The sequence below is a fragment of the Rhinoderma darwinii genome, chromosome 3 (assembly GCF_050947455.1).
Source record: "Rhinoderma darwinii isolate aRhiDar2 chromosome 3, aRhiDar2.hap1, whole genome shotgun sequence".
NCBI classification, from domain to species: domain Eukaryota; kingdom Metazoa; phylum Chordata; class Amphibia; order Anura; family Rhinodermatidae; genus Rhinoderma; species Rhinoderma darwinii.
The window spans coordinates 46,031,417-46,175,595 of NC_134689.1; the positions used below are offsets into that span (position 1 = coordinate 46,031,417).

General features: G+C 42.5%; 1 protein-coding gene across 1 annotated transcript; it reads left to right on the forward strand.

Moving 5' to 3' along the window:
• Positions 1 to 17,367: 17,367 nt before the first annotated feature.
• HSPA9 (heat shock protein family A (Hsp70) member 9) lies at positions 17,368 to 87,541 on the forward strand. The gene is made up of 17 exons (XM_075856328.1): positions 17,368 to 17,562; positions 19,535 to 19,593; positions 50,174 to 50,261; positions 53,807 to 53,988; positions 55,965 to 56,089; positions 60,511 to 60,584; positions 62,151 to 62,257; positions 62,483 to 62,645; positions 63,401 to 63,493; positions 65,245 to 65,454; positions 65,568 to 65,795; positions 66,463 to 66,567; positions 66,709 to 66,826; positions 68,045 to 68,139; positions 72,948 to 73,040; positions 73,145 to 73,285; positions 87,070 to 87,541. The coding sequence occupies exons 1-17, from the start codon at positions 17,497 to 17,499 to the stop codon at positions 87,136 to 87,138; spliced, it is 2,016 nt and encodes a 671-aa protein (XP_075712443.1). The 5' UTR covers positions 17,368 to 17,496; the 3' UTR covers positions 87,139 to 87,541.
• The last annotated feature ends 56,638 nt before the right edge of the window (positions 87,542 to 144,179 follow it).

The following is a 144,179-nucleotide window of genomic DNA, read 5'->3' on the forward strand; positions in this document are numbered from 1 at the left end:
TTTAGAGGGACTGTTGTATTTCCTGTTTATGTTACAAATGTTAGTAGTTAAAGTTGCAGTAGTAGAGTAGGGACTCGCAAGAGAATGAGGACCCTTGACGCGGGTTGCGAGCTAATGTATTTCTGTTTGTTTTTTTTAAATTCTTTATTAATTAAAAAAAAAAATAAATGCGATTATTTGCATTTGGCAGAAATGCAAACCAATACCTCATTAAGTTTTGCAATAATAATAAAGACAAACACATAATTAACTATAAACTTATTTTATTTCTTGCATAAAATAGTGTCAACAAACATAACCAAAACTATGTTATATAACTAAATTATAAATTGTAAAAGGATTGCGAAGGTGCAGGTTCATGATGTGGTCGTGGAACTGCCTCCCCCTGCTGCATGTGCCCATACTGTTGTTGAGAAGGTCCTGGCATGCCATAAACTGAACGATCGTCACTGAATAGCGGCATTGAGTCTACATATGACGGCTGCTGGATGCCTTGCGCGGTTGCTGCAGGTGCTGGAGGGACAGAGTGGAAGGTGCTTGCATCACACCCCCGTCTATGAAACTCGATAGCCTGATGCATTGCACGTGGGTCAGGATGTGTCGCAAATATTTCCACGACTTCCATTAGTGCTGTTTGGCACCTTATCTGTCTGGAAATTGGCACTCTTTTAAGAATATTAGAGAGAGCGCGACAGAAGGTGCCCTCTTCAGTTTCAGTAGCTCTTTTCTCCAAGTGTTCTAATACACGCAAGTCGACTTCCTGCCTTGGCTCTGTACGTGTTGGACCTTTGGCAGAACGTCGACGTTTACCTCTGGGTATAATTTCTTCGTCCGCGGCACAGACTGTATTATCCACTGTTGTTGGTTCCGCTGTCACAGGAGTGGAAGTGGACCTAGCAGTCCCCAAAGCTACGTCAGGCTCTTCAATTTGAGTCTCATCAGAGTCTTCTTCTTCCTCCAGATTATCCTTGGTTCTGTTTGAAAATGAAAACATAATGTTAGGGAATTTTTGGAGTAATTTAACGTCATGTCTACAGCTGGGCAAATACACTATGTATGCATCACTACATGCAGAGCCCTAACTAGGAAAGACAGGGCCGCATAGCAAACTTTTGACTGGGGCCATCCCTCCACTGGGTGTCACCCCCCCCCTTGTAGATAGTGCCTTTTTTGCTGCCCCCCCACCCCTGTAGATAACGCCATACAGCCCCACACTGTACACTGTATGGCATTATCTACCGGGGGACTATATGGCGTTATCTATAGGGGGACTGTACGGCGTTATCTAGTGAGGGGGCTGTATGCCGCTAACGCCATACAGGCCCCCCTCCCCACCCCCCGGACAAATGCCACCTATAGTGTGTCCTACAAATACATGTGTTATCGCTGGCAGCGATAGGGTGAAGGGGGGACTGTAAGTCCCCTTAAGTTCTGCCGTCTGCACAGCTCCAAAAAATTGAAAGGAGCGCTGGTTATGTATGCGCACAAGCACGACTTTGGCTCCATTCATTTTTACGGAGCTGGCGAAAGTACGAGGTTTGGGATGGAGAAGTTCAGGGTACTTTCTGTCCCCCGTTCTCCCTGTCAATGCCAGCGATCACACATGTATCCCCTATCCAGTGGATAGGGGATACATGTCTGTTGTTTAATGTCAGAGCGGGGAGATACCTCCCTGCTCAGCCGTAGTGTTCAGTTGCGTCCCGCTGTAGCCGTCATAGCGGCTGCTAGCGGAGCCTCCGGACATGGTGGAGTCCCCTCATGCCGCGGTCCCCGTAGCAGTCGCTACGGCTGCTACAGCGGTACTTACACAACTGCCTACATGGGCAGACTACAATGATCAAAGTATATAAGCAATACTTACGGGCCAACCTGCATTACATCCAGAAGAAACGAAAGTTGTTTGGTGTACATGTATGGCTTTTTTTTCAGACGTCCGTCTCCGCTCTTCCCCTTGTCATTCATCTCACGCTTTAATTGGTCTCGGCACGTGTTCCAGCGTGTTTTCACGTTTTCGACTATGATATAAAATAAACCAATCACAGATCAACATTTTAGAAGAGTACATTACTAGATATTAGGAAATGTTGTTTATTATATGAAAATGATGCTGCAAATTTTTGTTGTTTACGCAACAAATCTGCACCTACATTTGCATATTTGACAGGTAATTCCGACGTTGCAGAAACTGCAGCGGACTTGCCACGTTTTCCATGTGCCCACACGACAGCGTCCGTAACGGCTGAAATGACGTTGCTGTTTTCAGGAGAAAACATCACCCGTAATTTCAGCCGTAAAGGCATGTGCTGGCGCTTTAACGCCGCGTCCATTACGGACGTAATTGATTTTCATAGGAGCCCATGAATAACGGCTCCAATTACGGCACAAGAAGTGACAGGTCACTTCTTTGACGCGGGCGTCTATTGACGCGTAAATATACACGCCGCTTGAACACACAAACGTCAGCCCATTGCTTTCACTGGGCAGATGTTTGTCAACGCTATTGCGGCGTATTTAGCGGGCGTAATAGAGGTCAAACACCCCCGAATTACGTCCGTAATTAGTGTGTGGGAACATACCCTCATAGTGACATGTCACGTTTTGATCGGTGCTGTTCAGAGCCATGAGACCCCCACAATCCCACGTGCACTTCTGCAGCTTCATTTCAGCGATTGGTGGGTGTTTCAGTGATCCAACCGCCACCAATCAAAACGTCAGGCATGTCATTATGACATGACAGGAGTACTCAGAAACCGCATCAACGTGTGAAACTTACCCATGCGCTTCTTTTGCACTTTAGTTGCCTTCTCCCACTCGGTAAGATGCACCTCACTGCAGACCTCCTGCCAGGCAAGATCTTTCAGATTCCTGTCTGCATATTCTTCCACCCGCTTATCCCACAGACAGGGCTTGTGCTGGACCAGGATGATTAGTTTCTCGACGTTTATAATTGAAGCCATGCTGCTCTCTGCTGCTCTCATGCACTGTCTCCAGACTTCACGACGACAGAAGTCATTCCCGGTCGTCGCCTAGCAACACTTCCGCAAATCCGCAAACTGCGGATGACACACGGCGGTGTATCCGCAATTTCCACGGGCCCATTGACTTCTATTGGCATGTCCGCAGCGCATTTGCGGCCCGTAATAAGACATGTCCGGAGTTTCTGCGGCACGGATGTGCGGACATGCGGAGAGCCGTGAAAACACGGATAGTGGGTATGGCCACATAGAAATGAATGGGTCCGCAATTAACCCGTGGATTTGCGGTGGAATTGCGGACGCAAAAACACGGTCGTGTACATGAGGCCTAAATGTTTATTCTGCCTCTAATCAGTAGTGTAGTCACTGTATAACATGCAGAAGGGTGATATAATTTTTTTTTGTGAAACAGCATCTCACAGCATATCCTTACCATTGTTCGGGCCATGCTGGGAGCTGTAGTTTTAAGCCGTACAAACCTATACCGCAGGGGTTGCACTAAATTGAGCTGTATTTGTTCTGGTGTTGTATATATGTACTGCTAAGATACTAAGAAGACCCTAGTAGCTGGCAGGTAATGATTTAATCGAAAAGCTAATGTGCCAGAGGCACAATGAAACCCAATTTCCCAACTACTAACTGTTAATAAAATGTAACTTTTAATGGTATGCTAATAAAATGTCCAAGGAAAGACAGCAACAGGCACAATGAGTTAAAATATAGCTAAAATAGACCAGCACATGCTCTGTGTAAACTCTGCCAAACTGTGGCAGGATAGAGTATGAGTATGATAGATGGAGAGATGTGAATGCGTGCGTCAGCAGCTGCAGACTGCTGAACGTACGCTAGTATCACAGCGGATAGTAGTACAAGGCTAGTACGATATAGCGATTCAAATTGTATTAGACCCCCGACATGTTTCGCTGTACACACAGCGTCCTCAGGGGATCACAATGGGGATAGTGAGCGCGCGTTCTACTTCCTCTTCATTTAATTCCTCTTCCTCAGTTTGGCAGTTTACACAGAGCATGTGCTGGTCAATTTGAGCTATATTTTAACTCATTGTGTCTGTTGCTGTCTATCCTTGGACATTTTATTAGCATACCATTAAAAGTTAAATTTTATTAACACTTAGTTAGTAGTTGGGAAACTGGGTTTCATTGTGCCTCTGGCACATTAGCTTTTCGTATATATGTACTGAGCTTGGTTCTGGGGCTGTATATATGTACTGATCTTGGTTCTGATGCTGTATTTAAGTACTGAGCTTTGTTCTGGTGCTGTATATATGTCTGAGCTTTGTTCTGGTGCTGTACATATGAATGAGCTTGGTTCTGGTGTTGTATATATGTACTGAGCTTGTTTCTGGGGTTGTATATATGTACTGAGCTTGGTTCTGAAGCTGTATTTATGTACTGAGCTTTGTTCTGGGGATGTATATATGTGCTGAGCTTGGTTCTGTATTTATGTACTGAGTGTCACGGGGGGTTCGTGGACCCACTGGGCCGTACCGCCTTGGCGGTATGGCAGCTGGCCAACAGGACGCAGGTCAGAGTCTATAGTTCGTATAGGGTACCTGTGGCAGCTCGGACAGTAGCAAGGCAGGCTAGGCAGGAACTTGGCAGCTGGTGGACGTCAGGTGTGGAGAAGCAGGTCAGGCGTAGAATACAGCACAGCACGGCTACAGCAAGCACGGCACTAGATCAGGATACAGGAACAGGACACACTGGGAGCAGGAAACACTAGGGGGCCATTTGCAAGACAGACTAGGAATACAACAACAAAGCTCAGGCATAGAACTAGGGGGCTGGATGCCTCTTATAGTCCAGAGTACTCACGGGTCAAAGTTCAGGAACGGAGTCTGGTGCGCGCGCTGCCCCTACGGGATCCGGCATTGGTGAGTAGACGCGAGCGCTGGCTTCTCCTGAGGAGGCTGGGGCCAGAACTTGCCGACTCGTGGCTGCGGCTGTCAGGGGAAGAACGGAGCTGACAGCCCGCAGCCACGGACATGACAGTATCCCCCCTCTTACACCCCCTCTTCTTGGGACCAGAGCAAGAGAGAAACTCTTTCAGAAGAGCAGGAGCATTGAGGTTCTCCTCTGGCTCCCAAGACCTCTCTTCAGGACCAAATCCCTTCCAATCCACTAAATAAAAGGTCTTTCCTCTCACTCTTTTGGTGTCCAGGACCTCTTGAACCTCAAAGGTGTCTGAAGGGCCGCTGGCGACAACCACAGGGCTAGGAGTCTTGGTGTAGCGGTTCAGGACCACTAGCTTCAGGAGGGATACATGGAAGGAGTTGGGGATCTTGAGGGTAGGAGGCAGCCGAAGCTTATAGGCGACAGTGTTGATTTGTTGTAGGATCTCGAATGGTCCGTGGAACCTGGGAGCGAACTTGCATGACGGTACTCTTAGTCGAATGTTCCTGGAGGACAGCCAGACCTTTTTGCCAGGAAGAAACTGAGGTGGTTCTCTTCTTCTTGTGTCTGCCCTCCGTTTCATACGGTCAACTGCCAGCAGGATGGAGGATTGAGTCTGCTGGCAAATTTGTAGAAAGTCCCTAAAGGCCGCGTCAGCAGCTGGTACCTTGGATGAATCAGGAACCGGGAGAGGTATTCGTGGGTGTTGGCCAAGGACTATGAAGAACGGAGTGTTCCTTGTGGACTCGCTGGTATGATTGTTGTAGGAGAATTCAGCCCACGGAAGCAACTGTACCCTGTCATCATGTTGCCTAGAGACGAAGTGACGCAGGTAGTTCTCCAAGATTTGATTGATCCTCTCGACCTGTCCATTGGACTGAGGATGGTAGGCCGAGGAAAAGTCCAACTTCACACCTAGAAGTTCGCAGAGGGCTCTCCAGAACCCCTAGGTGAACTGAACCCCCCGATCAGACACAAGCCGTGCAGGCGGAAGATGTGTTGGATAAACAGTTTGGCCAGTTGAGGAGCAGACGGAAGACCAGTCAGAGGAACGAAGTTGGCCATTTTTGAAAATCGATCCACCACCATCCAGACAGTGCTGCATTCGGCAGAGAGAGGCAGGTCCGTAATAAAGTCCATAGCTATATGCTGCCAGGGAGCATCGGGCACAGGCAATGGCTGGAGCAGACCAGCGGGTCTGGAGTGAGCGACCTTGTTAGCTGCACACACAGAGCAGGAGGAAACATAACATCTTCGAGCAGTGTGGGCCACCAGAATTGAAGGGCAATCAAATCTTGGGTCTTACGGATCCCCGCGTGACCTGCCACTCTAGAGGCGTGTCCCCAGCGGAGGACTCTCCTTCGGTCAGCCATGCGCACAAAAGTTCTCCCTGGAGGGATGTCCCCAACTTGCAGTGGATTGACTGAAACAATACAGGACGGGTCGATAATGTTCTGGGGCATCTCCATAGTGTCTTCCGTCTCAAAAGACCTGGACAAGGCATCGGCCCTCACATTCTTGTCAGCTAGGCGATAATGGAGCTCAAACTGGAACCTGGCAATTGAACAGTGACCACCTATCCTGAAGAGGATTCAGTCGTTGGGCTGTCTGGAGGTAGGTGAGGTTCTTGTGGTCCGTAAAAATCAGGATGGGGTGATGTCTCCACTCCTCCAGGGCCAATTTGATGGCCAGTAACTCCCGATCCCCAATCGAGTAGTTGCGTTCTGCGGAAGAGAAGAGCTTAGAGAAATATCCACATACCCTAGACTTGCCATTGGAACCTCCCTGGAACAGGAGTGCACCAGCACCGACAGAGGACGCGTCCACCTCCAACGAGAACTGTAGGGAAACGTCTGGATGATGGAGGATAGAGGCTGACGTAAAGGCACTCTTCAGGCTATTGAATGCGGACTCTGCCTCAGGAGTCCACACCTTGGCGTTCATGCCCTTCTTGGTGAGGTTAGAGATAGGAGATGTTAGTGAAGAGAAGTTTGGGATGAACTGTCTGTAAAAATTGGCGAATCCCAGAAAGCGCTTTATGGCCCTCAAGCCTTGAGGACGTGGCCATTCCAGGACGGACTTTACCTTTTCAGGATCCATCTTGTGACCTCTATTCGAAATGATGTAGCCCAGGAAGGGTAGAGCATTTCTCTCAAATACGCACTTCTCCAATTTGGCATACAGATGATTCTCCGTTAACCGTAGCAAGACTTGACGGACATGTTTCTGATGAGTTATAGGATCTGGAGAAAAAATTAAGATGTCATCAAGATAGACTACTACACAAACATAGACGAGGTCACGGAAAATGTCATTCACAAACTCCTGGAAGACCGCGGGAGCATTACACAGGCTGAAGGGCATTACTAGATATTCATAGTGTCCGTCCCGGGTGTTAAATGCCGTCTTCCATTCGTCACCCTGGCGAATCCGGATTAGGTTGTAAGCCCCCCGCAGGTCTAACTTGGAAAAGATCTTGGCACCACGTATACGGTCAAATAATTCTGAGATCAATGGCAATGGATACTTATTTTTCACCGTGATCTGGTTGAGACCCCGGTAGTCAATACAGGGACAAAGAGAACCATCCTTCTTTTTGACGAAGAAGAACCCGGCTCCTGCCGGGGAGGAAGACTTGCGTATGAAGCCCCGCTCCAAGTTCTCTCTAACATAGGCGGACATAGACAGAGTCTCTGGCAGAGAGAGGGGATATACCCTGCCACGGGGAAGGGAAGCACCAGGAACCAGCTCGATAGGACAGTCATACGCCCGATGTGGGGGCAGTGTCTCCGCCTCTTTCTTGCTGAAGACGTCCGCAAATGAAGCAAAATGACTCGGCAATCCTGACAGTGACTGAGGCAGAGGAGACTGAGCCAAACTAATCTGTCCCAGGCAACGATTGTGACACTCGGGGCCGGGCCCCACTGGAGAACCTCTCTAGAGTTCCAGTCCAGGACTGGGGCATGCAATCGGAGCCAAGGAAGGCCCAGCAACACAGGATCAACGGCTCTGGGTAGGAAATAGAACGACAGCAGTTCGGAGTGGAGAGCCCCTACTTGGACCTCAGTGGTTTGGTCACAGCAATAACTGGGTCTGGCAGGGGTAGACCATCTACTGAAGCAATTGTCATCGGGCTCTCCATAGGGGTGGTAGGCAACTGAAGAAGGTCCACCAGGTCTCTACGGATGAAATTAGCAGCGGATCCCAAGTCCAGATACGCAGAGACCTGATGCATTCTCTCGCCAGACACTATGGTCGCTGGTATGGACAATTTGGACGAAAGTCCTTTTTTACCCAGGGTTGACACTCCTAGCAACCCTAGGCTTTGGGGCTTTTGGGGGCACAGGCGCACAATATGGCCACCGAGGCCGTAATAAAGACAAAGTCTCGAAGTGCGTCAGCGTTGTCTCTCCTGGGTGGATAGCTTACCCCGGTCCATTATCAGACTCCTTAGGAGGATCGACATCTGAGGACAGCAGGGGTTGCTGCAAAGTAGGTACCAGACTAGCAGGGTCTCCCTCCCGATGAACCTCTTGGAGGCGTTTTCGAATCCGCATATCAATCTGGGCGGATAGAAGGGTGAGGTCATCCAGGGTAGATGGCAGGTCTCGAGCGGCAAGTTCGTCCTTACTCTTAGGAGACAGTCCATTCCAGAATGCAGCCACCAGAGCCTCATTGTTCTACAACAGTTCTCCCGCCAGGGTGCAGAAGTGAATGGCGTACTCACTCACGGAGGAGTCTCCTTGGCGTAGTTTAATCAAGGCAGCCGCTGCAGATGAGACCCGTCCAGGCTCCTCAAACACCATTCGAAAAGTCCGGAGAAAGGCTTGGAAGTGACAGGTCTCAGGTCCTTGTCTCTCCCAGATAGGGTTCGCCTATGCAAGAGCCTTGCCAGTAAGAAGAGAGATGATGAAAGCGACCCTTGCACCGTCAGATGAAAATGTCCTAGAACACAGGCTGAAATGGATCTGGCGCTGGTTCAAAAATCCACGACAGGTACCTGCGTCTCCATCATAGCGGTCCGGAAGTAGCAAAGAAAAACGCAGGTCGACACTGCCAGGTGTAGTCTGAGGATCAACACTGCCAGGAGGTATAGTAGGAGGAACGGCAGCTCTTGCTTCCTGCTGACGAACGAGAGTGTTCAAAGCTTGGAGGAGTTGGTCCTGTCGAGACTGGAGATCCAGCAAATACGCCCGCATCTCCTGTGACGTCGTCATGGTCTTGGATCGACCAACGAGGTCCATGGCCTGCGCTTACTGTCACAGGGGGTTCGTGGACCCACTGGGCCGTACCGCCTTGGCGGTATGGCAGCTGGCCAACAGGACGCAGGTCAGAGTCTATAGTTCGTATAGGGTACCTGTGGCAGATCGGACAGTAGAAAGCCGGGCTAGGCAGGAACTTGGCAGCAGGTGGACGTCAGGTGTGGAGAAGCAGGTCAGGCGTAGAATACAGCACAGCACGCCTACATCAAGCAGCTCTAGATCAGGATACAGGAACAGGAAACACTGGGAGCAGGAAACACTAGGGAGCCATTTGCAAGACAGACTAGGAATACAACAACAAAGCTCAGGCATAGAACTAGGGGGCTGGACCCCTCTTAGAGTCCAGAGTACTCACAGGTGAAAGTTCAGGAACGAGGTCCGGTGCGCACGATGCCCCTTTAAGAGTGGGCGCGAGCGTGCACGCGCACCATACGGGATCCGGCATTGGTGAGTAGACGCGAGCGCTGGCTTCTCCTGAGGAGGCTGGGGCCAGCGCTTGCCGACTCGTGGCTGCGGCTGTCAGGGGAAGAACGGAGCTGACAGCCCGCAGCCACAGACATGACACGTATCTTGGTTCTGGTACTATACTGTACTGAGTTTGGTTCTGGTGCATTATATATGTACATAGCTTGGTTATGGTACTATATTTAAGTACGGAGCTTGGTTCTGGTACTGTATATATGTACCGAGGTGTATTTGTGCTGGTACTGTATTTATGTATTGTTCCTGGTTCTGTATTTATATACTGAGCTTAGGGCTGGGCGATCTTGCTTAAAAAAATCTCGATTTTGTTATTACTTTTAAATAAACGAAAAAAAAAAATACAGAGATAATTTAATTAATTATTTTCTTTATACAAATAACTTTTTAACATATATTACTATAAGAATTGTGTTTTTTATCAGAAATACAATTGGGAAAAAGTGTATATGTAATTGAGTATAACCTCTGTTAAACTGTGCCACAGTGCCCACATATAAAGTGATACAGTGCCCACATATAAAGTACCCAAGTGCCAACTGTCGATAGTGCCACAGTGCCTATATAAAATGCCAGTGCCCACTGTAGCTAGTGCCACAGTGCCCACCTATAAAGTGCCAGTGCCCACTGTAGATAGTGCCACAGTGCTCATATATAAACTGCCAGTGCCCACTGTGGTGCCAGTGCCCATATAAAGTGCCACAGTGCCCGTGTACATAGTGCGACACCCCCCATATAGTTCCACCCCGTAGATAGCGCCACTGTGGTTCCCTCTATGAGCGGAATCCCCAGCCAGAGCGTTGCTGACGCTCTGGTAGGGGAATTCGCTCCAGGAGTGCCCCTGACTTCTCTGTCCATATAAGGACAGTGACGTCTAGGTCTTTCCAAAGACAGGAGTCCCCGGCCACAGATCTCTCGATTGAAGGACCCCAGTGCTGTCTGACCATATTTCAGTACACAGGCTAATGTACTGGCATATAGATATATGCCAGTACATTAAAGTTTAAAAATAAAAACGTAAAAATAAAGTAATGTTAAATAAAAAAAAAACACACACAATAAAAATTCAAATAAGTCTCGATGCATAAAATATACACATATTTGGTATCGTCGCGACCATAATAACACATTTATAGCGGCATTCATGTTTACGCTGTTATGACTGAGGAACATGATGGGGTTAATTACTATTAATGTGAGGCACGTGGAGGTTCAAAATTCATACCTCTTGCCTCACATTAATAAGTGAAAGAAAGCAGTATTTTATTGTAGATAACACCACCCCCACACTGTAGAAAGCACCCCCCCGTAAATGACCCCCCCCCCTGTAGATAGCACCCCCTGTAGCTCCCTGTAGGAGCGGAATCCCTCTGGCCGGGGATATCACTCCTAGAGGGAGCCCCTGATGTCTCTGTTCATATATGAACAGTAATGCCTGGGGCTTCTCCAGTAGCGGAATCCCCTGGCTAGATCGTCGGCCGGGGATTCCGCTCTGGCAGTGGATCCCAGAGGTAGCCACTGACGTCACTGTCCATATATTGACAGTAACGCCAGGGGCTTCTCCAGTAGCGGGATCCCCTGGCCGGAGCTACAGCGGTGCTATCTGGTGAGGGAGTGCCATCTACTGGGTGCCGCTATCTACAGGGGGGGTCAGAGGGAGACAGGAGTCCCCGTGAAGAGATCTCGCGATGCTCTGGCCAGAGACTCCACAGTTGAAAGCCGGACATCACTGTCTATATATGGATAGTAATGTCAAGGGCTTCCCCGGGCTCAGCGCTCAAAGTAGTGCTGTGTGCAGGGAATCCTCGGCCAGGATCAGTTTTTACCGACCGTTACAAGGATTGATTCATAAAAAACGGCCGGTAAAAACTGATCAATTGACTTCTATGGGAGCCGTCAAAATGGGCAAAAATAGGACATGTCCTATTTTTTCGACGGCCAGTTTTCACGGGCCATTAAAAAAACGGCCGTGTGAATACACCCATAGAACTCTATTGTTCTGAAAACGGCCGTGTGACGGCCGTTACGAATACGTGCGTCGCACAGCCGTTTTTCACTGTAGTGTGAATGTAGCCTTACAACAACGGTGATCAGTTCTCGGAAGAAACTTTTTATTAAATTTTCAAACATAGAAGAATTAGGGATACAAAAGAAAGAATTGGGGATAAGGGTACAAAATATTCCTCATGTCAGATCACACAAAGTATTGTTACAGCAGTATAGTGCAGTCATTTAAATATAACCATGTCGTGTGAATACAATAAAATCACATTGGACATTGAGAGATAAATATGAACACACACCTATAGGCAGACATTCACATGACCTGTAGCTACACTAACGCTAGGTAATATTAGCCCATTCTTAGGTGACACCGTCTGATCTCTTCATCTGGGTTACTGCTCATTGCATCATTTTCTCTTTTTACATTCCTTTGATTATCTAACCCTTTTACGGTATTTTTGGTGGGGGCCTGAGCACTGGGACAATCACTAATCTCCGGGAAGTGATCCGCCTGTGATTCCATGGAACGGAAATGAAGATCATCTTAGGGCACATTTACAAGAGTCCCTTTTGTCCCAAATCTTGTAATAGTGGCAAAACCACAATAAAAAAAAAGAACTCATGTAAATACACCCATAAGGCTCTACAGCTATATATGTTCGTGTCAGTAGAACTGTAGGGGGTCTGGGTCTAGCGGCTTTATTAGGCTATGTACACACTCGCAATGGAGGCTTCACTCCCGATTCCATCAAATCAATAGACAGCTCGGCACAGCTCGAAAGACACCATTATAAGGGTCCTCTTACAAGGGCCGTGTAAAAGAGCACCGATCAACGAGACAGCTTGTTGATTGACGCTCGTTTGCTCCCTTCACAAGGAACTATGTATGGGGACGAGCGCTCGTTACTCCGATTGCTCATCCCATACATTTCTTTGATGTCGGCAAACAGGGAGTTGTGCTGCCAACGATAATATTTTGTGCTGCATAAACGATACAATCAGCCGACGTACGAGTGTTTTCTCGCTCATCGGCTAATCGTTGCCTTGTTTACACAGGGCAATTATCGGAAACTTTGCCCGTGTAAATGGGCCTCAAATCAATGGTATCCCTCGAATTAGTTTTTTTTTTTAGAAACCACGACGCAAGTGTGAACAGCCCTTTTAGGGTATGTGCACACACACTAATTACGTCCGTAATTGACGGACGTATTTCGGCCGCAAGTCCCGGACCGAACACAGTGCAGGGAGCCGGGCTCCTAGCATCATAGTTATGTACGATGTAGGAATACAACAACAAAGCTCAGGCATAGAACTAGGGGGCTGGACCCCTCTTAGAGTCCAGAGTACTCACAGGTGAAAGTTCAGGAACGAGGTCCGGTGCGCACGATGCCCCTTTAAGAGTGGGCGCGAGCGTGCACGCGCACCATACGGGATCCGGCATTGGTGAGTAGACGCGAGCGCTGGCTTCTCCTGAGGAGGCTGGGGCCAGCGCTTGCCGACTCGTGGCTGCGGCTGTCAGGGGAAGAACGGAGCTGACAGCCCGCAGCCACAGACATGACACGTATCTTGGTTCTGGTACTATACTGTACTGAGTTTGGTTCTGGTGCATTATATATGTACATAGCTTGGTTATGGTACTATATTTAAGTACGGAGCTTGGTTCTGGTACTGTATATATGTACCGAGGTGTATTTGTGCTGGTACTGTATTTATGTATTGTTCCTGGTTCTGTATTTATATACTGAGCTTAGGGCTGGGCGATCTTGCTTAAAAAAATCTCGATTTTGTTATTACTTTTAAATAAACGAAAAAAAAAAATACAGAGATAATTTAATTAATTATTTTCTTTATACAAATAACTTTTTAACATATATTACTATAAGAATTGTGTTTTTTATCAGAAATACAATTGGGAAAAAGTGTATATGTAATTGAGTATAACCTCTGTTAAACTGTGCCACAGTGCCCACATATAAAGTGATACAGTGCCCACATATAAAGTACCCAAGTGCCAACTGTCGATAGTGCCACAGTGCCTATATAAAATGCCAGTGCCCACTGTAGCTAGTGCCACAGTGCCCACCTATAAAGTGCCAGTGCCCACTGTAGATAGTGCCACAGTGCTCATATATAAACTGCCAGTGCCCACTGTGGTGCCAGTGCCCATATAAAGTGCCACAGTGCCCGTGTACATAGTGCGACACCCCCCATATAGTTCCACCCCGTAGATAGCGCCACTGTGGTTCCCTCTATGAGCGGAATCCCCAGCCAGAGCGTTGCTGACGCTCTGGTAGGGGAATTCGCTCCAGGAGTGCCCCTGACTTCTCTGTCCATATAAGGACAGTGACGTCTAGGTCTTTCCAAAGACAGGAGTCCCCGGCCACAGATCTCTCGATTGAAGGACCCCAGTGCTGTCTGACCATATTTCAGTACACAGGCTAATGTACTGGCATATAGATATATGCCAGTACATTAAAGTTTAAAAATAAAAACGTAAAAATAAAGTAATGTTAAATAAAAAAAAAACACACACAATAAAAATTCAAATAAGTCTCGATGCATAAAATATACACATATTTGGTATCGTCGCGACCATAATAACACATTTATAGCGGCATTCATGTTTACGCTGTTATGACTGAGGAACATGATGGGGTTAATTACTATTAATGTGAGGCACGTGGAGGTTCAAAATTCATACCTCTTGCCTCACATTAATAAGTGAAAGAAAGCAGTATTTTATTGTAGATAACACCACCCCCACACTGTAGAAAGCACCCCCCCGTAAATGACCCCCCCCCCTGTAGATAGCACCCCCTGTAGCTCCCTGTAGGAGCGGAATCCCTCTGGCCGGGGATATCACTCCTAGAGGGAGCCCCTGATGTCTCTGTTCATATATGAACAGTAATGCCTGGGGCTTCTCCAGTAGCGGAATCCCCTGGCTAGATCGTCGGCCGGGGATTCCGCTCTGGCAGTGGATCCCAGAGGTAGCCACTGACGTCACTGTCCATATATTGACAGTAACGCCAGGGGCTTCTCCAGTAGCGGGATCCCCTGGCCGGAGCTACAGCGGTGCTATCTGGTGAGGGAGTGCCATCTACTGGGTGCCGCTATCTACAGGGGGGGTCAGAGGGAGACAGGAGTCCCCGTGAAGAGATCTCGCGATGCTCTGGCCAGAGACTCCACAGTTGAAAGCCGGACATCACTGTCTATATATGGATAGTAATGTCAAGGGCTTCCCCGGGCTCAGCGCTCAAAGTAGTGCTGTGTGCAGGGAATCCTCGGCCAGGATCAGTTTTTACCGACCGTTACAAGGATTGATTCATAAAAAACGGCCGGTAAAAACTGATCAATTGACTTCTATGGGAGCCGTCAAAATGGGCAAAAATAGGACATGTCCTATTTTTTCGACGGCCAGTTTTCACGGGCCATTAAAAAAACGGCCGTGTGAATACACCCATAGAACTCTATTGTTCTGAAAACGGCCGTGTGACGGCCGTTACGAATACGTGCGTCGCACAGCCGTTTTTCACTGTAGTGTGAATGTAGCCTTACAACAACGGTGATCAGTTCTCGGAAGAAACTTTTTATTAAATTTTCAAACATAGAAGAATTAGGGATACAAAAGAAAGAATTGGGGATAAGGGTACAAAATATTCCTCATGTCAGATCACACAAAGTATTGTTACAGCAGTATAGTGCAGTCATTTAAATATAACCATGTCGTGTGAATACAATAAAATCACATTGGACATTGAGAGATAAATATGAACACACACCTATAGGCAGACATTCACATGACCTGTAGCTACACTAACGCTAGGTAATATTAGCCCATTCTTAGGTGACACCGTCTGATCTCTTCATCTGGGTTACTGCTCATTGCATCATTTTCTCTTTTTACATTCCTTTGATTATCTAACCCTTTTACGGTATTTTTGGTGGGGGCCTGAGCACTGGGACAATCACTAATCTCCGGGAAGTGATCCGCCTGTGATTCCATGGAACGGAAATGAAGATCATCTTAGGGCACATTTACAAGAGTCCCTTTTGTCCCAAATCTTGTAATAGTGGCAAAACCACAATAAAAAAAAAGAACTCATGTAAATACACCCATAAGGCTCTACAGCTATATATGTTCGTGTCAGTAGAACTGTAGGGGGTCTGGGTCTAGCGGCTTTATTAGGCTATGTACACACTCGCAATGGAGGCTTCACTCCCGATTCCATCAAATCAATAGACAGCTCGGCACAGCTCGAAAGACACCATTATAAGGGTCCTCTTACAAGGGCCGTGTAAAAGAGCACCGATCAACGAGACAGCTTGTTGATTGACGCTCGTTTGCTCCCTTCACAAGGAACTATGTATGGGGACGAGCGCTCGTTACTCCGATTGCTCATCCCATACATTTCTTTGATGTCGGCAAACAGGGAGTTGTGCTGCCAACGATAATATTTTGTGCTGCATAAACGATACAATCAGCCGACGTACGAGTGTTTTCTCGCTCATCGGCTAATCGTTGCCTTGTTTACACAGGGCAATTATCGGAAACTTTGCCCGTGTAAATGGGCCTCAAATCAATGGTATCCCTCGAATTAGTTTTTTTTTTTAGAAACCACGACGCAAGTGTGAACAGCCCTTTTAGGGTATGTGCACACACACTAATTACGTCCGTAATTGACGGACGTATTTCGGCCGCAAGTCCCGGACCGAACACAGTGCAGGGAGCCGGGCTCCTAGCATCATAGTTATGTACGATGCTAGGAGTCCCTGCCTCTCTGCAGGACAACTGTCCCGTGCTGAAAACATGATTACAGTACGGGACAGTTGTCCTGCAGCAAGGCAGGGACTCCTAGCGTCGTACATAAGTATGATGCTAGGAGCCCGGCTCCTTGCACTGTGTTCGGTCCGGGACTTGCGGCCGAAATACGTCCGTCAATTACGGACGTAATTAGTGTGTGTGCACATACCCTTACACAGGGCAATTATCGTGCAAACAATTGTTCACAGTACGCTCGTTCCCGATAATTACCCTGTGTAAACAAGGCAACGATTAGCAGATGAGCGAGAAAACTCTCCATCATCTGCTGATCGTCTCGTTTTAAAAAAAGTTAAATATTATCATTGTCGGCAGCACATCTCCCAGTAAACAGGGAGACGTGCTGCCGACAAGATAGAAATGTATGCGGATGAGCGATCAGAGCAACAAGTGCTCATCCCCATACTAGCTCCTTGTGACAGCAACAAACGAGCGCCATCAACGAGTTGTCTCGTTGATCGGAACTCATTTACATTTTACAATATGGTAGTTATATTCATGGGCAGCGTGGATATAAGTGTATAATACAATAACGTAATCTTATTAATCGGCACTCCGTCTATCAGCAGATCTACCGCACGGACACACACATATCGCCGCCTATCAGTCCCCGGCATCACCTCCGCACCACGCACGGAGAAAACCTTTCACTTCCTGTCCCCGATGACCTTGGCAGCACGAACCTATTCAGGACCCAGTCTAGGCGTCCACAGTAATGCCTGTTAACACATTGCCCCTTCAGCTCGCACGAGCCCTCGCTCTTAGGCTCATACAGGCTACAAGCGTGCTCTCACTAACGCAGAACTATCACTGTCTTCCCGGTAATCTCATTACATGCCATGTAATCCGTGATATAGGCGCTTCGCGGACAGGCGCCTGCTGACCTGCATAAGGCGGAGCCGGAAGTACGGCCCCCTGTCACCGTGAACTTTGAGGTCACTCCCACGTGGTTCGGATACTTCTAGAAGTGCGCACGGTGACTTGCGTCTGTCTGTTTCTGCGCTGTCCCAGTGTCGCCGCGTCTATCACTCGTCTACCACATCATGCTGAGCGCAAGTAGAACCGTCAGCCGCCTGCTGTCCTGCGTGCCGCGGAGCGAAGCCCGCAAGGTACGTGCTCTGTTATATCATCATTTCTGCAGTGTGTGTAACTGAGGTCGGAGCGTTATTCATGTCACGTGAATGTCTGCTAGAACTGACTGATATTCATAGCAGAGTCGCCATACCAGCGCTCCTTATGTAAGGAACCCCTACTGTAATGTAATGGACCGGTCTCCGCTCCACACTGCAAGGTTACAGAAAACGTCATAGAATTGCACCATCCTGAAGTAAGGGGGGTGGGGAAATATCACTGCATTCTATGAGATTTTATTAATGATTTTCTTGAGCTCTCTGTGGCCGGAACTTGTTTCTGATTGATATATAATGAACATTTGACAGTAGTCAGTCTTTCACAGTGGGACATTAAACACCCCCCACCCCAAATCGCACATTCTAAACAAGTCCAATGTGAACAAGTTGTATAAATATACATGTAGAATTGTCATCGTGTATATTCAGTGTCTACTAGGAATAAAAGCAGTTTTTTTATTTTTTTTATTCTACACATAGCCAAGATATATGTCCCCTGATAATTGACAGTGTGATTTATTTTATCTATACATAAGACATTTTATGGAAATAGAAATGCCGGTAGAGGAGGGTGAATGTTTTGCGTGTAGCCGCTCTTAGATAAAGAACCTAATCTTCTACGTCTTCTAGTATTTTCCAGTAATTGTCCATTAGGCTGAATGTCTGTCTTGCATGCTGTGGGGGCAGCCATTTTGTTGGCTGATCTTGTCACATTCCTCTGTTATATGATGCAGTGATGTCACTGGACAGGATCTGATTGGCTGTTTCTTGGCTCATCCCACAAAATGGCCTCCTCTTCTGTGTGGATGAGGCAGAAAAAATGAAAGTACAGACACTACACGTGTGGTTTACTGGAGCTTCGTTTCTGGATGGGCCCGTTTGACGCTTTTCTCTAACTTTGCGCCACCTCTTGGCTTAATCTAGCCCAGTATTTTGAGGCAAAATTGCGGCGCACATCATTTAAAGGGATTTTCCAGCCAGTAAAAATGTATGGACTATCCTCCAGGATAGGCTGTCAATATCTGATGGATCGGGGTCTGACTTTCGTAACCCCTGCCGATCAGCTGTTTTTAAAGGGCCACAGCGCTTCTACGAGTGCCCCTTCAAAACAGCGGATTGGTGGGGTTCCGGGAGTGTGAGCACAGCCCATCAGATATTGACGGCCTATCCTGTAGGATAGGCCATACATTTTTACTGGCTGGAAAACCCCTTTAATAAATTTGGTGCATTTTAGGACTATATTGCTACACCCGCTTCCTTTTTTAAAAAGAGTTTAAAATTTGTAGCAAATCTGTCTTGGGGGCATGTACGCCAGATGTTTGCTGCAATTTGCTCCCTAATTCTAGAGTGTTTTCCATAGTAAATATGCCTTCTTTTTTTTTTTCTTTCATTACCGTGAACTTTTCTCGTCATTCGTGTTTCTCGTCCGCTTACTGGTTTGACTTTTTATTTTATTTTTTTTTCCCCTCCTCACCAATTTTCTGAGAGAAATGGACAGCACATGGATTTTGTCGGTTATTTTCATGCAATCATTGACTTCAGTGGTGCAGTGAATTTATCGCAGCAAACTTGCTCCGTGACAAAAACTAAAAACTGATGTGTAAATAACCCCGATAAATTGCAAGGGCCAGTGTGTTGGCAGTTGTTAAAACGAACAACACACGGACGAGAAACGTGCCCGTGTGAATAGGCTCTAATGTGTGCAAGGACCCGCTGACACTGAACCAGTCAGTCCCGCGGACCTGACTGATTCAGGTCTTAGCGAAGGTTACAGCTGCTCTGTATAGAAAAATACAAAGCAGCTGTATCTAAAGTAAAAATGGTGTACATAGCTTTTAAAGTGTCTTGTCCTAAAGGATATGTCGTCAATATACATTACCCTAGCAACATTGTTCAAGTACACTGTGGCTTATGCTAAATAAACTAGTAACCATATCATCTTTTTCCTTAGGGCTGTGTTAATGGCCTCAGTGAAGAGTTGCTTAGAGCAGCATCTAAGAGGAGCTATGCGTAAGTGTTTGATCACATGTATTTTATTATTCTTTTTCGTCGCTTTGTCTGCATGCTGCTTCCACAGGAACGTTATCCAATTTTGAGAATCTTTTTCCATAGGCCTTTTCCCCGTAATGTGATTCGGTAGGGGACACTGCCAGCTTACGATTTATTACCCCTGCAGTAACCAGTATAACATTGATGCCAGGTTTGTCAATATCGGTAGCAAACCAATGGGGCATATTGCAACGGGTTGTTTAACATGGACAAAGACATTAGAACATGCAACATTTTCTGTTAGAGTAAAGCTGGTGTCCTCACCCTCTTTAGAAGAGGGTGAATACAGTTAACTCCTTCCCGCACCTTGGCATAAATGCATTTCCAAGTGAGCAGGAACTACACGCACCTGGGCGTGCAGTTGTGTCCGTGCTTTAACAGTTAACAGCGGCGCTACATGGCAGCAGCGGTTAACTGTGCAGGGTGTCTGCCCTGCTCTCTGTATTGCCGATCAGCGGCCCATCGCCACTGATTTTGGCAGTTACCCCCTTAGATGAGGTAGTTGATTGCGATTGCCGCATTTAAGAGGTTTTGAGCAGATCGGCAGCCCCCACATGCATTTGTGGGGGCTGGCGATCCTTGTCACGGCAACCGGAGACTAGGCAATGGCCTCCGGGCTGCCATGTACGGAAGCCTATGAGGACCAGCCGGATGCTTGTCCTCTTAGGCTTGTCCTCTTAGGCTTCCTCTCAGAATGAGGCCTTATTCAGACAAACTGGAAATACGTCCGTGCCATGCGCGTGATTTTCGCGCGCTTCGCACGGACCTATATTGGTCTATGGGGCAGTGCAGACATGAGCGTGAGTACGCTGAAAAAAAGTCTCTGAAGACTGACCAATCACAGCCGTCTGTGACGTCTGCAGGAGAAAGCTCCTGTCACTTTCTCTGATCTCCTCATTTCTGTGAGATCCGTGAGGCGGTGTAAAAAAAACAAACACTATTTTTATTAACCCCTTCCCGAAAATGGGCGTATAGTAACGCCCTGAGGATGAAGCGGGCACAGGAGCTGTGCTCGCTCCATCTTCATCAGGTGTCGGCTGTAATATACAGCCGACGTCTCACTGCAACTACAGCGATCACTGTCCTCTCCGATCGCTGTAGTTTAACCCCTTAAATGCCGCTGTCAATAGTGACAGCGGCATTTAAGTGATTGATACAGAGGGAGGGGGCTCCCTCTGCACCCCATTGCCCCCCCCCCCGCGCGAAAAATCGCGGGGTTCTGATGGTTGCGGGAGCCTAAGGCAGGACGTAATTGGCTCAACTGTCAGTTGTAAAGTGACAGTTGCAATACACTGCACTACACAAGTACATACAGAAGTAGTGCAGTGTATTGTACAGGGGATCAGAAGATCAGATCTTCCAGTCCCCTAGTATGTGTAAAATAAAAAGTGAAAAAAAGTTTTAGATAAATAAGTAAATAAAAGTTTTATGTAATAAAAACAATAATCGTCTTGTTTCCCAGATCGAGCCCTTTATAAATAGAAAAAAAAGACAAAAACTAGACATAATAGGTATCGCTGCATTCGTATTGGCCTGACCTAAAAAAATATCATATTATTTATCCCGCACGGTGAACACCGTAAAAAAAATACCATAAAAAAACAATGGCAGAATTTCCTTTTTTGGTCACGTTGTTTCCAAAAAATGGAATAAAAAGTCGCGCGTAGCCAAACATGGTACCAATAAAAACTACAGTGTGTCACGCAAAAAACAAGCCCTCACAAAGCTCCGTCGATAAAAAAGTTATGGCTCTCTGGATATGGTGACACTAAAACATTTTTATTTAGAAAAAAGGGTTTTTATTGTGTAAAAGTAGTAAAACATATAAAAACGATACGATTATGGCAATACCAAATTTATATCAAACCGCAGAATAAAGTAAACATGTTGTTTATGCTGCACAGAGAACGCCGGTAAAAAAATAGTGAAAGAATTTCTGGTATTTGGTCTCCTCACCTCAGGAAAAAATGGAACAAAAACGGATCAAATTATCGCATGTACCCCAAAATGATACTAATAAAAACGACAGCTCGTCCCATGAAAATCAAGCGCTCACACAGCTCATCAACGGAAATATAAAAAGTTCTGACTCTTGGAACGCAATAATGCAAAACGACGGCCCAGACTAATTTTATGTGTGCAGCAGTTCTTCACCTAAAACCCCACTTCATCATTTGCAGCCCCCACTGGTAGACCCTGTAAATGCAGCGGAAACGATGACATTTTGGGGTCTGTGCTACATATGGGGCTAGTGAAGAAGTCAAAGATTAGGCAATACTGGAGTGCGGATGTTTTGTACAACACCACAGACACCCTTTAGAAGTGCGACTCCTGCACCCAATAATCCGGCCTGTGCATGAAGGATTGGTTCAAAGCGTACGTCACTATCCAGGGATAATTAATTTTATTATTCATTCTCCCCATTATTACATCATCCTATTATGACCTGTTGCACTCCGCCCAGCTTACATATACCCTGATGTACTCCTCCCAGCTTACATATACCCTGATGTACTCCTCCCAGCTTACATATACCCTGATGTACTCCGCCCAGCTTACATATACCCTGATGTACTCCGCCCAGCTTACATATACCCTGATGTACTCTGCACAGTTTACATATACCCTGATGTACTCTGCACAGTTTACATATACCCTGATGTACTCCGCCCAGCTTACATATACCCTGATGTACTCCGCCCAGCTTACATATACCCTGATGTACTCCGCCCAGCTTACATATACCCTGATGTACTCTGCCCAGCTTACATATACCCTGATGTACTCTGCACAGTTTACATATACCCTGATGTACTCCGCCCAGCTTACATATACCCTGATGTACTCCGCCCAGCTTACATATACCCTGATGTACTCCGCACAGTTTACATATACCCTGATACACTCCGCACAGCTTACATATGCCCTGATGTACTCCGCACAGTTTACATATACCCTGATGCACTCCGCCCAGCTTACATATGCCCTGATGTACTCCGCCCAGCTTACATATGCCCTGATGTACTCCGCCCAGCTTACATATGCCCTGATGTACTCCGCCCAGCTTACATATGCCCTGATGTACTCCGCCCAGCTTACATATGCCCTGATGTACTCCGCCCAGCTTACATATGCCCTGATGTACTCCGCCCAGCTTACATATGCCCTGATGTACTCCGCCCAGCTTACATATGCCCCCACATTATAAACTGAAACACCAGTAAAACACTAAACAAAACTACTACCAAGCAAAATCTGCGCTCCAAAAGCCAAATGGCGCTCCTTCTGGGCCTGGCAGTGTGCCCAAACAGCAGTTTATGACCACATATGGGGTATTACTGTACTCTGGAGAACCGCTTAACAATTTATGGGGCGTATGTCTCCCGTGGTACAAGCTGGGCCCAACGCATTGGGCACTGAAATAGCATATATGTGGAAAATGGCAATTTTAAATCTGCAACATCCACTGTGCACTAATTTCTACAAAACCTTTGGGGTTAAAATGCTCACTACACTTGTAGATGAATTCCTTGAGGGGTGTAGTTTCCTAAATGGGGTCACTTCTCGGGAGTTTTCACTGTACTGGTACCTCAGCGCAATGCAACATGGCGTCAAAAACAAATTTTGTAAAATCTCCACTCCAAAAACGAAATTGCACTTTTTCCATTTAGACCCTTGCCGTATGTCCAAATAGCAGTTTACCACCACATATGGGGTATTTCCGTAATCGGGAGAAATTGTGTAACACACTTTGGGGTGTCTTTTCTCCTGTATTCCTTGTGGAAATGAGAAATTCTGAGCTAAATCTACAGGCCTTTGGAAAAAAAAAGTTTTTCATTTTCACAGACCAATTCTAATAAAATCTATAAAACACCTGAGGGCTCAAAATGCTCACTACACCTCTAATTTAATTCTTTCAGGGGTATAGTCTCCAAATTGGGATCACATCTGGGGAATTTCTACTATACTGGTACTTCAGGGGCTCTGCAAATGCGACATGGCCCCCAGAAACCAATTCAGCAAAATCTGAGCTGCAAAATCCAAATGGTGCTCCGTCCCTTCTGAGCCCTGCCATGGGTCCAAACAGCAGTTTATTACCACATATGGGGTATTACCGTAATCAGGAGAAATTGCTTTACAAATGTTGAGGTGCTTTTTCTCCTTTATTCCTTATAAAAATTAGAATATTCTGTGTTTTTTCCAAAAAAAAAGTCTCTTTTCATCTTCACAGACTAATTCCAATAAATTCAGCAAAAAACCTGTGGGGTCAAAATGCTAACTATACCACTAGAAAAATTCATTGAGGGGTATAGTTTCCAAAATGGGGTCACTTTTGGGGGGATTCCACTGTTTAGGTCCCTCCAGGGCGTTGCAAACGTGACACGGCACTGAAAACCATTCCAGTAAAATCAGAGCTCCAAAATCCAAATGGGGTCCTTCCCTTCTGAGCCCTGCCGTGGGTCCAAACAGCAGTTTATTACCACATATGGGGTATTTCTGTAATCGCGAGAAATTGCTTTACAAATGTTGGGGTGCTTTCTCTCCTTTATTTCTTGCAAAAATTAGAAATTTTTACGTTTTTCCAGAAAAAAAGTAGATTTTCATTTTCAGATTAACTCCAGAAAATATAGCAAAATACCTGTGGGGTCAAAATGCTAACTATACCCCTAGATAAATTCCCTGAGGGGTGTAGTTTAAAAAATGGGGGTCACTTTTGGGGGTTTCCACTGTTTTGGCACCACAAGACCTCTTCAAACCTGACATAGTGCCTAAAATATATTCTGAAAAAAGGAGGCCCCAAAATCCAAGAGGTGCTCCTTTGCTTCTGAGGCCTGTGTTTCAGTCCATTAGCGCACTAGGGACACATCTGGGATATTTCTAAAAACGGCAGAATCTGGGCAATAAATATTGAGTTGCGTTTCTCACGTAAAACCTTCTGTGGTACAGAAAAAATGTATTACATATGAACTTTGTGAAAAAAAAAAAATTAAATTTGAAAATTTCAGCTCTACATTCCTTCAATTCCTGTAAAACGCCTGAAGGGTTGAAATGCTTTCTGAATGCTGTTTTGGATACTTTGAGGGGTGCAATTTTCAAAATGGGGTGTTTTATGGGGGTTTCTAATATATAGGCCCCTCAAAACCACTTCAGAACTGAACTCATCCCTGAAAAAATAGCTTTTTGAAATTTTCTTAAAAATATGAGAAATTGCTGCTAAAGTTCTAAGCCTTGTAACGGTCCTAGAAAAATAAAAGGATGTTCAAAAAACAATGCAAACATAAAGTAGACATATGGGAAATGTTAATTAGTAACTCTTTTGTGTGGTATTACTATCTGTTTAACAAGCAGATACATTTAAAATTGGAAAAATCATAATTTCTTTTCTCTAAATGTTGGTGTTTTTCACAAATAAGCAATTAATTTATCGACCAAATTTTTTCACTAACCTAAAGTACAATATGTCACGAGAAAACAATCTCAGAATCAATTGGATAGGTAAAAGCATTCCAGAGTTATTACCACATAAAGTGATACATGTCAGATTTGAAAAAATGGGTCTGGTCCTCAAGGCCAAAATGAGCTTGGTACTCAAGGGGTTAATGCCCAAGTGGGCGTATTTTCACTTTAGACCAAGTGGGCGTTGTACAGGGGAGTGTATGACGCTGACCAATCAGCGTGCTGCACTCCTCTCCATTCATTTACTCAGCGCATAGGGATCCAGTTAGATCCTTATGTGCTGTCTTAAACTTACACATTAACAATACTGAAGTGTTTAGTCAGTGAATAGACATTCCACGGGATGTCTATTCTCAATCTCTGCACTTCGTTACTGTTTCTATTGTAGTTACAGCCGAAGAAGCGTGATCTCGTTGTAACCTGTCATTTACCGCGTAATCTCGCGAGATCACGCTTCCTCTGCTGGAACTACCAGAGACAGAGTAACGAAGTGCAGAGATTGTGAATAGACATTCTGTGGAATGTCTATTCACTGTTTAAACACTTCAGTATTGTTAATGTGTAAGTATAAGACAGCACAGAGCGATCTAACAGGATCCCTATGCACTGTGTAAATAAATGGAGAGGAGTGCATGAAGCTGATTGGTCAGCGTCATAAACTCCCCTGTAAAATGGCCACTTGGTCTAAAGTGAAAATACGCCCACTTGGGCATTAAGCAACTCATTAGCATAAATCTAAAAACGCTAAAAAAGTTGTAAAAATAGATCGTTTTTTTTAAATAAAAAGCATTACTGTCACCTACATTATAGCACCCATCTCCTTATCTAGGAGATAGTGCACTTATAATGTGTTGACAGAGCCTCTTTAAATTGAATATTACTTTGTTTTTACTTTATTTTTAAACTTTAACCCCTTAAGGACACAGCCTGTTTTGGTCTTAAGGACAGCCTATTTTTTCAAATCTGACGTGTCACTTTATGTTGTAATAACTCCGGAATGCTTTTACCTATCCAAGCGATTCTGAGATTGTTTTCTCGTGACACATTGGACTTTATGTTACTGGCAAAATTTGCTCGATACATTTAGGCCTCATGCACACGACCGTAGCCGTGTGCACGGCCGTGATTTTCGGGTCGGCCGGCTGCGGACTGTCGGCGGACTGTCAGCCGCAGGCCGCCCGCACATGGCCGCGGCCATTGTTTTCAATGAGCCCGGACCGCAGAACCGGGCCGTAATAAGACATGCCTGTTCTTTCTGCGGTCCGGGCTCCCGGGCCGTGCACGGACCGCAAAAACTACGGTCGTGTCCACGGCCCCATAGAAAAGAATGGGGCCGCAATTCTCCCGTGGATTTTCGGGGGAATTGCGGCCTCAAAAACACGGTCGTGTGCATGAGGCCTAAGTATTTAATTGTTAAAAACTTCCACAATTTAGCTAAAAATTGCAAAAATTAGCATTTTTCTAAACTTATATGTATCTGCTTGTAAGACAGATAGTAATACCACACAAAATTGTTGCTAATTAACATCACCCATATGTCTACTTTAGATTGGCATCGTTTTTTGAACATCCTTTTATTTTTCTATGACGTCACAAGGCTTAGAACTTTAGCAGCAATTTCTCACATTTTCAAGAAAATTTCAAAAGGCTATTTTTACAGGGGCCAGTTCAGTTGTGAAGTGGATTTTAGGGCCTTATATATTAGAAACCCTCTAAGTCACCCCATTTTAAAAACTTCACCCCTCAAAGTATTCAAAACAGCATTTAGAAAGTTTCTTAACCCTTTAGATGTTTCACAGGAATTGAGGCAAAGTAGATGTGAAATTTTCAAATTTCTTTTTTTTTTTTTTTTTTTTTTTTTTTGCAGAAATTAATTTTTCATCTATTTTTGTTTTGTAACACATCGTTTTACCAGAGAAACGCAACTCAATGTCTATTTCCCAGATTCTGCACTTTTTAGAAATACCCCACATGTGGCCCTAGTGCACTTATTGACTGAAGCACAGGCCTCAAACAAAGGAACACCTAGAGGATTTTGGGCCTCCTTTTTATTAGAAAATATTTTAGGCTCCATGTCGGGTCTGAAAGGCTCTTGCGGCACCAAGAGTGGAAATCCCCAAAAAGTGACCCCATTTTGGAAACTATACCCCTTGAGGAAGTTATCTAGGGTTATAGTGAGCATTTTGACCCTGCAGGTTTTTTGCAGAAATGATTGGAAGTAGGCTGTGAAAATGAAAATCTACATTCTTTCAAAGAAAATGTAGGTTTAGCTAATTTTTTCTAATTGCCACAAGGACTAAAAGGAGAAAATGAACCATTACTTTTGTAAAGCAATTTCTCCCGAGTAAAATAATACCCTGCGTGTGGTCATAAACGGCTGTTTGGACACACGGCAGGGCTTAGAAGGGAAAGGGCGCCATTTGGCTTTTGGAGCTCAAATTTAGCAGGAATGGTTTGCGGAACACCCGTCGCATTTGCAAAGCCCCTAAGGGACCAAAACAGTGAAAACACCAAAAAAGTGACTCCATTTAGGAAACTACACCCCTTGACGAATCCATCTAGGGGTGTAGTGAGCATTTTGAACCCACAGGGGTTTCATAGATTTTATTAGAATTGGGCAGTGAAGATAAAAATCCTTTTTTTCCAATAAGACGTAGCTTTAGCTCTAAATTTTTCATTTTCTCAACAAATAAAGGAATAAAAGAACCCCAACATTTGTAAAGCAACTTCTCTGTAGTACGGCAAATCCCCATTTGTGATCATAAACTGCTGTTTGGGCATACGGCAAGGATCAGAATAGGAGCGCCATTTGGCTTTTGGAGCACAGCTTTTGATGGATTGGTTTCTTGACACCATGTCACTTTTGCAAAGCCCCTAAGGTACCAGTACAGTGGAAACCACTCAAAAGTGACTCCATTCACAAAACTACACTCCTTGAGGGATTCATCTAGGGGTGTAGTGAGCATTTTGACCCCACAGGTGTTTCATAGATTTTATTAGAATTGGGCAGTGAAAATAAAAAAAATCCTTTTTTCTTCAATAAGACGTAGTTTTAGCTGAAAATGTTTCATATTCTCAACAAATAAATGAAAAAAAGCACCCCAACACTTGTAAAGCAACTTCTCCTGTGTACGGCAATACCACATATGTGGTCATAGACGGCTGTTTGGGCACAGAGTAGGGCTCAGAAGGGAAGAAACGCCATTTGGCTTTTGGAGTACAGATTTTGCTGGATTGGTTTCTGGTCGCATTTGCAAAGTCCCTGTGGGACCAAAACAGTGGAAACCCCCCAGAAGTGACCCCATTTTGGAAACTACACCCCTCAAGGAATTCACCTAGGGATGTAGTGAGCATATTCACTTCACAGGTGATTGCAACATCGAGTGCACACCAATTTCTGCCAGTGAAAATGGTTTTTAAATAGATATGCCAATATGTGGCGTCCAGCTTGTGCCACTGGAGACACACACCCCAAAATTTGTTAAACTGGTTCTCCCGGGTATGGTGATGCCATATGTGTAAGTAAACGGCTGTTTGGGCACACTGTAGGGTTCAGAAGGGAGGTAGCGCCATTTGGCTTTTGGAGCGTGGATTTTGCTTGTAGTTTTGTTTTGAGTCTTACTGGTGTTTCAGTTTATAACGTGGGATTACATGTAAGGCGGGCGGAGTATATAAGGGGCATAGTCAGGTGGTATAATAATGGCGTAAAAAAAAAAACAATACAATAATTCATAGATGTGTGTTCCGCTGTGACACAATCCTTTCTGCACAGGCCGGTGTCGCACTGATAAATGTCCTTTCTTATCCCCCTTTTGGTCCACACTCGGCACCTTTGCAGTTTGGGGAATTTTGCTGGGAAGTGTTGTCCTGGTATAATACGGGCACCGTCGCTTCCAGCAGATATGTTTGGGCCCTCCCCTTCCTGGTTCCCTAATTTTAGGGGCCTTGATAATTCCCCACTTGAAACAGAAGAAACGTTCCCCTCGGGCTGGCACAATTGCATATTTTTATTTCCTGGCTTATTGGTGCCTTGACTAATTTTTATTTTTTCATAGACGTAGTGGTATGAGGGCTGTTTTTTTTTTTTTTTTTTTTTTTTTTTTTTTTTTTGGTGGGACGAGCTGTCGTTTTTATTGGTACCATTTTGGGGTACATGTGACTTTTTGATCACTTATCCTTTTTTTTTTTTATTTTTTTTTTTTTTGGGAGGCAAGGTGACCAAAAAACAGCAATTCTGACATTTTTTTTAGTTCTTTTTATACAGCGTTCACCACGCATTATAAATTACATGTTCGCTTTATTCTGCGGGTCAGTCCGATTCCGGTAATACCTAATTTATAGCACTTATGTTTTACAACTTGTTGTACAATAAAATAACTTTTGTAAAGAGAATGGATTTTTTTTCTGTCGCCAAGTTGAGAGCATAATGGTTTTAAATTTTTCGACGGAGCTGTATGAGGGCTTGTTTTCAGCGAGACGAGTTATAGTTTTTATAGGTAACATTTTTAGGTACATGTGACATTTTGATCACTTTTTATTTCAATTTTTGGAAGACAAAGTGACCAAAAAATAGCAAATGTCAGTATTTTTTAGTTTTTTTTTTACGGCGTTCACTGTGCGGAATAAATAACATAATATTTTTATAGTTAAGGTCGTTACGGGCGCAGCGTTACCAAATATGTATGGCTTTATTATTTTTTTCAATAATAAATGACTTGATAAGGAAAAAAGTGCGATTGTGTTTTTGTGTTTGACACTTATTGTATTTTTTACAACTTTTCTTTTTCCTTTTTTTTTTTACACTTTTCTTTAGTTCCACTAGGGGACTTGAAGGTCCAACTGTTTGTTTGATGTTCTAATACATTGCACTACCTATGTAGTGCAATGTATTAGAACTGTCAGTTGTTCACTGACAGCAAGCCGATTAGGCCCCGCCTCTGGGCGGGGCCTAATCGGCTAACATAATGGCAGCTAGAAAGCCATTGTTAGGCATCCTGTTGCCATAGTAACAGTCGCCAGCCTTGCCATCATATGGTAGGGCTGCCGATTTCATACAAACCACTTTGATGCAGCGATTGCATTGAAGGGGTTAATGGCAGGAAATAGAGCTAGCTCCGGTTCCTGCCGATAGATCGGGGTGTCCGCTGTAACATACAGCGGACACCCACTGCTGATGACGCTGGCTCAGCTTCTGAGCCGGCGCCATCTTGCCGATGGTATCGGAAGCCTCCTGGGCCCCGCCGACGACGGGGCATAGGAGGATTTCGTTACTGGCAGACCGGGAGGTAAGTATTAGCCCTCCGATCACCTTTTGCAGCCACCGGCAACCCAGCGATCACGTTCCTGGGGTGCCGGTGGCTATAAACTCCTCACATGTTGCGATCTCTATTGAAAACAGCATGTGAGGGGTTAATCGGTCGGATCGGAGGCTAGCTCCGGTCCTGGCTGATATCTCAGGGTGCCAGCTATAACATACAGCTGTCATCCGGCGGTGATGTCGCTGGCTCAACTCCTGAGCCAGCTCCATCTGTTTCACGTACAGTTACGTGGTGATGCGTGAAAAGACCATCTCCCATCACATAACTGTACGTGAAATGGCGCAAAGTGGTTAATGCACTGGCATATATCTATATACGGATAGTACACACAGTTGTTGGGACATACCTTGGCATGTCCGAACAGGAAATATGGTAAGACAGCCCTGGGGGTCCTTTAATGGTATGTCCCTCAATCACGTCACAGGGATTCCTGTGATGCGATGCAAGGGGCACCCCCCCTTCTCACTTTCCTCTTGATTGCTGCAGTCTGCTTGATTGCAGCATTCGGGAATAACGGCAGAGATGAGAAGTTTCTCTGACCTCCGCCGTTATAGTGGGGCTGCGGTTGTGTAATACAGCCATTGCCCCGCGCCTGACAACTAGTTTGTGCGCGGTCAGCATGAGGTGATGCGGCCGGCGCTGCACTAATAAGCTTTGTCAGAATTGATGGTTTTTGGTTTCCTTGCCAAAAAATTGAATAATAAATAATCTAAAAAATCACATGTACCCCAAAATGGTACCAATAAAAACAGATTGTCCCGCTACAAATAAGCCCTGACACCGTTCCGGTGGTGAAAAAATAAAGAAGTTCTGGCTCTCAAAATATGGCGATGCAAAATGTGCAGTGTTCCGAAAGCGGATAAGATTGGGCAACATTTATCAGTGCGACACCGGCCACACATCTATGAATTATTTATTTACCAGTGCTGTTAATATATCAGTTGATATACTGAATTGGATGAATGTAGAGATGGTCCAAGCTAAATTAAATAAAATAAATGTGCACAAGGCCCCGGGACCAGATTGGTTACACCCTAGAATTCTTAAAGAGCTTAGTTCAGTTATTTCTGTCCCCCTTTTCATAATATTCAGAGAATCTCTAGTGACTGGTATAGTGCCAAGGGACTGGCGCAGCGCAAATGTGGTGCCTATTTTCAAAAAGGGCTCTAGGTCTTCCCCAGGTAATTATAGACCAGTAAGCTTAACATCCATCGTGGGGAAAATGTTTGAGGGGCTATTGAGGGACTATATACAGGAATATGTGACAATAAATAGCATTATAAGTGACAGCCAGCACGGTTTTACTAAGGACAGAAGTTGTCAAACTAACCTAATCTGTTTTTATGAAGAGGTGAGCAGAAGTCTAGACAGAGGGGCCGCTATGGATTTAGTGTTTTTGGACTTTGCAAAGGCATTTGACACTGTCCCCCATAGACGCCTAATGGGTAAATTAAGGACTATAGGTTTAGAAAATATAGTTTGTAATTGGATTGAGAATTGGCTCAAGGACCGTATCCAGAGAGTTGTGGTCAATGATTCCTACTCTGAATGGTCCCCGGTAATAAGTGGTGTACCCCAGGGTTCAGTGCTGGGACCACTATTATTCAACTTATTTATTAATGATATAGAGGATGGGATTAACAGCACTATTTCTATTTTTGCAGATGACACCAAGCTATGTAATATAGTTCAGACTATGGAAGATGTTCATGAATTACAGGCAGATTTAAACAAACTAAGTGTTTGGGCGTCCACTTGGCAAATGAAGTTTGATGTAGATAAATGTAAAGTTATGCATCTGGGTACCAACAACCTGCATGCATCATATGTCCTAGGGGGAGCTACACTGGCGGATTCACTTGTTGAGAAGGATCTCGGTGTACTTGTAAATCATAAACTCAATAACAGCATGCAGTGTCAATCAGCTGCTTCAAAGGCCAGCAGGATATTGTCGTGTATTAAGAGGCATGTACTCGCGGGACAGGGATGTAATATTACCACTTTACAAAGCATTAGTGAGGCCTCATCTAGAATATGCAGTTCAGTTCTGGGCTCCAGTTCATAGAAAGGATGCCCTGGAGTTGGAAAAAATACAAAGAAGAGCAACGAAGCTAATTAGGGGCAGGGAGAATCTAAGTTGTGAGGAAAGATTGAAAGAATTAAACCTATTTAGCCTTGAAAAAAAGACGACTAAGGGGGGACATGATTAACTTATATAAATATATTAATGGCACATACAAAAAATGGTAATCCTGTTCCTTGTAAAACCCCCTCAAAAAACAAGGGGGCACTCCCTCCGTCTGGAGAAAAAAAAGGTTCAACCTGCAGAGGCGACAAGCCTTCTGTACTGTGAGAACTGTGAATCTATGGAATAGCCTACCGCAGGAACCGTCACAGCAGGGACAGTAGATGGCTTTAAAAAAGGCTTAGATAATTTCCTAGAACAAAAAAATATTCGCTCCTATGTGTAGAAATTTTTCCTTCCCTTGGTTGAACTTGATGGACATGTGTCTTTTTTCAGCCGTACTAACTATGTAACTATATAACCTCATTATTATGCCCTGATGCACAGCTTCCATAAGCCCCCACATTATAAACTGAAATAGCAGCAAAACTCCAAACATAACTACTACCAAGCCAAATGTCGCTCTGAGCCTTACATCGTACCCAAACTACGTCAACCGATATGGCATCGCCATACCCGGGAGAATCCGGTCAATATTTTGAGGTATTTGTCTTCACTGGCACAAGCTGGGCATAACATATAGTGCACTAAAATGGCATATCAGTGGAAAATTGTAACCTTCAATCTGCACCATCTGCTGCACATTAAACCCTTTGCGCACCACGATTTAATAGCTTGTCGTGGTGTGGGGGGTGATGTATGGAAGCGGGCTCACGCGCTGAGCCCGCGCCATACGCTGCGGGTGTCAGCTGTGCGTTACAGCTGACACCCGGGACTAACTGACCGGAACAGTGATCACTGTTACAGGAGTCTGTAAAAATGACAATATGCTGCAATACATTAGTATTGTACCAGCTATCTACTGATTTGCTGGTTCAAGTCCCCTAGGGGGACTAATAAAATGTGAAATACAAAAGTAAATAGTTATTATTAGTGAAAAAAAATTTAATATTTAAAGTCTAAAAAAAAACAACCTTTTCACTTTTTTTTTTTCTCTAAGGTAATGTAAAAAAAAGACACAAACTGTTATTGCTGTGTCTGTAAAAGTCCAAACTATTGCAATATACCATTATTTAACTTGCACTGTGAATGCCGTAAAAAAATAAAGCATTTAAAACGGCAGGCAGAATCACAGTTTTTTTGGTCACCTTGGCTCTACCGTAAAATCTAATAAGTGCTCAAAAAGTTGTATGTACCGATAAAAACTACAGCTCGTCCCGCAAGAAATAAGACCTCACACCACTCTATTGACAAAAAATAAAAAAGTTATGGCTCTTGGAAAGCGGGGAGGGGAAAAAAGAAAAAACAAAAAATGGATCATTCCGGAAAGGGTTAATTACTTTCTAATGCAAAAACACTTATGACCGCATGTGGGATATTGCCGTACTCGTGAGAAATTGCTTTACAAATGTTGGGGTGCTTTTTTCCTCCTTCATCCTTTGTGAAACTTTAAAAATTCAACATTTTAGTGGAATTGTTGTTCATTTTTCACGGCCTAATTCTAATAAATTCTGCAAAAGACCTGTGGGGTCTAAATGCTCACTCTATCCCTAGATAGATTACTTAAGGGGTGTAGTTTCCCAAATGGGGTCACTTGTGTGGTTTCCACTGTTTTGGCCTCATGGGCTTTGCAAATTCGACATGGCACCCGAAAAGCATTTCAGCTAAATTTGAGCTCCAAAAGCCAAATAGCGCTCCGTCCTTCCTAAGCAGTTTATTACCACATATGGTGTATTTACGGATTTGGGAGAAATTGTTTTACAAATGTTGTCGTGTTTTTTTCTAATTTATTCCTTGTAAGAATTAAAAATGTCTACGTTTCTTTTCAGAAAAAATAGATTTTTACCTTTTATAGACTAATTCCAATGAATTCAGCAAAACAACTGTGGGGTCAAAATGCTAACTTCCTTGAGGTGTACTTTCTAAAATGAGGCCACTTTTGGTGTTTCCACTATTTTGGTCCACCAAGTGCATTGCAAACATGGCACTGAAAACTATTCCAGCAAAATCAGAAATCCCTATGGTGCTCCTTCTCTTCTGAGCCCTGCTATGGGTCCAAACAGTAGTTTACCACATGTGGGGTATTGCTATAAGCGGGAGAAATTGCTTTACATATATATATTTTTTTTTCTCCTTTATTCCTTGTAAAAATTTCTGTCTTTTCAGAAAAAAAGTAGATTTTTTCATCTTCACTTGCAAATTCAAATAAATTTAGCAAAAAAACGGTGGGCTCAAAATGCTAACTATACCCCTAGATAAATTCCTCGAGGGGTGTAGTTTCCAAAATGGGGTCACTTTTGGGAGGTCTTTATTGTTTTGGCACCACAAGACCTCTTCAAACCTGACATGGTGCCTAAAATATGAGCCCCCAAAATCCACCAGGTGCTCCTTTGCTTCTGAGGCCTGTGCTTCAGTCCATTAGCACACTAGGGCCATATGTGGGATATTTAAAAAAAACTGTAGAATCTGGTCAATAAATATTGAGTTGCATTTCCCATAGTAAAACCTTCTGTGGTACAGAAAAAATGCATTACAAATACATTTTGGAAAAAAAAAAATGAAATTTGTAAATATCACCTCTACTGTGAAACGCATAAAGGGTTAAATCACTTTCTGAATGCTGTTTTGGATACCTTGAGGGGTGCAGTTTTCAAAATGGGGTGATTTATGTGGACTTTCTAATATATAAGGTCCTCAAAGCCACTTCAGAACTGAACTGGTCCCTGAAAAAATAGCCTCTTGAAAATATGAGAAATTGCTGCTAATGTTCTAAGCCTTGTAACGTCCTAGAAAAATAAGTGTTCAAAAAACGATGCAAATATAAAGTTGACATATGGGAAATATAAACTAGTAAAACAGATGGTAATACCACACAAAATAGTTACAAGCAGATACATTTAAATTTAGAAAAATGCTAATTTTTGCGCATTTTTTCTATATATCTAGATGAATGAATTTTCACGACCAAATGTTTTCACTAACAAAGTACAATATGTTATGAGAAAACAGTCTCCGAATCACTTGGATAGGTAAAAGCATTCCAAAGTTATTACTACATGAAGTGACATGTCAGATTTGAAAAATCTGCTTTGTCCTGAAGGTCAAACAGGCTTAGTCCTGAAGGGGTTAATGGTACACTCCCAGAAAAAATTGTGATTCCTAGTGAATGTATCAAAAGGGCGGTTCATCAACGGTCTATAAAGAGGTTTTTCGTGACTTCTGTATTGATGGCCTATTCTTAGGATAGACCAGACATGGCCAAACTACGGCCCGCGGGCCACATACGGCCCGTTAGGCTTTTTAATCCGGCCCGCCGAACTTGTCCAAATCATAGTAAAAACCTCCTTTTTTTTCCCCTTTCCCTGCAATGCCCACGTTTTCCCAATAGATGGCGCACTCAAAACACATTGACCGTTAACTCCTTAACGCCGAAGGACGGATATATCCGTCCTCAGCAGCTGCTAGTTCGCGCAGGAGGACGGATATATCCGTCCTGTGATGGCGCGGGTACTGCCAGTGTACCCACGCGATCAGCGGCAGGAGCACGGCTGTTATACACAGCCTGGCTCCTGCTGCAACTGCTGGAATCGAAGCGTGCTCCGATTCCGGCAGTTTAACCCATTAAATGCCGCTGTCAATAGTGACAGCGGCATCTAATGTGTTTGACAGAGGGAGGGAGCTCCCTCTGTCACCCGATCGGCGCCCCCGCAAACAAATCGCGGGTCGCCGTCGGGTTTCCATGACAGCCGGGGGTCTAACAAAGACCCCCAGGTCTGTCTTCCGCAACTGCCTGTTTGGCGATGCCGGAGGCATGACCTAATAGGTTGCCTGTCAGTTTTACACTGACAGGCAATAATGCTTCGGTATACTAAGTATACCAAAGCATTATATATGCGATCGGCACATCGCATAGTGATGTCCCCTGGTGGGACTTAAAAAAAAAATGTCAATCAGTTAAATAAAGTTTGTTGAAAAAAAATAAAATAATTAGTCAAAATCAAATAAAACTACTTTTTTTGCCCAAAAAGTGGTTTTATTCAGTAAGTGTCAAAACAAATCACACATAGACACATATGGTATCCCCGCGATCGTAACAACTTGACCAATAAAATGAACACATTAATGAAACCGCCGGATGTACGGCGTCCAAAAAACCCGCAAAAAACAACGGCAAAATTCTCTCTTTTCTCCCATTCCCCCCATAAAAAATAAAATAAAAGTTAATCTATAAGTCCTATGTACCCCAAAATAGTACTAATGAAAACTACGCATTGGCCCGCAAAAATCAAGCCCACATACGGTCACATCGACGGAAAAATAAAAAAATGACGGCTCTTGGAACGCGGCGATGCAAAAACAAGTAATTTTTTTCTAAAAGGGTTTTTATTGTGCAAACATAGGAAAACATATAAAACCTTTACATATTTGGTATCCTCGTAATCGTGCCGACCCGTAGAATAAAGGTAACATGTTATTTACGCTGCATAGTAAAGGGCATAAATTTATAACGTGAAAATTAATGCTGGAATAGCTGCTTATTTTCAATTCTCTCCTAAAATAAAGTTAATAAAAGTTAATCAATATATTGTAAGCATCTAAAAATGGTGCAATTACAAAATACAACTCGTCCCGCAAAAAACAAGCCCTTATACGGCTATGTCGACGGAATAAAAAAAGAGTTACGACTCTTGGAATGCGACCATGAAAAAACAAAAAATAATCCTTGGTCATTAACGTGCAAAATGGCCCGGTCATTAAGGGGTTAATGTGGCTCGTATTTCTCTTTATTTCACTTTAATTTTCACTTCGTTTCACGTCACCATTAAGCCCTTCGGTTTTCAAAGAGTACAATATCAGCCGTCACTTTGCCACGAAGCATGCAAACTATGCTAGCAAGCAGTCAACACAAGAACGGGCGGCTACTGCTCAGAGGTTGGCAGCTAATTTACAGAGTCAACAGAACTTTTTTCTTGATAAATCACAGTGCGTATGTTATTTTAATCTATTTACATTTCCTCCTCCCAGTATCTGCGAAATAGTATGTAAATGCCATATCTTGCATATTCCTTGAGACAAATTTATTAACTGATAAGGGCTATTTTTCACATTTGAAAGACAGTTAATAAATTTGGGTTGTAGTGTTCTTACTGTGCTATGAGGTTTGCACACACTACATTTAATGCTTTAGTATATCCGGCCCAAACACTCCCTCCAAATGCTCCTGGCCCGGCCCCTCTGTCAAATTTTAGAACCCATTGTGGCCCGCGAGTCAAAAAGTTTGCCCACCCCTGGGATAGACCATCAATATTTGGTGAGGGTCCAACTGCCGCATAGTGACTAATGCTGCAACCTCTTCATAGTTTACCAGGAATAGTGCCGTACACATTCATATCGGCTATCCCGGGATGGCAGCCCCGCCCTAGTCACTTGAAAGGGACCAGGCTGTAGGCAACTGCAATCCCAGGCACAGCTGCTATGGATGTGTACAGCAATGTGCATGGTAAACTATGCTGATCAGTGGTTGCGCCACAGATCTGATATTGATGGCCTGTCCTACTGACGGGCCATCAATAGGACGCAGCCTGTTTTGGCCTTGTTGCACAGCCTTTTATTTTTTTTTGTATGTTTTTTTCAAAATCTGACAAGTCACTTTATGTGGTAATAACTTGGGAAAGCTTTTACCTATCCAAGCAATTGAGACTGTTTTTTCCAGTGACCTATTGTACTTTATGATGGTGTAAAAATTTGGTTGATAAATTAAATATTTATTAGTGAAAAACACAAATGTGAAAATTTTTTATTTTTCTAAATGTAAATGGATCTGCTTGTAAAACAGATAGTAATACCACACACCATAGTCACTAGTTAACATTTCCCATATGTCTACTTTATGTTTGCATAGTTTTTTTTGAACGTTCTTTTATTTTTCTAGGATGTTACAAGGCTTAGAACTTTAGCAACAATTTCTCACATTTTCAAGAAAATTTCAAAAGCCTATTTTTACAGGTATCCGTTTAGTTCTGAAGTGGTTTTGAGGGCCTTGCATATTAGAATTCCCCAATAAATCACCCCATTTTAAAAACTGCGCGCCTCAAAGTATTCAAAACGGCATTCAGAAAGTTCCTTAAACCTATAGGTGTTTCACTGGAAATAAAGCAATATAGAGTAAATTTAAGTTCCTTTTTTTTTTTTTTTTTTGCCGAATTCATTTGTAATACACTTTTTTTTTTAATTTTTTTTTCCCTATAACACAGGTTTTACCAGAAAAACGCATTCAATACTTATTGCCCAGATTCTGCCGTTTTTAGAAATATCCCACATGTGGCCCTAGTGTCCTAATGGACAAACACCGGCCTCAGAAGCAAAGGAGCACCTAGTGGATTTTGGGGCCTGCTCTTTCTTTTTTTCTTTTTATTTTAACCCCTTAAGGACGCAGCCTAGTTTGGGCCTTAAGGCTCAGAGCCCATTTTTCAAATCTGACATATTTCACTTTATGTGGTAATAACGTCGGAATGCTTAAACCTATCCAAGCGATTCTGAGATTGTTTTCTCGTGACACATTGGGCTTCATGTTCGTGGTAAAATTTGGTCGATATATTCAGTCTTTATTTGAGAAAAATTGCAAAATTTAGAGAAAATTTAGAAAAAATAGAATTTTTCAGAATTTAAATGCATCTGCTTGAAAAACAGACGGTTATACCACCCAAAATAGTTACTAGTTCACATTTCCCATATGTCTACTTTAGATTGGCATCGTTTTTTGAACATTATTTTATTTTTCTTGGACGTTACAAGGCTTAGAACATAAACAGCAATTTCTCATATTTTTAAGAAAATTTCAAAAGCCTTTTTTTTAAGGTACCTGTTCAGTTCTGAAGTGGCTTTGAGGGGCCTATGTATTAGAAACCGCCATAAAGCACCCCATTTTAAAAACTAGACCCCTCAAAGTATTCAAAACAGCATTTAGAAAGTTTTTTAACCCTTCAGGCATTTCACAGGAATTAAAGCAAAGTGGAGGTGAAATTTGCAAATTTCGTTTTTCTTTCTGAATTTCAATTTTATTCTATTTTTTTTCTGTAACAAAGAAGGTTTTACCAGAGAAACACAACTAAATATGTATTGTCCAGATTCTGCAGTTTTTAGAAATGTTCCACATGTGGCTCTACTGCGCTCGTGGACTAAAACACAAGCCCCAGAAGCAAAGAAGCACCTAGTGCATTTTGGTGGTGCTTTTTTATTAGCATATATTTTAGGCAGCATGCCAGGTTTGGAGAGGTGTTGAGGTGCCAAAACAGTAGGAATCCCCCAAAACTGACCCCATTTTGGAAACTGCACCCCTCAAGGAATTAATTTATGGTTATTGTTACCATTTTGACTCCGTAGTTTTTTCACAGCACGTATTTGAATTGGGCTGTGAAATTAAAAGAATGACAATTTTTCCAATAAGATGTCATTTTTTTATCAGAATTTCTTATTTTCACAGGGAACAAAATGCCCCATTTTGTTGCCCAATTTGTCCTGAGTGCGGCAATACCCCATTTGTGGTGATAATCTGCCGTTTGGGCCCATGGGAGGCCTCAGAAGAAAAGGAGCGCTATGTGTTCTTTGGAGCCCAGATTTTGCTGGATTGGTTTTCGGGTGCCATGTCGCATTTGCAGAGCCCCAAAGGTATCAAAGCAATGGAAACCCACCAGAAGTCACCCCATTTTGGAAACTACACCCCTCAAAGAATTTATTTATGGGTGTTGTGACCATTTAGACCCCACAGTTTTTTCACAGAATTTATTTGAATTGGGCTGTGAATTCAAAAAAATTTAATTTTTTCCAATAAGAGGTAGTTTTGGCTCAAAATTTCTTATTTTCACAAGGAATAAAATACCGCATTTTGTTGCCCAATTTGTCCTGAGTGTGGAAATACCCTATTTGTGGTGATAAACTGCCGTTTGGGCCCATGGGAGGGCTCAGAAGGAAAGGACCACCATGTGGCCTACTGGGAATTTTCTGGTGCTAAGTCGTGTGTGCAGAAGCCCCTGAGGTATCAGTACAGTTGAAACCCCCGAGAAGTGACCCCGTTTTAAAAACGACACCCCTTAAGGAATTCATCTAGAGGTGTAGTGAGCATTTTGACCCCACAGGTATTGTGTAAAAGATAATGCGCAGCAGATGGTGCAGAGTGAGATTTGCAATTTTCTATATATATATGCCATGTCAGTGTCCGATATATTGTGCCCAGCATGTGCCACCGGAGACATACACCCCATAAACTGTAATGTGGGCTCTCCCGGATACGGCAATACCCTACATGTGGCTGTTATTAGCTGCCTGGGCACACGGCAGGACTCAGAAGGAAAGGACCACCATTTGGCCTACTGGAGCTTTTCTGGTGCTAAGTCTTGTACGCAGAAGCCCCTAAGGTACCAGTACAGTTGAAATCCCCAAGAAGTGACCTTGTTTTAAAATCTACACCCCTTAAGGCATTCATCTAGAGGTGTAGGGAGCATTTTGACCCCACAGGTATTGTGTAAAAGATAATGTGCAGCAGATGGTGCAGAGTGAAATTTGCAATTTTCTATACATATATGCCAATTCAGTGTCCGATATATTGTGCCCAGCATGCGCCACCGGAGATATACACCTCATAAACTGTAATGTTGGCTCTCCCGGGTACGGCAATACCCTACATGTGGCTGTTATCAGCTGCCTGGGCACACAGCAGGGCTCAGAGGGGAAAGATGAGGAGGGGTAAGCTGTGCGAAGTGGATCAGAGCGAGTAAAACTGGGGTAAATTAAAAATAAAGGGATGGATGATAAATTTTAAAACACTCTTTCATACAGAGCTCTGGTTTTTCGGGACACGCGTCACATTGATATATTGTGTCCTTCCTTATCCCCCTCTTATAGCAGACTCTGCACCTCTTTTGACTTTTTCCCTTCTTGCCAGTTTGGGGAACTTCTCCTAAAAAGTGTTGCCCTGGTACGATGCCTGTGGCCCCGCTTCCAGAAGTACTGTAAGGCTTCAGGACTTGATCTGACAAGTCCACCCCTCCCATGTACCTATTGTAGTCCAGGATGCAGTCTGGTTTGGGGGTCTCTGTACTGGTACCTCATACAGGTACATGGGTACTGGTGTGGCATCTCCCTGGTCTTGTACTTGACACACAATATGTTGCTGCTGGATTGTGCCCTGCTCTCACCCCTTCTGAGCGTTTGCCCTGCAGAGTCTTAGGGAGGCCTCTCAGATTTCTTCTAGCAGTGCCGCATGCCGCAGGACTTCTGGAAGTGAGGCAGTTGAAGAGTGGGACAAAGGTATAAAAATTATCCAGGTAGAGGTGGTAACCCTGGTCCAGCAGTGGGTGCACCAAATCCCACACAATTTTTGTATTAACTCCCAGTAAGGGGGGGCATTGTGGGGGCTGAATACTGGTGTCCTTCCCTTTATATATCCTAAATTTGTAGGTATACCCTGATGCACTCTCGCAGCTTATACATCTTCACGCCATACCTTGCCCTCTTACCCGGAAGGTACTGGCGGAATTGAAGCCTCCCTTTCAAATGTACCAGGGATTCATCTATAGAAATACACTTCTCGGGGGTGAATGCTGGGAAAACCGGGCACTGAAACTGTCTAATAGGGGTCTACGTTTATACAAACGGTCAAAACTGGGGTCATCTCGGGGTGGGCACGGCTCATTATCAGTATAATGTAAGAAGCGAAGGATTGCCTCATTTTTTTTTTTTTTTAGGTTACAGTTCAGTTCTGAAGTTGCTTTGAGGGGCCCATATATTAGACACCCCTATCAAACACCCCATTTCAGAAACTAGACCCCTCAAAGTATTCACAACAGCATTTAAAAAGTTTATTAACCCTTTAGGTGTTTCACAGGAATTTAGAGCAAAGTAGAGGTGACATTTAATTAATTTAATTTAATTTATTAGGCACCATGTCAGGTTTGAAGAGGTCTTGTGGTGCTAAAACAGTGGAAACCCCCCAAAAGTGACCCCTTTTTGGAAACTAGAGACCTTGAGGAATCCATTGTAGTTTTCTTGGGGTGCATGCGACTTTTTGATCAGTTTTTATTCTATTTTTAGGTGGCGTGGTGACTAAAAAACAGCAATTCTACTATTGTTTTTTATTCTATTTTTTTTTACAGCGTTCACCGTGCGCTATAAATGACATATTCACTTTATTCTGCGGGGCGATACGATTACGGCGATACCAGATGTTTATAGTTTTTTTTTATGTCTTATGGCGTTTGCACAATAAAATAAGTTTTGTAATAAATCACTCACTTTTGGTGTTACCTTATTCTAAGAGCCAGAACGTTTTTATTTTTCCATCAGGAAAGTCGTGCGAGGACTTATTTTTTGCGTAACGAACTGTAGTTTCCATCAGTACCATTTTTCGGTTCATGCGACTTTTTGATCTCTTTTTATTCCATTTTTTGGGAGGTGAAGTGACCAAACAATTGTGATTGTGGTACGGTTTATTATGATTTTCTCTTACGGCGTTCACCGCGCGGGATAAATAATGACATCGTTTTGTAGTTCAGGTCGTTACGGACGCGGCGATACCAATTATGTATAGTTTATTTGTTTATTTATATATTTTTATTAATAATAAAGAACTGATAAGGGAAAAAGGGGGACTCTTACTTTTATTACTTTTAAATCTTTTATTTTCTTATTTTTACACAACTTTTTTTTACTTTTTCACACTTTTTTTACTTTGTCCCACTAGGGGACATGAGAGCAGGAGGCTCTGATCGCTATTCTAATACACTGCACTACATGCGTAGTGCAGTGTATTAGAGCTGTCAGCTGTTCGCTGACAGCAAGCATAGTGGGTCCTGACTTTGTCGGGACCCACTAGGCTTCCGTCGATGGCGTAGCCAGAGTCCATTGTTAGGATTCTGGTTGCCATAGTAGCCATCACGGCCCGCTATCGTGTAGCAGGCCGGCGATGACAGCTTAACCCCTAAGAAGCCGCGATCGCTATTGAACGCGGCTTCTAAGGGGTTAATCGGCGGGGACCACCGCGATCGGTCCCTGCACACTAAGCTGTGATAGCCTGCTGTCAGAAACAGCAGGTATCACAGCTCAAGCACGCGCCGGGATTAAATGGCGCCGTGTTTACTCAGGTCAGTAATAGTACTGACCTGAGCGCGAACGTTCTACTTAGCAGGACGTACTATTACTGACCTGAGCGCGAAGGGGTTAAAGAGGCTCTGTCACCACATAAGTGCCCTATCTTCTAGATAAGGAGATCGGCGCTATAATGTAGGTGACAGTAATGCTTTTTATTTAAATAAACCATATATTTTTACTACTTTATTGGCGTTTTTAGATTTATGCTGATCCTGTTAGATCGCTATGTGCTATCTTATACTTGCACATTAACAATACTTAAGTGTTTAGACAGTGAATATACATTCCACGGAATGTCTATTCACAATCTCTGCAATCAGTCTGTGGTAGTTACAGCAGAGGACGTGTAATCTCGCGAGATTACGTGGAAAATGACAGGTTACAACGAGATCTCGCTTCGTCGGTGGTAACTACCATAGAAACAGTAACGAAGTGCAGAGATTGTGAATAGACACACCGTGGAATGTCTATTCACTGTCTAAACACTTCAGTATTGTTAATATGTAAGTATAAGACAGCACATAAGGATCTAACAGGATCCCTACGCGCTGTGTAAAAGAATAGAGAGAAGTGCATGATGCTGATTGGTCAGCGTCATACACTCCCCTTTACAACGCTCACTTGGTCTAAAGTGAAAATACGGCCACTTGGGCATTAAGCAACTCATTAGCATAAATCTAAAAACGCTAATAAAGTGGTAAAAATATATGGTTTATTTAAATAAAAAGCACTGCGGTCACCTACATTATAGCGCCCATCTCTTTATGTAGGAGATACGGCACTTCTAATGTGGTGACAGAGCCTCTTTAAGATGATATTTTAGGCACCATGTCCGGTTTGAGGAGGTCTTGTGGTGCCAAAACCGTGGAAACTCCAAAAGTGACCCAATTTTGGAAACCACACCCTCAAGGAATTTAACTAGGGGAATAGTTAGCATTTTGACCCCACAGGTATTTTGCTATATTTATTGGAGTTAGGCCTCATGCACACAAACGTATTTTTTTTTCCTCCCGTAAATACGGGTCCTTGGTCACACGTATTCTGCCCGTAAATACGTGTCCGGTGTCGCCAGTATTTACGGGCACGTTTTCGCTGCAAAATTGCACTGCACTAATCGGCAGCCCCTTTATCAGTGCAGGATAGAGAGAAGGGACAGCCCTTTCCGCAGTAAAAGAAATTCATACTTACCTGGCCGTTGTCTTGGGGATGCGACCCTCTTTCGACATCCAGCCTGACGCGACAGTCCATGTGACCGCTGCAGCGGTCACATGGGCTGTAACGTCATCCCAGGAGGCCGGACTGGAGGAAGAAGCAGGTAGTTCTGGGTTAGTATGAATTTTATTTATTTTTTTTACAGGTTGATCTTTATTGTGATCGGTAGTCACTGTCCCGGGTGCTGAAAAAGTTACTGCCGATCGTTTAACTCTTTCAGCACCCTGGGCAGTGACTGTCCCCTGACATTGCCTAGCAACGCTCCTGTAATTACGGGAGCCCCATAGACTTCTATGGGCCTGCCCGTGCCGTTATTACGGCCTGAAATAGGACATGTTCTATATTTTTCAACGGCACGGGCACCTTCCCGTAAGCATACGGGGAGGTACCCGTGGCCAATTGAAGTCTATGGGCCTGTAATTACGGGCGTTTCTACGTTCGTGTGTATGAGGCCTTAGTCTGTGACAATGAAAATCTACCTTTGGAAACTACATCCCTCAAGGAATTTATCTAGGGGTAGAGTTAGCATTTTGACCACACAGGTTTTTCGCTAAATTTATTAGAATTAGTCTGTAAATATGAAAATCTACTGTTTTTTTTTTCTGAAAAAACAATTTTTAATATTTACAAGAAATAATAAAGAAAATGAACCCCAACATATGTAAAGCAATGTCTCCCGATTACGGCAATATCCCATATGTGGTAATAAACTGCTGTTTGGACCCACAGCAGGGCTGAGAAGGGAAGGAGCGCCATTTGGATTTTGGAGCGCAGATTTTGCTGGATTGGTTTTCAGTGCCATGTCTCGTTTGCAATGTACTGGAGGTACCAAAACAGTGGAAACACCCCAATAGTGACCCCATTTGGGAAAATACACACCTCAAGGAATTTTTCTAGGGGTATAGTGAGCGTTTTGACCCCACAGGTTTTTTTGCAGAATTTAGTGGATTTAGGCTGTGAAAATGAATATCAACGTTTTTGTCCACTAAAATAAAGGGGGAAAAAGCCACACAAAATTGGTAACGCAAATCTCCAGAGTATGACGATACCCCACATATAGGAATTGTTGTTTTTTTTTAATTCGAAATTAATTAACCTTTGCAGGACTGATCCTTTTTTTCTCTTCCATTTTAGTTTTTTGCTCCCTGCCTTCCAAACGCCATGACTTTTTTTTTTTTTTTCTTCCTTCCCCCATCAATCGAGTGGTGTGAGGGCTTTTTTTTTTTGCGGGAAGAGTTGTAGTTTCTATTGACACCACTTAAAGTACCATATAATGTACTGGGAAACTGAAAAAAATTCTTTGTTGGATGAAATTGTAAAAAACGTTGATTCCTCCATTGTTTGGGTTTTGATTTTTTAACGCTTTCACCTTGCGGTAAAAACGACTTTTTTTTTCTTTCTGCAGGTCAATACGATTACAGTGATACCAAACGTACATGTTTTTTTTTTTTTTTTTATATTTTGCTACTTTTACAAAAAAAAAATACTTGTTTTGTAACAACATTCTGAGAGCCATAACTTTATTTTTTGAGCAGTTTGAGGGCTTATTTTTGGCAGGACGAGCTGTAGTTTTTATTGGTACTGGTTTTTGGTACAAACTACTTTTTGATCACATATATTTTTTTTTTAATATTTTTTATGTTTCATATTTAGAGACCAAAAAACAGATTTGGGTGTTTTTAAATTCTTTCTTACGGCGTTCATTATGCACTAAATATGACATTATTACTTCTGCAGGTCGTTACGATTCCGGTGGTACTGTATGTATAGTTTTTCAGAGTTTGCATAATAAAATCACTTGTTTAGAAAATAAATTAATTTTATGTCCTCATATTCTGAGAGCCATAACTTTTTTGGGGTACATGCAACTTTTTGATCACTTTTTATTCTATATATTGGGAGGGATTCTGGCATTGTTTTTAGTTTTATGTTTTTTTTGGAGGAACACCGTGCGGGAATAATAACCTTATAGTTTGGGTCGTTACCTACACGGTGATACCTTTTTAGGCCTCATGCACACTTCAGTTTTTTTCCTTCAGGGTGCTATCCGTTTTTGTCACTGATAGCACCCTGAACCCATTTATTTCAATGGGGCCATGCACGCTACAGTTTTTTTTTTGACGGTCCGTTGCTCCGTTCCGATCCAAAGTAGAGCATGTCCTTCTTTGGTCCGGGATTCCGTGACCGTGAGGCCCATGCAAGTCAATGGGGCCGTCAAAAAAACTGAAGGCACACGGAAGGCATCAGTGTGCCATCCGTGTGTGATGGAGCCGTTTCCTAGCAACCGCCAGGCGGGCAGAAAAACATTAGAAAAATATTACACTAATCGACAGCCACTTGTCTCTATCAATAACTGATAGAGAAAAGAGGCTGCTGATTAAAAATAAAATAAAAAGCATTTCATACGTACCCGGTCGTTGTCTTGGTGACGAGTCCCTCTTCATCCTCCAGTCCGACCTTCTTTGTGACGCGGCAGCCTGTGATTGGCTGCAGAGGCGGTCACGTGGGATGAAGCGTCATCCCTGGAGGCCGGCCTTCTGACATCATCCTGACGTGCGTGACCGCCACTACAGCCTGTGATTGGCTGCAGCGGCGACATGGATTGAACGTCATCGCTGGAGGCCGGACAGGAGGAATGTAGTATGAACTTATTTTTTTTATTACGGTAAAATTTTATTTTCCGCGTGCCGAGCATGGTACTGTCCAGGGTGCTGAAAGTTACCGCCGATCAGTGCAGCCCATTAACTCTTTCAGCACCCTGGACAGTACCATGCTCGGCGCACGGAAACACAGAGTGCACACGGCTGACAAAATGGACACATGGATCCGTCAAAAACGGCCGTGAAAAACGTGTCGGAAGTGTGCAGAAGGCCTTACACTTTATTTTTATTTTTTTTACCTGGAGCAATGATCGCTGCTAGAATACATTACATTACCTAGTAGTGTAATGTATTCCAACTGTCAGTGTGACGTCAGTCACTCTGACAGTAAGTCTACGAGGACCAGCCAGAGGCTGGTCCTCATAGGCTTCTATACATGGCAGATCCGGAGGCCGTTGTCTGGCCTCCGGATGCTATCACAAGCATCAGAGACCACCACAATTGCATGGGTGCTGCAAAGCCCCCTAAATGCGGCTTTCACTATCTATCGCTGCATTTAAAGGGAATGTGTTGCCAGAACAACATGATTTTTTTTTAAAAATTAAACATTTAGTGTGTGGGTGATTAAACATTGTTCAAATTTTTTTTATTTTTTTCACGAGTCAGGAAATATTATAAATTAATTCTAATTTATAATACTACCCATTTTTGGTCACTAGATGGAGCTATTCCCAAAATTGCAACCTTGGGTTAAAAGCCCTCGCTCTAGTGAGCTCTCAGCATCCCCCCCCTCCTTTATCCTGGCTAGTGCCGGGATAAACGAGGGGTTTGAACGGTGTAACCTCCTACACTGTGTGTCGCCATTTTTTGAGCTAACACACTGTGTAGTAGGTTTACATACAGTAGTAAACACACACAAACACGAACATACATTGAAATCTCTTACCTGCTCCTGCCGCCGCGGCTCCCTCCGGCCCGTCCGCTCCGTTTGCTGCCGCTGGTCCAAGTGCACAAATCCGGAAGCCGCGACCGGAAGTAGTAATATTACTGTCCGGCCGCCACTTCCGGTCCACAGGAAAATGGCGCCGGACGGCGCCAATTTCGAATTGGACTGTGTGGGAGCGGCGCATGCGCAGTTCCCACACAGACGCCGTACACTGAAGTCAATGGGACGGGAGCCGTTCGCAGTCCCTATGGGACTGTGGCTGCCGTATTCCATGTCTGTATGTGTCGTTAATCGACACAGACAGAAATGGAACAAAAAATGGCAGCCCCCATAGGGAAGAAAAAGTGTAAAAATAAGAAAAAGTAAAACCCAAACACACGAATATAAACGTTTTTAATAAAGCACTAACCTCTTTAAAGGAACAGTGTCATCAGAAATTATTTTTTTATATGTTAAAGATGTTAGTGCTTTATTAAAAACTTTTATATTTATTTGTGTGTTTGTGTTTTACTTTTTCTTATTTTTACACTTTTTCTTCCCTATGGGGGCTGCCATTTTTTGTTCCATTTCTGTGTGTGTCGATTAACGACACATACAGACATGGAATACGGCAGCCACAGTCCCATAGGGACTGCGAACGGCTCCCGTCCCATTGACTTCAGTGTACGGCGTCTGTGTGGGAACTGCGCATGCGCCGCTCCCACACGGTCCTATTCGAAAATGGCGACACACAGTGTAGGAGGTTACACCGTTCAAACCCCTCGTTTATCCCGGCACTAGCCAGGATAAAGGAGGGGGGGATGCTGAGAGCTCACTAGAGCGAGGGCTTTTAACCCAATGTTGCAATGCTGCAATTTTGGGAACAGCTCCATCTAGTGACCAAAAATGGGTAGTATTATAAATTAGAAATAATTTATAATATTTCCTGGACTTGTGCAAAAAAATAAAAAAAATTTGAACAATGTTTAATCACCCACACACTAAATGTTTAATTTTTTAACACATTCCCTTTAACATATAAAAAAATAATTTGTGATGACACTGTTCCTTTAAGGGGTTAATTGCCGAAATCAGCGGCAATGAGCCGCTGATCGACAATAGTGGAATGTCAGCTGTCGTGGGCAGCTGACCTCCCGGTTCCCGATGCACATTGTCACTTCCTGTCACTCAGGAGGTTGGTCCTGATAGGCTTCCGTACATGGCAGACACTGAGGCCATTGTTTGATCTCCGGTCACCCTGCTAGCCATCGGCAAACCTCGCGATTTCACTGTGCGGTCTGCCGATGTGCTAGAAACCCCTCAAATACGGCGATTGCAGTCGATCGCCGCATTTAAGGGGTTAATTGCCGAAATGAGCCGCTGATTGGAAACAGTGGAGTGTCCGGTGTCGGGGCATCTAGCCTCCCGGTACCCTGTCCATATTGTCGCCGATAGTGTGCACCGGGATCCGTGCAGTAACTGTACGTCGTGCGCTAAGACACTGGCCACCAGGACGTACAGTTGCGTCGTGGTGCGCCTAGGGGTTAAATCTCTTCTCAGACTATCCACTAGGCATAACACAGATAATCACTTTTTGTGGTCTGAGCCTTTACGTTTTTGAATGTTACTCGAATGTCTCCTATGACCTCTTCTACATTATCCCTGCTAGGACTCTAACTCTGCATATTTTGATTTATAGCTCTGAGGCAATTAAAGGAGCAGTTATTGGAATAGATCTGGGAACAACAAATTCCTGTGTCGCTGTCATGGAAGGAAAACAATCAAAGGTAATGTGCATTAAAGGGTTTGTTACTCCCCCTTGTAATTTGTATTTTATAGGGAAATTGCTCAGTGTCCTTTCATAACTCCCTACCCTACTTGCATCAATGAGTGTCATTACACCGTTAATTTATTTTGTAAGGTTTTATTATAGGGTTCCGAACTTTATTCTCAGTGTAAGGCTCTGTTCATATCTGCATCAGAAGCTCCATTAAAAGCCTCAGTCACAGATTCCGTCTTTGACGGCCAAATTAGCGCAGTTTGCAGCACTATGTAGTCAGGCAAAACGACGGATCCAACGCTTCATATTACAGAGCAGAACGGTAAACCTTGATGCACATGTGAACAAAGCCTAAGTTCACCCTCTACGCAACTGTCAGCAAATGTACGAGCAGTGTGGAAGATAATGTTCTATTTACTGTACATGACTATGGGGGCAGCCATCCTGCCTGAGCTGCGATTAACAGCATTTAGAGATATCCGCATTGTGAGAAACTAGACATGGGCTGCACAATCCACAATATATACATTGATCTGAGCCGCTAGGCATAGTTTATGAAACAGAAAAAATGGGGAATATCCTCCAGCTCACCTTGTCACAGGTACGGTATAGGGATCAGCGCACGGATCCTCGTGTCGGCACACGCAAGGGAAACGGCAGAGAAAAGGAAGGTGAAACCAGCGCTGAAGTAGAAAATCTGTTAAAAACGGGAATCTTCCAAGTTTAATTGTTGCTTTGTTGAAAACAATTGACAACGAAAAATAGTGGTGACGGGCAGGTAATGTCCAAAGTACAGAGCCTACGCGTTTCAGACCCCTGCTGGGTCCTAAGCCATGACTAAGGACCCAGCAGGGGTCTGAAACACGTAGGCTACCGCCTATCTCCCTCAACACTCTCTGTACTTTGGACATTACCTGCCCGTCACCACTAGTTTTCATTGTCCATTGTTTTTAACAAAGCAACAATAAAACTTGGAAGAAGATTCCCGTTTTTAACAGATTTTCTACTTCAGCGCTGGTTTCACCTTCCTTTTCTCCATAGTTTATGAACATGAGGTTCTTTGTTAACATTTTGATCAAACTGTATAAGCCCACTTGACACTTTAGAGAGATGCTTTACAGCAGCCGCATGGATCATAGGAACCTATGAACAGGAGAGGACACGTTGATTTTTATAGGAGCGTTTTCTAGGCATGCTCTGACCTGTGCAGAGGTCATTGTACAGGAGGTGGGGTGGGGGCTGTGTCAATTACCTACTGTGAATTGGGGATCCTGTGTTATCTATATAGAGGTGTTATCTGTTATTGTAATCCTGCCTCTGATTATAATAAGATTACTGCTGAGAAGTGATCGGTGTAAAACAATCAAAACTGTTTTTTAATATAGTTAATAACGTGAGGAAAAAAAATATTCCATTTTAATGATTAACCCGTTGGTGACCGCCAATACGTCTTTTCACGGCGGCCACTAATCGGCTTTATGATGCATATGAATTTTAACAGCGCTGCATCAGCATAAACAGCAGGGAGCTGTTAAATCTCCCTGCTCTCAGCTACCAGATGTAGCTGGGGGCGTCCCTGCTCGAACGCGTGAGATCGATATCCGTATAGATCTCACCCGTTTAACCCGTCAGATGCGGCGCTCAATATTGAGCGCCCCATCAGAGTGTTTTTTGAGAGGAGGGAGCTCCCTCTCATCCCACTGACACCTGGCCGAGTGTCTGTGTCTCTGATGGCAGCCTGGGGGCCTAATAAAGGCCCCCAGGTCTACCTGTAGTGAATGCCTGTTAGGCTATGCCAGAGGACAGGCAGTAAATACACCGCAATACAAAAGTATTGCACTGTATTCTAATGGCGAACGGAGGATCTCCTATTAAGGTCCCCTAGTGGGACTAGTAAAAAAAAAAAAAGTTTAAAGTTTCATTAAATAAAAATAGAAAAAAATAATAAATTACTAACCCACTTTTTTTCCCCCCTTACAAACTGGTTTACTATTAAAAAAAATAAAAATAAAGCCAAAAAGTAACACTTATTTGGTAGCGCCACTTCCGTAACGACCCAGACTAAAAAGCTATTACATTATTTAACCCGAACGGTGAACGCCATAAAAAATAAAATAAAAAATGGAAAAATTGCTGTTTTCTGTGAATCCTGACTTAAAAAAAATGTGATAAAAAGTGATCAAAAAGTCGCATCTACTCCAAAATGGTACCAATAAAAATTACAATTCGTCCCGCAAAAAAAAACAAACTCTCATACAACTGCATCAACAAAACAATAAAAAAAGTTACGGCTCTTCAAATATGGAGACACACAAACAAATAATTTTGAAGAAAAAAAAAAGCGTTTTTACTGTGTAAAACATACAAAATCTATACAAGTTTGGTATCGTTGCAATCGTAACAACCCGCTGAATAAAGTCAGTGTTATTTATACCACACAGTAAAAGGCGTAGATTTAGGACGCAGAAAAATAGTGGCGAAATTTCAGGGTTTTTTCTATTCCACCCCCCCCCCCCAAAAAAAAAGTTAATGAATGTTAATCAATGTGTACCCCAAAATTGTGCTATTAAAAAATACAATTTGTCCCGCAAAAAACAAGACCTTATACAGCTATGTCGACGCAAAAATAAGAGTTCTAGCTCTTGGAATGCGACGATGGAAAAACGTAAAAAATACCTTGGTCATTAAGGTTTAAAATAGGCTGGTCATTAAGGGGTTAACCCCTTCCTGACAGTTGACGTAACTGTACGTCATAGCCGTCAAGCTGAGCCTTTTCGATACTAAGCGGGTGGTAACTATCCTACAGCAGACACTGCACTGTAACTAGCGGGATTCTGCTTATTTTAACCCCTTATATACTGCGGGCAATGGTGACCACGGCATATAAGCCGTTAGAAAGAGGACGGCTCCCCTCCGACGTTGCTATTGCAGTATATCGTGCAAGTGATCTAACGATTTCTGGTTCTCGGTGGACTATTAAGTTAAAAAAAAAATATTTAAACGTTCAATACCCCCCCCCCCCTAAAGCAATGCAAAAATAAAATTGGCATCGCCGCGTCTGAGGCATTCGGACTTTTACCATTTGAAAAGCACTTCAATAGACTGGCGACACAACAGTTTGTGGAAATTTGGCTAATGTGTGAATGGTGAACATAAGTCAGACCTGCCCAAAATTGACAAGTTTGTTATGGTGGTACAATTTAATGCAAGGAATGAAATTTGTTCCTGTGAAAATGGTACAGAACTCGGGCCTTAAAGGGAGATGAAACCAGAAATAAGGTGGTTAGATGAACTCTTGATTGTTCATCGCATCAGTAGTCCATGAGCTGTGACCAAAATCACCTTATAAAGAAGGCGCTGCACCACCCTATAGAACCCAAACCTTGAACACTTTCCCTGCAAGAAGTCTGTGGGCAGGACTAGCATTCGCTCTGAATCCTGGCCGCTTTTTACAGGAATATACTGAGTTATTTCCTAAGTTTGCATTGTTTTAGCTTACCTGGGGTATGGGTTACACTGTGTGTGATATCTAATGGACTTTTTGTTTTGCAGGTGCTGGAAAATGCAGAAGGTGCCAGGACCACTCCTTCTGTGGTTGCCTTTTCCGCAGATGGGGAACGCCTTGTTGGAATGCCTGCAAAACGCCAGGCAGTTACTAATCCCAACAACACTTTATATGCTACGAAACGTCTTATTGGCCGTCGATTTGATGATCCTGAAGTCCAAAAAGACCTGTATGTAGGAGTGTAATAGTTGAACGTCGTTAATAATGCAGTGCTATACAATACGCCTGGGTAACTGAATTACCGGTTTGCCTCCATTAGCTTGGGTAGGCAGGTATCTTTGCCAGTATGTTTAATCCAAGGCTGAATTCAGATAACAGTGGTATACGTCCGTGTGAAGAAACAGCCTCCACACGGACGCGTGTATTTCAATGAGGCCGTTCACGCGGCAGTTTCATGTGAACGGTCCGTTGAACAATAGAACATGTCCTATTTTGTTCCGTTTACATGGATCCCTCGATGGACTCAAGTCTACGGGGATCCGTGAAAAGAGGACCCGCACAGGGCCTACTCTGACGCGAAAAACTGCCGCTTCTCACGTCCGTTTCCCCACGTTCTTCTGAATTCGGCCTAAGGGCCAGTTCACGCGTTGCGTAAATGCGGCGGATTTTTCGCAACAGAATTAGTTACAGAAAATCAGCAGCAAATACAGTAGCAGCAAAGTGGATGAGATTAAACAAATCTCATTCACATGCTGCGTAAATACTGGATGGCAAAACACTCTGGTCCGGAGTTTTATTCCGCAGCATGTCCATTGTATTTACGTAAACGCTGCCTTTTTTTATTTTTTTGCAAGATTTCCCCATTGAATTCAATGGGAAGGTAAATCCTGCAACAAATAGCAGATTTTTTTTTGCGGCAGGTTCGCAGAGATCCCGCTGCAAAAAACGTAACTCAAAACACAAAAAATATATTATACTCGCCTAGGAGTCTGTTTAATCCTCCTGGGATGACACTTAATCCCATGTGACCTCCGCTGCAGCAAATCACTGTAGTGATCTCCTGGGATGAGAGGTCATCCCAGGAGGCCGGCCAACTAAGTGCTGCCGTTTTTTGCAGCGCACGTTCCATAGTTTATATATTTTTTTTTGCCCGGAATGCCCTGTGGCGCACAGGGGCAGATGCGCTGTGTTCTTTTACACAGCGTATCCGCCCCGTGTGAACTCCGCTTAAGGCCTTATTCACACGAACGTGTGCGTTGCAGTACAGTGTGTCATCAGTATGTGGTGCGTGACTGCGTGATTTTCGCGCATATGGCATCGTTATGACACGGTTTATGTTTAGAGACAGAAATGAAGGAGGTAGTTTTATTTTTCCCTCAATTTCTTTAACAGTTGCGCGAATCACGTGCAGAACACGGGAGTGCGTCCATGTGCCGCGCGTGATTTTCACTCTCCCATTGACTTCAATGGGTGCGTGATGCTCGAAAAACGCTATATAGGACATGTCGTGAGTCTTACGCAGCGGATAAGCTGCGTAAAAATCATGGACTGTCTGAATGGCCCCATTGAGTTAAATAGGTCCGTGCGACGCGCGTGATTTTCACGCGCGTATCACGGACGTTAAACACGCTCGTGTGAATAAGGCCTAAGGGTTTATTATTCTCTTCAACTCCCCCCCCCCCTCTTTTTTTTTTTTTCTCTTTTCCTCTCCACTGTGCAGTATAAATAATTTCTAATCTTTATCTGTCAGATTACCACGGTACCTAACGTATATTTATTTTTATTTTTTTATGATGCATCATATAAAAAAATAATCATGAAAAAAATGTTTAATCCGTTTTTCTTTTAGGGGAGACTTTAGAGCAGGGCTGCACCTGTGTATTACAGCTGTCGCACCGCTCCTGATCACATGGGCACTCCTGCTGTGCCACTGCAATCAGCTGGACGAGTATGCTCATCCGGATTCAGTAACGCACAGGATGAGCATACTCCTCCTGTGTCTTCAACTGGTTTATGATCTTTATCTTTTGTCTATTCGCGCTAAAACCACGTGACTGTCTCACGTCAAGAGCTGCACGTTAACTGCACTCTGAATTAATCCTTAGGCTTCAGACTCTTGAGAATTGATAACCGATGTGTAATTTCTTGTGAATACGTTCATGCTGGAGCTAATATAATATATAATATAATTTTTTTTGTTTCTAGCAAAAATGTTCCATTCAAGATTGTACGTGCATCAAATGGGGATGCCTGGGTTGAAGCACATGGAAAACTCTACTCCCCCAGTCAGATTGGCGCATTTGTACTTATGAAAATGAAAGAGACAGCTGGTGAGTCGATCGTGGTTATTTGTGTGTATGTAGCTTGTTTGTGTGTTGTGGGAGGAGATTGGGTTTATAGCCGCGTATATGTGCCCTATAAAGTTGTTAGTTCAACTGCATTTTTAACCCCTTTAAGACTGAGGCATTTTTATTTTGTTTTTCATCGATTTTTGAGCAGTGTGGCTGTATATTTATCGCGGGACGCGATGGGTTTTTGTTTTTTGTCCGTATCCAAAAACAAAAACGTAATAAGTAGTCAGTCGTATGTACCAAAAAACAGCGATTTTACGTTTTTATTCTTTATGGCAGTGCACATTCAATAACACTATATTGTAATAGTTCAGACTTTCATGGATGCAGCTATACCGATTTTGTTAACTTTTTTTTTTTTTCTTCACACCACTACTTTAGAGGAAAAATGAGAAAAGATGATTTTGTTTCAACTTTTTAAAATAAAATAAATATATATATATTATATTCCCACTACTAAGAACGTAATATATATATATTTTTTTAAAGTTTATTAGCCCCCTAGTGGACTTTAAACAGTGATCCTTGGATCGCTGGTACAATACACTGCACTACTAATGTATTGCAGTATATTGTAATTTTTCCAGGCTTCTGTTAAAGGGATTTTCCAAGATAAAACTTGTATGTATTAATGCTTTTAACTTGGGAATGTGAATACATTTGTAATGTACTTAGTTTCAAAATTAGCCCATGCATGCGTGTTACTGACTGTATAATAGAACAGCCCATACACGGCATGCCACTAGTGACGTGTCGTACACCAGGAAGAAAATTTGATTAGTTAGACCACGTCATGTGTCCCACGGCAGCATCGGGAAAAGGGGCCAATTTAGAAACCGAGGCAGTGAAGCCTGTCCCCTGGGCTGCCATGACCTCTGTCGTCTGACTCCACCCCCCCCATCTTATTCTGAGGGGGGGGGGCTGTGAGCTATCAGAGGGCCGCCCTCTTTTCAACGCCTCAGATGTTGCGGTCGTGACAGACCGCAGCAGTTGAGCGGTTAAACGGCCAGGAACAGCGTGATCGCTGTAACTGGCTGTTTCTACTGGGTGCCACCTGTAAAACACAGCTGACGCCCGCTGCATATGGTGCGCGCTCCCAACATCACCCCCCGCACCAGGATGTAATGGCACTACTTTGTGCACGAAGGGGTAAATGGGGTGTGTGAGCTGAGAAAACATAGCTGCTTCCTTCCAGAAATAATGCAACTTATAATGTCCATGACAAAACTTGAGAAAAAAAGAGTCCTTAACGCCATATGTAAAGTACAAAAAATAAATTTTATTACATATAATTTATATATCGAACACTTGATAAAAAACATGGCGAGGTTTCTAAAAAAGAAGAAGTTGCATGTGGGTCACTAACAAGTAATATATAGTACCAAGTAATATTATATAACCATGGGGACATAAACATAACAATGGATAGCACAGAAGGATACAGGTATGCAATATGATAGTAACTAGTGGGTAATTGTAACAGCAGCTGCCAGCTACTAAATTTAAATCTCACACTGCTATAACTGCATCACTCCAGGGGGAAGGAGAGAATCCAAGTCAAAAAACCCCCCTACTCAAATTTACATCCTACAATTAAAGCAGCATCAAACAGATCAGAAAAATGCTCAGGAGGAAAAGACATAAATTCTCAATATTGTCTAAATGTACTGTACACAAGTCCCCAAGAGCAGAAAGGAGTACCATCAAGTATTACTGCGATACATAAAGCAGGATGTGCAGAGCGTGCAAGGCTATTCATCTGGGATCACCAGATGCAGCCAGGGAAGAGTCCACTCACCCATGGTATACCCCCTGAGGAAGCTGATACAGCGAAACGCGCGTTGGGGTGTTTAATTTGCTTGTACGTGGACCACGAACTTCACTTTTTCAACCATGGGTGAGTGGACTCTTCCCTGGCTGCATCTGGTGATCCCAGATGAATAGCCTTGCACGCTCTGCACATCCTGCTTTATGTATCGCAGTAATACTTGATGGTACTCCTTTCTGCTCTTGGGGACTTGTGTACAGTACATTTAGACAATATTGAGAATTTATGTCTTTTCCTCCTGAGCATTTTTCTGATCTGTTTGATGCTGCTTTAATTGTAGGATGTAAATTTGAGTAGGGGGGTTTTTTGACTTGGATTCTCTCCTTCCCCCTGGAGTGATGCAGTTATAGCAGTGTGAGATTTAAATTTAGTAGCTGGCAGCTGCTGTTACAATTAGCCACTAGTTACTATCATATTGCATACCTGTATCCTTCTGTGCTATCCATTGTTATGTTTATGTCCCCATGGTTATATAATATTACTTGGTACTATATATTACTTGTTAGTGACCCACATGCAACTTCTTCTTTTTTAGAAACCTCGCCATGTTTTTTATCAAGTGTTCGATATATAAATTATATGTAATAAAATTTATTTTTTGTACTTTACATATGGCGTTAAGGACTCTTTTTTTTTTTTTTTTTTTTTTTTTTTTTTTTTTTTTTTTTTTTTTCTCAAGTTTTGCTATGAATCAGTGAGTCTGCTATTCTGTGACATTTTGGGGGTGCTTTATACCAATGTTGGCTGCACCTAACCAGCTATCCGTCCCTGTGAGACATTTGTTTATAATTATAATGTCCATGAGCTGGGTCTGGCATTGCAGCTTAGCCCCATTCATGTGAATAAGAAAGAGCTTCAAGGCCAAACACGGCCCATGAACTGGGGTGGCACTGTTCCTGGAAGAAGGCAGCCATATTTTCTTATCTCCTACAACCCAAAAAAGGACACCTGACCGATTTCAAGCAAGTGCTGAAAAAAGTCGCAGGCTACACCGTCCCATGTGTAGTTTTAGATCATTATGGAACCAGTCTAGCAATATCTAATGTGGGTAATATCAGATTATAGAGATAAATAAAAAAGTGGGAAAGACTCGCGCCTCATATTGTAGTAGTTTATGCAATTGGCCAGATAAGGTAGTACTTAACCAATCCCATATGGGAATGTCTGGTTTCCTCGACCTTGCTGCTTCACCTTCTCTGGATTTCTTTCTGGTAATCTCTACCACATCCAAAGTTTCTCCATAGTAACAAAAATGTTTACGTTTTTTTAAATTGCTTTAGCGGCATTCTCCTCAGGAGTGGTGGGATGAATTTTGAACCTCCATGTGCCTCCCATTAATAGTAATTAACCCCATCATGTTTCTCATGGACAACATTAGGTTAATGTGTGAGGTACACTATTGGTTTAATTACTATTAATGTGACGTATGTGGAGGTTCAAAATTCATAATACCTCGTGCCTTACATTAATAAGTGAAAGAGTAGATTTGGTTTTATAACCTTGTAAACATCATAAATGACTATAAATTTGTTGGTACGGTCGCGAAGATACTGAATGTGTGTGTGTATTTTATGTATTGAAACTTATTTTAATATTTATTGTAAAAACAGTTTATTTTTAAATTTAACATTACTTTACTTTTTTTCACTCCATATTTAAACTTTTTAATGTACTGGTATATACCTATAAGCTGATAGTACACAGGCAGTTGTTAGGACATACCTAAGTATGCCCTAACAGGAAATAAGGTCAGAAAGCCTGGGGTCCTTCAATGGACCCTGGGCTGTCTGCTCATATACAGTATGTCCCTCGATAGCGTCACATGCACTTCCTGTGATGCGATCCAAAGGGCACCCCCCCCCCTTATTTACCCCTTGAATTCTGCAGTCAGCTTTGAACGCAGCACCCTAGGGAATAGCGGTGGAGACAAGAGGTTTCTCTGATCTCCGCCATTAGAGCGGAGTTTCGTCTGTGTAATACAGCCATTGCCCCGCTCCTAACCACAAGTGCGTGCTGTCAACATGAGGTGATGCGGCCAGCGCTGCACTAATGAGCGTCGCAACACTCACTGAAGATCGAGAACATGGGGGGTGTTTTGTGGTACACCCGCCGTGTTTTGTCTTCCGTGCCGGCAATCAATAGTGCAGCGCTGGTCGCATCACATTACACTGACCGTGCACACTTGTCAGGACTCAGGAGCGGGGCAATGGCTTCATTACACAGCCGCAGCCCCGTTCTGACTACATTCATGTGTTACTATACTTAGCTGTGTGACCATACAGCTTGGTATCGACATAAATAAATTAGCGGTATTGAACCATTTGAGGGTGCACGGTACCGAAACAGTATTGAAGTTTCAACATCGTGCATTCCTACTGGTGACCGCTAATCTTAAATTAGACTTAAATTTCAAAGTGCTTCTTCAGTTGAAAAATAGGACATTTTTGGAGGGAGTCTTGTAAAATTCTGTTTTTCCACTTAGGACAAGTGTAAAAATCAAAAAATTGGTTGTCTAAACTGAATGGGAACTTACACAATAGTGTAACCTTGATATATTTTTCTCTTTACCTAGAAAATTATCTGGGTCATGCGGCAAAGAACGCAGTTATTACTGTTCCTGCATATTTTAATGACTCCCAAAGGCAGGTAAGTCATCGCCAGCAGTGAGAGGTAAAATACACCTCTTACTCACTCATATTGTTAATGCCAATAAGTTTAACAAAGTGTACGTATTAATGGTATAGTGCGTGAACGGGAACTCCGTCAGAGCAAGTGATTAGGGATATGCAATAATGTTCTGATTTGATGGGGCTCCTGTGTTTTCCTCTGCAAAGTAGCAGTATATCCTAGATATGTGCTGTCCTTAGCACTGACCGAATTCCAGCAGAACCTTTTTAATATATTCTACAAATGTGAAGACTATTTTTACGTGATAGAACAAAACAAAAATAAAGTGTCATTACCTATCATGGAGCAGTTTCCACTTCTGAACCTCCATAGAAATCAATGGGAGGCCGGGGAAAGAAAGTGCTGTATGGAGTGGTTTTTGATGCAGTAGATATAGACCAAGCTATAGTAGAGGCCGGGAGTTGAAGTATGGTGCGGGTCCCACCTCTGGGACCCGCACTTATCCCTAGAACGGGGCCCAGTAAACCCCATTCTACTGCACTGTTGTGGCTGACACGTGTGATTCCCGACCATGAAGAAGTGAGCTACGCGGTTTCCGTTAGCACATCATAGACTAGCTTCCCAGTACATTATATAGTACAATAAATGGTGCTGTGAAAAACTACAACTTATCCCGCAAAAAACCTCATACAGATATATGGATGGAAAAAGCGAAAATGGCTACGGAAGGTAGGGGTTAACTAGCAGAATTTAAGTGGGGGCTGGAGTACTTGTTTTGGTTTCTTCCCCTTTTAGAAAATAATGGCGCATAGCTAGGATATCCTGCCGGGAGCCACATTGACCCTGATAATGAAGCGTCCGCAGTACTCGTTTAGTGTTTGGTTTTATTTTTTAGTTTACAATGGGTGGTTGCTGCCACCTGCTGTTTTAGGGGCTTCAACACTGCTTTAAGAAATGCTGGGAGACATTAGCGCTGAGAAATGTGAACACCGTTCTATAAAGATACAGTAATGTACAGTTGGTACATTGTCAAATGTGAACCTACATTGAATTTTTACTTGTGTGAAGTGTTCTAACTATAGAGCAGACTCTGGCTTACTTAGGCTTCTGAGTTGAAGGAGTTTTCCCATCAGGGGGATTTATGGCATGTCCACAGAATGTCAGATACGGGTCCCACCTCTGGGTCCCACACCTATCTCTAAATGGGGCCCCCCTAAACCCCGTTCTAGCTTTTTGTGCCCACGCTGACTCTCGATCACTTACTGATTATGTGGTCGGGAAATACGGAAACCGCTGAGCTAAGCTGTTTCCGTAACTCCCATAGAACTGAATAGTAGTTACGGAGCTGCGTAGCTCAGCGTGTTCTGTGGTTTCCATAAACCCCGACCATGTAATCAATAACTGGTCCGGAGTCAGCGTGAGCACAAAAAAAAACGACCGGGAATTAGGGACCCCATTCAAGAGATAGATGCGGGTCCCATCTCTGGGACTAGCACCCATCTGACTTTTTATGATGTCCCGTGGATATGTCATAAATGTCCTTTGTGGGAAAACCCCTTTAATGATGCAGACCTTTATTCCTAGGCAACGAAAGATGCTGGGCAGATCTCCGGGCTCAATGTTTTGAGAGTTATTAATGAACCAACCGCTGCTGCTCTTGCTTATGGCTTGGATAAATCGGACGATAAAGTGTAAGTTAGTTTTATATTTACACTTGGAGACTTTATTTGATAAATTGAACTGCTTTTCAGACGCAGAAATGACTGCGCCAAAATCTGCAACGCGTGAATCCACGCTTCGAATTCATCTATTTTATGATTCGGATAAAACAAGTATATTAACTTTGTAGACTAATGTGTGTGTAGCTATCCAGTTCATAGATATATAATCTTTAATCCGTGTATATGTACTTCTAGTATTGCAGTCTATGATCTTGGAGGTGGTACTTTTGATATTTCTGTCCTGGAAATTCAGAAAGGAGTGTTTGAAGTGAAATCAACCAATGGTGACACTTTCCTTGGCGGTGAAGATTTTGACCAAGCTTTGTTGGAACATATTGTAAAGCAGTTCAAGAGAGAGGTTGGTAGTTTTTGGAAGTCACATCCCCTAAGGCCCCATGCACACGACCGTAGATTTCATCCGCAATTTCGGACCCATTAATTTCTATTAGCCACAGACACCTTCCCGTATATTTGCGGGAAGGTGTCGGACCGTTGAAAACCTCCTCAAAAGATGGGATAAGTCCTATCTTTTGCTTTTTTATCGACTGCTCATCTACTTTTATATGGGAGCACAGGCAGAAAATGCGGGTGGCTGTCCGCTGCCGGCTGTGCTCATAATCGCGGACCGTGGTTATGGACAGAGCCGTGTTCATGAGGCCTTATTTACGGTGAAATGCTATGGGTGCTGCTGTTTGAATGTTGATTGTGTATACTCTGCAGATCACACAGCCTTTATTAGAAGCTAGTTGTGTCTTGCATTATGCTGCTTCACGGGCTGTTTATTATTTTATTCATATGGACCGTATTTTAAACCTCACAAAAACCCCACTGCCCCTTTGTTATGCTAATTAGTGGGGTTGCCAGAGGTCAGACTGACTTACAGGGTAGTTACCTATAGGTGGCACTAAAGACAATTTTTGTCCTTCTGGAGGACCCCATTTGACATGTTAAAGCGTAGATGACTGTAAAAGCGAGCTGCGTCCCTGTTTTCTTTTGTTTTGGAAAGCCTACAGCTAAAGCAGTAGTTGATGATTTTAAATTTATTTTTTTTAACTACTGAATTTGAACTTGTTAATTTTTCTTTTCTAATCTTCTGTCCCCTTCCACTGGCAGACTGGTGTAGATTTATTGAAAGACAACATGGCTCTACAAAGAGTCCGAGAAGCTGCTGAAAAGGCAAAATGTGAGCTGTCGTCCTCTGTGCAGGTAGGTTTATTTTAAAGGCACACTAAACATTGAAAAGAGAAAAAAAAGAGCAACAAACACAATGTCATTATGTTTATTTGTCCTGTCCTATATCACAATTTCCAAACTCAAAAAAGAATGCTAAGCCGTGTATACTACTCTTAGGAGGCAGCCATGTGCATGTTACCCAGGAAGTCTAGGTGGAGTGGCTGGGTTTGGGCTGCATGCTTTTGTCTAAACTGTGATCGCCGCCATTTTGTTGGAGGGAATCTCTGAAGTTAGTAGTAAATGAATGCAATTCCATTACTTGTAGTACACACACAGTGGTACCACTAGCAACACACGCACTCTGGTAGCCGTGCACACACTTCCTGCTTTCCTATATCGTTGCAGATTTGCCTTTTAGGATCATGGGAAAGCTTGGTAACAAGCAATGTCAGAGTTCAAGTGTAAATGTGTAGCACTACACAACGAAGAAAATTTGATGTATAATCACCACATATAGTTGGACCGACTGCCGTTCAGGTTCCTGGGAAAGCTTTGTAACAAACCATATATCAGGGACTGCTAAATATTAAATCTCTAAGTAAATCTCTTCGCTCCTAAAGCAAGCTGTAGCTAGGCAGATTTGCCTCTCAGCAACCTGGAAAGTTTGGTAAGTACAATGTAAGGGTTTGTTCATAAGTGGCATTTCCTCTGTAGACGTGTTTTTTTTTTTGTGTTTTTTTTTCTAATTAAATTGGAGGAAAATCCTTCTAGAGTTTTTCCACAAGCGCTGAAAAAAAAGCATATAACCACAGTTGCCACACAAGAGAAAACCACAAACCTAAACCTCACCTATTCCATGTGTAATCCTTGACTTGGAGCTGCACTGATCAGGATCCTTCAGCTTTGTCTATCTAATTGCATCCAGTATAGTCAATGGCGACTGAGCCCCGCTTCTTTACAGAACTTGCTTTAGCACTGATTCAATGCTGAGAATGGGGTTTACCTGCCACTGGCTGTTTCCAAAAGTCCCTTTAGAAAAGAATGGAGAGAGACCATTCTCCGTCCATTGTCTGCCTGGTGAGTTGGAGAACCCTTGTTCCTGACATCGGAGCGTTTCGTAGAGCTGGGACCCGCATCTACCAGGTGTTTATGGCATATATGCCAAGTGTCTGAGATGGGAATAACCTTTTAACCATTTCTGCCCCCCTTTAAAAGAAAAAGAAAAAAGGTTTCCAGGCTAATGCATATTAAAGGAGACAAAATTTGCACATCAGCATTACTTGCATATAGATTCTCTGATGGTCACATGCCCCGTTGCATCGTTATCGCCAGTCACGTGATGATCTCAACCACGCCTCTTCATTGGTAGTCAGTGGTAATGTCCAACTGTCCCCCACAGCTCCAATCTAAACACTTCCCCCAGTGGTTGGTGCGTCATACCATGATGTGGCCAAATACATGGAGAGGGAGGGTTTCATCTGGATGAAATAGGCAGGCCATGAAAGTTAGTGTCCTCCCATAGAAAACCGTGGATATGTGACTGGTGCGGATAACGGCAGAATGTTTTGTTAGTCTATATGTTAGTCACGCTGACTTACAGATTAAAGGTCCCAACATGTATTTGCCTAGAAAACCCATTTTAAATAACCCAAAAAAACAATGGATGGACCAGGCTCATGGCGGCTTGGGGGAAATCCACACTTCTTGCCAAGAAAAGTAATAGAACTACAAATGACTGCACTACATAGGTTTAATATATATTGTTTTTTTCCCCTTCCTTGTAGACTGATATAAATTTGCCATACCTTACCATGGATGCTTCTGGGCCAAAACACTTGAATATAAAGTTGACTCGTGCTCAGTTTGAGGGGATTGTGGGCGATCTAATTAAAAGAACTGTGGCACCAAGCCAGAAAGCTATGCAAGATGCTGAAGTCAGCAAGAGTGACATTGGAGAAGTGCTACTAGTTGGTGGAATGACTAGGATGCCAAAGGTAAAATACTGTATGTGTGGCATGAGGTTCTTGTTGCAGGCTCCTTGTTAATGTGCAGTGAAGCTTCTTCCTTGCGGGATATGTTTCTTACTCCACTTTTGTGATTTCTGTAGGTTCAGCAGACTGTACAAGACTTGTTTGGCCGTGCTCCAAGCAAAGCAGTTAATCCTGATGAAGCTGTTGCCATTGGAGCTGCTATTCAGGGTGGAGTGTTGGCTGGAGATGTTACAGATGTTCTGTTGCTGGATGTCACTCCTCTGTCTCTTGGAATTGAAACATTAGGTGGAGTCTTCACAAAGTTAATCGGCAGAAACACCACTATACCGACCAAGAAGAGTCAGGTAATCGGTTAGATACCTGTGAACGATTCTGGCATATCAGCAGTTTCATTGCTTGGATTTTGCTTTGTTAGTGTAGAACTGTATTATAGCATTGCATAAACATTTATTAATCTTTACCCATTATTAGTTGATCCCTTACCAATTGAGAATTTTTTAAGGACAGATCAATGACACATAATCCACATGGATTTTCAGAACCATACCCAGTATATGCCAGGGTGAGGCCACAGATGGTTATGTTGTGCCACAATTTAGCAAAACCAGTGCAAATTCTAGTCTTAAACTAGCTTAATTTCTGCTCACAGATGCACAGGGTAGGGATGAGGCATTTATTACTTCCCTGCATTCCCTCTTTTTGGAGGGGTTGCCCCAACTGTTTTTCTTTGTTTTTGTTTTTTTTTTTCTTGGGAAGCTGCAAGGAGTCACACGTTTCCTGTGCCGAAATATAGTATTACAAAGGGCCTATTAAAATGAATGGGTGACGATTTAATACATGATCACACCTAGCCTAGGGCTGAAGCGGTTTTCAGAACAGGGAGACCACCTCCCAGGAGCAAGTTCTCTAATAGGATAAAAAATAAAAGTGAACCTTCATATTTGCTGTTTACTTTTTTTTTTTTTTTGTAGTTACATGTAATACATGGTCTGTATTCAATTTCTTTTCTAGGTTTTCTCCACTGCTGCTGATGGACAGACCCAGGTAGAAATTAAAGTCTGCCAAGGTGAACGAGAAATGGCCTCTGATAATAAAATTCTTGGACAGTTCACACTAGTAAGTCAACAAGATTAAATTCATCTTCTCTGTTAAAAGGTACATGTTTTGGGGGAAGTGGCAACATTTTATACTCGGGGTTTAAGAAACACAACTGCTTAAAAAAAAATAATGTATTTTAAAATGTTATATTTTTCTTAGGTAGGAATTCCACCAGCGCCACGTGGTGTTCCTCAGATAGAAGTTACTTTTGACATAGATGCCAATGGAATTGTGCATGTATCTGCAAAAGACAAAGGAACTGGCCGCGAACAGCAAAGTAAGTTCATCTTCTTGGAAGTTGGGGAATCAAGTTGATTTTATATTCAGAATTTTATTTGTATTTTTTTTTCCCTCCTGGCATTCTAGTTTTGTTTGCATTTTGTTAGATTTTTTTTATTTTTATTAGTGCGTGCAGATATTGTTAAGTGTACCTATACTTTAATAAAACTTTTGACGTTTCAGAATTTTTGTTTGGCGGGGGTCCGAGCACTAAGACCAACTGGCTAAAATGACCCCCGCGATCAAATGTTCTGACATGTCAAAAGTTTTAAAGGAAATGTATCCTCTATATATATATATATATATATATTTATTTATTTATTTATTTATTTATTTTTTCCCCCTAACTAAAACCAGAGCCATGTGCTTTACAACAGCCACATGAACCATCGGAACCTGTGAACAGGAGGGGACCCATTGATTTCTATAGGAGAGAATTCTAGGCATGCTCTGTGACCTGTGCAGAGGTCATAGTACAGAAAGGGAGGGGAACTGTGTCCACCTATTGTGAATGGTGGGTGCTGTGTTATCGTGATTAGAGATGTTAAGGGGTTTTACACTTGCAGAATATCGTGCAGACGAGCGTTCATAGAACGCTTGTGTGAACGGGAGCGATCATCAGATGAAAGAGCAAACGCTCAATCATCTGCTTGTCGTATCGTTTTAAAGTAAAATATCGTTGTCGGCAGCACAAGTCGCTGCCGACATGAGGGATGGGGACGAGCGATCGGAGTAACGACCGCTCGTCCCCCATCCATAGCTCCTGTCACACAGAGCTATCGAGCGCCGATCAACGAGGTCTTGTTGCTCGGCTGCACCGGACTCTTATTGGCCGGTGTAAAAGGGCCTGTACCTTAAATCCTGTCTGTGACAATCGAATGACTGCTGAGAAGTTGATCTCTACAGAGCAGCAAAATATCTCTCTAGCTTGATCTCTCTCGAAACACACCAAAAATTCTTAAATACGTTTAACATAAAAACTTTAAACAAAATAGTTTTAGTTTCTGATGACACATTCCCTATAAATATAAAAAGCTGCAACCAGTTTACATAAAGCAGGTGCCAAGTTGCCACTTTTCTTTAGTCATTTCTATTTAAAGCATCAATACTTACTGGGCTTCAGTGATTGACATTGGGGGAGAGTTTATGGTCTTGCATGAATTTTAGTTTACATTTTTCAAAATCTCTCAAACCCGATTTATTTATTTTTTTGTAGTTGTTATCCAGTCTTCAGGTGGCCTTAGCAAGGATGATATTGAAAATATGGTCAAAAATGCTGAAAAGTATGCAGAAGAAGATAGAAGGCGAAAGGCAAGTATTGAAATTCTGTTGTGTAGCTAAATGGGGTTTGGTGTAAAAGCATAATTGCTATATAAAGAAGTCCTCCAACCTTCCAATACTTTTTTTTTTTTTTTCAGTTTTCAAGATATTAGTTTGCAGTCCGTGAATGAGAACACGTTTTTTACATTCACAAGCTGCAAACATCGCTATTCCTGCTCTTCGCTGAAAAGTGTATATACAATTTGTATTCAGTCTCGCAATGCTTTGAGATAAACTGCCTGGGCCCCAGACTGGTACATTGTAGTAAACTGAGATTTGTGCAGCTGATTTTTTTTTTATCTCACAGAGCATTGCTTAGACTTGATACAAATTGTATTAGAGTAGGACTAAGGGCCGGTTCACATCAGTGTTGGCTTTCCGTTCAGGGGTTCCGTTGGAGATTTCCATCGGGTGAACGCCTCAACAGAAAGTCGAACAGAAACCTTAGCTTTCGTTTGCATCACCATCTGATTTCTCTGTTATGACCTTTCTTTACTGCTAATCCCACTAATGTTAGCAATAGTCCGAACTTCTACTGCCACGGTACATGTATTGGTCATAAGAATGGTGTTTCACTGTCACTTACTGTCCTAATGGGACTTACCCCTGCGGATATATAGGTCGCGGGCAGCATCTTTCTCAAACCTAAAGACACCCAGGTAACATAACCTCAAGGCTCTCATTGCTGCCATGTACTTCTTACATATGAGTGACAACAACCAGTGACCTTCACCTCATAACTCCACGTAAAACACCTCCGATTCGAATTTGCAGACCCGTGGCATATTTACATACGTTAGTTACAATCCTCAGACAATATAACAATCGGTTCACTGTCTAGTCCTGTAAATCATCCTGTTCTTCTTTTGCCTTCTGCTTTTCACTGACTGTTGCCCTTAGGGTAACCCACACAACTGTGGAGTCAGACTGTACGGTGGTGTCCAGTGGATCTATTACCGCCCCCCCCCCCCCCCCCCTCCTGGTCACTTATTAAGGCACTTGAATGCTGCTGACAAGTTCTCCCAGGTCTTTGGCCTTTACTTTGACAATTGCTGATGTCATCAGGACTTTGTTTGGTGGTTCTCCTCTGTCCTCTACCTCCGGCAAGGTCATGTGAGAGGACTGAAACGTAGCTTGTTATTGGACAAGGAATAATAAACAACATCTTTATTTGAAATCAACCTTTGGAGTGCTGCGATCGTTTTTGCATATATGTATAGGACCGTATGGATTGAGGTCAGGAGCGCATAGGACCCGCCATTTCACTACGGAGTACTACTTTTTTCTACATATATATATATATTGCACAGACTTTTCTACTCTAAAACCTTTCTTTTCACAACAAAGATATATTTTCAAATGGGAATCTACTTGCCCTGAGAAGTTATACTTTTACTCAATCCTAATACTGACACATGTCCCCAATAGTCCAATGCTAAGGCATGCTGATCCAGAACTTTACATAAAACGTAACCTCCGTATTTAATATTCCCACAACACTTCTTGAATACCGTTATCAAACAAACTAACTTTGGGACCGCATCTACAGCTGCTGATATCTTAGTCATTGTACAAACACCAATTCAATACTTGGGAGAAAAACCTCTTCCCCTGTTAATTACACACTGACCATTTTCTTGGCTGTGTTCTTTGCAGTGGGGAAAATACTGGCCAGGCTTCAGGCCACCCTGAGAACAGGTCTACACGTACGAGCACATGTTCATGCACATCTACCTCGAGTAGTTGTATGTTCTGCATTCGCTGGAACGGGTAATCTGGCCAGGGTGCACTTCTCATAGGTAAAACGGCAAAGGTACCCATGTCATGCCGTGCGCACATCATTCAGGCTGCTACAAACCTAGTGGTGGCATTATTGAATCCAGAGACAAGACCATTTTCTGTTACCTGGCTGCACATACTCTTTTTGCCAGGTGTTTCATCTCTTGCAGTCTACTGGCTTACCCGATGATCCAACAAAGTTCCTACTGCCAATGTGCCCATAATCGTGGGTGATGCCAAAAGCGTACCTAGAGTCCGTGTAAATTTTGGCAGTCTTGCCTTTTGCCGGGTTACAAGCCTCTGTGAGCGCCTCCAGCTCCGCTTCTTGAGACAAACAAGGTGGCGAGTGGTTTCTGGATAATTTACCTCGTATCCGGTCTTGTACATACTATATTTGAAGTCTATCTACACTACAAATTTACATTGGAAACCCATGTTGCATATAGATAAACTTATTTCAATAGAGTGGATTCCAATTTATTCTCAAAAATAAAAACCAAATGTAACCTAGAACACTTGAGAAACCCACCCCCATCAGGTCCTATAGATACCTGATTAATACCACAACAACAAAAATACTTTTACTAAAATTTGGCATAAAATTAACAATTGGGCATTTCTCACCTCCTTCCCAACTAAATCGAAGTGACGTCACCTCGGCCTCCTGTGCAGATTTGCTGGAGGAGTGATCTGTTAAACAATACGTATGGACTGCAGCACCGCATACCTAGTGCCATATCTGCCGTTCTGAAAAGATCTACACCGAAAAACACAAATCTGGGTTGCTCTCCAAGGTTGAGCAGCTCTTTATTACACACACATAAATATTCATCTGTATTCTCCATGCTAGAGTGACTACATTTAAAGAGGCTCTGTCACCAGAATATAAGTGCCCTATCTCCTACATAATCTGATCGGCGCTGTAATGTAGATAACGGTGGTTTTTATTTTGAAAAACTCATTTTTTTAGCAAGTTATGAGCAATTTTAGATTTATGCTAATTAGTTTCTTAATATCCAACTGGGCTTGTTTTTTACTTTTTACCAACTGGTCGTTGTACAGATGAGTGTATGACGCTGACCAATCAGTGACCAATCAGCCTCATACACTTCTCATTGCTCCAGCCCATTGTTAGGGGGGATTCACACGAACGCGATTTGCGTCCGTGCAACGCGCGTGGGTTTCATGCGGGTCGCACGGACCTATGCAAGTCTATGGGGCAGTGCAGACTGTCCGTGAGATTTGCGCAGTGGGAGTCCGCTGCGTAAAACTCACGACATGTTCTATATTTCGTCGTTTTTTTTCACGCACCCATTGAAGTAATGGGTGCGTGCAAATCACGTGCACCACACAGAATCACTTCCGTGGGACGTGCGTGATTTGCGCAACAGCAGTAAAATTATGAATGTAAACAAAAGCACCACGTGCTTTTCTGTTTACAAACATCCAAACTGAGTGTCATAATGATGGCGGCTGCGCGAAAACCATGCAGCCGCGGTTCCATATGAACATGACGCACGGAGCTGTCACGATGCTGCCACGCGCGCAAAACGCAGGGTTTTATGCGTGCGGGAAACGCTCACGTTCGTGTGAATCCGCCCTTACACTGATTGTGCAGTGAAAGAAGCTGGGCTGGAACAATGGGAAGTGTGACACTGATTGGTCAGCGTCATAAACTTCTCTTCACAACGCCCAGTTGGTAAAAAGTAAAAACACGTCCAGTTGGTCATTAAGAAACGAATTAGCATAAATCTAAAATTGCTCAAAAATGATTGATTTTCAAAATAAAAACCACTGCTGTTATCTACATTACAGCGCAGATCAGGTTTTGTAGGAGATGGGGCATGACATGGATGTCTCTGCCGTAAAGCAACATAACTTCATAATCTCAATGGCTCCTTCAGGCCACAAGATGGATTCCAATTATTCAAAATGTCATCTTTTAAACATTCGTAATCACTTTCACACTTATATTTTTTTTTAGTTCTACTAGGACAATTTGAAGCTTCAACAGTCGGATTTATTTTGTAATACATTGCACTACCTATGTAGTGCAATGTATTAGATCTGTCATTCACTGACGGCAAGCCGATTTAGACTCCCTCTGTGCGTTGCCTTATCTGCTTCTGTAATACCAGACCAGCAGGCCATTGTTAGGCCTCCTGTTGTCATAGCCGCAATTGGCAGGCCTGCGATCGCATACAGGGCTGCCAATTTTGCTACCAACCGCTAAGCTGCAGCAATCTCTTTCGATTGCTTCATCTAAGCGGTTAATGGCAGGGATCGGAGCTAGCTCCAGTCCCTGCCATTACAGGAGGGCGTCAGCTGTATCATACAGCTGATGACACTGGCTACGCTTCTGAGCCTGCGCCATCTTGCTGTCTGCTACGAAGCCTTTTAGGCCCTGCCTCCGGGCGGGATTTGGATGTCTTCTGGACTAGGCAGACCGGGAGGCCAGCATTAGACATCCAGTCGCCATTGCAGCCCCCTGCATGCCGATTACTTTGTTGCTGGGGTGGCAATTGGCTACAAACCCCTTTAAATGCAGCGATTGCTTTTGACCGCTGCACGTAAGGGGTTAATGGCAGGGATCGGAGCTAACTTCGGTCCCCACCATTACAGCAGGGTGTTAGCTGTAACATGCAGCTGACACCTGGGGGCGATGGCACTGGCTCAGGTTCTTCATGTCGCACGGATACCACAAATTGCAGGGAGCAAAGGCTATCTATATGACAAATGTCGGGAAGAGGTTAAATCTGACAAATCTAAAACTTTGCTTCCAACAGGATGGATAAACATGTTAACAGCCTTACCAGCACAGTGGGTGGCCAGAAGCAACGCTATGCAGGGGAAAAACTATAAAGGTGGTGCAGTCTAAGGGCTGCAAAGCCCCCAATGATACGGAAGTGATGGCATATATCCTAGCATTCTGTTGTCATTTACTGTGTTGGGGAAACCGATTTTCACTTCATAATTGGAAGCCGTTAATGTTGATTTACCTAGGCTTTTTTGCTTTATAGGAACGTGTTGAAGCGGTTAACAACGCTGAAGGTATTATCCATGACACCGAATCCAAAATGGAGGAGTTTAAGAGTCAGCTGCCAGAAGATGAGGTTTGCGTTTATAACAATTTTGTTTTTTTTTGTTTTTCACCATTTTATTGTAAATAAAAACTAAAATAAGTTATTTATTCCATCCTATCATTTTATTTTTTCAGTGCAACAAGCTTAGAGAAGAGATAAGCAAAGTGAAAGAGCTGTTGGCAAGAAAAGATGCAGAAACTGGAGAAAGCATCAAGCAGGCCGCATCCTCACTACAACAAGCTTCACTGAAGTTATTTGAACTTGCATACAAAAAGGTAATAATCCTGTCTTGTGAATAGTCCTTGATTCATCTCGTGTATCCCCATTTTTTTATTTTGATTGTCACTGGCAACAACATTTTAAGGTATGTGCACACCCATAAAAGTATGCAGCATATTCAACCTAGAACCTGCAGGGAATTCCGGCCTAAACACCACACTAATATTGTGGTGCAGACGGGGCTGGGAGATAGATCAAATGAATCCTTTGAGGCCTCTGACTATTCTGTGTTTAGATTGAATCTGTCGAATAATGGCGCCGATGGGCCAAGCTACAGGCCTAGTCTCCGCCCTGCCGCCTCGTTGCTCACTTCCGACGTTTACTTGTGAGTGAGGAGAGAGGAGACCGGGTACAGGATGTAACAATTCTGTTTCCTCCCACCTTCTGTGGCTTCCTGACGTAATGCTCCGCAGTACTGGCACAGCATATGTCAGTACTGCATCTATTAGTCTTCCATTGTCTGGCTGCTTATGGAGTTATAGGCTTCCAGCTGAGGGAATGGGGGGGGGGGGGGGATTGAAAACGGATTGGTGGGCAGGGTTAGAGAGGACAGGCTGGCTATTTGTATATAAGGGAATGAGAGGCAGGTCTAATTCTTTCAGCCTTTTTACAGGCTTTGAGTGGCTATATGAGTTGTCCTTTAGAGCCCCAGCTTAGCTAAAATGGCGGCCTTTTTAAGCATTTGTTTGTGCACCAACACACACTAATCTGTACCCTCACTGTATCCCTGTTGCACCTCACCACCTAATACTTTGCAGTTCCTGCTGCCAGAATACATTCTCCTCCGGTTAGCTTAAACTTAAAGGGATTTTCCCATGAGGGACATTTATGACCTATACACAGGATAAGTTATAAATGTCAGGTGCGGGTCCCACCTCTGGGACCCGCACCGATCTCTAGAATGGGGCCCCTAAACCCCATTCTACCTCTTAGTGTGTCGGCTGATTTCTGACCATGAAGGTGAAAACCGCTTAGGTCGCTGAGCTACGATGTTTTCGTAAGCCCCATAGAACTGAATGGTAGTGACAAACGGCGTAGTTTGCATGCTACGCTGCTTCCGTAACCTCTATTCACTACTATGGGAGTTACGGAAACGGCGTAGCGTAGGGAGTGGCCGGGAGTCAGTGATAGACAAAGCTAGAACGGGGTTTAGGGGGCACCTTTCTAGAGATAGGAGCAGGTCCCAGAGGTGGGACCCGCATCTATCTGACATATGCTGTGGACATGTCATAAATGTCCCTCGTGGGAAAACCCCTTTTGAAAGGCATTTTTAATTTTTTATAATAACCTGGTTAGTCAGTGTGATTGCAATTTTATAATCGTTATTAAAAATTTGTTTTTACTTTTTGAGATGCAGCTGCTCTGTAATCTCTCTACAGAGCAGCTGTATCGTTGGCAAAGACTGGTCCAGTTGGACCTGACTGGTTCAGTGAAAGCGGGCCTTGTGTGTCTGACACGCAGTATCCACCTGTAATGTAGAACATTTAAGTTCATCATTTAGATGTAATAGATTACAGGTGGATCCTTCGCGTCAACCCGATTTGACTGAACCCATCCGTAACGTGGACCTGACTGGAGCAGGATTTAGTTCTAGATACAGCTTCTCTGTATAGAGAATACAAAGCAGCTGTATTTCAAAAAGTAAAACAATTTTTTAATAAAAATGAATTCTAGGGTTGTACTAATCACATTGACCAGTTTATTAAAAAATAATAATGCATTTTAAAGGTTTACATAGGCTTTAACCCCTTAATGACCGCCGATGAGCCTTTTCACGGCGGTCATTAGTGGGCTTTATTCTGGTGCAATAGCTTTTCTACGGCGCTGCATCAGAATAAAGTAAACCGAGCAGGAAGCCGTGAAATCTCCCTGCTCTTAGCTGCCAGGGGTAGCTACGGGTTGGGGGCGTCCCTGCTCGAATATGTGAGATCGATATGCGTATCGATCTCACGCGTTTAACCCCTCAGATGCGGTGCTCAATAGCGTGCACTAGGGATGCACGATGCATCGAAACTTCGATAATGTTTCGATACCCTGCATTCCCAAACTGTTCGATACCGTTATTTCATGTATTTCGATACATAGCTGCGCCGCCGCACAGCTCAGTATAGTAACACATGAATGTATGAGAGCGGGGCTGCGGCTGTGTGATGCAGTCACTGCCCCGCTCCTGAGTCCTGATAACAAGTGCGTGGGGTCAGGATGATGCGATGCGGCCAGCGCTACACTAATGAGCGGTGGCACTGAAGACCGAACATGGCGGGCGCGCTGCAAAACATCCCCATGTTCTGTCCTCCGTGCCTGAACCGCCGCTCATTAGTGCTGAGCCGGCCGCATCCCCTCATGCTGACTGCACGCGCACTTATGTGCGGGGCAATGGCTGTATTACACAGCCGCAAGCCCCGCTCTATAACGGTGGAGATCAGAGAAACCTCATCTCCGCCGTTATTCCCGTGAGTGCTGCGATCACAGCGGACTGCAGCATTCAAGATGAAAGTGAGCAGGGGGGGGTGCCCCTTGGATCGAGTCACAGGAATTCCTGAGACGCGATTAAGGGCCATACCATATATGGGCAGACAGCCCAGGGTCCATTTAAGGACCCCAGGGCTGTCCTACCATATTTCCTGTTAGGACATACTTAGTACACAGGCAGTTGTTAGGACATAACTATCAGTACACAGGCTAATGTACTGTAATATAGATATATGCCAGTACATTAAAGTGTAAAAAATAAAGTAAAAACCTAAAGTAATAAATTTTAAAAAAAATACACATACACCTTGTTTACAATAAACATTAAAATAAGTCTCAATACATAAAATATACACACATTCAGTATTGGCGCAACCGTAATAACCTGCACAACAATTTTTTTGCATCATTTATGATGTGTACGCTGTAAAAAATAAAAAAACTGCTGTCTATCACTTATTGTGGGGCACAAAGTGTGATGAATTTAACCTCCATGTGCCTCACATTAATAGTAATTAACCCCATCATGTACTTTACATATTAACCCATTATAACTGAGAAACATGATTGGGTTAATTACTATTAATGTGAGGCACGTGGAGGTTAAATTAATCTTCACAATATGCGCCTCACATCAGAAAATGTACGAACTTTTTTTTTTTTTTTTTTAATTACTGTTGGCAAAGCATCGAATTGGTATTGAAATCGCAATACTAAACGAAGTATCGGTATCCAAGTCCAAATTCTGGTATCGTGACCCCTAGCGTGCACCGCATCTGAGTGGTTTTGGAGAGAGGGTGGGAGCTCCCTCTCTCCCCCACCGACACCCGGCGATAAGATCGCAGAGTGTCTGTGCCTCCGATGGCAGCCGGGGGCCTAATAAAGGCCGCCAGTCTGCCTGTAGTGAATTGTTAAACAAAAGAAGTCTCACAGGACACAACAATATAAGGGTGGGATATAGAATCTCAACCACCCACAATATTTCGGAGATACGAACTCCAGACAATAATATATAAACTAGAGAAAAGAGTCCAAAGTATCCAAATATTTAAGAAAGTACAAAATCTTTATTGATCAACACATAAGAATCTAAAATACAATATTCACTAGATCAACAATGAAAATACATTTGATAAGAATTGAATACAGATAATGCATGACATAGATAGAGGTTCAGTGCTGTATGATCTAAAGAGATCACTCTTAGAAACGTACTCATATAGGTGGACATATGTCAGAACAGAAAGAAAGAGGAGAAAAAAGTGAGAGTAAGGTATAAGTCACAATTCACGTCTAATGAGCATAAAGAGTGTCCTAGTTTTCAATGAAGTCTGACAAAATCAGTCAAATGCTTACCCATATTCAGTGGCGTAGTGGTATGACCCAGTAGATAAAGTGGTGCCCCAACGCGCGTTTCGCTTCAGAAGCGATACGCAAAACACGCGTTGGGGCACCACTGTCATGCATTACCTGTATTCAATTCTTATCAAATGTATTTTCATTGTTGATCTAGTTAATATTGTATTTTAGATTCTTATGTGTATATTGTGGGTGGTTGAGATTCTATATCCCATTTTCAAATGAAAATGTTAAAAAAAAAAAAGTACACATTTGGTATCACCGCGTTCGTAAAGACCCAAACTATAAAATTATAATATTATTTTTCCCGCACGGTGAACAGCACAAAAAAAATTATAAAAAAAACAATGTCAGAATCACTATTTTTTTTTTTTTGATCAATCCTCAAAAATATAGAATAAAAAGTGATCAAAAAGTCGCATGTACCCTAAAATAGTACCAATAAAAACGACAACCCGTCCCGCAAAAAACAAGCCCTTACACAGCTTTTTGGACTGAAATAAAAAAGTTATGGCTCTCAGAATATGGTGACACAAAAAATACATAATTTTATCAAAGTGATTTTATTGCGCAAATGGCACAAAACATAAAAAAATCTATATACATCTGGTATCGCCGTAATCGTATCGACCCGCAGAATAAAGTAAAATGTCATTTATAGTGCAAGGTGCAAAGTGTAAAAAGAAAGACAAAAAACATTGTCCAAATTTGTGTTTTTGTCACTTTGCTTGCCAAAAAAATCTAAGTGATAAAAATCACAAGTACCCTAAAATGGTACCAATGAAAACTACAGATTGTCCCGCAACAAATAAGCCCTCACACGGCTCCGGTGAAGAAAAAATAAAAAAAGTTCTGGCTCTCAGAATATCGCGACAAATTGTGCAGTGTCCAAAAGCTGATCAGATCGGGCGACATTGGCCACATATCTGCGGATTATTATTTATTTACCGAATTATTATACCCTCTTATTATGTCCTGATGTACTCTGCCCAATTTACATATACCCCCACATCATAAACTGAAATACCAGCTAAACCCCAAACAGAACAGTTACCAAGAAAAATATGCGCTCCAAATGGCGCTCTCTCCCTTCTGAGCCCCACAGCGTGCCCAAACACCAGCTTACGTCCACATATATGATATTTTATATCCGGGAGAACCCGCTCAACATTATGAGGTATTTGTCTTCAGTGGCACAAACTGGGCACAACATATTGTGCGTTAAAATGACATATCAGTGAAAAATTGAAATTTTCACTTTGCACCATCCCCTGCGCATTAACGCCTTCGTGCACCACGACTTAATAGCATGTCGTGGTGCGGGGGGGTGTTATATGGAGCGGGCTCATGCGCTGCGCCCGCGCCATATTCTGCAGGTGTCCGCTGTGTATTACAGCTGACACCCGGGACTAATGGACAGGAACAGCGATCGCGCTGTTACAGGAGCCTGTAAAAATGATATTCTACTGCAATACATTAGTACTGCAGTGTATTGTACCAGCGACCTAATGATCGCTCGTTCCAGTCCCCTAAAGGGACGTTTGGGAGGTTTCCACTGTTTTGGTACCTCAGGGGCTTTGCAAATGTGACATGACACCCGAGAACCATTCCAGCTAAATTTGAGCTCCAAAAGCCAAATATTGTTCCTTCCCTTCGGAGTCTTGCCGTGGGTCCCAACAGCAGTTTATTACCACATATGGCGTATTGCTGTAATCAGGACAAATTGCTTTACAAGTTTTGGGGTGATTTTTTTTTTTTTTTTTCTTCTTTTCATTGTAAAAATTAAACATTTCTATGTTTTTTCAGAAAAAAGTAGATTTTCATTTTCACAGCCTAATTCCACTAGATTCAGCTAAAAAACTGTGGGGTCAAAATGCGAACTATACCCCTAGAAACATTCCTTGAGGGGTGTAGTCTACAAAATGGGGTCACTTTTGGGGGGTTTCCACCGTTTTTCTCCCTCCAGGGCGTTGCAAACGCGACATGGCACTGAAAACCAATCCAGCAAAATCTGCGCTTCAAAATCCAAATGGCGCTCCTTCTCTTCTGAGCTCTGCCGTGGGTCCAAACAGCAGTTTAGTACCACATATGGGGTATTGCTGTAATCGGGAGAAGTAGCTTTATAGGTTTTGGGGTGCTTTTTATTCTTTATTCCTTGCAAATATCATTTTTTTTATATATATTTTTTCAGAAAAAAAGTCGATTTTCACTTTCACAGGCAAACTCCAATAAATATAGCAGAAGACCTGTGGGGGTCAAGATGCTAACTATACCCCTAGATAAATTCCTTGAGGGGTGCAGTTTCCAAAACAGTGTCACTTTTGAGGGATTTCCACTGTTTTGGCACCACGAGACCTCTTCAAACCCGACATGGTGCATAAAATATATTCTAAAAAAAGGCCCCAAAATCCACTAGGTGCTCCTTTGCTTCTGAGGCCTGTGTTTCAGTCCATTTTCACACTAGGGCCACATATGGGATATTTCTAAAAACTGCAGAATCTGGGCAATAAATATTGGGTTGCGTTTCTCAGGTAAAACCTTCTGTGTTACAGAAAAAAAGTATTACAAATGAATTGCAGCAAAAAAAATACAATTTGTCAATTTCCCCTCTACATTGCTTTAATTCCTGTGAAACGCCTAAAAGGTTAAACTTTCTGAATGCTGTTTTAAATACTTTGAGGGGTGCAGTTTTTAATATGGGGTTATTTATGGGGTCTATCTAGTACATAAGGCCCTCAAAGCAGCTTTAGAACTGAACTGGACCCTGTAAAAATCACCTTTTGACATTTTCTTGAACATGTGAGAAATTGCTGGTAAAGTACTAAGCCTTGTAACGTCCTAGAAAAATAAAATAATGTTAAAAACAACTATGCAAATATAAAGTAGACATATGGAATATGTTAACTAGTAACTATTTTGTGTGGTATTACTATCTGTTTTACAAGCAGATACATTTAAAATTAGAAAAATCATAATTTTTGCAAATTTTCTTAACATTTTGTTTTTCACAAATAAGCAATGAATTTATTGACCAAATTTTTCCACTAATATAAAGTACACTGTCACGAGAAAACAATCTCCGAATCGCTTGGATAGGCAAAAGCATTCTGGAGTTATTACCACATAAATTAACACATGTCAGATTAGAAAAAATGGGGCTGGTCCTGAAGGCCAAAATGAGCTCTGTCTTTAAAGGGTTAACCCTCACGGTGAACGCCGTAAAAAATGAAATAAACAATGGAAAAATTTCTGTTAATCCTGACTTAAAAAAAGAAATGTGATCAAAAAGTCGCATCTACTCTAAAATGGTACTAATAAAAACTACAAGTTGTCCCGCAAAATAAAAGATCCTCATACAACTGCATCGGCGGAACAATAAAATAGTTATAGCTCTTCAAATATGGAGACTCAAGAATAAATTATGAAAAGTGTTTAAACTGTGTAAGTAGTAAAACATACAAAATCTATACAAATTTGGTATCTTTGCAATCGTAACAACCCGTTAAATAAAGTTGTTGTTATTTATACCGCACGGTAACCGGCGTAGATTTAGGAATCAAAAAAGTGGCGAAATTTCAGGTTTTCTTCTATTCCCCCCTCTCCAAGAAAGGTTCATGAATAAATTAAATGTACCCCAAAATGGTGCTATTAAAAAGTACAACTTGTCCCGTAAAAAAAACAAGACCTTATACAGCTATGTCGACGCAAAAATGTGTTATAGGTCTTCGAATGCGACGATGGAAAAAACATAAAAAATGGCTTGGTCATTAGGGCCCAGAATGCAAGCAGGGGGAAGGGGTTAAATGGCAGTCTCTCTCTATTCTATTCTTTTGTTTTCATCCTTCACCTTCCGGTGCGTCTGCTGCTGTCTCACCCCAATAGTCACCTCACTGCCCCTGATGTAGCTCACCCACCCTCCAGGTGCCTTTCCACCTACCATGTCCTGTGCCTTGCAGCCCTGGTAATGCCTCCCTACCAGCCAGACATCTCCCTGCCAACTTGAGGTCACTGATGGCACATCTCCACGCCCCAGGTGCCTCACTGCACCTGACAGTGTCCTTCTATCCAACAGGATCTTCCCCAGCCGCCATAGGTGCAGATTTTCAGCCAAAATCTCTGCTGTGGGAAACAGTTGAGGAGGGAAAAAAGCCATTATAATACCTCAGTGACATTGCCATAGCGACACGTCCCTTTGTTCTCCTTGCAGCTCAGCCTCCTAGGATGATGCTGCAACCCATGTGACCGATACAGCCTGTGATTGGCTGCAGCAGTCACATGGAATGACATGTCTTATCAGGAGGTCATGCTGAACAGAGGGATGTGTTGATATGGCACCGCCCAGGGGGAGAAGTATAGACTTGTAATAAAATTCTAACTGTTTGCGGTTTTTTTCAGCGGAATCGCCGCTTTTCCAATGCAAAAAATGTGCAATTTGTTGCAGGTTTTAGCTCTCTGTTGAATTCAATAGAGAAACCCTGCAACAAAAGTGCAGCGAATCATCAAAATTGACATGCTGTGAATTAAAAAAAAAAAAAAAAACAAAACCTGCACTGCAAGTTAATCTACGAACGCTTTCTCAGTGGATTTTAAATTATTATTTAAAAAAAAAAATGTTTGGATGGTATTTGAACAAATGTTATCCACTCTGCTACTCTAATACTCTGCCGATTTTCTGCAGTGAAATCCGTAGCGAAAAATTCGCAGCTAATCTGCCAAGCGTGAACATACCCTTAGTAGTAAATGTGGTCTTAGTTCTCGCCTATATTTACTACATTAGTATTGTTTTACCGAAGACATTTTTGAGCTTTTATTTCCAGTAGATCCCTCTTGACTGCACCACAGGAGGTTGACCTCTACAGGGACAGGAAAACAGAGCGGTTAAAAGGCCCCTCCCACCACCCACTTGCCAGTGTTCTTCCTGTCTCTACAGGGTCAGGAGCAGAGCGAGATCGCTCCTGGAGAATTCGGGCAGGGGGCGAGATCGGAGAGTCCGCGTACTTTCCCTTCTATTCCCCCTATGTGCCTAGGCCAAATACCTCTCTAACAAGAGGTCCCTTAGCTCTCCAACCGAAGCACCTAGCTTAGGAATCCTAGGCTGGATTCCAGTAGCGTGCTGGTTCGGGATTCCCAAGTCCAGGCTTCAGCCGAGGGGCTGCAAGATCCATGCGGGGACAGGGAGCTCCATAGGTTTGGAGCGCCGGAAGTATCCTCGTCCGAAATTACGCCTGGCTACTTTCGGTCCGCGGCCATCTTGGAAGGCGGGAAATAAAAAAAACACCTATAAAGGGACCCACACAGAGGTATTAGCTCTAATACATACTTAACGGGGATTTTTATATACAGCCTTAAAGCTTATCTTTTGACTTGGATATTGGATTATTCGCGTGTTTGGTTGCACCTCGTTCTGATGGAATTCCAGATATGTCCCAGGGACATGTGAGTCTCACCCTTGGGGTAAGGGTTATGACTAAGTATGTAAGTAAACCTTGCTTTATCTGCCTTGGTCTCTGAGAGGAATCTTTATCCTAGAGAAAAAAACAGACCCTAAAAAGAAAACTTCTCTTTGATCCAGAAGACACGAAACCTTGGGATGAGATCCGAAAGTTTAATGTCCCAGTAACGAGGGTTGCTAAAAAAAAAAAAAGGCAATCCCCTTCGAAGATTACCCTCAGTTAGAGGTTTGGTCACCAGATTAAAAGTGCCCTATCACCTACATAATCTGATTGGCGCTGTAATGTAGTTAACAGCAGTGGTTTTTATTTTGAAAAACTATAATTTTCGACCGCAAGCTGATTAGGCTCCACCTCTGTGCAGGGTCTTATCTGTTTGCTGCTATGGCAACAGGAGGCCTAACAATGGCCTCCTGGTCTGCCATTACAGAATCGGCAGGCCTGCAATCGCATACAGGGCTGCCGATTTTGCTACCAACCGCTAAACTGCACGGTAAAAACACGCCCATTTGTCTCAAACTAATTAGCATAAATCTAAAATTGCTCATAACTTGCTCAAAAATGATCGGTTTTCAAAATAAAAACCAATGTTATCTACGTTACAGCGCCGATCAGATTATATAGGAGATAAGGCACTTATAATCTGGTGACAGAGCCTCTTTAAAGGACCCCATGGACCGGAAAGCAGACTGACTGCTGGAAAGAGCTTGGGAATCTTCATCCCCTTTAATTTCCACAAATATCGCTGCCACGTCTGTTGCAAGATCGATGTTTATTTGGTTAAAACAAATGGAAGCCCATTTATGATGAAAACGTCAAGAGAAGATATATTAGAATCTACCCTTACTAAATATTGCAACAGGATTCTTGGTAGATGCATCAGCCAAATCAATTCGATTTTATGCTAGGAATGGGGCTCTGTCAAATGCTGCTAGAAGAGAATTGTTGCTGAACATGTGGTCAAGAGACAAGAAATCTAAGAACAAGCTATGCTCCATGCCATTCACAGGATTCCTGATGTTTGGACCTCTGGAAAGCGCAACGTATAGGAAAAAGGGGTTTCCAGAAGTGAAACCTAAAGACTCCTCAGTTTCGTAAGTTTCGCCAACAGAGGGAAACCACTTTACAGAACTACAAAGGTTAAGGTAAAGGAAAATCGGGCCGCTGGAGTTACCCCAAGGGTGGAAGGGGTCGAAGCTATCTCCTCAACCCTAATAACTCATTCCAGCCCTCAAAGCAATGACGCCAGAAGTGTAGAGGGAAGACTCCTACATTTTTATACAAAGTGGTCCAGAGTAATCCAGAACCCTTGGGTTCTACAAATGATAGAAGAGGGGTACGAGATAGAAACTTCCCCAGTGGAATGGAGGAGAATTCTATTAACCAAGTACCAATCGATATCTCCATCAATTTCTCATCTTGGACATCCAGAAACTTTTTTTTACAATTAAAAGCGATTACTCCTGTATCCCACAACGGAAGGTTCAAGGGCCACTACTCAAAAATCTTCTTGGTCATAAAACCAAATGGTTCTTACAGGACTATCAACCTGAAAATATTGAACAAATGGGTGAAATCTCGCAGGTTCAAAATTGAGTCTAACAGATCGAATACTCCTCTAATAAGAGAAGAAGCCTCAATGTGTACGATAGTATGCATGCTTTAAATCTATCACATCCCTATCCACCCAGCTTACCAAAGATTCCTCATATTCGCGATTCAGGACCGTTCTTCACTTCCAATTTGTCTCCCCTGCAGCATTTCCTCTGCCCCAGAATAGTTACAAAAAATATGGCAGATTATGGAATTTTTAAGGAGTCAAAACATGGTAATCATCCTATACGTAGACTATATTTCCTGCTGACGGCACATACTCAGTCTATACTAAATAACCATCGGTTACGGGTTCTTTCCCCACTACAGGAATTGGGATGGATAACCAAGTTCGAAAAGTCAAGTCTTCCTCTTCAAAAACAGAAGATCTTCCTAGGAGTGCTGTTCGACTCCTCCCTCCAACATTCCTTCCTCGCAAGGGAGAAACAAATACTTCTACATGCCAAAGTGAGGAAGTTTTGTGGGAAAAACACCTGTTCCATAAGAGAAGGAATGCGGATGTTGGGTTTGATGACGTCTTGTATATAGTCTATTCCGTGGAGTCAATTCCACTCCTGACCCTTACAGAATTTAATCGTATCCTAGTGGGAACGGAAACGAGACTCCCTGAATTAAAAAAAGACCTGAATTTTCAGGGCACATGACCTACTCTGATAAAGATTATGTCCTCAAACTTCAGAGAACTAAAAGCCGTATGGGAAACTCCTAAAAGCTATGCCCATCATAAAAGGGATGCATGTAAGAATCTAATCTGATGGCAAAGAAAGGACACTGCTGTTATCCGAGGGAACAAGACATGCTCTTCTTCAAGCCCTCTCTGCACTAATCTTCAGTTAGGCAGAAGAAAATGTCCTATTGGTCTCTGCGGTCCACCTAAAAGGCTGAGAACCTAGAGAAAATAGACCAGGGGAATGGTCCCTGAACAAGGAATTTTTTCAGTCCCTAACTCAAAGTAGATCTATTCGCCATGAGAAACTCCCCAGGTAGATGCCGCCTTCTCCCTAAATCTCAGAACTCATTGGGAGTAGACTCATTATCCCAACCCTGGGACATGGATCTGGCCTATGCCTTTCCTCTAATACCAGTGGTGTTGGGGAAAATCCAGGAAGATTTGACAAATTATCATCATTCTTCCCTTTTGGCCAAAAAGAAACTTGTTTCCAATCCTAAAGTACCTGGCATTGGAAACCCTTACCATGCTCCCTGTCAAGAAGAACCTTCTTTCCCAAGGTCCCTTATTCTCTCAAGGAGTAGAAGCTCTGAAGTTGTCAGCTTGGATCCTGAAAGGCAGATCCTGAGGATCCACGGTCTGTCAGACGAGGTAGTTTCAACGATCTTACTAAGCCATAAAGAAGTTACCTCGAAAATCTATCAAATTTGGAAGAAATTCTGTTCCTGATATGGAGATCCTGGACCAGACCCCTTTCTTCCTAACATCGTGAAGATCCTAGATAATTTTTTTTTTGCCATATAGATTTAAAAAAAAAAAGGGCTTAGCCCTGGTACCTTTTTTAGAAGTGCAAATTTCCGCTCTAAGCAACTCTTAACACTCCCTTAGCTGAACATAGGTGAATCAGAAGATTCACTCAAGCAATTTCTAAATTGAAACCTTCCCTAAAGAAATCTGTACCTACCTGGGATTTAAATGTAGTTCTAATGGCTCTTTGCAATCCTCCCTTTTGAGCCTCTCGACTCCAAAAAAAATAACATGTATATTAACGCTAGAAGCTGCGATTTTAGTTGCAATTACATCAGCAAGAATGATTGGCGAAATCCAATCTCTTTTGGTCATCGAACCCTACCTAAAAATTCAAGAAAACCAGATTATTCTAAAACTAGACCCCCCCCCCCTTTTATTCCGAAAGCACCTACTACCTTACATAGAGACCAATAATTCTGCCTTCCTTTTTGTCCAGATCCAAAATACCAACAAGAAAAGTTCCATTGCCTGCATGTCAGGCGAACAATTCTTCATTATCTGGATAGAACCTCCTCTTGGGGAAAAGATAAAAATCTATTTGTCCTATATGGTGGAAAGAGCCTCAAAAGGCTCTCTAGCGAGATGGGTTAAATCTATCATACAAGAAGCCTACAAGTCCCAAGGGCTCTGTGCCCCCCAAGGCATAAAAGCTCATTCTATGAACGGTTTTGGCATCCTGGGCAGAAAGAAGAGAAGCCTCTATGGACCAAATCTGCCAAGCTGCCACCTGGTCAAGCCATCATACGTTTTGCAAACCTTCTAGGCTAGATGTTCTGTCTGATACAGATTTTAAGTTTTGGACGGAAAGTCCTCCAATCCGTAGTCCTGCTATTATAATTTGGTATTTCTCCTGTGGTGCTGTCATGAAGGATGTACTGGAAAGTAGGAATTATGCCTACCAGTAATTGTATTTCCAGGAATCCATCATCATGGCACCCTTACATTCCCTCCCTTTTATTGAAATTCTGATTTGTGCATTAACATGTCAGTTTTTATCCATAAAAATAAAATGGGGTCCTGGTGTAGTAGTTGAAAAACACTGGCAAGTGGGTGGTGGGAGGGGCCTTTTAACCTCTGTCTTCCTGTCCCTATAGAGGTCAATAGGGCAACCTCCTGTGGTGCTGTCATGATGGATTCCTGGAAATACTATTACCGGCAAGTCTACTTCCTGCTTTTTAGTCTATAAATGAATAAATAGTATGCAGGTGACTTTTTGTGTACAAGTAATTCTCGATTCCTGTAATTTTATAGTGTACATGTGTCAATTGCAGTTCTTTCACAATGGTCCGATATCTTCTGTAGTCTGTGTAAACCGACTAAGGTAGTGCCTTGAAGAGCAGACATGTGATAATTGTGAAATGTATTTCTAACTGTTTTTAATTCTTAATATTTTTATTTTTTACAGATGGCATCCGAGAGGGAGAGTTCTGGAACTAGTGAGCAGAAAGATGAGCAGAAAGAAGACAAGCAGTAAAGGAATAGTACAAGTTAAATAGTGGGGAGCTTGGGAGCCAATTTCCATAGGGATATCCTGAGCAGATATGTTCAAATGTCAAATGTTCTACTGTGTTTTGGCAGTACTCTTTATATAATTTCTTTACTGTATTGATTTATTTGTATGTCCATATATTTTTTTGTTTTAAATCCCCCATCCATCCCTGTTTTTGCTTGAACTATATGCATCTTAAGCCTATGTAGACCTTTTTTATTATATTTCCTTCCCGTATCTTGGCTCAACAATCCTGTTTTATACTGTATAGAAGTTTGGGAGTCTATTGTACATTTCACATTAATGCCTCATATTTGAGGCAGTATTGTGCATGTCAAACTTAAGTTATGCTAAATCAGAATACAAATAAAATACTGGCTTAACAGTGTCTGTGGTAGAATACTTGTTTTCATCTAAAAAAATGCATCTATTAAATTACACATGCATTGTATGTTGGGTGTGGTCCCCCCCTATATTTATTTCTCGTTTGTTATGTTAGGGGACAGACTGTGGGTATAAGTGTCACACCTCCTAGTAGCAACAGCAAAGAACAATTGTGGCCCCTTCTATCACTCAATATACCCTGCCCACAGACCATGAGCTGTTTCAGCTGCAGCAGGGTTTTGTTTTTTTTTCTTTCCTGGTTGTTACACATGTGATGGTGAATATGAAGAGGCACTTGTGTATAGTCAACAAATTTAATCTGAAAATTCTCTGTCGAGGGTAAGGCCCTCAAGGTTTTACTGCTGGTAAACCACTGTAAAGAGGCTCTGGCACCACATTATAAGTGCCCTATCTCCTACATAAGGAGATTGGCGCCGTAATGTAGGTGACAGTAATGCTTTTTATTTTAAAAAACGATCTTTTTTCACAACGTTAGGAGCGATTTTGGTTTATGCTAATGAGCTTTCTTAATGCCCAAGTGGGCGTACTTTTACTTTAGACCAAGTGGGCGTTGTACAGAGGAGTGCATGACGCTGACCAATCGGCATCATGCACTCCTCTCCATTCATTTACACTGCACTAGCGATAGTTATATCGCTATGTGCAGCCTCATACACAAGCCCTAACATCACTACAGTGTCCTGATAATGAATACACATGACCATCCAGCCTGGACGTCATGTGTACTCAGAATCCTGACATTTCTAAATATTTTCTGTGATTCCAGCAACGGATACGAAATCTCGTTTACCTTGTAATCTCGCGAGATTTCGTATCCGTTGCTGGAATCACAGAAAAGATTTAGAAGTGTCAGGATTCTGAGTACACATGACGTCCAGGCTGGATGGTCATGTGTATTCATTATCAGGACACTGTAGTAATGTTAGGGCTTGTGTATGAGGCTGCACATAGCGATATAACTATCGCTAGTGCAGTGTAAATGAATGGAGAGGAGTGCATGGTGCCGATTGGTCAGCGTCATGCACTCCTCTGTACAACGCCCACTTGGTCGAAAGTAAAAGTACGCCCACTTGGGCATTAAGAAAGCTCATTAGCATAAACCAAAATCGCTCCTAACGTTGTGAAACAAAGACCGCTTTTTTTAAATAAAAAGCATTACTGTCACCTACATTACAGCGCCCATCTCCTTATGTAGGAGACAGGGCACTTATAATGTGGTGACAGAGCCTCTTTAAATTTTTAGATTAACCAGTGTGTGTATATAGGTTTCAAGTACGTCCCTCATGACCGCACCACAGGAGGTTGACCTCTATAAAGACAGAGGTTAAAAGGCCCCTCCCTCCACCCACTTGCCAGTGTTCTTCCTGTCCCTACAGAGGACCAGTGCAGAGATCCGTTACCTGGAAGACTGCAAGATATTATAACTGTTCTCACCGGTTTGTTCGTGGATCCTCGGTGTCGTCTGGGAGATGGTGCTTGGAACTCAGGCAACTCTTGGCACAGCGGGTAGAGGCGGTCGGATAAGCAGAAGTCAGGACAGGCAGCAGACGTCATAACGGGTATGGCAGCAATAGGTCAAGGCAGGCGGCAGACAAGGATAGTAAAATTCAAGCAAAGGTCAGTAATGGGAAATCCAGACAAAAGGCAGAAGGAAAGGAAACGGAACTAGGGTACAGGGAACTCACGGGGAACTTGGTTGAACAAGCAGGGATGGAAGGGAGGAGGAACCTTAAATAGGAAGTTCTAGGAATTAAGGCGAGCGCTGGCCCTTTTAAGGCAGGACGAGTCATCGCGCGCGCCCTCTAGTGACTGCAGCCGCACATCGAGGATGCCGACCGCTTAAGGAGGTAATGGATGCACTCGCCTGACGCCGTCCAGGGCCAGCAGAGCGTCTGGACCGGGTAAGTGGAGCTCGGGATGAGCAGCTGATGAGGGTGGGCGCCGGAACCGGAACAGAGGCTGTGGGAACGGCGCGGCAGCCGTTAAAGTTATGAGGCATGGGGTGAGTTCAGGGAGCCGGGCTTCTCCTTCCTTTTCCCAGTTTAAACACCCTCAGGCTAACACCACTCACGGGAGAGGTCCCTTAGCCCTACAAGCCCAGACTGCTAACCTAAGTCTGGGTTTTAAGCTGGATCCTAGTGTAGTCCGGAGGTGGGGAGGTTTTGATGGCTTGACGATGTGGCCATTTTGGGGGAAGACAAAACCAAAGGTCTCTTCCCCTAGATTCCAGGAATGTCAGAAACCGGAAGTAATGGTGACATGCGTCTGTCAGTATGGACTGCAGCATCACTGGAAGAGATGTCCGACCACTAGTCTGCTAATACTTATCTACTGAATTGATTGGTGTTTATCCTATTCCTCTGTGCAATACAGATGGCCTTCCAGATATGTCCTAGAATCATCTGAGTACCTCCTGGCGATTTGACGGTATACTCACTTTCTCTTTTTATACAGGGGTTTTGTTGAATCAAGTGGGGTCCCCAGACTCAAGAATCCAATTCCGAACAGGAATGCTTTTATCTGCCTGAAGGTGAATTGGAACAGTGAGAGGAACCGATTTCAGTCATCCTCATCCACACAGGAAAATTTTTATTTGTCTTTTAGAGATCTCGGATACCTTGATACAAGCAATTAGAGAAACCATGGGTATCTAGGAAGATCAGCCCCATTCCATTCAAGACTAAATGTTTGGAGGCCTTACAGAAAAAAAAAGTATTTCCTATAAACTAAAACCTCAATAGAAATTTATATTTGCAGACTGGGAGGATTTAGAAAGGCTTTTTATTTTACGAGAATTAAAAAATAGACTTCTCTTTGACGCTGCAGATACAAAACCCTGGGATGATATTGCAAAAGTAGGCATCCTGGTTGCAAGAGTAGCAAAAAAGACAGCAATCCCCTTTGAGGATTCCTCACAGCTAAAAGATCCTACCGACAGCAAGGCAGACTGTCTTCTAAAGAGAACGTGGGAGTCCTCATCTGCTTTAATCTCAACCAATATTGCGGCTACATCAGTTGCATGATCCATGTTCATATGGTTAACTCAAAGAGAAAACCACTTGACAATGAAGACTTGCTTGAAACACTTCCTCTACTTAAAATGGTGACCGGTTTCTTGGCACAGGCACCAGCCGAGTTAAGGTTTTCTGCCAGAAATGGAACCCTATCCAAAGCCGCCAGAGGAGTGTTGTGGCTGAAGATTTGGACGGGGGACACAAAATCAAAAAATAAGTTGTATTCTATTCCTTTCTCGGGATCCTTGATGTTTGGACCACTTCTTGATAATATGTCGGAGAACGCATCTGATAAAAAGAGGATTTCCAAAGGAGAAACAAAAAAAAAAATACTTTTTGTTTTGGAGATTTCATCAACGATCTGGCTGTATGGGTAAAGGGAAGTCTGGTCGCTGGAGTTGCCCCAAAGGGGGAAGAGGTTGAGGATTTCTTAAACCCCAACAATTCATTCCAATCCACAAATCAATGATGAACATAAAAACAAAAAGCACGGCGCCACATAGTGCAGATCAATTAGGTTTAGGTAAAATGTCAGTAGCGAATTATGCTCACCCAGGTAGTGCTTGGAAAAGGTTATCAGAAAATCCACAAATGCTGCTGCCAGGATCCACACCGGTAAACCATACGGTCACCGCTTGTTAGGATATAGGAAGGTAGTTGAAGAAGGGAGGATCCTGCAAGGCGCTGCCATCATTGTTTTGTAATAAACATATATTTATTATTCCGTTTATCACTGTCAATACTTCACAGGCAGCCACGCAGCAGCGCCTTGCAGGATCCTCCCTTTTTCAATTACCCTCCTATATCCTATACAAATCAATGATGTCGTGTGTGTGTGTGTGTCCTACACTTTTTCATTCAGAGTGGACCAAGATAACCCAGAATACTGGTGTGATACAAATTATAGAAGATTGATACAAAATAGAATTTTCCTCTCTACCACCAGAAAGATTTCAGGTAACTTCATACTAATCCAAAGATCAACAGGTCCTCATCAACGATACCCAAAAAAGTCTGAGGGAAGGTGATATCGCCCATACCTCAAAACAAAGAAAAAAAATCTGCTAATCAAAAATTTTCTTGATTAAAAAAAAATAATAAAGCCGAATGGATCCTAAAGGACGATTATCAACCTCAAAGGCTTAAAGAGGCTCTGTCACCAGATTTTGCAGCCCCTATCTGCTATTGCAGCAGATAGGCGCTGCAATGTAGATTACAGTAACGTTTTTATTTTTTAAAAACGAGCATTTTTGGCCAAGTTATGACCATTTTCGTATTTATGCAAATGAGGCTCGCAAAAGTACAACTGGGCGTGTTGAAAAGAAAGTACAACTGGGCGTGTATTATGTGCGTACATCGGGGCGTGTTTACTACTTTTACTAGCTGGGCGTTGTGTATAGAAGTGTCATCCACTTCTCTTCACAACGCCCAGCTTCTGGCAGTGCAGCACTTTGACGTCACTCACAGGTCCTGCATCGTGTCGGCACCAGAGGCTACACTTGATTCTGCAGCAGCATCAGCATTTGCAGGTAAGTAGCTACATCGACTTACCTGCAAACGCCGATGCTGCTGCAGAATCATCTGGTGCCGACACGATGCAGGACCTGTGAGTGACGTCACAGTGCTGCACTGCCAGAAGCTGGGCGTTGTGAAGAGAAGTGGATGACACTTCTATACACAACGCCCAGCTAGTAAAAGTAGTAAACACGCCCCGATGTACGCACATAATACACGCCCAGTTGTACTTTTACTTTTCAACACGCCCAGTTGTACTTTTGCGAGCCTCATTTGCATAAATACGAAAATGGTCATAACTTGGCCAAAAATGCTCGTTTTTAAAAAATAAAAACGTTACTGTAATCTACATTGCTGCGCCTATCTGCTGCAATAGCAGATAGGGGTTGCAAAATCTGGTGACAGAGCCTCTTTAAATAAAGGGGTAAAATATCAGAAGGTCAAAATGGAGTCTATCCGAACTACTACTCTACTAATAAAACAAGGTGTGTCAATGTGTACAATAGATCTAAAAGATGCTTATCACACCCCGATCCACCCATTATATCAAAGATATCTGATTTGCAATCCAGGGTGGTCGCTCCATCCTTCATTGCCAATTTTTGTCTCCCTTTCGTGAATCCCCTCAGCCCCCCAGGTGTTTACGACGATTATTGCCGTAATTATGGCGTCTCTTAGGAAACAAAGTGTGATTATCATCCCATACCTAGACGACTTTCTTCTAGTGGCAGACACTTCGTCCATCCTAAGACTCAAACGAACCCAAGTCCTGGCACTGCTACACAATTTGGGCTGGTTGATAAACTTCAAGAAGTCAAATCTTTCTCCCTAAAAAACTATTTTTAGGGGTAGTTTTTGACTCCTCCCTTCAATATTCCTTTCTACCAGAGGAATAACCAGTTCACCTACAAAACGAGATCAGGAAGTCTTTTTGGTTTTTTTTTTTTCTTTGAGTTTCATTAGAATTTTGAAGGAGTTAAAAAAATATTGCAATAAAGAATCAAAACTATACAATATAAAATTACAATGCAATAAGAAAGGAGATCGGAGATAAACCTCTTAGACATCAAGATTATGACCCCAAATTAAAGAAATCAGAACAATGGTCCCAAAGCAGTGTAATGGTAAAGAACAGTCACTAATAAACATTATACGTATGACACATTAGATTCCGAACACAGAGGGTAGGGAGAGTACAAAGGACACAGGAATAAGACCACAATAGGAAAACCTATACAAAAATAAAACGGCAGAGCGGTGGATAAACAAGGCTTTCAGAAAAGACCATTTAACCAAAGAGAAGATCAGAACCACCCCGGAACAGGGACCAAAAGTCTGAACGAAGACTCTGGATTTACCAGGATCAACTGCCAATAATTCCTCCATTCTCATGATAATGTTCATCTCATTTACCGATTCTTTTGCAAGGAAGGCACAGTAGTGGACTTCCAATGGCGAATCACAATTCTAGCTGCAGTCACAAAAAAGGCCTGAAGACAACCCTCTTAAGGTGTGGAAGTGACCCGGGAACCATGGAAAGCAAACCAATAGAAGGCGAAGCAATAACCGAAACATCAAAAAGCTTATTCCAAAAGTCAAAGATTTTTTTTTTCCCAAAAGGAACGAAGCCTAGAACAATCCCACCAAATATGCAACATCGTCCCAGGGGCACTACCATACCTCCAACAATCCTCTGACACATTAGGGTATATCCTGTGGAGAAAAGAAGGGTGTCGGTACCATCTCGTGAGGATTTTAATATACTCTTTTTTTTCTAGTGCAAAGCAGGTCGTCAGTAATTTGAGTGCCAAGAGGAATGGTTTGCTAATCTTCCTCAGAATGTGAGAAGACCATGACCGATAGAGCTCCAAAGGAGTCTTAGCCTGCAGCAAAGCAGTACAGTCTCCCAGGGAAGAAAGATCCGATCTCAATTGACAATAGGACCACCAAGCTGTATGCCGCGGTCCCCGTCCCCCCCCGGGCAGTAATTCGAGACAGTAGTCAGAGGAAGAATACCATTAGTAGGTGTAAGGGTCTGAGCCAAGTAAACACCATCCTGTCTCCACCACTATGACCGGGGGGAAAGGAAGGGTTGTCAAAGGGAGTCGTTAATGGACCCGGCCTATTAGAGCGGTCAAATACCAATAATTCGCTCCAGTATAGCAAGAAACTGACGTGTGAGAAAGGGTAGAGAAGACATTGGTCTTTGAACTATTCAGCCAAGGCAGAGATGATAGTGCAAGAGAAGACATACTCTTCTCAAGGTGCACTCCTTGATTACCAGTATGCAAGTGGAACCAGTCCATCATTCTCATCAGGAGTGCGGCTTGATGATAGCGTTTGAAATCTGGTATGCCTGCACCACCCTCGTGTTTAGGGCGGCTAAGAACAGAGAACCTAATATCATTTTTCGAAGAACCCCACACAAATTTGGTGATAGCACAGTGTAACATTTTAAAGAAGGCAGCAGGCACTATAATATGAAAGTTCTTGTACATATTTTACTGTCCCTAAGATGTCCATTTTAATAGCGTTGATACGAGCAAACCACGCCATTTCACATCAACATTTATCAAGAAGATAAGTCTGAAGTTGGCGCATGTCGTAGGGTCTTTTTGCCCGGTTTCGGTAGAAGGGTTTTGTGGGCCTCCAGATACTGAAGGGCAGAGGACCCAGAATTAAAGACGTTAGTCAAAAACGGGGCAAGCTGATCTTTAACCCCTTCCCGCACCTTGGCGTAAATTCACGTCCAGGTTAGCAGTAACTTCGCGCACCTGGGCGTGTAGTTACGTCTGCGCTTTAACAGTTAACCGCCGCGTGGCGCTACACCGCAGCGGCGGTTAACTGTGCAGGTTGTCTGCCCTGTTCTCCCCGTTGCCGATCAGCGGCCTGTCGCCGCTGAAAACGGCAATTAACCCCTTCGATGCGGTGGTCGATTGCGATCACCACATTGAGGAGGTTTACAGTGGATCGGTAGCCCCCCACATGCATTTGCGGGGGCTGGCGATCCTTATCATGGCAACCAGAGGCCAGAGAATGACCTTCGGGTTGCCATGTACGGAAGCCTCGGAGGAGCAGCCCTCCGGCCAGTCCTCCGATGCTTCCTGTCAGTGTGACAGTTACGTCACAATGACAGTTAGAACACATTACACTACGCGATCAGAGCTGCAAGTCTAAGTGTCCCCTAGTGGGACAAGTAAAAAATTATATATATATATTTTTTTAAAATGTGTAAAAATAAGTTAGAAGTGAAAACAAAGAATGCTTTTTTTTCCTATAATTTTATTATAGGAAAAAAATTAACACGTTAAAAAAAAGTAGACATATTTAGTATCACCGCGTTCGTAACGACCCCATCTATAAAACTGTAGTATTTTTCCCGCACGGTGAACACCGTGAAAAAAATAAACGGAAAACAGTGCCCGAATCACAATTTTTTTTGGTTACCAACCCTCCCAAAATATACAATAAAAAGGGATCAAAAAGTCGCGTGTACGCCAAAATGGTACCAATACAAACTACATCCCGTCCCGCAAAAAACAAGCCCTTACACCGCTTTTTTGACTGAAAAATAAAAAAGTTATCGCTCTCAGAATATGGTGACACAAAAAATAATTAATTTTATAAATAAGTGATTTGATTGCACAAACGCTGCAAAACATAAAAAAATGATATACATATGGTATCGCCGTAATCGTATCGACCCGCAGAATAAAGTAAAATGGTCATTTATAGCCTAGGGTGAAGGCCATAAAAAACATTGTCAGAATTGATGGTTTTTGGTCACCTTGCTTGCCAAAAAATGGAATAAAACGTGATCAAAAAAATTTCTGGTACCAATGAAAAGTACAGATTGTCCGGCAACAAATAAACCCTCACACAGCTCCGGTGGAGAAAAAATAAAAAAAGTTCTGGCTCTCTGCACATTTTGCATCGCCATATTCTGAGTGTTCCAAAAGCAGATAAGATCGGGCGCCATTTATCAGTGCAACACCGGCCACATATCTGCGGATTATTATTTATTTACTGCATTATTATATCCTATTATACCCTGATGTACCCCGCACAGATAACCTATGCCCCCACATTATAAACAAACACCAGTAAAACCCCAAACAGAACAACTACCAAGCTACATCTGTGCCCCAAAAGCCAAATGGCGCTCCCTCCCTTCTGAGCCCTGCAGCGTGCCTAAACACCAGTTTACGGCCACAGATATGGCATCGCCATACCCGGGAGGACCCGGTTAATATTTTAAGGTATTTGTCTTCAGTGGCACAAACTGGACATAACATGTAGTGCACTAAAATGGCATATGAGTGGCAAATTGTAATTTTCACTCTGCACCATCCGCTGCACATTAACCCCTTCGCGCACCATGACATAGCATGTCTTAGTGTGGGGGGTGATGTATGGAGCGTCTCACATGAAAAATAAAGAATTTAAAACGGCAAAATCGCTGTTCTTTGGTCACCTTCGCTCTACCTAAAAATGTAATAAGTGCTCAAAAAGTTGTATGTACCAATAAAAACGACCGCTCGTCCCTCAATAAATAAGCCCTCACACCGCTCTATTGACTAAAAAATAAAAAAGCTATGGCTCTTGGAACACGGGGAGGAAAAAACTAAAGGAAAAGAAAAAAAATGGATCAGTCCAGAAAGGGTTAATTACTTTCTAATAAAACCATTTATGACCACACGTGGGGTATTGCATTACTCGGGAGAAATTGCTTTACAAATGTTGGGCAGCTTTTTCCCCCTTTATCCTTTGTGAAATTGAAAAAATGAAACATTTTAGTGGAAGAAATGTTGATATTCATTTTCACGGCCTAATTCTAATAAATTCTGCAAAAGACTTGTGGGGTCTAAATGCTCACTATATCCCTAGATAGATTCTTTAAGTGGTGTAATTTCCACTTTTGGGGGGTTTCCACTGTTTTGGCCTCTCATGGGCTCTGCAAATGCGACATGGCACCCAAAAACCATTTCAGCTAAATTTGAGCTCCAAAAGCCAAATAGCGCTCCTTCCCTTCTGAGCCTTGCTGTCGGTCCAAACAGCAGTTTATTACCACATATGGCATATTTCCATAATCGGGAGAAATTGTTTTACAAATGTTGTGGTGCTTTTTCTCCTTTTATTCCTTGTAAAAATTAAAAATGGCTACCTATTTTCAGAAATCAAGTAGATTTTTACCTTTTACAGAATAATTCCAATGAATTCAGCAAAATGACTTTGGGGTCAAAATGCTAACTTTACCCCTAGAAAAATTCCTTGAGTGTAGTTTCCAAAATGGGGTCACTTTCCGGGGGTTTCCACTATTTTTTGTTCCCTCCAGTGCATTTCAAACGCGACACGGCACTGATAACTATTCCAGCAAAATCAGAATTTCAAAATCCAAATGGTGCTCTTTCCCTTCTGAGTCCTGCTGTGGGTCCAAACAGCAGTTTATTACCACATATGGGGTATTGCTATAATCGGGAGAAATTGCTTTACATATGTTGGGGTGTTTTTTTCTCTTTTATTCCTTGAAAAAATTAAACATTTCCACATTTTTTCAGGAAAAAAAGTAGATTTTTATCTTCACATACTAATTCAAATAAATTTAGCAAAATAACTGTGGGTTCAAAATGCTAACTATACCCCTAGATAAATTCCCTGAGGGGTGTAGTTTACAAAATGAGATCACTTTTGGGGGTCTTTATTGTTTTGGCCCCACAAGACCTCTTCAAACCTGACATGGTACCTAAAATATATGCTAAAAAAACACTTTCTGAATGCTGTTTTGAATACTTTGAGGGGTGCAGTTTTAAAAAATGGGGTGATTTATGGGGACTTTCTAATATATAAGGCCATCAAAGCCACTTCAGAACGGAACTGGTCCTTGTAAAAATCGCCTTTTGAAATTTTCTTGAAAATATGAGAGATCGCTGCTAAAGTTCTCAGTCTTGTAACGTCCTAGAAAAATAAAAGAATATTCAAAAAACGATGCCAAACTAAAGTAGACATATGGGAAATGTTAACTAGTAACTATATTATGTGGTATTACTATCTGTTTTACAAGCAGATACATTTAAATTTAGAAAAATGCTAATTTTTGCAAATTTTCTCCAAATCTTGGTGTTTTTTACAAATAAATATTGAATTTATCAACCAAATTTTTTCACTAACAAAGTACAATATGTCACGAGAAAACAATCTCAGAATCGCTTGGATAGGTAAAAGCATTCCGGAGTTACCACATAAAGTGACACATGTCAGATTTGAAAAATCTGCTTCGTCCTGAAGGGGTTAAATGATTTCTAGAACCTGTTAGGTCCCGGGCTTTTAGTCCTTAAAGGCATGGTGTTGCCCGAAAAACATGTTTTTTTTTTTAAAATTTAAACATTTAGTGTGTGGGTGATTAAACATTGTTCAAATTTTTTTTATTTTTTTCGCGAGTCAGGAAATATTATAAATTTTTTCTAATTTATAATACTACCCATTTTTGGTCACTAGATGGAGCTAGTTCCCAAAATTGCAGCATTGCAACATTGGGTTAAAAGCTCTCGCTCTAGTGAGCTCTCAGCATCCCCCCCTCCTTTATCCTGGCTAGTGCCGGGATAAACGAGGGGTTTGAAAGGTTTAACCTCCTACACTGTGTGTCGCCATTTTTTGAGGTAACCCACAGTGTAGTAGGTTTACATACAGTAGTAAACACACACAAACACTAACATACATTGAAATCTCTTACCTGCTCCTGCCGCCGCGGCTCCCTCCGGCCCGTCCGCTCCCTTTGCTGCCGCTGTTCCATGTGCACAAGTCCGGAAGCCGCGACCGGAAGTAGTAATATTACTGTCCGGCCGCGACTTCCGTTCCACAGGAAAATGGCGCCGGACGGCGCCAATTTCGAATAGGACTGTGTGGGAGCGGCGCATGCGCAGTTCCCACACAGACGCCGTACACGGACGTGAATGGGACGGGAGCCGTTCACAGTCCCTATGGGACTGTGGCTGCCGTACTCCATGTCTGTGTGTGTCGTTAATCGACACACACAGAAATGGAACAAAAAATGGCAGCCCCCATAGGGAAGAAAAAGTGTAAAAATAAGAAACAGTAAAACACAAACACACAAATGAATATAAACGTTTTTATTAAAGCACTAACATCTTTAACATATAAAAAATTTATTTGTGATGACACTATTCCTTTAATCGCCTGCTCTACCTCTGTGTCAAGATACTCCTCACTCCCCACTGCATAACCTAGCCTGTAGAGATGGCAGTGACGTGTCATTCACGTAATGATCAATTTTTTCTCGCAGCGCAGCAGCCTGCATATCATGAAAATGCCCCTTAATATTATATAAAGCAGAATAATATTGTTTGAAGCTTTCAGTAATACCTAGCGGGTCATGGATATTGGCACCAGACGGAGATGTAATTTTAGGGATATAAGAAGCCTGTGTGCGGGGATGTAAAATCCCCACTAATGATTTACCACATTTATCTGCAAATTCGTAGGAGTGTTTACGCATCCGATTCCTAAATCTAGCATGAGATTGATCAAGCAGAGAACGCAGTGATTCTCTGGCAGTCGTGAGATCTGAGAACCTGTGAAGAGTGGATGTTTTTATGTCTGTATTCTAAATCCTATATTTGCGCAAGAAGCCTAGCAATAGCAACCCCTTTTCCCCTCTTTCGACGGGCCCCATGTATAAGTACACCCCTAACTCCGCATTTCAGGGTCTCCCACTGCATCGGTAGGAGGGTAGAGTCATCCGCAAGAATAGCTAAAATTGTGTCAAGTGTCTCCTTGAGGACCGATATGCACACAGCGTCTCGCAGAAGGTTATCATTTATCTTCCAAGATTAGAAGGTGGGCATTGAGTATGGAAAGGTTAATGTCCGGAAGACCGGAGCATGGTCTGACCAAAGCATAGTCCCTACCTCAGAGGTAGGGCACCAGGTAAGCAAGTAGTGGCTGATGAGAAAGACGTCTAAACAGCTATACATGTTATGTAAGGTAAAGAAATATGTATATTCTCTTACCTTTAGGGTGAAGTATTCTCCACACGTCAATTAATTGCATAGAATGCATAGTAGCCTTCAAGGCCGCCATCTGGGATCTAGGAACAACGAGGTGTCGAGCCTGCAATCGAAGGTTAAGTTAAAATCGGCCACAATCAGTCTTCCTCCAGCCTTCTTAGAAACAGTTGGCAAACACGAGCCTGATCTTGATTAGGGAGATAGAAATTGGCACGGTTGAAAACCTTATTTGTAATGGAAATTTTAAGAAATAAATACTGACCCTCCGTATCAGTTAATATCTCTAATACCTTGTGAGAAAGAAACCTATGTATACAAATACTAGTACCCTTTGACTGAGCGTCTGGGTTGGCACTATGAAACCAAACTGGATAATGTCTATTAGTGAACTTTGGCGTGTGGCCCACTTTAAAATAAGTGTCCTGCAGAAAGAAAATATGCACTTGTTCCTTATGCATATTATATAATACCTGCGAGCGTTTTTCTGGGACATTAAGTCCCCTAGCATTAAAGGAACAGTGTCACCCCAAAAAAATTTTTTACATCAGTTTGATTTTAGTGTTTTATTAAAAACGTTTATATTTATTTGTGTTTTTACTTTTTTTAACTTTTTCTTCGCTATGGGGGCTGACATACAGAAATGGAAAAAAAATGTGTCGATTAACGACACATACAGACATGGAATACGGCACATACAGTCCCATAGTGAATGCGAACGTTCCATCCACTATTGTGTACGCCGTCTGTGTGGGAACGGCGCATGCGCCGCTCCCACACAGTCCAAGTTGAACTGTGCGCCGTCCGGCACCATTTTCCAGTGGACCGGAAGTCGCGGCCGGGCAGTAAGATTACTACTTCCGGTCGCGGCTTCCGGACTTGTGCACTTGGAGCAGCGGCAGCAGACGGACCGGAGGGAGCGGCGGCAGGAGCAGGTAAGTTATTTCTATGTATGTTCGTGTTTCATTGTGTTTACTACTGTATGTAAACCTACTACACTGTGTTAGCTCAAAAAATGGCGACACACCGTGTAGGAGGTTTGACCGTTCAATCCCCTCGTTTCTCCCGGTACTAGCCAGGATAAAGGAGGGGGGGATTCTGAGAGCTCATTAGAGCGAGTGAGTTTTCTCAAATTTTGCAGCATAAAGCAATGTGGTTGCTTTACCACATGCAATGCTGCAATTTTGGGAATTGCTCCATCTAGTGACCAGTACTGGGAAATATTGTAAATTAGAATCTAATTTATAATATTTCCTGACTCGTGAAAAAAATAAAATAAATTAGAACAATGTTTAATCACCTACACACTAATTGTTTAACTAAAAAAAAAAAATACATTTTTTTCTAGCCACACATTCCCGGACGTTTTTGAGGAAAAACAGTTGTTCGGTAAGGGAGGGGATGCGGATCTTGGCATTGATGACATCCTGTATCCAAGTCATGCCGTGGAGCCAATTCCGCTCTCAAAAATTACAATCTGATTCTGTCCCTTGTGGGATCACAAACCGGAGTCCCTAAATTCAAATCTATTGATTCCCGAGTCCGTGAAGACATCTCTCCCTCTGGTGGGTGTCTCTAAACAACCTAAATAGAGGAGTTCCACAAAAGTTTTCTCCATATGTGGTAGTCACCAAAGACGCCAGCAAACAAGGTTGGGGGGTCTATAATTCGAGACAAACACTGCCAAGACATGTGGTCTCCCCAAATAGAGAAAATGTCTTCAAGCTACAAGGAACTACTGAACATAACTACTGAATGCAGTATAGGAAACCTTCAAGCCGTCTCTTCCACTAGTAAAAGGGAAACCTATAAGGATATTGTCAGACAACACCACAGCAGTATCCTTTCTTCATTACCAAGGGGGAACAAGACATACTCATCACCAAGCTCTCTACTCTCAAAATTTCAACTGGGCAGAAGAAAACGTCCTATCTGTGTCAGCAGTCCACTTAAAAGGCACAGAAAATATATCCTCCGACTTTCTGAGCCAGAAGAAAATAGATCCAGAAGAATGGTCCTTGAACAAAAATCTGTCAGTCTCTAACCCAGAAATGGGGTCTTTCTAAAGTGGATCTATTTGCCACAAAACAAAATGCTCAGGTAGAGGATTTTTTCTATTCCCCCCCCCCCCCCCCCTAAACTTCAAGGACAACCCGGTACGAGTAGATGCATTGTCTAATCAGTGGGACATGAAGCTGGCTTATGAGTTTTCTCCATTCCCACTAATTATAGGAAGGCTCAAGAGGAATTAACAAACCTAATTATAATTCTGCCATACTGGCCAAAAGGGAGCTGGTTCCCAATCCTGAGATGGTTGGCATTGGAAGACCCGAACATACTCCCGGTAAAAGGGACCTTCTCTTCCAGAGCCCCTTAGTTTATCAAGAAGTGGAGACTCTAAATCGATCAGCATTGATCCTGAAAGGCAACTCCTGAGAAACCATGGGCTTTCAAAAGAGGTCATCTCAACCATTATTTTAAGCCATAAAGAGGTAACTTCAAAGATCTACCGTAAAATTTGGAAGAGATTCTGTTCCTGGCATGGTAATCCAAGACCAGACCCTTTTTCACCAAATACAGCAAAGAAACCTAGATTTTCTACAAGCAGGTTTAAAAAAGGGACGTAGTCCTAGTGTAAAGGATTTGCCAGACACCGCTTCTGTGTCGACACCCGTGGTTAATCAGTCTGCATCTGCTCCTAGGTCTGATAGTGACTCGATCTTCTACCACTCAGGCTGGTAGGCTGAGGAGTGGGAGAACCTATCGCAGCCTGGCCAGACGGAGCTAGCTCCAGCCCTCGGTCTATTTATACCTTCATTTCCTGCTCCTCCTTTGCCTGTGATTCTGTCTTGTTTCCTGGCTCTGCTGTTCCTGCTAGTACTATTGACCTGCTTTAATTTAACCCTGGCTTTACTGACGACGCTCCTGCTCTGCGTTTGGTACCTTGTGCACTCCTGGTTTGACCCGGGCCGTTCACTACTCTTGTTGCTCACGGTGTTGCCGTGGGCAACTGCCCCATTTCCCTTAGCTTCTGTGTACCCTTGTCTGTCTGTCGGGCACATATTGAGCGTAGGGTCAGTCGCCCAGTTGTACGCCGTCGCCTAGGACGGGTCGTGCAAGTAGGCAGGGACTGAGTAGTGGGTAGATTAGGGCTCGCCTGTCTGTCTCCCTACCCCGGCCATTACACCTAGTACCCTAAAAGTACAAACTTCAGCTCTGAGTAATTTTTTTTCAACACTCCCCTAGCTGAACATAGGTGGATCAAAAGATTTACACTGGTGGGTTCTAAATTAAAACCATCCCTAAGAAAAAAAATCAGTCTGTGTCTTCCTTGGGCCTAAATGTAGTCTTTACGGCCCTTTGAGCCCATCAACTCTGAATCCATAAAAGCTTTTACTTTAAAAACATAATTTTTAGTCGCCATCATATCCGCAAGAAGGATTGGAGAAATTAAATCTCTTTCCATCATAGAACCTTACTTCAAAATCCAGGAGGACAAAATCGTTCTAATACTCCTTTCTTCCTAAAGTGGCTACTTCCTTTCACAGAGATCAGGAAATAATTTTGACTTCCTTTTATCCAGATCCAAAAGATCAGCAGCAACAAAGGTGCAATTCCCTGGATGTTAGACGTGCTGTACTCCATTGCCTGGAGGTAACATCCCCCTGGTAACAAGATAAAAATTTATTTGTCCTATATGGAGGGAAAAATAAAGGAAAGAAAGCTTCAAAAAGCTCTCTAGCAAGATGGGTAAAGATTACGATACAAGAAGCGTACAAGTCCCAAGGACTCTGTGCTCCCCTGGGCATGAAAGCTCATTCAGCAAGAGCAGCCTCTTCCTCTTGGGCAGAAAGAAGAAAAGCCTCTGAATCAGATCTGCAGAGCTGCCACTTGGTCGAACTATCATACCTTCTGCAGACACTATAGATCTGTCATATATGGATCTAAGTTTTGGATGGTAAATCCTCCAATCCGTAGTCCTGCCCTGAGCATTATAATTTGGTATTGCTCCTGTGGTGCTGTCATGGGGGGGACGTACTGAAAAGTAGGAATTAAACCTACTGGTAATTTGTATTTCCAGGAGTACATCATGACAGCACCCTTACATTCCCTCCCTTTATTTAAATTTCTGATTTGTGCAATTAATATGTCCGCTATTATCCCTTAAAATAAAAAAAGGGTTGCATCCATCCTGGTATAACAATTGCAAGTGGGTGGAGGGAGAGGCCTTTTAACCTATTTCTTCCTGTCCCTATAGAGGTCAGAAGGGCAATCTCCTGGCGTGCTGTCATGGACTGCTGGAAATACAATTACCGGTAAGTCTAATTCCTACTTTCATGAATACAAATACTTGAGGGATTTCAGCTATCGTGAATCACTATTTGTCAAAACGAAAAAAACTAAAAACTTTTTAAAAATGAACTAGGTTCATGTCTATTTCACAGGAAACACAAGACCCGTATACGGATCCAAAACAGGCCAATCTAGCTTTGGGGTTGTGTAAGAAATACTTGACAATAGTGACCTCCCAATACGCTTTTTTTTTTTTATGGCGGCCACTAACGGCCTTCATTCTGATGCATACGCCTTTTCACACCGCTGCATCAGAATAAATCTGCGCTGCCGGGAGAAGTTAAAACTCCCTGCTCTCAGCTAGCTCCGGTAGCTGAGAACTTGGAGCAGCGCTGCTCGAGCGGGCTGATCGAAATCCGCCCGTTTAACCCCTTAGATGCGTTGCTGAATAGCGGGCGCCGCATCTAAGTGGTTTTGGAGGAAAGGAGGGAGCTCCCGCTATCAATTCACCGGTGCCCTTCCATGATCGCAGGGTGTCGGGGCTTTCTATGACAGCCGTAGGCTTACGAAGGCCCCCAGGTCTGCCTCTAGTTAATGCCTGAGGCATGGCCTAGCAGATGCCTGTCAGTTTTACACTGACAATAATACACTTCAATACAGAAGTATTGCAATGTATTATAAAAGCGATCGGATAATCGCATAGTGAAGTCCCCTAGTGGGACTAGTAAAAAGTTTAACAAAGTTAAATAAATAAAAACCCCCAAAAAAAAAATAAAGAAAAAAAGCCACTTTTTTTCACCCCTACAAAATGCTTTAATATGAAAAAAAAAAGTTGCGCATATTTAGTATTGCCGCGTTCGTAACGACCCCAACTATAAAGCTATTATGTTTAATTAATCCGCTTGGCGAATGCCGTAAAAAACAATGCCAGAATTTCTGTTTTCTGTTCATCCTGCTTTCAAAAAATGTGATCAAAAAGTCACATGCATTTCAAAATGGTACCGATAAAAACTACATGTCGTCCCGCAAAAACAAAGCCCTCATACAACTGCATCGGCGGAAAAATAAAGTTATGGCTCTTCAAATATGGAGACACCAAAACTGATAATTTTGAAAAAACTGTTTTTACCGTGTAAAAGTAGTAAAACATAAGAAAGCTATATAAATTTGGTATCGTTGCAATCATAACGACCCGCTGAATAAAGTTATGTTATTTAGACCACACGTAAACGGCGTAAAGTAAGGACGCAAAAAAAAAGTTCCAAAATTGCTGGGGTTTTTTTCTATCACCCCCCTAAAAAGGTTAATAAAAGTTAATCAATAAATTCTATGTACCCCAAAATGGTGCTATTAAAAAATACAACTTGTCCCGCAAAAAACAAGACCTTATATAGCTGTCGTCACAAAAATAAAGAAATAATCAGCTCTTTGAATGCGACGAATGGAGAAACGTTAAATAGCTGGTCATTAACCCCTTCCCGACATCCGCCGTATATATACACACGGCGCTGCCGGGAAGGTGTTCCCGCAAAGCGCAGTACCGTTACGGCGCGATGATGGTGCTGGCTCAGGAGCAGAGCCGGCACCATCACCGCGGGGTGACAGCTGTATTATAAAGCTGGCACCCTCCTGTAACTGCCAGGACCGGAGCTATTCTCCGATCCGGCAGATTAACCCCTCAGATGCTGCGCTCAATAGAGCGCAGCATCTGATAGGTTTTAACCCAACCGGCAACCCAGTGACGCAATCGCTGGGTTGCTGTGGTAATCGGACGCCAGAAAATGGCGTCCGAGTCTGCCTTGTACGGGAGCCGATGAGGACCCGCCTGCGGCGCGTCCTCATAGGCTTGCTGTCAGTGAATAACTGACAGCGCTAATACACTGCACTACGTATGTAGTGCAGTGTATTAGAGTAGCAATCAGGGCATCAGGCCCTCATGTCCCCTAGTGGGACAAGTAAAAAAAAGTTAATAAAAATGTGGTAAAACAATAAAAACACACATTTCAAATAAAAATAAAGCTAAACTGACTTTTTCCCCATAGTAAGTCCTTTATTATGGGAAAAACCCTAAAAATTAAAAAAAAACAATACATAATTGGTATTGCCGCGTCCGTAACGACCCAAACGACAAAACTATTATGTAATTTATCACGCACCGTGAACGGCGTAAAAAAAAAACATGAAAAACAACGCCAGAATCTTTGTTTTTAGGTCACATCTCCTTCCAAAAAATGCTATAGAAAGTGATCAAAAAGTCACATTTACTCCAAAATAGTACCAATAAAAACGTTGATCCGTCCCGCAAAAAATAATCCCTGACACCGCTTTGTGTACGCAAAAATAAAAAAGTTATGGGTTTTAGAATATGGTGACACAGAAAAATGATTTTATAAAAAAAAGTGATTTTATTGTGCAAAAGCTGCAATACATAAAAAAAACTATATAAATTTGGTATCGCCGTAATCGTATCGACCCGCAGAATAAATATAACATGTAATTTAGGGCGCACTGTGGATGCCGAAAAAAAAAAACAATCAACCATTCCAGAATTGCTTGTTTTTGGTAATTTCCTTTACCAAAAAATGAAATAAAAAGTGATCAAAAAGTCGTATGTGTTCTAAAATGGTACCAATAAAATCTACAGCCCGTCTCGCAAATAACAAGCCCGCACACCGCTCAATCAAATGAAAAATAAAAAAGTTATGGGACTAGTAATGCGGTGATGAAAAACATCTCAATGCGCAGGCCGGAGGGGAACATTCCTTCAGTTTCAGGGCCCTAGTATTTAGGAACTAGGAAAGGGAAGGGACATAGCACATCTGCTGGAAGCGAGGGCGCCTGTATTATACCAGCGCAAAACTTTCCCAGCAATATTTCCCAAACTACGAAGGAGAAAAAGTCCCCAAAAGGTGCAGAGCGTTACTAAAGGGGAATAAGAAAGAAAACTGTATCAGTGTGACACTGGCCTGCGCATAACGGTCGCTTCACATCGTAACACACTTCTATGGATAATTGTATTATTTACCCCATTATTATACCCTCTTATTATGCCCTGATGTGCTCCGCACAGATTACATATGCCACCACATTATAAACGGAAATACCAGCAAAACCCCAAACAGAAAAACTACCAAGCAAAATCCATGCTCAAAATGGCGGTCTTTCCCTTCTTAGCCCTACAGTGTGCCGAAACAGCAATTTATGTCCACAAGTAAGGCATTACCATACCCGGGAAAACCTGCTTAACAATTTATGGGGTAAGATTCTCTAGGGGCACAACATATTGTGCGGTGAATGGGCAGATCAGTGGAAAAATTTTCACTTTGCACCATCCACTGCGTATTCATTTCTGAAAAACACCTGTGGAGTCTAAATTCTCACTACACCCCTTGATAAATGCCTTTAGGGGTGTAGTTTCTAAAACGGGGTCACTTTTGTTTGGTACATCAGGGGTTTTGCAAATGCAACATGGCGTCCGCAAACCATTCCAGCAAAATCTACGCTCCAAAAGAGAAATACCGCTCCTTTTCTTCTGAATGCTCCCATATATGTAAACAGCTGATTATAACCACATATGGGGTGTTACCGTACTCGGGAGAAATTACTTTACAAATGTTGGCGTGCTTTTTCTTCATTCCTTGTAAAAATGAAAAATGTTGATCTAAAACTACATCTTGTTGGAAAAAAAAGTATTTTTCATTTTCGTGGCCTAATTCTAATTAATTCAGCAAAAAAACCTTTGGGATCAAAATGTTCACTATACCCCTAGATGATTCCTCAGGGGGTGCAGTTTCCCAAATGGAGTAACTTTTGGGGCGTTTCCACTGTACTAGTACTACAGGGGCTCAGCAAATGTGACATGGCGCCCAGAAACCATTCCAAAATCCAAATGGTGCTAGTTCCATTCTGAGCCCTACCGTGTGTCCAAACAGATGTTTGTGACCACATGTGGGGTACTGTTTTACTCGGGAGAAGTTGCTTTACAAATGTTACAGTGCTTTTTCTCCTTCAGGGTATGTTCACACGCTGAGCCAAAAACGTCTGAAAATATGGAGCTGTTTTCAAGGGAAAACAGCACCTGATTTTCAGACGTGTTTTTGAGCAACTCATGTTTGTTGCGCCGTTTTCGCACCGTTTTTTCGGCCGTTTTTGGAGCTGTTTTCAATAGTCTATGAGAAAACTGCTCCAAAAATGTCCCAAGAAGTGTCCTGCACTTCTTTTGACGAGGCTGTAATTTTACGCGTCTTTTGACAGCTGTCAGGCTGGGTTCACACGACCATGTTACGTCCGTAATGTACGGAACGTATTTCGGCCGGAAGACCCGGACCGAACACAGTGCAGGGAGCCGGGCTCCTAGCATCATAGTGATGTACGATGCTAGGAGTACCTGCCTCGCTGCAGGACAACTGTCCCGTACTGTAATCATGATTACAGTACGGGACAGTAGTTCCACGCAGAGGCAGGGACTCCTAGCATCGTACATCACTATGATGCTAGGAGCCCGGCTCCCTGCACTGTGTTCGGTCCGGGTCTTCCGGCCGAAATACGTTCCGTACGTTACGGACGTAACCTGGTCGTGTGAACCCAGCCTCAAACGACGACACGTAAATGACAGGTCGTCTGCACAGTACGTCGGCAAACCCATTCAAATGAATGGGCAGATGTTTGCCGACGTATTGGAGCCATATTTTCAGACGTAAAACGAGGCATAATACGCCTCGTTTACGTCTGAAAATAGGTCGTGTGAACCCAGCCTTAGTCCTTGTGGAAATGAAAAAAAATACCTAAACCTACATTTTCTTTGAAAAAATGTAGATTTTCATTTTCATGGCCTAGTTCCAAACATTTTTGCAAAAAAACTGGCGGGTCAAAATGCTTGCTACACCCCTAAATAAATTCCTCGAGGGGTGTAGTTTCCCAAATGGGGTCACTTTTGGGGGGTTTCCACTGTTTTAGTTCCACAAGGCCTGTTCAAAGCTGACATGGTGCCTAAAATATATTCTAATAAAAAGGAGGCCCAAAATCCACCAGGTGCTCCTTTTGCTTCTGAGGCCGGTGCTTCAGTCCAGTAGCATACAAGGGCCACATGTGGGATATTTCCTAAAACTGCAGAACCTGGGCAATAAATATTGAGTTGCATTTCTTTGTAAAACCTTCTGTGGTACAAAAAAAATGGATTCAAAATGAATTTCTGGAAAAAAATAATGAACTTTGTAAATTTCACCTCTACTTTGCCTTATTCCTGCGCAATGCCTAAAGAGTTAAGAAACTTTCTAAATGCTGTTTTGAATACTTTGAGGGGTGCAGTTTTAAAATGGGGTGACTTATTGGGGGTTTCTAATATCTAAGAACCTCAAAGCCACTTCACAACTGAACTGACCCCTGTAAAAATAGCATTTTGAAATTTTCTTGAAAATGGGAGAAATTGCTGCTAAAGTTCTAAGCCTTGTAAATAAAATGATGTTCAAAAAACGATACCAATCTAAAGTAGACACATGGGGGATGTTAATTAGGTAGTTATACCACACAAAATTGTTCCTGTCTTACAAGCAGATACATTTAAATTAAGAAAAATTGTAATTTTTGGAATTTCTTCGCAAAATTTTGGTGTTTTTCACAATTAAATACTGAATGTATCAGGCAAATTTTTCCAGTAACAAAGTCCAATGTGTCACGAGAAAACAATCTCAGAATCGCTTGGATAGGTAAAAGCATAAAGTGAAACATGTCAGATTTGAAAAATGAGGCTCTGTCAGGAAGGTCAAAAGTGGCCAAAGAGGGAAGGGGTTAAGGATTAAAATAGGCTGGTCAGAGGTTAATATTAAATTATGATAATATTGGACAACAACATCCTCTACATGTAAGGCCTCATGCACACGACCGTAGCCATGTGCACGGCCGTGATTTTCGGGTCGGCCGGCCACGTAGTGTCAGTTGCGAGCCGCCTGCAAATCGCGGGCTGTGCACATGGCCGTGGCCATTATTTTCAATGAGCCCGGGAAACCACGGTCGTGTGCATGGCCCAATAGGAATGAATGGGGCCGTAATTCTCCAGTGGATTTTCGGGGGAATTGCAGCCGCAAAAGCACGTTCGTGGGCATGGGGCATAAGTTCTAGGGGACGGTTGGCAAAAAAAGCACACCAACAAAAGTGTATATATTAAAAAAGAAAGTATATTATATACGAAATCAGTCAAGCAGAAGGACATTGATAAAACAAATACATTTACAATCACAATAATATGGACACAAGTTGACAAAAACAAAACAATCACCAGGTTAACCCCTTAATGACAAGCCTACTTTAGACCTTAAAGGGAAGGTGTCATGATTTTTTTTTTTTTTTTATAATATTGCTTTTAAAAAAATATAAACAAAAATTGTATTTATTAGGGTTGTCACGTTCTAATTTTTACTGTGTTCAAACTTTTACTTCTCTATGGGGACTGACATTTTTTTTTCCATCTGTGTCGATTAACGACACATACAGAGACTGAATACGGCACATAAACCCCATAGAGAATGCGAACGGGAGCCGTTCCATTCTCAGAAGCCTACTCCGTCTGTGTGGGAACGGCGCATGCGCCGCTCCCACACAGACCAATACGAAGCTCGTTCGCAGAGCGAAATCCGGCGCCATTTTCATGTGGAGTGGAAGCTGCTGCCGGACAGTAAGATGACGACTTGCGGCTTCCGGCCGTATGTTCAGGCGTATGGAATAGGAGCGTAGACCAGCGGTAATTTATGTTCGTGTATGTGATGTATGTATTATGTTCGTGTGATACTGTCTGCTGAGCCCTGCATAGAATCCTCCTACACTATGCAGTCGCTCAGAAAATGGCGGCACACCGTGTAGGAGGTTTGAAGATTCAAACCCTTCCTTCTCCTGGCACTAGCCAGAAGAAGGGAGGGGGGATTGTGTGAGGACACTAGAGGAGTGTGTGTCAACCCCAAATTTGCAGCATAAATCCATGCTGCAATTTTGGGAACTGCTCCCTCTAGTGCCCAGCACATGGAAATGTTATAAATTAGAATCTAATTTATAATATTTCCTGACTTCACCCAAATACTAATTGTTTAACTGAAAAAAAAAGCAATTTCTAGCGACACATTCCCTTTAACCCCTTGCGTACCTTCTCCTTAATAGTACGTCGCTGGCTGCTTATTCCAGCGTACCTTTGCCGTACTATTACGGAGCAGGAATAAACTGTCACTATGTGAAATCACATAGTGACATAACAGCGGCGGCAGCTGTCATTGACAGCTAACCGTCTCTGCTACCGGCCTGGGGACCAATTAGCAGTCCCCAATGTTGGCGATTGCTGTGATTGGTCAGTCTTTGAAGACTGACCAATCACAGCCGTCTGTGACGTCGTCTGCAGGAGAAAGCTCCTGTCACTTTCTCTGATCTCCTCATTTCTGTGAGATACATGAGATCAGAGAAAGCGTGAGGAGATCAGAGAAAGCGGTGTAAAAAAACAAACACTTTTTATTAACCCCTTCCCAAAAATGGGCGTATAGTAACGCCCTGAGGATGAAGCGGGCACAGGAGCTGTGCTCGCTCCATCTTCATCGGATGTCGGCTGTAATATACAGCCGACATCCCACTGCAACTACAGCGATCACTGTCCTCTACCGATCGCTGTAGTTTAACCCCTTAAATGCAGCTGTCAATAGCGACAGCGGCATTTAAGTGATTGATACAGAGGGAGGGGGCTCCCTCTGCACCCCATTGCCCCCCCCCCTTGAAAAATCGCGGGGTTCTGATGGTTGCAATGGCAACCAGGAAGCCTAGCAACGGCTTCCTGGTTGCCAGGTACGGGAGCCTATTAGGTCCTGCCCAAGGCAGGACGTAAGAGGCTCAACTGTCAGTTGTAAAGTGTCAGTTACAATACACTGCACTACACAAGTACATACAGAAGTAGTGCAGTGTATTGTACAGGGGATCAGAAGATCAGATCTTCCAGTCCCCTAGTATGTGTAAAATAAAAAGTGAAAAAAAGTTTTAGATAAATAAATAAATAAAAGTTTTACGTAATAAAAACAATAATCGCCTTGTTTCCCTGATCAAGCCCTTTATAATTAGAAAAAAAATGAAAAAAACTAGACCTAATAGGTATCGCCGCGTTCGTATTGGCTGACCTAAAAAAATATCATATTTATCCCGCACGGTGAACACCGTAAAAAAAAATACCATAAAAAATAATAGCAGAATTTCCTTTTTTGGTCACGTTGCTTCCAAAAAAATGGAATAAAAAGTGATCAAAAAGTCGTGCGTAGCCAAACATGGTACCAATAAAAACTACAGTGTGTCACGCAAAAAACAAGCCCTCGCAAAGCTCCGTCGACAAAAAAATAAAAAAAGTTATGGCTCTCAGGACATGGTGACACTAAAACATTTTATTTAGAAAAAAGTGTTGTTTTTTTTTAAAGTAGTAAAACATAAAAAAACTATATAAATTTGATATTGCCGTAATCGTATCGAACCGCAGAATAAAGAAAACATGTTGTTTATACTGCACAGAGAACGCCGGTAAAAAAATTATAAAAAAAATAGTGAAAGAATTTCTGGTATTTGGTCTCCTCACCTCAGAAAAAATGGAATAAAAACTGATCAAATTATCGCATGTACCCCAAAATGATACTAATAAAAACGACAGCTTATCCCATGAAAATCAAGCACTCACACAGCTCGTCAACGGAAAAATAAAAAGTTCTGACTCTTGGAACGCAATAATGCAAAACGACGGCCCAGACTAATTTATATGTGCAGCAGTTCTTCACCTAAAACCCCACGTCATCATTTGCAGCCCCCACTGGTAGACCCTGTAAATGCAGCGGAAACGATGACATTTTGGGGTCTGTGCTACATATGGGGCTAGTGAAGAAGTCAAAGATTAGGCAATACTGGAGTGCGGATGTTTTGTACAACACCACAGACACCCTTTAGAAGTGCGACTCCTGCACCCAATAATCCGGCCTGTGCATGAAGGATTGGTTCAAAGCGTACGTCACTATCCAGGGATAATTAATTTTATTATTCATTCTCCCCATTATTACATCATCCTATTATGACCTGTTGCACTCCGCCCAGCTTACATATACCCTGATGTACTCCGCCCAGCTTACATATACCCTGATGTACTCCGCACAGTTTACATATACCCTGATACACTCCGCCCAGCTTACATATACCCTGATGTACTCCGCCCAGCTTACATATACCCTGATGTACTCCACATAGCTTACATATACCCTGATGTACTCCACACAGTTTACATATACCCTGATACACTCCGCCCAGCAAACATATACCCTGATGTACTCCGCCCAGCTTACATACCCTGATGTACTCCGCCCAGCTTACATATGCCCTGATGTACTCCGCCCAGCTTACATATGCCCTGATGTACTCTGCCCAGCTTACATATACCCTGATGTACTCCGCCCAGCTTACATATACCCTGATGTACTCCGCCCAGCTTACATATACCCTGATGTACTCTGCACAGCTTACATATACCCTGATGTACTCCGCGCATCTTACATATACCCTGATGTACTCCGCCCAGCTTACATATACCCTGATGTACTCCGCACAGCTTACATATAACTGATGTACTCGGCACAGCTTACATATACCCTGATGTACTCCGCCCAGCTTACATATACCCTGATGTACTCCGCCCAGCTTACATATACCCTGATGTACTCCGCCCAGCTTACATATACCCTGATGTACTCCGCCCAGCTTACATATACCCTGATGTACTCCGCCCAGCTTACATATACCCTGATACACTCCGCCCAGCTTACATATGTCCCCACATTATAAACTGAAACACCAGTAAAACACTAAACAAAACTACTACCAAGCAAAATCTGCGCTCCAAAAGCCAAATGGCACTCCTTCTGGGCCTGGCAGTGTGCCCAAACAGCAGTTTATGACCACATATGGGGTATTACCGTACTCTGGAGAACCGCTTAACAATTTATGGGGCGTATGTCTCCAGTGGTACAAGCTGGGCCCAACGCATTGGGCACTGAAATAGCATATATGTGGAAAATGTCAATTTTCAATCTGCAACATCCACTGTACACTAATTTCTGCAAAACCTTTGGGGGTCAAAATGCTCACTACACTTCTAGATGAATTCCTTGAGGGGTGTAGTTTCCTAAATGGGGTCACTTCTCGGGAGTTTTCACTGTACTCGTACCTCAGCGCAATGCAACATGGCGTCAAACAAATTTTGTAAAATCTCCACTCCAAAAACGAAATTGCACTTTTTCCGTTTAGACCCTTGCCATATGTCCAAATAGCCGTTTACAACCACATATGGGGTATTTCCGTAATCAGGAGAAATTGTGTAACACATTTTGGGGTGTCTTTTCTCCTGTATTCCTTGTGGAAATGAAAAATTCTGAGCTAAAGCTACAGGTTATTGGAAAAAAAAATTTTTCATTTTCACGGACCAATTCTAATAAAATCTATAAAACACCTGAGGGCTCAAAATGATCACTACACCTCTAATTTAATTCTTTCAGGGGTATAGGCTCCAAATTGGGATCACACCTGGGGAATTTCTACTGTACTGCTACTTCAGGGACTCTGCAAATGCGACATGGCCCCAAGAAACCAATTCAGCACAATCTGAGCTGCAAAATCCAAATGGTGCTCCGTCCCTTCTGAGCCCTGCCGTGGGTCCAAACAGCAGTTTATTACCACATATGGGGTATTACCGTAATCAGGAGAAATTGCTTTACCAATGTTGAGGTGCTTTTTCTCCTTTTATTCCTTATAAAAATTAGAAAATTCTGTGTTTTTTCCAAAAAAAAGTCTCTTTTCATCTTAAGACTAATTCCAATAAATTCAGCAAAAAACCTGTGGGGTCAAAATGCTAACTATACCACTAGAAAAATTCCTTGAGGGGTATAGTTTCCAAAATGGGGTCACTTTTGGGGGGATTCCACTGTTTAGGTCCCTCCAGGGTGTTGCAAACGTGACACGGCACTGAAAACCATTCCAGTAAAATCAGAGCTCCAAAATCCAAATGGGGGTCCTTCCCTTCTGAGCCCTGCTGTGGGTCCAAACAGCAGTTTATTACCACATGTGGGGTATTTCCGTAATCGCGAGAAATTGCTTTACAAATGTTGGGGTGCTTTCTCTCCTTTATTTCTTGCAAAAATTAGAAATTTTTACGTTTTTCCAGAAAAAAAGTAGATTTTCATTTTCACAGACTAACTCCAGAAAATATAGCAAAATACCTGTGGGGTCAAAATGCTAACTATATCCCTAGATAAATTCCCTGAGGGGTGTAGTTTAATAAATGGGGTCACTTTTGGGGGTTTCCACTGTTTTGGCACCACAAGACCTCTTCAAACCTGACATGGTGCCTAAAATATATTCTGAAAAAAGGAGGCCCCAAAATCCAAGAGGTGCTCCTTTGCTTCTGAGGCCTGTTTCAGTCCATTACTACACTAGGGCCACAAGTGGGATAGTTCTGAAAACTGCAGAATCTGGGCAATAAATATTGAGTTGCGTTTCTCAGGTAAAACCTGTGTTACAGAAGAAAATGTATTACATATGAATTTTGTAAAAAAAAATGAAATTTGTAAATTTCAGCTCTACTTTCCTTCAATTCCTGTAAAACGCCTAAAGGGTTGAAACACTTTCTGAATGCTGTTTTGGATACTTTGAGGGGTGCAGTTTTCAAAATGGGGTGTTTTATGGGGGTTTCTAATATATAGGGCACTCAAAACCACTTCAGAACTGAACTCGTCCCTGAAAAAATAGCCTTTTGACATTTTCTTAAAAATATGAGAAATTGCTGCTAAAGTTCTAAGCCTTGTGAGGTCATAGAAAAATAAAAGGATGTTCAAAAAACGATGCAAACATAAAGTAGACATATGGGAAATGTTAATTAGTAACTATTTTGTGTGGTATTACGATCTGTTTAACGAGCAGATACATTTAAAATTGGAAAAATCATAATTTCTTCATATTTTCTCTAAATGTTGGTGTTTTTCACAAATAAGCAATAAATTTATCGACCAAATTTTTGCACTAAACTAAAGTACAATATGTCACGAGACAACAATCTCAGAATCAATTGGATAGGTAAAAGCATTCCAGAGTTATTACCACATAAAGTGATACATGTCAGATTTGAAAAAATGGGTCTGGTCCTGAAGGCCAAAATGAGCTGGGTACTCAAGGGGTTAATGACCAAGCCATTATTTACGTTTTTCCATCGTCTCATTTAAAGAGCTATAACTTTGTTAATTTTGCGTCGACATAGCTGTATAAGGTCTTGTTTTTTTGCGGGACAAGTTGTCATTTTTAATAGCACCACTTTGGGGTACATATAATTTATTTAACTTTTTTTGGGGGGGAAAAGAAAAAAAACTGCAATTTCGCCACACTTTTTTGCATCCTAAATTAACGCCATTTACCGTGTGATATAAATAACACTAACTTTATTCACCGGGTTGTTGCGATTGCAATGATACCAAATTTATATAGATTTTGTATGTTTTACTACTGTTACACAGTAAAAACAAATTTTTTTCAAAATTATTTGTTTTTGTGTCTCCATGTTTGAAGAGCCATAACTTTATTTTTGATGGTTTGTTTTGCGGGACGACTTGTAGTTTTCATCAGTACCATTTTGGAGTAGATGCGACTTTTTGATCACTTTTTATAAAAAAGTGGCAGCTGAGAGCAGGGAGATTTAACGGCTCCCTGCTCTGTTTGTTTATTTATTCCGATGCAGCACTGTAAAAAGGCTACTGTATCGGAATAAAGCCCGGTAGTGGCCGCCGTAAAAATAACCTTTCACCTGCCCATACATGTGCAGCTGAGTGCACCATGTAATAGGCACTGCTGCACAAACCTTGTCTCACTTTAATTTTTTTTCTATCCTCCGTTATTTAGATATCGGTGCCGTTCTCTTTGGCAGCCCAATATATAAATAACGCCCTGAACGATCAATGGGGCATTTCTTTATTTGTAAATGGCACGGGGGCGTGTAACTTATCGATCTGACACTGTCCAATCAGCTACGGATAGTATCAGGGCGGCTTGTGCTGTGTGATTTCTCTGGCGAGATCGCAGTCTTGTCCTCCTGCAGAGTGCGTGCGCCCTCACACATGTGCGCACGCCTTTTCGCACACACATCTCTGATGTTGCCGCTCCTGATTATACTCCGCCGCCACAGAACAGAACAGAAGATGATGAGGAGAAGAAGATTTATACAAATCTTTTCCTCGTCTTCAGTTTCATGGCGGTGGGAGTATCGTCAGGAGCAGCGACGTCTGAGATGTGCACGCGAACGGGCATTCGTGAGGGCGTGCGTGCTCTCTGCAGATCACACAGCACACGCCGCCCTGACAATGTCCATAGCTGATTGGACAGTGTCAGCGATCAAGTTACACTCCCCCATGCCATTTAGAAATAAAGAAACGCCCCATTGGCGGTTCAGGGGGTTATTTACATATCGGGCGCCAAATATAGCTGCACCGATATCTAAATAACCGAGGAGAATAGAATTTTTTTTTAAAGTGAGGCAAGGTTGGTGCAGTAGTTCCTATTACATGGTGCACTCAGCTGCACATGTATGGGCAGGTGAAAGGTTCTCTTTAACCCCTTCCCTCTTTGGCCACTTGACATTCCTGACAGAGCCTCATTTTTCAAATCTGACATGTTTCAATTTATGTGGTAATAGCTTTGGAATGCTTTTACCTATCCAAGCGATTCTGAGATTGTTTTCTTGTGACGCATTATTTGATTGTGAAAAACACCAAAATTTAGCAAAAAATAGCATTTTCTAAATTTAAATGTATCTGCTTGTAAGACAGGCAGTTATACCACAGAAACTTGTTGCTAATTAACATCCCCCATATGTCTACTTTAGATTGGCATAGTTTTTTTAACATCCCTTTATTTTTCTAGGACGTTACAAGGCTTGGAACTTTAGCAGCAATTTCTCACATTTTGAAGAAAATTTCAAGACTGTTTTTACAGGGGCCAGTTCAGTTGTGAAGTGGCTTTGAGGGCCTTATATATTAGAAACCCCCAATAAGTCACCCCATTTTAAAAACTGCACCACCAGTATTCAAAACCGCATTTGGAAAGTTTCTTAACCTTTTAGACGTTTCACAGGGTTTAAAGCAAAATAGAGGTGAAATTTACAAATGAAATTTTTTTTTTTTACAGGAATACATTTTTCATCCATTTTTTTTTTTGTAACACAGAAAGTATTACCAGAGAAATGCAACTATTTATTGCCCAGGTTCTGCAGATTTAGGAATATTCCCACATGTGGCCCTAGTGTGGTAATGTACTGAAGCACTGGCCTCAGAAGCAAAAGAGCACCTAGAGGAGTTTGGGGCCTTCTTTTTATTAGAATATATTTTAGGCACCATGTCAGGTTTGAAGGGCTCTTGCGGTGCCAAAACAGTGGAAATTCCCCAAAAGTGACCCCATTTGGGAAACTACACACCTTAAGGAAATTATCTAGGGGTATAGTGAGCATTTTGACCCCACAGGTTTATTGCAGAAATTCTTGGAAGTAGGCCATAAAAATTTACATTTCCACAAGGACTAAGGCCCCATGCTCACAAACTTATTTTTGCGGCCGCAATTCACTCGCATATCTGCGGGTGAATTGCGGCCTCATTCATTTCAATGGGCAATACACACGACCGTGGTTTGAACCGCAAAAAGAACGGCCATGTCTTATTACGGCCGTGTTTTGCAGTCCAGGCTCATAGAAATGAATGCACGCGGCCATGAGCACGGCCCGCGATGTGAAAATCACGGCTGTGCACATGCTACGGTCGTGTGCATGAGGCCTAAAGGGGGAAAAGCACAATTGTGGTCATAAATGGCTGTTTGGACACCCGGCAGGGTTTAGAAGGGAAAGAGCGCTATTTGGCTTTTAGAGCTCAAATTTAGCGGGAATGGTTTGCGGAGGCCATGTCGCATTTGCAAAACCCCTGAGAGAACAAAATTGTGGAAAACCCCCAGAAGTGACCCCATTTTGGAAACTACACCCATTGAGGAAATTATCTAGGGGTATAGTGAGCATTTTTACCCCACAGGTTTTTGGCAGAAATTATTGGAAGTAGGCTGTGAAAATGAAAATCTAAATTTCTTCAAAGAAAATGTAGGTTTAGCAAAAAATGTTTAATTTCCACAAGCACTAAAGGGGAAAAAGCACGCAAAATTTGTAAAGCAATTTCTCCCAAGTAAAACAATACCCCACATGTGGTCATAAACGACTGTTTGGACACATGGCAGGGCTTAGAAGGGAAAGAGTGCTATTTGACATTTGGAGATCACATTTAGCAGGAATGGCTTGCGGAGGCAATAACTGTCATGGTCACAGGGTATGTGGACCCACTAGGCCGCTCCGCCATAGCGGGGAGGCAGCTGACCAGGTCACAGTCTACACGAAAGTCAATAGCAGATAGCAATGCTTGGGTACCTGAACTAGTCCAGACGGTGGCTGTGGCTTCAGCACGGATTGAGGCCGGTACGGCAGGTAGCGCCAGACATGGCGGGCAGTATCCGATGTAGCAGAAGACACTGGACGTGGCAAACGACAGCAGGTGCAGTAGACACGACTCCAACACTGGTAGGCACAGGAACAAGAACAATACGGGATACAGGAACGGGTAACAGGTCACGGGTAACAACCTGAATGGGGAAACACTAAGGGACCATTTGCAAGACAGACTGGGATAGACTAACAATGCTCAGGCAAGGATCAGAAGGCCTGGGGCCTTCTTATAGACCAGGAAATCATGGCAGTTGATGATGACTATTTCCTTTGTGCACTGACCCTTTAAGGCCGGGCACGAGTGTGCGCGCGCACCCTACGGGACACAGCAGAACGGAGCTAAACCCGACGGCCCGCGGCCATGGACGCTACAATATCGCATTTGCAAAGCCCCCGAGGGGACAAAACAATGGCAACACCCAAAAAGTGACTCCATTTAGGAAACTACACCCCTTGAGGAATTGGTCTAGGGGTGTAGTGAGCATTTTGACCCCAGAGGTGTTTCATAGAATTTATTCCAATTGGGCAGTGAAAATAAAAACAATCCCTTTACTTCAATAAGATGTAGCTTTAGCTCAACATTTTAAATTTTCTCAACAAAGAAAAAAAGAACCCCAACATTTATAAAGCAATTTCTCCGGAGTACGGCAATACCGCATATGTAGTTATAAACTGCTGTTTGGGCACACGGTAGGGCTCAGAAGGGAAGGAGCGGCATTTGGAGTGCAGATTTTGCTGGATTGGTTTCTGGGCACTATGTCGCGTTTGCAAAGCCTCACTGGGACAAAAACCGTGGAAACCCCACAGAAGTGACCACATTTTGGAAACTACACCACTCAAGGGTGTAATGAGCATGTGAACCACGCAGGTGTTTTTCCGAAATTAGTGTTCACTCTTGCAGAGTGAAAATGGGATATTTTCCATAGATATGCCAATATATGGTGCCCAGCTTGTGCCACCATAAGACAGCTCTCTAATTATTATGCTGTGTTTCCCGATATTAGAAACACCCTACGTGTGGCCCTAATCTTTTGCCTGGACATTTGACAGGGCTCGGGAGTGAAAGAGCACCATGTAAAAGTGAGGCCTAATTTGGTGATTTACAAAGTATTGGTTCACAATTGCAGAAGCTCTGATGTGAAATAATAAAAGAAACCTGAGAAGTGAACCCATTTTGGAAATTGCACCCCTCAAGGCATTTATTAAGGAGTGTGGTGAGCATTTTCACCATACAGGACTTTTGCATAAATGATTGCGCTTCGGATGGTGCAAAGTAAAAATTTAAATTTTTCCCTAGATATTCCATGTCCGTGGCAAATATGTTAAGCCACTGGAGACACACATCCCAAAAATTGTTAAAAGGGTTCTCCCGGGTATGCCGATGCCATATATGTGGAGGTAAACATCTGTTTGGGCATGCTGTAGGGTTCAGAGGGGAGGGAGCTCCATTTGGCTTTTGGAGCGCGGATTATTGTAGTTTTGTTTGAGTATTGCTGGTGTTTCCGTTAATAATGTGGGGGCATATGTGAGCTGGGCAGAGTACATCAGGGGCATTGTCAGGTTGTTTAATAATTGGGTTAAAAAAACAAACAAAATAATCCATAGAAGGCCGGTGTTGCACTGATAAATGTCCTTCCATATCCCCCTTTTGGTCCACACTCCGCACCTTTGCTGTTTGTGGAATTTTGCTGGGTAGTGTTGTCCTGATACCCTGGTAGGATATGTTTGGGCCCTCCCCTTCCTGGTTCCCTAATTTTAGGGCCTTGATAATTCGCCTCTTGCAGCAGAAGAAATGTTCCCCTCGGGCCTGCACAACTGCATATTTCCTGACTTATTGGAGCCTTAACTAATTTTATTTTTTCATAGACGTAGTGGTATGAGGTCTGTTTTTTTTTACGGGACGAGCTATAGTTTTATTGGTACCGTTTTGGGGTGCATATGACTTTTTCATCACTTTTTATTCCAATATTTGTGGGGCAAAGTGACCAAAAATCTGAGATTCTGGTATCGTTTTTTACGGGGGCTTTTTTACGCCATTCACAGCGTGGAATAAATAACATAATATTTTTATAGTTCAGGCCGTTATGGACGCGGCAATACCAAATATGTATGGTTTATTTCTTTTTTTCAATAATACATGACTTTATTAGGGAAAAGGGTGATTGCATTTTATTACTTAAAACTTTTTTATTATATGTTTTAAAACTTTTTTTTATTTTTTTTTATACTTTTTTACACTTTTTTTCGAGTCCCACTGGGGGACATGAAGGTCCAACTGTCTGAATTTTTTTTTCTAATACATTGCACTACCTATGTAGTGCAATGTATTAGATCTGTCAGTCTCTGACAGCAAGCCGATTTAGGCTTTGCCTCCCGGCAGGGCCGGATTTGCTTCCGTAATGGCAGAGCAGGAAGCCATTGTTAGGCCTCCTGTTGCCATAGCAGCATCGGCAGCCCTGCCGATCTGCTAGCAACCTCTAAGATGCAGCGATCGCTTTCGATTGCTGCATCTAAGGGGTTAATGGCAGGGATCGTATCTAGCTCGGGTTCCTGCCGTTACAGGTGGATGCCAGCTGTAACATACTTCTGACATCCACCACTGATGACGCCGGTTCAGCTCCGGAGTCGGCACCATCTTGTCGTCGGCTATGGAAGCCTTTTAGGCTGCGCCTCCGGGCGGTGCCTGAACGGCTTCCGTACTAGGCAGAGCGGGAGGCCAGTATTAGGCCTCCGGTTGCCATTGCAGCCACCGGAAACCCTGCAATTTTGTTGCTGGGGTGCCGATGTGCTGCAAATAACTTAAATGCAGCGATCGCTTTTGACAGCTGCATTTAAGGAGTTAATAGTGTGGATCGAAGCGAATTTCGGTCCTTACCACTACAGCCGGATGTCAGCTGTAACACACCGCTGACATCTGGCGATACGGAAAAATGCGGGAGGCACTAGCTTTCCATGACTTATCCAGATTGGCATCGCTGGGATGCGCAGCGTTGTCGATCGTTACTATGGAACCCAGAGGCATAACACCTCAGCAGTGCCACAGGCTGATCGTCTCCATGCCACGCCGCATTGATGCAGTAATTCATACAAAAGGAGCCAAACCAAGTATTGAGTGCATATACTGTACATACTTTTCAGTAGGCCAACATTTCGGTATTAAAAATCATTTTTGAAATTGGGCCTATTTAATATTCTAATTTTCTGAGATACTAAATTTTGGGTTTTCATCAACTGTTAGCCATAATCCTCAACATTAAAAGAAAAAAAATGATGTCACTGTGTGTAATGAATCTATAGAATATAAGAGTTTCACTTTTTGAATTGAATTACTGAAATAAGTTAACTTTTTGATGATATTCTAGTTCATTGAGAAGGACTAGTACATATGGTATCGCTGTAATTGTATCGACCCGCAGAATAAACTAAAATGTTATTTATAGCCCACGGTGAACACCGTAAAAAAAAAAAGAATTAAAAAAACGTTGTCAAAATTGCTTGTTTATGGTCACCTTGCTTGCCAAAAAATGGAAAAAAAAGTGATCAAAAAAGAAAAATAGCATGTACCCCAAAATGGTACCAATGAAAACTACAATTTGTCCTGCAACAAATAAGCTCTCATACAGCTCCGGTGGAGAAAAAATATCAAAGTTACAGCTCTCATGTCGCGATGCAAAATGTGCAGAGTGTTCCAAAAGCTGATAAGATTGGGCACCATTTATCAGTGCGACACTGGCCACATATCTATGAATTATTATTTATTTACCGAGTTATTATACCCTATTATGCTCTGATGTACTCCGCTCAGCTTACATATGCCCCCACATTATAAACTGAAATACCAGCAACATCCCAAACAGAAAAACCACCAAGCAAAATATGCCCTCCAAAAGCCAAATAATGCTCCCTCCCTTCTGAGCCCTACAGTGTGCCAAAACAGCAGTTTACATTTACATATATGCATCGCCATACTTGGGAGGACTCACTTAACATTATATGAGGTATTTGTCTTTAGTGGCACAAACTGGGCACAACATATTGTGCACTAAAATGGCATATCAGTGGAAAATTTTAATTTTTACTTTGCACCATCCGCTATGCATTCGTTTCTAATGTGAAAACATGTCGGGTCAAAATACTCAATACACCCCTTAATATGCCCTACTTTAGTAGTTTCCAAGATAGGGATCACTACTTGGGGGTTTGTTTTACTATTTGTCCTCGGAGCCCTGCAATTGTGGGCCAATGTTGTGAAAATCACCAAAATAGACCTCAAATGCATATGGTGCTCTTCACTTCTGAGTCCTGTCATATGTCCAGGTAAATGATAAATGCCTTGAGGGGTGTAGTTTTGAAAATGGGATCACTTCTTTGAGGCTTCCACTGTACTCTGGTACCTCAGGGTTTTGCAAATGCGACATGGCGCCCAAAAATTAAATCAGCAAAATCTGCATGCCAAATAGCGCTCTTGCCTTTCTGAGCCCTGCAGTGTGTCCAAACAGCAGTTATGACCACATGTGGGTATTGCCGTACTCGGGAGAAATTGCTTTATAAATGTTATGTTGGGGTGCTTTTTGTCCTTTATCTCTTGTGGAAATTAAAAAATTCTATATTTTATTGTAAAAAAACGTTAATATTAATTTTCACGGCCTAATTCCACTAAGTTCAACAAAAAATCTGCGGGGTCTAAATGCTCACTATACCCCTCGATAAATTCCTTGCGGGATTTAGTTTCCAAACTGGCGTCACTTTTGGGGGATTTCCACTGTTTTGGTCCCTCAGGGGCTTTGCAAATGCGACAGGACACCTAAAAACTATTCCAGCAAAACAAGCTTCAAAAGCCAAATGGCACTCCTTCCCTTCTGAGCCCTGCTGTGGGTCCAAAAAGCAGTTTATTACCACATATGGGATATTGCCGTAATCGGGAGAAATTGGTTTTCAAATGTTGTGGTGCATTTTCTCCTTTATTCCTTGTAAAAATTGAAAATTTCCAAGTTTTATCCGAAAAAATTAAATTTTTAATTTCACAGTATAACCACACTAAATTCTTTAAAAAAAACAGTGGGATCAAAATGCTCACTATACCCCTCAATAAATTCCTTCAGGGTGTAGTTTCCCAAATGGGGTCACTTGGGGGGTTTCCTCTCATTTGCTCCCGCAGGGGCTTTGCAAATTTGACATGGCGCCGCAAACCATTCCAGCAAAATTTGAGCTCCAAAAGCCAAATAATGCTCTATCCCTTCTAAGCCCTGCCGTGGGTACGAACAGCAATTTATGTCCACATATGTGGTATTGCCGTGCTCAGGAGAAATTTCTTTACGAATATTGGGGTGCTTTTTCTCCTTTAGCAAAAAAATCTGTGCGGTCAAAATGCTCACTATATGCCTAGATAAATTCCATAAGGGGTGTAGTTTCCAAAATGGGGTCACTTTTGGGGGGTTTCCACTGTTTTTGTCCCTCAGGGGCTTTGCAAATGCGACATGGCACCAAAAACCATAATAGCAAAATTTGAGCTCCAAAAGCCAAATTGCACTCCTTCCCTTCTGAGGGCTGCCGTGTGTTCAAACATAAGTTTATGAGCACATATGGGGTATTTCTGTAATCGGGAGAAATTGCTTTACAAATGTTGGGGTACTTTTTCTCCTTTATTTCTTGTGAAAATAAAATAACATTGTATGTTTTAATTGAAAATATGTAGCGTTTCATTTTTATGGCTTAATTTAAAAAAAGCTGTGGGATCAAAATGCTTACTATACCCCTAAATTAATTCCTTGGGGTGTAGTTTCCAAAATGGTTTCTTTTTGAGGGTTTTACCTATATTTTGGCACCACAAGATCTTTTCAAACCTTACATGGTGCCTAAAATATTTTCTAATAGAAAGGGGACCTGAAAACTCACTAGGTGCTCCTTTGCTTCGGAGGCTTGTATTTGTCTATTAGCACACTAGGGCCACATGTGGGATATTTCTAAATTCTGCAGAATATGGGCAATAAACACTGGGTTGCGTTTCCCTGTTAAAACCTTCTGTGTTAAAGGAAAAATTTTATTACAAATGAATTTCGGCAAAAAAAATTAAATTTGCAAATTTCACCTCCACATTGCTTTAATTCCTGTGAAATGCCTAAAGGGTAAGACACTTTCTTAATGCTGTTTTTAATACTTTGAGTGGTGCAGTTTTTAAAATGGGGGGATTTATGGGGACTTTCGAATATATAAGGCCCTCAAAGCCACTTCAGAACTGAACTGGTCCCTGAAAAATAACATTTTGAAATTTTCTTGAAGATGTGAGAAATTGCTGCTAAAGTTTTAAGCCTTGTAACATCCTAGAAAAATAAAGAATGTTAAAAAAATGATTCAAACATAAAGTAGACATATGAGAAATGTAAACTAGTAACTATTTTGTGTGGTATTACTATCTGTCTTACAAGCAGATACATTTAAATTTAGAAATATTCTAATATTTCCAAATTGTCCCTAAGGTGTTTTTCACAAATAAATATTGAATTTATCGATCAAATTTTTTCACTATCATAAAGTACAATGTCACGAGAAAACAGTCTCAGAATTGCTTTGGATAAGTAAAAGCATTCCCAAGTTATTACCACATAAACTGACACGTCAGATTTGAAAAAATAGGCTGTGTCCACAAGGCCAAAACTGGTTCTTTCATCCCTTGGAGACACAGCCGGTGTCTGTTGTTTAACCCCTTCAGGATAGCCTGTCTTGGCCTTGAGGACAAAGCCGATTTTTTCAAATCTGACGTCATTTTATGTGGTAATAACTTCGGAATGCTTTTACCCATCCAAATGATTCTGAGATTTTCTCTTGACATATTGTACTTTATATTAGTGAAAAAATGTGGTAGATAAATTCAATATTTATTTGTGAAAACACCAAAACTTTGAGAAAGTTTGCAAAAAATTAGCATTTTTCTAAATTTAAATGTATCTGCTTGTAAAACAGATGGTAATACCACACAAAATAGTTACTATTTCACATATCCCATATGTCTACTTTATGTCTGCATCTTTTTTAAATGTCCTTTTATTTTTCTTTGACGTTACAAGGCTTAGAACTTTCGCAGCAATTTCTCACATTTTCAAAAAAATTTGAAATGTCTATTTTTTCAGGGACCAGTTCAGTTCTGAAGTGGCTTTGAGGGCACTATATATTAGAAAGTCCCCATAAATCACCCCATTTTGAAAACTGCACCATTCAAAGTATTCAGAAAGTGTTTTAATCCAATAGGCATTTCACAGGATGTGGAGGTGAAATTTACAAATGTAAATTTTTTTTGCCAAAATTAATTTGTAATACATTTTTTTTCTGTAACACAGGTTTTGCCAGAGAAATGCAACTCAATATTTATTGCCCAGATTCTGCAGTTTTTAGAAATATCACACATGTGGCTGTAGTGTGCTACTGGACTTATACCTAGGCATTAGAAGCAAAGCAGCACCTAGTGGATTTTGGGGCCTCCTTTTCTTAAGAATATATTTTAGGCACCATGTCAGGTTTGAAGAGGTCCTGTGGTGTCAAAACAGGGGAAACCCCCCCCCCCCCCCTAAAATGGGAACGTTTTGTTTTTTTTTGCACTTTTTATTTGCACTTTTTTTTTTCCACTAATCACTTTATTGACTTGAACCGGCAATCATTAGATCGCTGGTACAATAAACTGCAATACTAAGGTATTGCAGTATATTGTCATTTTTATAGGCTCCTGTAACAGCACGCTCGCTGTTCCTGTCCATGTCAGCTGTAATACACAGCAGACACCTGCAGCGTATGGCACAGGCTTAGCGCGTGAGCCCGCTCCATACATCACCCCCCCCCCCCCGGCACCACAACATTCTATTAAGTCATAGTGCGTGCAGAGTGAAAATTTTAGTTTTGCACTAGTATGCCATTTTAGTGCACAATATGTTGTGCACAGTTTGTGCCACTGAAGACAAATACACAACCTAAAAACTAACCATAAAGGGACATAGCCCTTAAAGAAATAGTATACTAAATAATATACAAAGGTACAAAAAATCTTTATTGAATATAAGCACCAATAACATATAATGAAAAGAAGATGGGATACATCATACACGGAGATACATACAGCAGGGTCAGATGGAATAGACCATGACAAACTGAGTCAACCATCCAAAAAATGACCAGACCACGCTCAAATAGTACATATAACATAATTATAAACCTATAAGTGTAAGGTAATAAGGTCCACACATGGTATAGTGCTAACAGCTAATTATAACAATGTACAGAAGTAGACAATGGATAATACCCTTGCCCACTATTGCCTGCAGAGTGTATAGTAATACATGAAGAAAGTGAAGTTTAAAGCGTCCAAAGAACACAGGTTCAAATGGCCAGAAAATTAACTGACAAGAACTGGACACGATAATGCAATCATGTAGAAACTAAAAAGCTAGCACATACCCTGGGACATGATGCAGAGCGCAGGAGATCAAGGAAACTGGATGGATGAATGAACGCCTCGACGCGCGTTTCGCCCTGTGACCGGCTTCGTCTCCTACATACATAAAATATACACATATTTGGTATTCTCGCGACCAAAATAAATTTATAGTGTCATTCCTGTTATAAAGTAAAAAAAAAACTGCTTTCTTTCACTTATTAATGTGAGGCACGAGTGATTATGAATTTTGAACCTCCACGTGCCTCACAATATTAGTAATTGACCACATCATGTACCTCACACATTAACCCAATGTTGTCCATTATGACTGAGGAACATGATGGAATTAATTACTATTAATGTGAGGCACATGGTGGTTCAAAAATCTTCACACCACGTGCCTCACATAAGAAAATGTAAGAACTTTTTTTATTATTATTGTTGGCAAAAGTATAGTTTTGGTATAGAGTATCGCAATACTACACAAAGTATCGGGATTGAAGTCCAATTTGTGGTATCGTGACATCCCTACCAGAAACAATCTCCGTACATATATACAGCACCAGAACAAAGCTCAGTACATGTATGCAACACCAGAAACAAGCTCATTACATATGTACAGCACCAGAACATAGATCAGTATATATATATATATATACACATACACACCAGAACCAAGATAAGTACATACATACATACAGCACCAGAAACAAGCTCAGTACATAAATACAACATCAGAACCAAGCTCTGTACATATATACAGCACCAGAACAAAGACAGTTCAATACAGAGATCATTTGCAAATTCAGTTTAACCCTTGCCGTATAAGTTTGTATGACATAAAACGATAGCTCCCAGTATAGCCTGAACAATGGTTAGGATGTGCTGGGAGTTGCTGTTTAACAAAAAAGAATGTTTCCATCCGTCATCTCGCTGCAGATCATACAGTTACTACAGTACTGATCAGTCACAGGGAGAATAAACATTTACATGGAGAGACTCACAGGTGACATCTCAGGTTCTTTTTCGGTCTTTTTCTCTTCTCCATCCGGTCCAGACCTCTATGACGACTTCTCCCGGCCACGGCCCATTTCTGCAGTTTGCAGCCCAGATGTCTTCGGCTTCTCACTTTTCCAACATTTCCGCACCTGTAAGCGAAGATAAAATTCTCATGGTGCCACACTCAATGCTTCTAAATATAATAGTATCATACACTGTGCCCCTGAATACAATAGTACTATACACTGCGCCCCTGAATATAATAGTACTATACACTGTGCCCATGAATTAAATTGTGTCAAACACTCGAGTAAAACACCACACACACTAACAATGCCCCCTGTAGATAGTGCCAGTCACAATGCCCCCTGTAGATAGTGCCAGTTACAATGCCCTCTGTAGATAATGCCCCTTGTAGATGGCACCAGTCACAATGCCCCCTGTAGATAGTGCCAATTACGATGCCCTCTGTAGATAATGCCCCCTGTAGATAGTGCCAGTTACAATGCCCTCTGTAGATAATGCCCCTTGTAGATAGCACCAGTCACAATGCCCCCTGTAGATAGTGCCAATTACGATGCCCTCTGTAGATAATGCCCCCTGTAGATAGTGCCAGTTACAATGCCCTCTGTAGATAATGCCCCTTGTAGATCGCGGCAGTCACAATGCCCCCTGTAGATAGTACCAATTACAATGCCCTCTGTAGATAATGCCCCCGGTTAGCGCCAGTTACAATGCCCTCTGTAGACTATTCCCCTTGTAGATATTGCCCCAAGAAAAAACAACAACATTCACACCTGTCCCCGTTCCCGCGCCAGCCTCCAGCGATGCAGGACTGATCAGAGACCAGACGGTGTCATCCAGCATAATGGCGCAGACGGCGTGATGACCAATGTTCCCTCTAAGGGTATGTGCACACACACTAATTACGTCCGTAATTGACGGACGTATTTCGGCCGCAAGTCCCGGACCGAACACAGTGCAAGGAGCCGGGCTCCTAGCATCATACTTATGTACGATGCTAGGAGTCCCTGCCTCGCTGCAGGACAACTGTCCCGTAGTGTAATCATGTTTACAGTACGGGACAGTTGTCCTGCAGCGAGGCAGGGACTCCTAGCATCGTACATAAGTATGATGCTAGGAGCCCGGCTCCTTGCACTGTGTTCGGTCCGGGACTTGCGGCCAAAATACGTCCGTCAATTACGGACGTAATTAGTGTGTGTGCACATACCCTAAGTCTTGGCTGCTCCTGAGCGGGGCAGTTAGGGAGCAGGGCAAATCTCCATCAATGGTGGGCGATCTGATGACCAAAAGTAAGACCCCCAGTAAACGCTAATATAGCGTACTAAATAACAAAACTTTTATTTTAAATTTAGTTTTAAAAGTCCACCAGTAAAATAGACCGTTATAAACACCACTTATAGGCATCAATGAAAGAATCCCTCTCTTACACCACTGTCCCTATAGATAGCGCCACACAGACCCCCTGTGGATAGCGCCACACAGACCCCCCTGTAGATAGCGTCACACCCCCTCCATGTAGATACTGCCACAGACCCCCTGTAGATAGCGTCACGCACAGACCCCTCTGTAGATAGCGCCATGCAGCCCCCTGTAGATAATGCCATACTGTCCCATTGTATATACTGCCACACAGCAATCCCCCCTCTCGTATATACTGCCACATAACAACCCCCCCTCCCCTTGTATATACTGCCACATTACAACCCCCCTCCCCTTGTATATACTGCCGCACAGCAATCCCCCCTCCCCTTGTATATACTGCCACACAGCAATCCCCCCTCCCCTTGTATATACTGCCACATAGCAATCCCCCATCCCCTTGTATATACTGCCACGCAGCAATCCCCCATCCCCTTGTATATACTGACACGCAGCAATCCCCCATCCCCTTGTATATACTGCCACACAGCAATCCCCCTCCTCTTGTATATGCTGCCACACAGCAGTCCCCCCTGTATATACTGTCACACAGCAATCCCTACTCCCCCTGTATATAGTGCCACACAGCCCCCCTCCCCCTCTATATAGTGCTACATATCAATACCTCCCCTGTATATTACCACAGCAATCCCTCCCCCCTGTATATTACCACACAGCCCCCTCAAAAAAAATGCTCTACTCACCTTGCCCCGTTCCCGCGACAGATGGAGCACTGCACTGTAGCCTATAGTATTCATTTGTATCTGCATCCTGAGGACGCACATACAAGTGAATGTGTCTGTCGCTAGGACCCGAGCCCCCTTCGGTGCTAGCGACGCCACTGCACGGGCTTTAAACTTTAGTGAGTGGGCGGACTGTGAAAGGTGCTAGGCAGCGCACCTTATAGGGAACACTGGAGATGACGTCATCCCGCCAACTATGTTATTAGTAAAGCACCAGTAAAATAGATAGTTCTAAATAGAGATGAGCGAACCGGGACAACCGAACCCGGTTTCAGTCCGAACATCCGGAAAAGTTCGGTTCGCAGCGAATCCGAACTTCACCGGGTTCGGCCGAACCCGTTTTGACCGAACCCGATCAAAAATATTATACAAATCGGCAGCCACTTATCTCTATCAATCACTGATGGAGAAAAGAGGCTGCTGATTAAAAATAAAATAAAAAGCATTTCATATGTACCCGGTCGTTGTCTTGGTGACGAGTCCCTCTTCTTCCTCCAGTCCGAACTTCTTTTCTGACATGGCAGCCTGTTATTGGCTGCAGAGGCCTCTGCAGCCTCTAATTGGCTGCAGCGGTCACATGGGCTGTATCGTCACCCAGGAAGGTCGGGCCGGATGTCGAGAGGGATGCGTCACCAAGGCAACGGCCAGGAGACTGGACTGGAGAAAGCAGAAAGTTCTCGGTAAGTATGAACGTCTTTTTTTTTTTATTTACAGGGTACTCTATATTGTGATCGGTAGTCACTGTCCAGGGTGCTGAAACGGTTACTGCCGATCAGTTAACTCTTTCAGCACCCTGGACAGTGACTATTTACTGACGTCGCCTAGCAACGCTGCTGTAATGACGGGTGCACACGTAGCCACCCGTCATTATGGGTAATATAATTTATAATGGGAGCACGGCTCGGAAAAACGACCGGCTGCCCGTGCCCGGCCGTGCTCATCTCCTTAAATACTCTGTGCTGCCTTACACTCTGTGGACAGGTCAGGATCCTGTTTCTTTTAAATGCTGCTGGGGAACCCGCTCGATCCACTATATAAGGCTGCGCTACAGTGCAGCATTTATGGACAGGTCAGGATCCTGTTTCTTTTAGAGTTTAAGGCAGCACAGAGTATTTCAGGAGATGAGCGTGCAGATTCAGTGCTGCTGTGAACTCTGCTCTTACCATTACGTAGCTCAGTTGTACCTCTCCTCCACTCCTGTCCTCAATAACACCTTCACATGATTGGCAAGTCACCACGTAATGGTAAGAGCAGAGTTCACAGCAGCACAGAGTATTTCAGGAGATGAGCGTGCGGATCTTGTGCATTGGCAAGTCACCACGTAATGGTAAGAGCAGAGTTCACAGCAGCACAGAGTATTTCAGAAGATGAGCGTGCGGATCTTGTGCGGGGTGGTGACTTGCCAATCATGTGAAGGTGTTATTGAGGACAGGAGTGGAGGAGAGGTACAACTGAGCTACGTAATGGTAAGAGCAGAGTTCACAGCAGCACTGAATCTGTACGCTCATCTCCTGAAATACTCTGTGCTGTGTGTGTGTGTGTGTGTATGTGTATATATATATATATATATATATATATATATATATATATATATATAGGTGATTGTGTTTATGTGTATATGTGTGTTTGTGTATATATGGGTCTGTTGGTGTACATGTGCTTGTGTATATGTGTGTGCTTGTGTATGTTTGTTTTTGTTTGTGTATGTGTTAGTTCGTGTATATGTGTGTGTGTGTCTTGTTGTGTTTGTGTGTGTGTGTGTGTGTATGTATATGTGTATATATATATATATATATGTGTTTGTGTATGGTTGTTTGTTTGTTTGTGTGCGTGTATATATGTGTGTAGGTGAGTAGAAGTATTGTTATTGTTCACATTGATAACTGTTTTTTGATGTTGTTGCAGATTTTGATGTACCGATTGGACTACATCTTCGATTCGTTGGACTACTGCGTAGATCTACGTTTTTTCAAATTTTAATAAAATGGTTAACGAGGGTTTTGTTGGTGATTACTTATTTCAATAAAAAAGAATTGTCTTTGTGTTTTTTTAAAACTTTATTAGTGCCTAGATAATGGCAGTTGGCTGATTGACAGCATCCATTAGTAAGGCGGTACTTAGTGTTAGCCGGTGCAGAGGCTAGCACTAACCACCCATTATTACCCCGGTACCCACCACAACCACTAGGGGTGCCGGGAAGAGCTTGGTACGATCCAGTACCCGACCATCTGTTGTGGTGGTCGGGTACTGGGGCGGCCGTAGGCTGGTACTATGAGGCTGGGAAGGGCCAAAAACAGTGGACTCACACTTGTAATGCTAGGCTGCTGCTGCGGCGGCGGCGGCGGCGGCGGATCGGGCTGGTTATAAAAATGGGGGGGACCCCCATGTCGTTTTTTTTAATTTAACAAATTTAACAATAGACGGGTCCCCCACATTTTTAATAACCAGCCATATACAAGGCCGCAGCAGTCTGGCATTACATGGGTGGGAAGGGCCACTGTTTTTGTCCATTCCCAGGCTAATAACATTGTGTTGTATGTGGCTGGTTATGATAAATTGGGTGGAACCCCATGTCTTTTTAAAAAAAAAGAATAATAATTTTAAAAAAATGACGTGGGGCAGCAGCCTAGCATTACAAGGGTGGGAAGGGCCAATGTTTTTGGCCCTTCCCAGCCGCATAATATCAGCTTGCGGCCGACCCAGAGCCCGACCATCACAACAGATGGTCGGCTACTGGAACGTACCTGGCTCTTCCCGGCACCCCTGGTGGTGGTGGTGGTGGGTACCGGGTTAATAATGGTGGTTAGTGTTAGCCTCTGCACCGGCTAACACTAAGCCTCGCCTTAGTAATGGATGTTGTCACTCAGACAGCGGCCATTACTAAAGTGATAGTAATAAAACTTGAAAAGAAAAGACAAAGATATAGATAAAATATTTTATTGAAATAAAGCACCCCCAACACAACCCTCATTAACCATTTTATTGTAGAAAAAAAAACGTCATCTAAGTAGTCCTCGAAACCGACGTAGTCCAAACACCAAACCTGTAAAAAAAATAAATAAAAAAAAATATGAAATAAAACATGTCGTAGGCTTAGATTCAGTTTAATGTGTGATACTGACTGTTATACCATGTATAGACGCCTGCCGCGAAGTTGACTTAGATACAGGGCGCCAGCAGACAGTATCATACATGGCCATACAGACATATATACAAACAAACATACATGCAAACATACATGCAAACATACATACATACATACATATATACATACAAACATACATACATACATATATACAAGCATGCACATATATACATGCAAACATACACATATATACATGCAAACATACACAGATATACATGCAAACATACACATATATACATACATACATACATGCAAACTATCATACATATATGCATACACACACACATGAAAACATACAAACAAACATGCAAAGATACATACATACATGTATACAAGCATGCACAAATATACATGCAAACATAAATACATGCAAACATAATTACATACATGCACATATATATAAACATACATGCAAACATACATACATATATATATATATACATACATACATGCAAACATACATGCAAACATACAAATATATACATGCAAATATACATACAAACATGCACATATATACATACATGCCAACATACATGCAAACATACATGCACATATATACATACATACATGTCAACATACATACATGCCCAAAAAAAATAATAATACGTTCATACTTACTTTCCTCCTCTCCGGCCTCCAGCGATGACGTTTCATCCATGTCGCTGCTGCAGCCTGTGATTGGCTGCAGAGGCGGTCACGTGGGATGAAGCGTCATCCCTGCAGGCCGGCCTTCTAACGTCATCCTGACGTGCGTGACCGCCACTACAGCCTGTGATTGGCTGCAGCGGCGACATGGATAAAACATCATCGCTGGAGGCCGGACAGAAGGAAAGTAAGTATGAACGTATTATTATTATTATTACATTAACCCCTTAACGCACCATGACGTAACTGTACGTCATAGTGAGCAGTAAGTTCGCGCACCTTGACGTACAGTTACGTCAGTGCTTTGACAGTTAACCGCCGAGCGGCGATACACCGCAGCGGCGATTAACTGTGCAGGGTGTCAGCCCTGCTCTCCCCGTTGCCGATCAGCGGCCTGTCGCCGCTGATATCGGCAGTTAACCCCTTAATTGCGGCGCTCGATTTTGAACGCCACAATTAAGGTCTTTAGCGCCGATCGGCAGCCCCCATGTGAAATCACGGGGGCTGGCGATGGTACCCATGGCAACCGGACGCCAGACAATGGCTTCCGGGTTGCCATGTACAGAAGCCTATGAGGACCACCCCGAGGGTGGTCGTCGTAGGCTTCCTGTCAGTGTGACTGTCACGTCACAATGACAGTTGAAATGCATTACACTACATGTGTAGTGTAATGTATTCCAGCAGCGATCAGAGCTGCAAGTCTAAGTGTCCCCTAGTGGGACAAGTGAAAAAAGTAAAAAAAAGAATAAAAATGTTTTAAAAAAAGTGTAAAAATAAAAGTTAGAAGTGATATAAACATGAACTGCTTTTTTTCCTATAATAAGTCTTTCATTATAGGAAAAAAAATGAACATGTAAAAAAAAAGTACACATATTTGGTATCACCGCATTCGTAACGACCCCAACTATAAAACTATAATATTATTTTTCCCGCACAGTGAACGCCGCAAAAAAAATAAACGAAAAACAATGCCAGAATCACTATTTTTTGGTCACCACCCCTCACAAAATATGTAATAAAAAGTGATCAAAAAGTCGCATGTACGCCAAAATAGTACCCATACAAACTACAACCCGTCCCGCAAAAAACAAGCCCTTACACAGCTTTTTTGACTGAAAAATAAAAAAGTTATGGCTCTCAGAATACGGTGACACAGAAAATACATTATTTTCTAAATAAGTTATTTTATTGCTCAAACGCTGCAAAACATAAAAAAACGTATATACAAATGGTATCGCCGTAATCGTACCGACCCGCAGAATAAAGTATAATAGTCATGTATAGCCCAGGGTAAACGCCGTCAAAAATAAATAAAAATCATTGTCAGAATTGATGGTTTTTGGTCACCTGGCTTGCCGAAAAATTGAATAAAAAGTGATCAACAAAATCGCATGTACCCCAAAATGGTACCAATGAAAATTACAGATTGTCCCGCAACAAATAAGCCCTCACACGGCTCCGGTGGTGAAAAAATAAAAAAAGTTCCGGCTCCCAGATTATGGCGATGCAAAATGTGCAGTGTTCCAAAAGCGGATAAGATCGGGCACTATTTATAATATAAGTGCAACACTGGCCACATATCTGTGGATTATTATTTATTTACCCCATTATTATACCCTCTTATTATGCCCCTGATGTACTCTGCCCAGCCTACATGTGCCCCAACATTATAAACTGAAATACGAGCAAAACGCCAGAGCTACTACCAAGCAAAATATGCGCTCCAAAAGCCAAATGGCGTCCCTCCCTTCTGAGGCCTACAGCGTGCCCAAACAGCCGTTTATGTCCACCGATATGGCATCGTACCAAAAAATTGTACCAATAAAAACGACAGCTCGTCCCGCAAAAAATAAGCCCCCACACCGCTCTATTGACAGAAAAATAAAAAAGTAGTGGCTCTTGGAAAGCGGGGAGGAAAAACGATAAAGCAAAACATGAATCAGTTCGTAAAGGGTTAATTACTTTGTAATGAAAAAACATTTATGACCACATGTGGGGTATTGCCGTACTCGGGAGAAATTGCTTTACAAACGTTGGGGTGCATTTTCTCGTTTATCCTTTGTGAAATTGAAAAAATGCAACATTTTAGTGGAAATAATGTTGATATTAATTTTCACGGCCTAATTCTAATAAATTCTGCAAAAGACGTGTGGGGCCTAAATGCTCACTATACCCCTAGATAGATTCCTTAAGTGGTGTAGTTTCCCAAATGGGGTTACTTTTGGGGGGCTTCCACTGTTTCGGTCTCTCAGGGGCTTTGCAAATTCGACATGACACCCAAAAACATTCCAGCTAAATTTGAGCTCCAAAAGCCAAATAGCGCTCCTTCCCTTCTAAGCCCCGGTGTGGGTCCAAACAGCACTTTATTACCACATATGGGGTATTTACGTAATCAGGAGAAATTGTTTTACAAATGTTGGGGCGCTTTTTCTCCTTTATTCCTTGTAAAAATTAAAAATGGCTACCTTTTTTCAGAAAAAAAGTAGATTTTCATCTTCACATACTAATTCAAATAAATTTAGCAAAAAAACTGTGGGTTAAAAATGCTAACTATACCCATAGATAAATTCCTTGAGGGGTGTAGTTTCCAAAATGGGGTCACTATTGGGGGGTTTCCACGGTTTTCTTCCCTCCAGTGCATTGCAAACGCGACACGGCACTGAAAACTATTCCAGCAAAATCAGAAATCCAAAATCCAAATGGTGCTCCTTCTCTTCTGAGGCCTGCTGTGGGTCCAAACAGCAATTTATTACCACATATGGGGTATTGCTATAATCGGAAGACATTGCTTTACATATGTTGGGGTGTTTTTTCTACTTTATTCCTTGTAAAAATTTAAAATTTCCTAATTTTTTTCACAAAAAAAGTAGATTCTCACCTTCACATACTAATTCAAATAAAATTAGCAAAAAAACTGTGGGTTCAAAATGCTAACTATACCCATAGATAAATTCCTTGAGGGGTATAGTTTCCAAAATGGGGTCACTTTTGGGGTGTTTCCACTGTTTTGGCAGCACAAGACCTCCTCACACCTGACATGGTACCTAAAATATATTCTAATAAAATAGAGGCCAGAAATCCACTAGGTGCTCCTTTGCTTCTGGGGCCTGTGTTTCAGTCCCTGACCGCGCTAGGGCCACATGTGGGGTATTTCTAAAAACTGCAGAATCTGGGCAATAAATATTGAGTTGCATTTCTTGGGTAAAACCTTCTGTGGTACAGAAAAAATTTATTAAAAATGAATTTTTGAAGAAAAAAAATGAAATTTGTAAATTTCACCTCTACTTTGCTTTAATTCCTGTGAAACGCCTAAAGGGCTAAAATACTTTGTGAATGCTGTTTTGAATACTTTGATGGGTGCAGTTTTCAAAATGGGGTGATTTATGGTGACTTTCGAATATATAAGGCCCTCAAAGCCATTTCAGAACTGAACTGGTCCCTGAAAAAATAGCCTTTTGAAATTTTCTTGAAAATATGAGAAATTGCTGCTAAAGTTCTAAGCCTCGTAAAGTCCTAGAAAAATAAAAGAATGTTAAAAAAATGACGCTAACATAAAGTAGACATATGGGAAATATAAACTAGTATGTATTTTGTGTGGTATTACTATCTGTTTTACAAGTAAATACATTAAAATTTAGAAAAATGCTAATTTTTGCTAATTTTCTCTAAATCTTGGCGTTTCTTACAAATAAATATTGAATTTAATGACAAGATTTTTTCAGTATCATAAAGTACAACATGTCACGAGAAAACAATCCCAGAATCGCTTGGATAGGTAAAAGCATTCTGGAGTTATTACCACATAAAGTGACACATGTCAGATTTGCAAAAATGGGGCTGGTCCTGAAGGCCAAAACAGGCTTAGACACTAAGGGGTTAAAATTGTATTTTCCGCGCGCCGAGCATGTACTGTCAAGGTTGCTGAAAGAGTTAGTGCAGCCCATTAACTCTATCAGCACCCTGGACAATAGCATGCTCGGCGCACGGAAATTACAGGTTCGGTCCGAAACGAACTTTTTCGGGAAATTCGGCGAACTAGCCGAACCGAACTTTTGAGAAGTTCGCTCATCTATAGTTATAAACACCAATTATAGGCATCAATGAAAGAATCCCTCTTTTACACCACTGTCCCTATAGATAGCGCCACACAGACCCCCTGTAGATAGCGCCACACAGACCCCCTGTAGATAGCATGTCACCCCCTCCCTGTAGATACTGCCACACATACCCCCTGTAAATAGCGTCACACCCCCTCCCTGTTGATACTGCCACACACAGACCCCCTGTAGATAGCGCCACACACAGACCCCTCTGTAGATAGTGTCAGGGTTCCTTTCCCTGTTATTCCACACCGAATAACCACCTCTGTAAATTTGAAACTGAGGATATGCGTAGAAGAAATACACCAGACAGAAGTGTTGGTACAGATCCTCTCTCAGTGGAGCAGGAAGTGCAACTGAACTTTATTACACAAAGTTACAAATCATCTCCATAGGAATGTGAGACGTGCTTAAGCCCCATTGGTTCTATTCAGTTGTGAGTTAATCTGCACACTCCTCTTGCATTCCAGGGCGGTGCTTCTATAGGTGTCGTCCCAAATACAGGCTCCATCTTGTTGCATAGATTCAGGTTCTTTGTGAAATATACTGATACGTAGCTTATGTAAGGTAATAATATTTTTGCAAGCAATATACATGCTAATGATCCCTCACAGTCCCCCCTAAAAATATTATTACTCTTACACTATCCCTGAGTCTTGCCTAGCAACCTACTACTGATCATTCGAACCAGGCGGGTAGGGGTTTTGGATTTCTTCACCAGCTTGAGACGAGCTACTCCTTATGAGTAACCCCCCCCCCTTTGTACCTGGATTTCCAAGGTTTCGGAATGGTCCTAACTTTCCCTATTCTCCTCAGGATACAGGATGGTTGTCTTTAAAGGGACTGTCGGTGTCACCTCATCTATTTGTGTAAACATAGTGGGCACAGTCTGTTCTACAGCTTTCGTCATCATTTTCCTGATACAAGGGAGAACACAGCACACAAGGACAGAGAATAGTATTAAAACGACCACTATCACTACTCCTATTCGTGCTAATATTTTCTGCCATCCAGTCATCCATGAAAAATACTGGTCCCATTGGTCGGTAATAGCGGAGTTCCTTTTCAACTCTTGAGATAAGCTCTCCAACTTATGTATGGCCATTGTGACTTTTCCTTTGGGCCCGGTGTTGTCGGGGATATACGTACAACAGGTTGTCCCTATTATTCTGCATACCCCACCTTTTTCAGCCTATACCATATCAAGAGCCATTCTATTCTGGAATGTCATAGTTGAGGTGGGCCCTAGTTGGTCGGCTAACCCTTGAAAAGCATCTAGGGTATAATTTACAAACCGCTGCTGGTTGTAATATATATAATTAATCCAGTCTATATTTTTATTAACGGTAATAATTGGGATAAGAGACTCAAATTCAAACTGGTATGTAGCTACATGTGTATTAGAAGAATTATACCAAAAGGTGGTCACCCCATCAGCCTGGGTGATTGCTACATGTCCCCCCTCAGCACTCTGTGCAATAACACAAAAAAGGATAAGGATGTATATGGTGATAGTCATTCTTTGGAAGAGACCCTCTTGCAGTGCGATGCGTGGATCCATGTTGGCCTTCCTTCCAGCTTAACTGCAGTGGGCGAGATCAGGAGGACCTGGTATGGACCCTTGAATCTGGTTTCTAAGGCCCCTCGCATTCTTTACTGTTAAACCTACCAATATTGGCAATGATCCAAACTTCTCCTCCACGGCACTTGTATTGGTCATAATTGTCGCACTGTCACTTACTGTCCTAATGGGACTTTTACCCCTGCAGATATAACAGGTCATGGGCAGCATCTTCCTCAAACCTAAAGACACCCAGGTAACATAACCTCCGGGCTCTCATTGCTGCCATGTACTTCTTACATATGAGTGACAACAACCAGTGACCTTCACCTCACACCTCCACATAAAACTCCTCAGATTGTAAATTGCAGTACCGGGGCATATTTACACACATTATAATAATAAACCTCAGACAATATAAACAATAGGGCCTCAATTAATAATATAATGCTATCACCAATCTCATGCTATCACCCTCAGGTTTTGGGTCCCATCAGTTCATTGCAAGTCCTGTACATCATCGTCCTCTTCTTCTCTTCACTGACTGTGTCGACCTTAGGGTAACCCACACAATTGTGGAGTCAGACTGTACGGTGGTGTCCAGTGGGGGATTTATTATTACCCTCCTCCTGGTCACTTACTTATTAAAACACTTGGATACTGCTGACGGATTCACTCAGGTCTTTGTTCTTTACTTTGATCTTTGCTGATGTCATCAAGACTTGGTTTGGTCCTTCTCATCTTTCAGACACCATCTCTTTTAGTATACATCACCGGGCTGTACATAGCACCTCATGCTGTGAGCCTGGGGTGAGATCCCACGTAGATGGAGTAGTGGAGTTTTATTGTGACTACCACAAACCCTCCACATCTGTCCTCTTCCTCTGGCAAGTTACTTGTCTGCACGGCTGCAAAGAATTGTGACACTGCCGTCCGTTCATGACAAACGCGTTGTATTGGCTCGGGCTGCACCTGCCGCATTTCAGTGATGGAGTTCATCATATTAAAAGTCTTCTAGCTCATGTTTACTGGTAATTGCTGGGGCCCCAACCCTTGTAAATTGTTAAAATAAATGCTAATCTGGTGATAACATCATCCGCATACATTATAAACGTTGTTCTAAGTACATACAATAATAATGACAGGCCCTTAAACTACATCAAACAAACACCTTTATATAAGAAAAACTAATCTGTTCCACTGGACAGGGCACCTAGAAAATGTGTAGTTACTGGGTACATTGTATTTGCACTTGGTGTTACACTTTTGAGGAGGATTTATACCTTATTATGAGCTGATTACCTTTAACAGCTTCTACTCACAGAAATATTCACAGATACCATATGTTTTATCTGTCAAGTGTCTCAAACCAATTCCCCCCCTACTCTGGTTTGTTCTACCTGGGAAGGCCTCTCAAGTTCTCTTCTCTTTGTGGGAGTCGAGTATGATAAGGTTGGCACCGGTCTGCCAGGACTGTTCTATAGGCAAATCAAACAGCTCTAACAGAATTTAGCAGCAACAGCTGTAAAGCCTGGGACATGCCAATTAGATCTTAGCAAATCGATCCTTGCAGTCTTGGGGCATATGTGGGGTCACACAACATCAATGCAAGTGCCATCAAGAGTGCCTTGCTACCGTTTTACCTTCCTTTATCCGTCCACATTCTGTTGGAATCTGTTTCTCACGCCTTTCGCTCCCAGTTGGACACTTCCTGTGGAGAACAATCTTTTCATCGCATAATCAGTAATTGATCTTAATCAGATAATTCAATTGAAGAAAAACATTAACAATTACATATTTATGTTAAATGTTCACACTGGGCAGTAAGTAAAACTGATACATACAAACTGATTCTTCTTTTTATATACTGCACAGAATTCTCTGCTCTAAAATTTTCCTTTTACAACAAAAATATTTTCAAATGGGAATCTACTTGCACTAAGAAGTTATTATTTACACAAACATAATACTGACGCATGCCTCCAATAGTCCAATGCTAACGCTGATCTAGAACTTTACATAAAACTTAACCTGAGTATTTAATATTCCCACAACACTTTTTGAATATCGTTATTAAACAAACTAACTTTGGGATAACATCTGGAGAACTGCTGACATCTTATCATGGTACAAACACCAGTTCAATACTTGGGATAAGCACTGTTCCCATGTCACTACACACAACGTCTGCAGTGGGGAAGATACCGGGCAGGCTTCAGGCCAGGCTGAGAACAGGTCTACACACACGAGCACATTTTCATACCTCGGGTAGTTGTATGTTCTGCAGTCGCTGGAACAGGTAATCTGGCCGGGGTCCACTTTTCATAGGTACCTTTGCTGTTTTACCTATGTCATGCAGTGCGCACATCATGCAGGCTGCTACAAACCTAGTGGTGGTATTATTGAATCCAGGGACAAGCCAATTTTCTGATACCTGGCTGCACATACTCTATTTGCCAGGTCTTTCATCTCTTACGCTCTCAATTGACTTACCCGATGGTTCAACAAATGTCCTACTACCAATGGGCCCATAATCGTGGGCGATGCCAAAAGCATACCTAGAATCAGTGTAAATGTTGGCCGGCTTACCTTTTGCCAGGTTACAGCCTCAGCGAGCACCTCCTCCGCTTCTTGAGAAGAACAAGAAGGTGAGAGTGGTTTCTGGATAATTTACCTTGTGCCTCGTATCCTGTCTTGTACATACTGTATATGATGAAGTATCTCTACATTACAAACTTACATTAAAAATCCATGTCACATATAGATAGAACATTTCAAAGGGGTGGCGTCTTCATTCTCAAAAATAAAACCAAATGTTATACACTTCTCCACACTCATCTGACAATCCAGAACACTTTGAGAATCTCACTTCTATCAGGCTCTGTAAATACTTGATTAATACAAAAACAAATAAAAATTACTAAAATCTTGCATAAAATTAACAATATTCAGATAATTTTCACCTCCTTCCCTACTAAATCTATAAAGACTCATGGTCTCTTACACAATACATCATATTGGGTGGAGACTACAGCACAGCATACCCAGTGCAATATTTACTGTTCTGGAAATATCTACACAGAAAAACCTCAACATTTAGGTTACTCTCATACACATTTTGTAGACCTCCTCAAACCAAATTCATTAATTCCATGCAA

Bases quoted from the DNA above. Each gene is read 5' to 3' on its own strand.
- HSPA9 (XM_075856328.1), top strand. From the start codon at position 17,497: ATGCTGAGCGCAAGTAGAACCGTCAGCCGCCTGCTGTCCTGCGTGCCG. The intron at 60,585-62,150 runs GTAAGTCATCGC...CTTTATTCCTAG, and splicing joins TTAATGACTCCCAAAGGCAG to GCAACGAAAGATGCTGGGCA. The intron at 66,568-66,708 runs GTAAGTCAACAA...TATTTTTCTTAG, and splicing joins TTCTTGGACAGTTCACACTA to GTAGGAATTCCACCAGCGCC.